A 110,078-nucleotide genomic window follows, 5' to 3' on the forward strand; every position below is an offset into this window, starting at 1 on the left:
AGCTGATAAGTGGTGGCCTTAGTGCTATTTAGCTCCTGTGGAGTAACCCCAGGAAGCAGGTCCATCAGGAAGCCCAGCAATCCTCCAAGTGAGGGTTTTAAGTTTGACCTTTGGTTATTTCCCCATCCACCCCTCTTCTCCAGGGCCGCCTCTCCTATCCTTCCTACCCCAGCTTCTGCTCAAGGTGAAGCCCAAGATTTGAAGCACTGCCCACCAAAACCTACAATGAATTTTCCATATAAGTCAAGCCCTCTTGCCCCAGACATGAACCAATCTGCTCCTGGGACTCAGCAGTACCTGGTGATGTTCTTCACGAAGTAAGGTTCTGTCTACCACTTCCTGCTTCATATAGCCACCCCTCAGTGAACCCCAGACAAAAGGCGCTTTTATAATCCTACAAATGATGACCACCCAGTCACACTTACTCCTAACAATAACTGTTCACAGCCTGCTCCTTGACCCTATTCTTATAGGTCTTGCCTCTCTCGTGGAAGCTTTCCTAGCATTCTGTCTCTCTTCAGTTACAGAGCTCCATTTCTAAAGACACAGTGGTTTCTTTTGTCTCAAATTCATTTCCAAGTGAAGCACCTGCACTTTATTTTCTTCCTTTCCCTCCTCGGCAAGGCCCCTGACATATCAGTAGCTTTGTCAATAAATTGTCAATACTAATTCACAAATAGGCACAGTGGGGTGGGCGTCTCCAGGCTAGCAGTGAAGAGAATCATAGATTAAGATCCAGGCCCCAGGAACAAATAAGGTATCAGTGGCTGAGAGAGTTCAATAGAATTGAGAGACTACTCTGGAGGTTGCTCTTACACAAACTTCAGTTAGATATTGCTATGTATCAGCACTTGCCAACCCCCCACCAAAACCATTCCAGCCAATCCTAAAGAACACCTAAGGCAATATATAAGATTCCACAAAGGTTCCATGCACTAGGGTAACTTTCCAGAAACCTACAACCTCCAGATGGGTCCTGGACCAAATAAGTCCTGAAACCTAGAGGACCCAGCCTCTCCAGAACATCAGCTAGTTCCATCTCCTACCCCAAATCATTGACAGCTCCCTCCAACTGAAAAAGGTAGAATGGGCATAGCCTAAATATCCTTAAAGATGGGGAGACAGATCAAAAGTGATGGTGGAGTTATACTGAGAAAGTAGGGTTTAACAAACAAGTATGATTACTGAATCATTAAATTGGTATCTCTTTTAGTTTCCAGTATCTTAGAGCAGCTAGTAGTGAAAATCTAAAATTGTGGAATTGTAACCCATGCCAAACTCTGAAATCTGTTCTACAACTAATTGTTGTGCTGTACTTTGAAATTCATTGCTTTTTTGTGTATATGTTATTTTTCACAAAAAAAAGGAAAAAAAAGTGATGATAAAAAAAATATTTTAAATTAAAAAGAAAAAAAAAAAAGAGCCAGGTCCTGGAATCACCAAGGTTCACATCCTGGCACTGCTGACCAGCTATGGAAGCTTGGCCCAGTTGCTTAACCTTTATTGCCTCAGTTTCCTTGTGTGTACACCAGATAACACTAACAGTAATAACCACTTTGTAGGATGGTTACAAGGATTAAATCTGTTAAATTGTTTAAATGCTTAGAAGAGGGCCTGGCACATAATAAGCACTATAAAAGTTCTGAATAAATAAATAGTGTCTTTTTTAAAATTTATTTATTAATTTACAAAATTAACAAACCAAATAAAACATCAACATATATAATCAGTAATTCACAATATCATCACTTAGTTGCACATTCATCATTTCTCAGAACATTTGCATTAATTCAGAAAAAGAAGACAATAGAAAAAGAAATAAAACAAACACAGAAAAGAAGAAAAAAGATTATACCTACCATACCCCTTACCCCTCGCTTTCATTGATCACTAGCATTTCAAACTTAATTTATTTTAGCATTTGTTCCCCCTCTTATTTATTTTTATTCCATATGTTCTACTCGTTTGCTGACAAGGTAGATAAAAGGAGCATCAGACACAAGGTTTTCACAATCACACAGTCACATTGTGAAAGCTATATCATTATTCAATCATCCTCAAGAAACATGGCTACTGGAACACAGCTCTACATTTTCAGGCAGTTCCCTCCAGCCTCTCCATTACATCTTGAATAACAAGGTGATATTTACTTAATGCATAAGAATAATCTCCAGGATAACCTCTCCACTCTGGACTCGCTCAGCCATTGACACTTTGTCTCATTTCACTCTTCCCTCTTTTGGTAGAGGTTTTCTCAATCCCTTGATGCTGAGTCTCAGCTCATTCTAGGATTTCTGTCCCACATTGCCAGGAAGGTCCACACCCCTGTGAGTCATGTCCCACGTAGACAAGAGGGAGGGTGGTGAGTTTGCTGGTTGTGTTGACTGGAGAGAGAGGCCACATCTGAGCAACAAAAGAGGTTCACTTGGGGGTGACTCTTAGGCCTAAATTTTAAGTAGACTTGACCTATTCTTTGTGGGAAACAGTGTCTTTTAAAATTCCATCCCTCTGGAGCTTTAGGAACGTCGCCGGGCATTACTGTGGAGGCCTACATGTGGCCACGCTTAGGTCTGGGTTAGCCCTTCCCTCAGCAGTGTGGCCCAGCCTGGTCGCACATCAGAATCAGTGAGGGAGTTTGTTTGGTTTTAAAGGGTTTCAACGGTCCACTCTTTCAAGAACTTTTTGAGCACCTACTCCGTGGTGTAATGATCACCAGAAATAGAATAGATAATATCAAGGAACTTATATCCTAGTGAGGGAGATAGACCAGGGATCAGCAGACTTTCCCTAAAGGGCCAGTTATCGAATATTTTAGGTCCTTGGGCCATAGAGCCTCTGTCACAGCCATTCAATTCTGCCCTTATAGCTAAAAAGCAACCACAGGCAATATGTAAATAAACGGGCAAGGCTGTGTTCCAAGAGAACTTAATAGATGGACACTGAAATTTGAATTTCACATAATCTTCATATGTCACAAAATATGGTTCTAGTTTTAATTTTTTTCAAGCAACTAAAAAAATGCTAACACCGATGTTGGCTCTTGAGTCATTCAAAAGCAGGCAGTCAGCCAGAGCAACCCCTGAGAGAAACAATAAACAAATGAACTAGAAGTTCAGAATGTCTTGTCAAATAGCGACATGGACTCTGAAGAAAATAAAACAGGGTGTATATGCTAGCACGTGGAGGTGTCTAGTAAGGTTCTCACAGAAGATTTTCTGAAATGACATTTAAGTTGAGACTTGAATAAGAGATGGGCATGCGACGACTGGAGAGGAAAGTGCTCAGGAGGTCACAGATAAAGTCAGAAAGGTAGGTGAGAACCAGTTCCTGAGGCCACTGGGAAGGAGACAAGTTGTTGTTCTAAGTGTCCCGGGTACCATAGGGAGATTTTAAGCAGGAAACAGGCACAGTGCTTCCGATGATGTGGAGTTGAGCCCAGAAAGATTCTTTTTAAAAAACTTCTGATACACAGCCAAATTAAGAATTAGACGTATAGCATTCTATTTCTCCTGAAAAGTTTGACTCTGGGACTTCTGTCTAGACTCTTCTTGAAAGAATATTTCCAAACACCTCCTTTCCCCCACCACATGGCCTGCAGTCAAGGATTGAATCTGGGCCCTGGTCTCACAGTCCCACTTCCTGTAATCTGGTAATCTGTGAAGATAAGTGTGTGGTTGGGTGTTTTAAGGGAAAAAATGCCATAGGGAATGCTGGAGAATCACTTTACTAAGAAAGGTTTCTGAAGAAAACTCGCAGAAGGGAGAAGCAGTGGATTCTCCCTTCAGGGATGGGATTCAAGATCCTGAATCACACAGAAATCAAACCAGGTAATTCTTCCAGCACAGGTGTGACAACCACCAGCCTTGTTCTGAAACTTGTGAACCTTCACAGGAATTATTCAAATGTGGAGTCCCTGGAATGTAGCAAGAATCCGTCTCACTTTTTACCACATTCATTAAACTCAGTTACTCCCTAGTATAAATTCTGCCATCTACTAAAGATGAGGTTGTAGTCAGTCAAAGACCATTCATTACATTAATAGACTAATTTTCCTTCATACGAATTATCCAAGACCTAATTATTATGAGAACTCAAGCTTCAATTACATTTTTAGACTGTTATCCAAGATAAATTCTCTAAAACTCAGTAATATCAGAATTTCATTTAAAGCTTGAACCACATTTGGCTATTGTGACATAATAGAAACAGAACCAGCACGGGAATCTGAAATCTGGGATCTGGTCCCAGTTTGACCCTGCTTGATTACAAGCAAGTCACTTAACTTTTCTTGGCCTCTTTTCCTCATTATTAATATTAAAATACTAATAGTGATTACAATTTTGTATACAATTATCAGGCATTATTTTGATTTAAAAATCTTACAAGAAAAATCTAATGAAATCAGGGGGGTGGGTTGTTCTAGTTTGCTAGCTGCTGGAATGCAATATACCAGAAACGGAATGGCTTTTAACAAGGGGAATTTAATGAGTTGCTAGTTTACAGTTCTAAAGCCGAGAAAATGTCCCAATTAAAACAAGTCTATAGAAATGTTCAATCAAAGGCATCCAGGGAAAGATACCTTGGTTCAAGAAGGCTGATGAAGTTATAGGGTTTCTCTCTCAGCTGGAAGGGCACATGGCGAACACGGTGTCATCTGCTAGCTTTCTCTCCTGGCTTCCGATTTCATGAAGCTCCCCGGGAGGCGTTTTCCTTCTTCATCTCCAAAGGTCACTGGCTCGTGGACTCTCTGCTTCGTGGTGCTGCAGCATTCTCTGCTCTCTCTGAATCCCTCTCTCCAAAATGTTTCCTCTTTTATAGGACTTCAGAAACTAATCAAGACCCACTCAAATGGGTGGAGACATGTCATCCCCTAATCCAGTTTAACAACCATTCTTAACTAAATCACATCAACCAGGGAGATATCCCATTACAGTTTCAAATATACAGTATTGAATAGGGATCATTCTACCTTTAAGAAATGAGATTTATATTAAAACATGGCTTTTCTTAGGGGGCATACTTCCTTTCAAACCAGCACATGGGTTAAATTGCTTCTCCCATACATAGATTCGCTAAGGTGCAATTAGATTTGAATACAGATTATAAGGCCTGTTTCCTCGGATCCACTGCTTCTCCCTTCTGCGAGTTTTCTTCCGAAACCTTTCTTAAGTGATTCTCCAGCATTCCCTGTGGCATTTTTTCCCCTTAAAATACCCAAACACACTTATCTTCACAGATTACCCAAAAAAAAATCCTGTTTCCTGATCATTCTGTTTTACCCACGCAACCTAACAGCGCTGACTGCAGGAGTTCAACTGTTGTTGAACAAATATTTTGGGATACATTTCCAGGAAACAGCAATGGATGCTTGGGGGTGATGAAAATATGAATGTGTTCAATCTTCGTTCTTCTCCTTTTCTGTATTCGCTACATTGCAAACAAAACAACTCCCATCCAAACCGCCTCAAATATGGGGGACATCGTTTGCCCTGAGGTTGACCTACTGACTCCCTTGCAAAGCTTCTAAGGCAGAAGCTGCTCAGTGAAGGTGCCTTCTCTTCCCTTCTTTGGAACTCAGTAGCATCCATGATCGGGAAGAAATGCTAACTCTGAAGGGAGTCAATCTGTCCCTGCAGGAAAACCAAGATGAAAGCCGGTCCTCATTCCAACCTAGGCAGAGGGAGAAGAAATCTTCTTTGTTCCCGGGTTGAAAAGCCCTGGCCGACCACGCACGTTTCGCGCGCCCCGCCCTAGCGAAGCCCTCCAGTCCCCGGGTCCCCCAGCCCCGCGCCGGCCCCCAGGCCAGACGAAAGGGGAAGCCCGCATCTCGCGCCCCTCCGCGTCAAGCCCAGTTTTCTGCTCCGGCGCGGACTCCCGCCTTACCCACGGGAGACCCGCGAACGCGCACGGCCACGGGGTCGCGCACGGCCTCCCTCTCTCAAGGCCCTAAGGATGCGCGAGCAAAAGGGGACCGGTAGCAACTTGCGCCTTTTCTTCCCCTGGCGGACTGTAGCGAAGCAACAGGATTTGTGCAAGACCTTTGGGGCTAAGGTGGGGGGCATTGCAGAGGGGTGAACTGGAGAGCGTGAACAGGACATCTTTTGGAACTTGACCTCGTTTTGCAGCACGTCCCTCCTTTCCCAAGGTTTCATTTCCAGATCGGAATGAGGAAAATGGGAAGGCACCAACCTGGAGCACCTAATATGTATTAGATACTAGTGTTATTTCACCAGATTTTCCCAACAGTTTCTCTGAGTTATTACTCTTACTTTATAGAGTTGGAAACTGACATCCAGAGAGGGTCACTTATTCAGAGTAATAAAACTAAATAGTGATAGGCTGTACCCCAGGTCTGGGTGCCCCAGAGCCTCTGACTGTGGCCCTAATCTGGGTCTCTGGACTTGGAGAAAGGAGAGCTGTCCCTCGCCTCCAGCCGAAAAGGCTCTGCAAGAACGCCCAGACAGGTTCATTTTTAAAGAAGCTTTTACAGCTCCTGGAGGAGATTCACTGTGGCTAGCAGTCAGGTTCACTCCCTAGCAGCATATTGGCTTATTAGGCAGGAGAACTTTTCAGGCCAGTCCACGTGGCTGGGTTATCAGGCAAGAACCCCGCTTTAGCCTATGAGCTCAAAGAGCTCAGAGAAAGACCTTCCCATGAATCTGAAAGCCTGTTCTTCCTTCTCCAGCAAGGAGGAGGGGAAGGAATTGAAAGAGTGGAGTTGGAAACCATCAACGATGAGTCTTTCAGAGACACTGTAGTTTAATGTCAGCTCCTAGAACTGTGGAATTATTTAGAGATGAGAGAAATAGTTTCTACTACACACATCTGGTGACCAGACCTTTAGATGACACATGCTATCCAGATGATGCCATAATCCCCTCTTGCCTTTCAAGAGAGACAGAAGCAGGTGGCAGAAGAGAGAACTCTTATGATAAGGGGAAGACTGCTGACCTTTGACCTGGAGAGAGATAAATACTAAGCCAACCTTCGCTGGCTAGTCAGAGATGCTAATGAAGCAATGTAGAGCATCAGGGATATACGGAGAGCCTGTGAGCCAAACTAGGTCATGTAGGATACTTAAACCCAGTGTGCTTTGAGTAGAGTTCCCTAAAATTCCACTGGTATAGGAAGCAGGGCCCTAGTGGTAAATAGGGTTCAAAAAACTGCATGTATGAAGGAATAAGATGACAGTTCAGCCAGAGTTGGTGATTGATCAGGAGCTGGCAGATATTTGGGGATGATAAATAGAAGCTATCCACAATATAACTGAACCAAAATGATAGCAGGTAGCCGTTAACGCTAAATCTTAAAAAGCTTAAAAATATATAAAAAAAAATTTTAAAACCAATTTCAAACTCAACCATATTTAGCTACAAATATGGAAAGGCATAAAAAGACTGTTAAAAAAAAAGTACTGGGATCCCCCAAATGCATTCAAGATACAAAAATTCTAAGTGAAAGAACAAAAAAGTCCAAATGATTGACTAGTAACAGGAAAGAGGGAGATCTTCAAAGACAGAAATTTTGAAAAATTTCTGCCTTCCTAGGGAAACAAGGGTGACATTTTAGAGATGTCCACACTGAGTGAGCTACAAAACTGGCAGGTTGTCATGGTAACTTCTGCTGTAATTTTGGAGAAGACCCATGAAATAATGGCTCTCACTTCTTCAGAGGGTAATTTGAGAGAGACCAGAGATCAGAGGCAGGCTCATGAAATACTTGAGAAGACTTAATTTGGAGGCGGGAACTGGGGGTAGGCCATATGGTTTCTAGAAGGAAAGGTGATATCTGATGTCTTAGAGGCATGAGTTGGCATCTGGACTTCAGTCGGGTTCACCAGGGTTTGAACCCTAACTTTGCCACTTAGGAACTGTCTAACCTGCAGTACACGATCCTGGACTGGACCAAGGGTGCTGGAAGAAATGTCCAAGAGAACGTTGTTGGGACAATAAAATAAATTGGAATACAGACTCTGTGCTTCAGATGAATGTTAAATTTCTTAAACTTTTTAACTGCACTTGATGTAGTTAATAGGTGAATATCCTCGTTCTAAGGAAATGTATATGTAAGTATTAAAGCATGAGGTACACCATCTACTCTCAAATGTTCAGAAAATAGCTAATAGATAGATAGAATGACGTAGGAAATGTGACAAAATATTAAAAGTTGTTAAATCTGGGTATCTGGGTAGGGGGTATCTTGGAGTTCTCTGTGTAGTTCTCTTATAATTTTTGCAACGGTCCACTAAGTTTGAAATTATTTCAAAACAAAAGGTTTTTTTTTAAAGTATGGTTTGGGCAACTCATTAATCTATTGAAACCTCAGTCTTCCCATCTGAAAAATGGAAACAAAGACCTACTTTACAGAATTACTTGAAGGACCAAATGATATGTCACCTGTATTTATGCATACAGTGTCGGTAGCACAGATATTAATAGAAACTCTGAGTGAAATTTCAACAAAATCTGTCCACATTTTAAAAATTGATCTGGAAGGCTGGAGAGCTGGGGGAAAAAAAATGGGAAATAATTCATACTTACATAAGACAGAGCCATCAGGGATAAATAATCCGTCTGCATTATTGAGCTTTCTCACTCTGACTCCCACAGATGTTTGTACCACTTAGCTTGCCCTGAACTGCAGAGAACTTTGTTTTCTCATTTTCTTGCTCTTATTTAGTCTCTCCAGCCAGATTATAAATTGGTCAAGTCAACACTATCACCAAACTATCCATTACATTCCAGATCTTGGGTCACTGTCAACAGGTCCCCAAAGACCTGGCAGTCAAAGGTGCCAAGAAAAAGGTAGCCAGCATCAGTGTGGGGAAACCAAGAATAAACCCAATCGCCCCCATGCCCAGAACTGTGGTTTGGCTGCAGTTTGGGATGATGTCTATGATTTTGGCTGCCTGCGCCTCCAGACTGACCTCAGGTAGCCGCAGACAAGTAGCTCAAATTTTCAAGTGGCACAGAATGAAAACACATAGATTCCTGAGTTTGGCAATGTGAAGGTAGAGCAAGGATAAAATCTAACTGGCAAAATTTTTATAACGTGGCATTGGTAGAGGGTTGCTCCTCCAAGTCATTAAAACAAGTAGGAAACACCCTTCTCGAAAACAGTTTTAAGACAAATACAATTCTAATTGGAACACTGACCGTGTCCCGCCGAGAGCCAGGTAACAGGCACAGGACAAACTGACCAGGCAGATGCGGTGGGTGTAACCGCCACCACCACAGCCAGCACATCCAAGACGGAAAGAAGTCAGGGAAATCGTGGCCACATGGGAGGCCTTTGAAACAGGTTAGGTGACGTGAGGAAGCAGAATCCCACCTTCCCTTCCCACCCTCAGGCCCCACATCCCTCCATGCCCTGCCAGGACAGCAGTTTGGGCATCAACAGGCTCTACCTCCCCTCTTCCGGCCCTTTCTCCTCTAACCATTACAGAGAGTGCTGTTGGGGCAGAGATGGAGACCCTGGATAAGTGAAAGTGAAAGAAGGAAGAAAGGAATGAGCTCTACACCCTGAAGAGGGGAGATGACTGAACGTTCAACAAGATAGAGAAGAGCTATACACTTAAGATTTGCACATTTTACTGTATGTAGTGTATACCTTCATTAACACCACAAACAAAAACAATGAGCCACAAGCTCCCTGTTTGCTATCCTTTATTAAAGGGTCCCACACCATCACGGGACTCCAACCAAACCAGACAGGTCCCCCAAATATAGCAGGAGGCCTGGAAGGGGAGGGGAATGACTTATGATCCACCACACCTCCCTGGAAACAGAAACCCACCACAGACAGACAGACAGACAGACAGGGGCAGGGGAGGAGAACTTGCCTCACTCTTGATTCTCTCCCCCTGGTCCCCATTTGAAAAGGAAGTCAAACACTGGCTACGCAGCACCCCAACCCCCCACCCCTTCCCATAGCAGCGTTTGTGGGACACCCCTCCCCCCTGCAAGGGGTGGCCCCGAGGCAGCTTCCTATCTCCCTTCCTTCACTTTGGTTTGCTCCTGGCAGTTCTGTGCCCTATTCCCTCCTACGGCCTCCAGCCCAGTCACCCCATGTCTTCTATCACCTACTCAGACCTTCTCTGTCATCTCCTGGGCCTCCCTGCCCCAGTTTCTGGGGAAGCAGCTTCTCAGGCGTCTTCTCACCTCCCAACAAGGGGCCCCTGCCAGACCTTCTCTGCCCAGGCAGTGGGACTCACACAGCTGCCCCACTCTCCTTGAGGTCAGGGGCTGAGCGCTGCCGTCTCATCCGTGGGGGTGTAGTGTATGGGGGATAGCGGGGCCCTGGAGGTCGTTGGGCTGGGTACGGTTGAGGCTGCTGGGGATAATAGTTGTGCTTTTTGGGCTGGAAGTGCTGGGGTTCAGGCTGTGTAGAACTCCCACCCCGAGCTCGGCCCCCTCCATCCAGGGAGTTCCTGCGGGGACGGTGGGACCTGCGGGGACTTGGGGGCCTGCGGGCAGGAGTGGCTGGAGGGGGGGTGACCTCCTCAGGGGGTTGGGGTGGAGCTGAGGCTTCCCCAGCCCCCAGCCCCGGCCAGGATTCCCGGTGCTGGGGGTTGCTCTTAAACGGGAAGCGCAGCTTACAGTCGTGAGGGGGCACAAAGCGGGCTGGGGGCCTGCGCAGCCCCCCACCCCGGCCCCCGGAGCCCTGCAGTCCCTGCAGCCGCAGCTGCTCCTGCTTGAGCCAGCGCAGGCGACCACGACGAAAGGCGGGGTCCTCCTCCATCAGCCGGGACACCCGCTCCCAGCTAGACAGGGGCGGTGATGGGGGCCGGGCCGAGGGCGTGCGTTCCCCGGGGGCTGCCTCCTCCACGGCCTCTGACCCTTCGGGGCTGGCCCAGGTGGCCTCGCCAGATTCTTCACTTTCATCCTCATGATCCTGGGAGAGAGGGGGCATGAGAGAAAAGGGGAAGTGATGTGAGGAGAGCTGAGACCTGAGGAAAGTCAGAAGGACCTGGGGGTGGGGGGCTCTGGATGTCAAAGGGTCCTGAGAAGGGCTCAGAGACATAAGATAGCAGAAAATGAGTGGTTTCGGAGCACAAGCTCAAGAGCCAGATGGTCCAGTGTTAATCCTGGTTCTGCCACTTCCTAGCTGTGGGATCTGGATGTTGGGCTTCTAGCCTCTCTGTCACACAGGTTCTTCATCTGTAGAATGATGTCAATAATGACAGTACCTACCGTATAGGGTTATGGTAAGAATTAAAAGGGTTAAACCGTAAAGTACGCAGAACAGCACCTGGCATGTAGTAGGTACTCAGGTAACTATTTGTTGAATAAATTCTGTGCTAAGCACTCTTCTAAGCAGTAAACAAAACAGAAAGAAAAAAGACCTGCCTTCATGGAGCGTACATTTTAGGGGGGTGAGACAGCTGATAAACAAATTAATACAAAAATATATAACATGGTACATATATTTCAATAAAAAGCTATGTGTGTGTATACTTATATAGTATGTCAGATGGAGAAAAAGAGAACAGGGAAGGGGGAGATAGGGAAGCTGTGGGAGGACAGCCACAATGAAAGGATGGGACGGGATTCACGGAGAACTTATCATCTCAGCAAAGACCTGAAGGAACTGAAGATGTGAATGCAGTGAACACCTAGTAGGAATGCTTTCTAGGCAGGTGCCAAGGCCTTGAGGTAGGAGCGTGCCCAGGGAGCTCTTTCATCAAGGAACCAGGAATGAAGTCAAAGGACTTCACCATGAAAGTAAAAAGACAGCCTACAGAGTGGGAGAATATATTTGAAAACCATATATCCAGTAAGGGTTTAACATCCAGAATATACAGAGAAATTCTACAACTCAACAACAAAAAATAAACAACCCAATTATAAAATGGGCAAAAGACCTGAATAGACATTTCTTTTTAAAATATATACAAATGGACCCTGGATACTGTGCCAAACATTAGGGACACCCAAATCAATAGGCCAAGCCCTTTATCTTGAAGCTTGCTCTTGTGAAGCTCCTATAGGAGAAGCTTAGCCTACCTATAGGTGTGCCTAAGTCACTTCCAGAGGGCCTCTCTTGTTGCTCAGATGTGGCCTCTCTCTCTCTCTAAGCCCAACACTGCAAGTGAAACCACTGCCCTCCCCACTATGTCAGACATGACATCCAGAGGTGAAAGTCTCCCTGGTGGTGTGGGAGATGATTCCCAGGGATGAACCTGGCCCTGGTACAAGGGGACCAACAATGCCATCCTGACCAAAAGGGGGAAAAGAAGTGTAACAAATAAAGTATCAATGGCTGAGAGAGTTCAAATAGAGTCAAGAGGCTATACTGGAGGTTACTCTTATGCAAGATTCAGTTAGATATTGCTACCTGTCATAACTTCCAAATCCCAACCAAAACCATTTCTGCCAATCCTGAATACCTAGGGGCATTATATAAGTTTCTACAAAGGTTCCATGCACTAGGGTAACTTTCCAGAAACCTACAACCTCCAGATGGGTCTCTGGACCAGATAAATCCTGAAATGCAGAGGGGCCCAGTCCTTCCAGAACACCAACTAGTTCCATTCCCCTATCCCATATTATCCACAGTCCCTTCCAACGTGAAAAAGTTAGAATGGGCAAAGCCCAAAAACTCCTAAAGAGCGAGGAAAAGATCAAAGGTAATGGTGGAGTTATACAGAGAAGGCCAAGTTTAACAAATGAGTATGAGTCCTGAATCATTATACTGATGTTTCTTTTAGCCTCCTAGAAGAGCCAGAAATAAAAACCTAGAATTGTGGCATTGCAACCCATACCAAACTCTAAAATCTGTTCTACAACTAATTGTTGTAATGTAGTGTGAAATTTATTCCTTTTATGTATATATGTCATTAAAAGGAGGAGTATAATAAAGAAAGACAGGATTTAACAAATGAGTGTGACTGCTGAATCATTAGATTGATATTTCTGTTGGTCTCCAGTGTCTTGGAACAGCTAAAAGAAAGAACAAAAAATCTTGCAACTGTAACCCACACCAAACTTTAAAATCTGCCTATAACTACTTGTTAAAGTGTACTTGGACATTTATTGCTTTTTTCTATATTTATTTCACAGGGAAAAAAAAAGTATATATATATATATATACACACACACACACACACACACACAAATGGCCAATAAGCACATGAAAAGATGCTCAATGTCATTAGCCATACAGACAATGTAAATTAAAACTACAATGAGATCCCATTTCACACCATGAGAATGGCAATTATAAAAATGAAAAATAGGTGTTGCAGAAGATGTAGATAAATAAGAACACTCATTCATTATTGATGGGAGTGTAGAATGGTGTAGCCACTGTGGAATACAGTTTAGCGGTTCCTCAGAAAATTAAGTATAGAATTAACCACATGACTTGGGAATTCCACTTCTAGATATATACTCAAAAGATCTGAGGGGGGTGCAAGGGTGATTCAGTGGTAGAATTCTCACCTTTCATGCGCGAGACCCAGGTTCGATTCCTAGACTATTCACCACCACTACCCCCCAAAAAAGAGAGAGAGAGCAGGGACTTGAACAGATATTTGCAAAATGATGTTCATAGTGGTGGTGTTCACAATTGCCAAAAAGTGGATGCAACCCAAGTGTCCATCAACCAATGAATGGATAAACGAAATGTGACACATACATACAATGGAATATTATTCAGCCATAAAAAAGAAGTGAATTTCCAGTACATGCTATACATAGATGAACCTGGAAGACATGTTGAGTGAAATAAGCCCAACATAATAGGACAAACATTACATCTTCTGGGTAACTTTTCTGTAAAGCCATAGCCGCTCTAAAAAATAATGTTTGTTTAAAAAAAAATAGAGCCGGCCTGGGTCTTTGGCATGGCAGGCAAGAGTTCTGCCACTGAGCCACCGTTGCACTTCATTATTTTTTTTTTTTTTAATTGAGGGCAGTGGAGCAGGCAGCAGGGGCTCCCTACCTGAGTCAGGGGGATGACCCTCTCCATGCGCAGCATGCGGTCCCTCAGGGCCTGCAGCTCGCGGTCCTTGCTGCTGTTCTGCAGCTTCACCTCCTGTAGAATCCCCGTCAGCTTGTCGATGTGAGCCCGGAGGTCCTCCACCTCCGCCCCGCGGGCTCCCTCCTCGCCGCCGCCACCTCCACCGCCACTGCCCTCCTCCTCGCCCACCGTGTCCCAGACATCCCGGGCCACGGCCCTCCAGGCGTCTCCAGGGCCCTCGGGCTTGCCATAAGTGCGACACAGCTCCCGCATCTTGAGGGCGGCCAGGGCCTCGATCTCAGCCCGCCCGTGGCGGAAGTCAGCCAGCGCCACCTCGTAGCAGATCTCCTTTACCGCCTGCATCTTCAGGTCGGCCATGGTGGCCCAGCGGGGGTCTTTGCCCTGTAGCCGCCGCCGCTGGGGGATCTGATAGACCCTGCGAGGTGCCCTGCGCTTGCCGCTGCTGGGCAGACCACAGCGCTTGACAATGGTCTGGACTGTGGTGGGGGGCAGCTGCTCCCGCAGGGAGGAGATCAGCCGCCAGCTCTCCTCGCAGGAGCGCTTGTCGGAGTCGTCCCCGCTGTCAGAGTCTGCATACTGGGGCCAGAGAGAGAGAGAGAGAGAGAAGAAAGGAAGGGGGAGAAGGACACCCTGGAGCCCATGAGTCCTGGCCCAGTTTGCTGGTTTCCAGAGCTGCTCAACCCCTTTCTGTGTGTCCGTGGGCAGGGGAAGGCTGCTTGACCAATGCTCAACTACAGCAGAGCAAGAACACATGAAATGTTCTAAAAAATGATCACGCTGATGATTATGCTACTATGATATTGTGAGCCATTGATTGTACACCATGTATGGAATGTTTGTATGTTAAGACTGTTCCTGTTTGTATGTTTTTTTGGTTTGATAATACAAAATAAATAAGAAAAAGAAGAATAGCATCTACGGCACACTACATTCTGGAGATGTCCATAAGCAAAGCACTTAGAACGGTGGCTGGCATGGGGGAAGTCATCAATAACACCAGCTGTGGCTATATCAAGTCTGGGATTTTGGGGTATATATTATTGCTCAAATGAGGTTAAAGATTTAAAAGTTCTTAAAAAAAATCTTAAATGCAGTACAGGTGGTGCTCAGATATGGTAAAATCATAATGGTGGCACAATCGACTGGAGTCTGGGAAAATGCAGGTGAACTAGGAGGAACTTTAGTTCCCTGCACACAATAGCTTCCTCGGTAGGCTGCATTTCTCTCAGAACTTTTTCCTCCTAGACACCAGCCCTACCCTTTGTCCCCATCCCCACTTTCCACTCTGGCTTGGCCAGAGCGAGTTGCTCCTCTGCCCCCTGACCCATCTCCAGCCTCCCACCCACACACTCCACAAACCCCACTGCTCCCCATACCGCTCCCGCCACTGCATTCCCCCGGCCAAGCCCTCACCAGTCGCTGCTGCTCCAACAGCAGATCAGCCTCCTCCTTTTCTTTTCGGTACTGATTCTCCAGATCCTGCAGCCTGGGGTTGGGCAGGGAGGGAGGAAGAGCTGCTTGGGGTTTAGAAGCCACCTCAGTGGGGTGACTGACACCAGGGGCAAACTGGGGGCTAGGAGGGGCAGCCCTAGAGGCCACGGAACCTGAGTGCCCTTTCCTCACACCTCTTCTCCATCTCCAGCTTGATGTCAATGCCTTGCTGCTCCAGCAGTTCCTTCTGGGCAAAGTTCCAGTCAACGGGTTCAGAGGGGGGTCCTGGAGGTGGAGGGACCCCTCGTTCCCGTTCCAGCCGTGCCTGCTCCGGGTGATTGAAGCGGAAAACATGGTTCTTGCCCATCACAATCCTATTTCCTGGAGATGGAAGGAGGGAAATTTAGACTGGCTGCCTCACAGCAGCACCCCCACCCCTACACCCAAACATATAGAACCTCAGCCGTAGGTCCGAGAGGCCCTGATACCTTCTCTCCCATCACCCCAACTCTGAAGGCACTCAGAGCTGAAGGCTCCCTGGTTGACCCCAGGAGCCACCCCTATCCCTGGGAGCCAGAGGGGATTGGGAGAACTTGATATTCTTTTCCTGTATCCCAGGGGCAGCCAGAAGACTCAAGACCTGGTGCCTTTTTCTTTACTTTCCAGTTTATTCTTCATACCCATGCCATTTCCTATTTATTTCAGGGTCTTGCCCTAGGATTCACCCAGAAATTTCTGCCTCAGGTTTCCTATATAGAACCATGTCCCATACTCTTTGCAGAACTTCTACCTGATTTCAACACCAATGGCTCCATCACAAGTTTCCCATTGACATATGTCTCGGCTCCTTCGCAAGGCTCTAGTGTGACCACCACTGAACAGAGAGAGGGAAGAAAGGGAAAGATTAGACGCTAGGGGAAAGTAAGTCACAGTCACACTTGCCCACCTTGCATCAATCCCCCCAAAAATATACATGCACCAGCAGGTCCAACCCTCAGTACCTGTCGGGGTGCCAAGGCCCCTCTGGTGGCAGGCAGCACAGAAAAGGAAGAGCAGAAGGAGGGTTAGAGCCCCAACAAGAACTCCCAGAAGCCTTTGCAGTGGCTCCCTACTCACCCTCCACCCCCTCCTTGGCTGCACCTTCAAAAACCAGAAATTCTCAGAAGGCTTCATTCCTCATGTCCAGTTGGTCAACAGACCCTGTCATTTCTGTCTTCTACATGTCCCTTCCTTTCTAACTAACATACCCCTGGCCAAGTCTGGATTCCTTCAGCAGGCTCCAAACCCATTTCTCTGCGTTGCTACATCTAGTAAACTGCCTTCTTACTAATCTTCTCAAACATCACTGTTTCACAAGACAAGATAGAGTCAACCCAACCCACACAGATATGGAGGTGCTCCTCTGTAAACCAGTGAACCTGCCACTTGATGGGGGTCTGAAATGCTCCTTGCTCGCAAGGCGTGATGCCCTGTATCACAGAGGAAACCCTGAGTTCCAAAGATCCAGACTCTGCAACTCCTAGGTTGAAGGACCCTGAGCAAGTCACCTACCTTCTGTGAGCTTCTCTAAAATGGGACAATGCAACTTTTCTTTACAGTTATTGAAAGGCTCAAATAAGTAAACCATAAAATGATATTCAAAAGTAAGTTCTTATTCTTGTTCATAATAAAAGTAATAGAGAACAAGAAGTAGAATTAACTGTTACACAAGGCAGAATATGGAATATCTGAACCACAGGTACCAATGATGTGATGGGAGAATAAAGAAAGTGAAGCACTCAGTTTAGAGGCAGAGGACTGGAAATGAACAGGTGAAAGTGGTAACTTTTCAGTCGACCCTTGAAGGGAGACATGGATTTCAAAGGGCAGAATTGACAGAAGAGAGGAAGAGGGTGAGGTTGGGCAGAGAGAGAACAAGGCATCACTGTGCAGCTGGGGCGTTTTGGGAACAGCAAGGGAACAAGGTGGTAGAAGGATAGGGTGGGGGTCAGGCTAGCCCCACCCTTACTTTCTTATGCCCCCAAATTCATTCATTCATTCCCAAATATATTGAGTACCTACAAGAGTGCCAGGGACTCTTTAAAGGTCCTGAAAATACAGTTGAGATAAAAAACAAAAATCCCTGCTCTCATAAAGCTTACATCTGGCTGGTTAGACAGATAATAAACAGATAAAGAAGCAGATAAACTCCAGAGGGAAAATGATGCCAGTGGCTCTGTTCCAACATGGTGAGGACAGCCTTCTTCATGGCTATGAACCCACAACAATGTGGACTGAGCAGCCTGGGCAGAGCTCAGGGTACAACCCCTGGAGCCTGGCATCCAATGCTCAAACCCAATTCTGCCATTTCTAGCTGTGGAGTCTCATGCATATCACCCAACTTCTCATTTCCCTCTGTGAGCTTGTGGGGAAAAATGAACAAAGGCACAAAGTCAACCTCTATCCACGCCCCCTCCTCTCTGCCTGTCTTTGGTCTTAAATCTGCCCTAAAGAACAGAGGCCCCAAACTGACGGACCTTAGAATCCCACCCTTTGAGACACAAAATCAGTGGCTGCTTTGGCTGTGATTTAACCATCGAGTGCCTGTCTCATAGCCCCAAACGTGTCGTGAGTGCCTTGAGAGTGGGCTCACTCCATGGGCCTTGCATGGCTCCAGTTACCTCCCCAAGCAGGCCACTTGGGGTAGCTGCATTACGGGAATAACTCTCTGGGCTGAAATGATTCAACAGCGTTTAGCCCTCAGTGCCCAAAGCATCTGCTGCCACTGGGGACTTGAACCACACCAGTATGAGGGCCTTAATGGGTTGGCCCTGAGCCAGAATGAAACCCCACAGGCTTTGAGCCCGAGCTGTAAGCCACAAGAGTGTTTACTCTTCTTTTTAAAACTGTGCTGACCACACACCGCCCTGTTTCCCTGGCCCCTTGAAGGTGTTAGACTAGGCACTCCTTCCAGATTTCTGAGGCACACAGTGTCTATGCTGATGGAGAGCTCGATACGCAATGTGTCCTCTCTGCCCTCCCTCTGCAACTTGTATTCATAAAGCGTGATGATTTCACTTGGGGCTAATTGGATCCAAGTTATTCAGTTTTTTAAAGTAAATGAACCAGAACAAAATAATGACCTCAAAATATGCCTTGCACCACATAAGTACTGTTTTGTTGATGTGTCCAACAGGCTACTACCTTCACCTGAAGGCCAGTGATTCCTAAAAGCTTTTGCAGCTACAGCCATATAAATGCTCAAGGTCTCAGAAAGATGGAAACAGATGGATACATAGACTGTTTAACTCCCAGAAACCTTTGCAATCACAACTGGATAGATGCAGGTTTCCCACAGAGACAAATTCAGATATCCCACTGAAACAAATATAGGTTTTCATAAAACAACAACCAAAAAAAAAAAAACGGCCATTTTAGGCAAAAGAAATCAAGGGGGAGGGCAGGCTCTCCTCTGCACCAAACTCTCACTGTATGTGTGCCACAGTGTCTTGCTTCTGCCTTGGGGACCCTCCCCACTCTCTGGTCATTGCAGCTGTCACCTCTTTATCTGGCAGTATCCCGAATGCCCAACTGGGCCTCTGTAATCAGTGCTGTGGGGTGGAACATGGGACCTGACTCTCTCCGTGTCTGGCAACTCTACTCACCCCTTCTGCCATTACCTTCTCCATCTGGCTGTGGGATGCTCCGGAACAGGCAGTGTTGCTCCCGGATGAACTGCCCGGTCAGCTTGATGTCTACATCTACCTGGCCGACCCTAAGGAAGCAATGGCCAACATTTTCTCAACATGTGCCTAGGCACTTGCCAAGCCCCAAATAGACCCAATGAGCCAAAAGCAATCATTCTTATTTCACAGATGAGGAAACTGAGGCTCAAAGACCTGAAGTAACTTGCCCAAGGTCACACAGCTGGGCAGTAGTGAAGTAGTAAACTCAGGTCTGCCTGATTCTAAAGCCCATGTTCTTGGGCCCCCATGTTAAAGAGCAAAGGGCAAATGTTCAAAGACTCCAGGTGACTGACTGTTTGTCACCTGGGGTAGGATGGGCCTTCCATCCACCCTGAGGGCTCACTCTCCACCACCCAGTGATCTCCAAGGACAGCGACAAATGCCTTGGTGGGAAGGGAAAGGGCACTCTCATACTTTTAACTACAGGAGGTGACCTTAGAGGCACTGAATCCCACAGCTTATCAGAATCAGCCAGTGAAGCCCCCTGCCCTCAGCTGCTAAGCCCACCATGTGGGCACAGCCCTCAATAACATGAAGCTTGGGGCCACGTTCCCCTTCTCCTCCGCACCCCACCCCACCCCAGAAATTCCCACCATGAATGCCCAAAGCAAGGGCTAGCAATGACGTGGTCTAAATTTCCCACCAACTCCTCTGCCACAGTAAATCAGGAGCTATTCCCACAAGGGCCAGATCAGTTTGGTCCCAGGAGGCGTCTCACCCTAACCAAACTGGTGGGTGGAAGCAGGATGGCCTCTGAGCAGGCAGGCTTGACAACTTCTCAAGAAGCCCGAGGGCAGGCAGGGCTGTGGGAGCAGCTTTCCAGAGATCCATGGTGTCTCCAGGGAGGTCACCAGAAAAGGGGATCATCATTGTGGCTGTCCCTCTGCAACCACACCCCAAAAGGAGAGGCTGGCCCACGGGCCACTGAGTAAATGCTACCTGGTGATGCCATCTTTGATGTGGTAGAGCAGACATTCAGACATCAGGGGGTCCTCATTCAGGTTCACCAGGTGGGGAGTCTGTTAGGGAAAGGAGGGTGGTCAGGGGACGGAGTATGAAAGCCGGCTAGGGGTGCCACAAAGAGGAGGTAAGGGAAAGGAGCATCGAGGGGAAGGAGCATTGGGAGATGCCCCTCCAGGTTTGAGTGCAGCCTGCTGACCCCTCCCCTCACTCATGGAGAACTCTCCCACCCTCATTCCCTGCATATCCCTTCATCTAGAGGAACGTGAGGCGTGCCTTTGGTTCCTGCCTCTCAGATGCTCTTATTTCCTTTGGTAATGAATCACCCTGGCCTGACCCACCCTTTCTTCACACAAAACAGGACCAACAAAACTTGGCCCCTTCCAAGTCAGAAAACCTTCATGAGTCCCCTTTTCTGGGAGAGGCACTCTGACCCACACTCTTCCTGAATGGAAATCTTGGAATCCAGATGCCCTCTCCTCTTCTTTCCCGATACTCCGTCTGTCCCCAAGTCCCATAATTTCTTCCCTCAAAATGTATCTTGCAAAATCTGGAGCCATGAGGGTGCTGACTCAAGAGACTGGTACTTCCCATCTTTCATTACAGCTTGAATTTCTTCAACGCATATATTATTTTCATAATAATTTAAAAATTAAAAAGTATCACTTCAGTTTAAAAGAAACCAACCAACTCGTTTCCTGCATCTGACACCCTGGCTCTCCCAGGAACCTGCCCCTCCCAAGGCCTGTTTTACCTCATGTCAGGGTCACTGCAGCTGCCACCTAGTGCTGTCCCTACTCTAATCCTCCCCTCACACCTCACTGGTCACCCTGCTGCTCCGCGCTGAAAACCCAGCTTAACTGCTTCCCCCAAAGCACCTTCACCTGAGTTCTGTTTCTTTTAATGACAGCCCCACTCTCCTCTGGTAGGTAGCTCAGAATAGCCCACAAGCTTTGTCCCTGCCACACACCCCTTATGCCACCAGCTGCCAAGCCTGGTGAAGTCTCCCTCCCCACTGTCTGCTGCCTCAGCCCACAGAGGGCCACCCCCTCTGCACTACTTTAGCTAAGGCCTGCCTCTCTTCCTGCCGCCTGCATGGGTCTCCTAGATTCCGGTTCACACCACACCTAGGCCATCTCATTGCTTCTCCACTCAGACTTATCCAGCTGCCACCGCAGGTCCACTCGACTTGAATCCTGCTTTTTACCCTGGAGTCACTGGGTCTCCACATCAGGGTCAAGCCCAACTGTTCAAGCCCCATTCTCAGGCCTCTTGCTCCTCCTCTGTGCTTCCATCCAGTGGATTGCTCAGCACTCACTCCAGAAGCTTCCTGCATCCTCAACCAGTCATGTGAGCTGACGACATGTTCCCTCTGCCTGGAACAGTCTCTCTCCCAGCCCCACCTCCATTCCCACCTGTCAAAGTCGTTCACCGCCTTCGTGTTCTACTCAGTCTGTCTCAAATGCCACTGCCTCCATGAAGCTTTCCTGAGCCTTCCAACCGAACAAACGATCCCCTGCTTCTTCCTGACAAGGATCTACTGTGAGCTTTCTACATGTAAGACCCCAGGGAGATGGTAGGTGGGACCCAGAGATGAGTGAAACCCAGAAGCTGCAGTCCTGTCAGTAAGGAGATCAGTCACCTCAGGAGATAAGACTTGGTATAGAAACAATGTTACAAGTGAGAATCTGACATCTCAGAGGGTTTCTGATCTTTTCCATCCCTCACTTGGTCCATCCATCTGTTTCCAGAGAGCTGAGGGCCATCGTACCCAGGGAGGGCCTCACATGCAAAGATGATCAAAGTAGAACTATGGGAGCCCAAGGGGAATCAGAGACTTCACGGAAAAGGCAATGTTGAACTGATCTCTGAGAATAAGGAGAACATGGACAAGCAGAAGGAAGAGCAATCCAGATGAAAGGAAGAGTTTGCACAAAGGCACTGTGGCAGGAAAGCACAGGGTGTAGAGGGAATACAGCGAATAGTTGAGACACCTATTTCTTTCTTTTTTTTTTTTTTTTTTACATGGACAGGCACCGGGTATTGAACCCGGGTCCTCTGGCATGGCAGGCGAGCATTCTTGCCTGCTGAGCCACCATAGCCCACCCCCCCTATTTCTCTGGACCCCACCCTGAACAGTGAACCCAAAGCTGTTCCCATGGTGGACACAGCATGTATCAGGTGGGTGTCCCTCTACCAGGCACCCCAACCGTCACTGTTGGAACATTTCTTCTCCCAAGGAACACTCACGTCTCCTGCCCACCCTGCAGTCTCAGGCCTGCTCTGGGAACAGCAAATACTGATGGGCTCTGACAGTGGAAATGAAACTATCCCTGGGGAGAGGGGAAGTGATTTAGGGCAGTGCTCTTCAATCCATGCTCAGCCCTGGGATTCTTTGTTCAAATGAAACCTTACCTAGAAGCCGAATACCCAAGCAGATAAGCAGGAGACGCTGAGGGCAAGTCTGTGGTGGGGAAAGAAGCTCCTGAGCCAGGTTTGAAAATCACTGATTTAAGAAGCCCTTAGGTATGGCAGTGGAGTCTGACGTAGATCAGGCTTTCCCTAAGGGTCTTTGCTCTCTCTAGGACAAATCTGTAGCTTTTTTTTTTTTTTTTTTTGGTGTCATCCTCACCAGACCTGCTTCCCCTGGACATCTAACACCTTTCCCTTCTGAACAGAGACACCTCTTCAACATAGAAGGTTTATGCTCATCCTCAACACCTTGAGAAAAATGCAAAATTAACCTATCCTAAGACACCTTTTCTCACCAATCGGATGGTTAAGAGAAACAGCGCACACCGGGACACGGAGACTGATGAGTGCAGGCGGGAAGTTTACTGAGCTCTCCCAGGGAAGGGGGTCTGAAGAGTAGACATCAGCCCACCTCTGGGAGAGTACAGCATTATATACCCTGTGTTATGTGGGGCAAGGAGGGGTTCGTCTAACTGATGAGTTATTTTATGATCAGTGGGGAATTAGGGTAAAGAGAAGTGGCATTTTTGGATAGGTAGCAGCGCTCGGTACTGGCAAGAGGTTTAAGGGCCAATAAGATACTGTTAGGTTTCTTTGCTGTCCTCGGGAGGAACTGGTGGGTTGCCTTCCAGCACGTGGGCTATGGTTTGCTTAATCAGTCATGTAGGCCATGGATGGGGGTTGTTGTTACAGGGAGAGAAGTCACAGCTGGTCAGTCGTCGCCAACTTTGTGAGGGGGAATCTCTAATACGAATCAACAAAGATAAAAGACTGATAATGTAGGATGCTGATGAAGGTGAGGGAAAAAGGGCCCCCTTGTACACGGCTCTTGGAAGTATAAGTTGGTATGTTTGTAACACTGGAGGGCACTTTGGCAATGTATATCAAAATTTAAAATGGCTACTACGAGGCCCAAAATCTCCACTTCTATCAAAATTTGTTTGATAGATGATGGACCTATTTATAAGGCTATCCACTGTAGCACTGATTGTGATAGCAAAGAATTAAAAACAAGTAAACACCCATTGGTAGGAAGCTGGTTAAAAAAATTATCCTCCATTTGTAAAATGGAATATTCTGACACAAGGTAAAAAAGTTGTTCATATGCTGATAATACACTGCTCCGTAAAAAAAAGCAGAGTACAGTGTACAGTACATCACCACTGCCATCACAAAAGGAAGCTATGTGTGTGTGTAATTATATGTAACACATGCCTGCAAATGCATACACTCTCTAGAAGGCCACATCAAGAACTGACAGCAGAGGTTGCCTCTAGGAGAGGGAAGGAAGACTTACTTTCCACGGAATACACCTTTTAGTATTATCTCAATGTTCTCTGTTGTGTGTACTACCTTCGCAAAAAGAGTATCAAAAATGAAACAAAATCTCCCTCCATTTTGTCTCAGGCTTTAGCAGGTGGCATCTCCTAAGCAATGTCAAGCCCTTCTGAGAAGAGAGTCAACCATCAGTTTCCCCACCCTTTGGCCTTTCCTTCAATCCTGCAACTGTGGTGGAAGTGCCCCAGCTTCCAGGTGTCCCCAGGTGAAAGTTACATGAAGAGCCATCTGCAGCTTACCCCAACCCCACCTCAAATCTGGCTGTGTTCAAGGAAAGTTTACCTCCTTCAGGAGAACCCAAATCCCTGGATCTCGCAGCCTTGGACTGGCCCCCTCAAATCCACGTCGACCATCCATCCACAGCAAGGCAAGCAAACCCTTCTCCCTTTTTCAGATTCCTGCTCAATGATGCCTGCTTTTGCAGTCTCCCAGGCAGATGAGGCCTTACCCTATTTAGGGAAGGGCCTCCTTCCAGTAACCTGCCTCTTCCAGGTAGCCCCCAGGGACCCAGAGCAGAGTATCTGACTTGGGGCCTGATCCTATTCTGCTTTGTGCATTGGTCCAAAACAGGCTTGGCTGGTGCTCTGGTAGGAATGGAAGATCCTGCTCTTCTCAAACTGGCCCGTGTGTGGTCCCTTCATCAGCATGCACCAGGACAGCCAATATGCTTCTGACTGGTCAGTCTCTGTGCACACTGGTTGGTAAGTATTTTGAATATCATTCCTGCCTCCAGGAATCAATCCTACCCTGCTTCCTTTCTCTCAGCAGAGATTAACTGAGCACTAGGATTGTCCAGGCACCCCATGACTACTTAGTCTGATGTTCTTGCTCTTCTCTATCTCCTGAATCCCATTCATCCTTCAGGCTCCACATTCCAAACTACCTTCTTGGAAACCAATTTCCATATATCTCTGGGCCATGCTACTGCTTCCTTCCATCTTCAGATTCCTTGTTGCGTTTACAACCCCCTTCTTAAGAGTTTAGTCCTTACTCTTCCTGTATTCCCTCTACAGACTTGCTTTCCCAAGTTATCTTTCTTTAAAATGTATTTTCACCTTTTTTTTTTGAGTAGGTAATAAAAGCACAGCGTACAAAATTCAAATCACACGAAAGAGTACAGCGAATATGTCTCTTTCCCAACCACTCTCTAATCGCCCAGTTCTACTCCTTCTCCTCAGAAGTAACCATATAACCAACTTCTCATGAATCCTTTCAGAGATAAAGTCTATGCATGAAATAATATACACAAATGTGTGTTTGTTTGTAAATATATAGATTCTAAGCAGCTCTTGAAATCCCTCCAGCTGCAGGAATCCTGTCATCCTTCCTCTTCCCTAGACTCCTTGGTCACAGGCACTTGACTCTAGATATCTATCGGAAGGACAATGGAGGTCGTCGGAAGGCGACAGAGATGATGAAGGGACGATTCAGAGGTTATCACCCTACAACCACCAACGCTATTTTCTCAGCATCCAGGGCTCTATGGATCTCCTCACCGGATCCTTCACTCACCTTCTTTGGAGAGAAGACGCCCACAGTTCCCCCATCCTCCCGGACAGCCACCCCCATCTCAGCCAGCAATGCTTCTCTGTGGGCAAAAGACAGGCAAATGTTGGTTGTATCATCACAACCCATACCCTCTTCCTACCCCTGCAGGGCTTCACCTTTCTTGCTGGGGTACCAGCTGTCAGCCCCAACCCCTCACACCTCTCCATCCTTAGGGCTTCTGTCTTGCGTAGCTTCTCCTCCCAGGTCTCGTTCAACTCAGCTATAATCTTCTCAGTCTCCTAGGGGTACAAGGACAGACAGAATCAGGACTGACTAGAAAAAGCACCTACTGGAAGCCATGCTATTCCTGGAATTCCTTCTTCCTCTTAAACCCCAGCTTTGGAGAATTACACTCCCAGCAGCCCTCCAGACCTCCACCCCCTTGCCAGCTCTAGCTTCCCACCTGCAGTCTCTCCATGGCCTCCTCAGGCCCAATGTGGGGCTCTGCATTGGGGGAGAATGATGATTCCAGCTCCCCATTGTGTGTGGGGGGAGACGAGGGTGAAACTGGGGCAAGGGGAGCTGATGTAGTTGGCAAAGTACCTCCAGGACTCCCCTCTTCCACCTTCAGGCCTGGGAAGGAGAAAAAAGAAAAGAATTGATCAGAGACATACAGCCAAGAGCTTCACAGAGGATGAGTCTGAACAGAATCTCAGAAGACATCTGGTCAACCTCCCACCAGGTAGGAAGTCCTCCTCAGACAGCCTTGCCAAATGGGCATCCAGGGTCTGCTTGTATACCTCCAGAGCTGGAGAACTCGTTACTGAATGAAGCCACCAGTTCCTTTCATTTTTAGATTATTCTCAGTGTCAGAAAGTTCTTAGCTATGCTGAAGTGAAATCTTCCCCATGTCATGTGTACTCACTGTTTCTAGTTCTCCCCTCTCTGCTAAAAGAGACTACACTGCTTTTTCTCCAACATGACAATGCCTCAAATGTTGGAAGAAAGCCGTCAGGTCTACCTTATTCTTCTCTTCCCAAGAACTGACCCCCTTCTCCCCTACTGTTCCAAGCCCCTCAGTATCTGGACTGCCCTCAATGGGATGGACCCTAAGACTGAATGCAAAATCCCTATTTGACTGGGTCAACATGGATGATGTACCTTCTCATATGACAGCTGCTTTGTATTAGTGACACTGGGCATCACATTTTAGAAACCATTCCACTGTTAAGCTTATGGGCACCTAATGTTTTTATGACAATGTCTACCAACGTGGGTACCCCACCAGCTGAGTCTTTTTTTTTTAACCCTCAAAATACATGTTTACGTGACAAATGGACATTTATAATTTTGTATGTAAAGTAAACCTTTGGAAAAGTAAAGTCCTCAAAACAAGAATTAGAATTTAATACAAGATCATTGTTTAAATACATAGTTCCTCAATTAATTATACCCTAGTCTTTTTTTTGCAAATTTAAGTTCTTCTAGTAAATTAAAAAAGGAAAATAACAAAGCTTGGTTTCTTTTAGATTCTGATTGATTCCTTATTTGCCTCAAACTAGCACTCTTCCTTTATTTATTTGTAAGCCTTATGTTAACAAGGATAGGCCCATGCAAAAGATTTCTTACGCTGTTGTTAATTATGGTGCATTCAGGGTCTTGGAAATCTCAAATTAAATTAAATGAAATAAGATTTTAAAAAAGTAAAGCAACCTCTAACCTACTAGCCTATTTCTAATGATTTATTTTTTGAAGCACAAATGCAGGACTTACTTGTGTTTCCCTCCTGCATTTCATTAGTTCTGCGAACCTGTTAAGGTCCCTCTGAGGCCTAACTCTCCTCCAGAGAATCAGTCCTCCCAGGTTTGTAACATCTAGAGGCATAAGTTCCCGCTCCGTATCTATATCCATGTCACTGAATGGCTTTGTGGTGAGTAATCCCTCCCTGGCCCCAGACTGGGCAAGGCAAGTGAGGAGGGACAGGGTGAGCCAAAGGACATTCCTATTATCCCTTACCTCCTAGGGCAGAGGCCGAGAGTCCCTGAGCCATCAGAAGTTCCCGCAGTCGGGCCACCTCCTCCTGCAGCTCTCGGATCAGCCGGGCATTGGGGTCCTCGTTGATGACAGCGTTGCAGCGGATCTGCTTGGTACGGTCGGCATACCTGCGGTGAGGAGGGAGGACCAGAGCTGGTAAGGCCCAGGCACAGGGAAGTCTCGGTCTGCTGCCTGGCTCTCTCTCTCTCTCTCTCTCTCCAGGTCTCAGGACACTGTCTTGTGCCTAGGGTCCTGCTGGGCAGTCAGCCTCTGAACTCCTGGCACCTAATGTTTGCAAAACCTAATGTTTGCATGCTGCCCCGCCCTGCCAAAGCATGAAGCCCCACCTGAGGGTGCTGAGAGTCTCCTCATAATTGATGTCAGCGGGGCTCAAGGCTGCAATCATTGCTGTGCGTGAGTTCCCACCTACGAATGGAGAGGAGAGAAAAGCTTTAGCAGGGCTGGGCCCTAAGGAAAACTAGACCGGACCATGGGGTCAAGAGGGTATTAATGTATAGGCAGGGGTCGGACAGAGTCACTGTGTGAGGCAGGGTGAAGCCAAGACTTATGGAGCTAACCATGAAATGTGGTGGTCAGCATGAGGGGGGTGAGGTTCAGGAGACACCAGAGATGTGTGGTACAATCACAGGTCAAGTGGGAGGAGGATGAAGCTAGGAGTGGAAGTGGGGTCAAAGAGGGGTTATGAGTTGCCTGGTCAGTGAGGTCTTTTACTTGGCAGAGAGTGGCTTGGTCTCAACATCAGGAAGTCTTCAAAGGATAGTCCCTGGGTCAGTGGGACAGTCTATGGGACAACTGTGGGATTTGTCAGACAGCTGAAAAGGGGTTAGAAGGACAATGGCAGAGTCAGCAAAGAGGAGGAGCCCCTCACCCAGATTTTCTTTGAGCAGCCAGGTGAGCACAGAGTCCCTGTAAGGGATAAAATCCGACTTCCGCTTCTTTGATTGCTAGGGGATGGAAGGGGGAAGGGGGTCAGGATGGGCCACCCTCTTTGTCCTCTCTCCAAGAGCCCTACCCCCTCCCAACCCGCAGGCCTCACCATGTCCGCGAGAGCCGAGATCACCTTCCCTAGAGTCGTCAGGGACTTATTGATGTTGGCACCTTCCTGGAAAAGGAAAAGGAACACAAGGAATGAGACCTTCCTCTCAGTCAAAGCTACTTCCTGTTTCTTCTCTCCCCAACAAGAGGCCTAGGTTATGGTTAGACACCCCACACACAGCCTGCAGCGCTGCCCACCTGCCCCTCTGAAGCCACTTACCTTCAGGCGCATGCCTCGAGCTCCTGAGGAGTCAGCCCGCTCACTCCCAGCAAGGTCCACCAAACTGATCTTACTAACCTGGGGGTCAGAGGAAAGAGGCAGGAGGTAACTGGGCTCCATGGGGGACAGGGAAATCAGGGGAATACCTACCCAGCAGGGATCTGGGTAACTGGCAAGGAGAAAACCCAGGAGGCAGTGAAGGAAAGCAACAAGAGAACATAGAGTATATAAAGACAAGAATGAGGAGGTGATCACTTATTCATTTGTCCATTTATTCATTTACAAACATTTCCATGCCCACTATGTGCCAGGACAGAGGACACAATGGGATCAAAGCCCTGCCCTGACATGTCTAGTAAGGACAAACAAGCAAACAAGAGATAATGATACACCCATCTGATGGGGCAAGTACAGGGTATCTGGAAGCCCACAGAGAGGAGGAACTCAACCCAGAATGGACAGGGACGGGACCACGCCCTCTCCCATCACATCACTGTCCCTGTTGCTAGAGGTTTAGGGGAGGGGTCCCACCTTCTCCGAGTCTAGCCCAGTGAGCTGGTCGTGGCAGCGCTGCGTGAAGACGATGGTGAAGACAGCATGAGATCGACTGCTGGTCTCATTCATGTTGGTGGCAGCCACGGTCCTGAGGGGAAGGGAAGGGTCACTGGGGTGCTGCCTCTCCCCTTCCCAACCCTGGCTCCCTCTCCTCCATGCCATCAGCCGTCCTCACCGCGCCTTATTGCCACAGTCCATGAGGTCAGCAATATCTGCGTAGGAGGTCACAGCCAGTTTAGACAGGTCCTGCACATAGGGGCCCAGGATGGGGTGCTCCCGGACCCGTAGAGAGCCCCGACTCTTGGGGTTCAAGAGGTCTCGTACCCGTTCACAATAGATTTCCATATAGCTCACCTAAGAGAAATGGGTATAAAGTTGTAAACAAAGCTAGTGATTATACCGACAACGATACTAACTCTAAACCCCATGAGCCGTGATACAGGTAACTGAACATTTACGATGCTCCAGGCACAGGGCTAATTCTGCATAAGCTCACTCATTCGATCCCCCCAACAACTCTAGGAGGGGGCTCCAATCGTTATCTGCATTTCACAGATGAGTACACAGAGGCACTGAGAGACTAAATCATTTGTCCAAAGTCAAAACCTGGATCCCAGGCTGTCTGACTCCAGTGATTGCCTTCAGTCTTAATTACTCTGCTCTCCTGCTTCCCTGCCCAGGGATACCAGTCCCTTCCCAACCCCTCACCAAGATGTGGCCTCACCTCCACAGAATAGGATAGCTCAGCACTCTGGTTCTTACTAACGCGGGAGAAGAGGTCCTCACAGAGCTGGGAGGGAAAAGGTGCACAGAGAAGCAATCTGTAGCTCCTGTTCACTTCACAACAGACCCATGCTGGAGACCAGCCCCTACCCCCACGTGGCCCTGTTTAGCCCTCCCCATTGCCCTGAGGAAGGGGGTATAGCCATTTTACAGATAGAAAACTGATTCTCAGAGAAGTTCAAACATGCCTAGTGTCACAGGCTAGTATTCAGTGAGCCAGAATGCACATCAGCCTGTGTACAAGGCGGTCTGCTGCCCAGCCAGAAGGAGTTATGGTCAACTCCCTGTGAGCCACAACTGGCTTTTTCTCCAATCAACACTTGGACTACCTCCCATAGCCTGCAGGGGAACCATGCTCACAAATAATTATGAGGCAAAGTAAAATAGTAGTGAGTGGTATGACCCTTGGCTCTTCTCACAGAGCCTCACCATCTCTGATGGGGGGAAAAGACCCCTCCCCAAAGAGCCCTGGGTGTTCAGATGACAGCTAACACCTACCCCCATCACATCCCCTATCACTAGCAGCCTCAGAAAGCCAGGTTTCTGCTCTGTAATCCTTCGATCCCTGTCCTCGCTCCCCTGGAGGGCAGCTGAGGGCAGGTGTGTACCTGAGGCACGATGCCCTGCTGCCCAGGCTCCTGCCGCCCCATCATGGTGTAGGATTTCCCAGCCCCAGTCTGCCCGTAGGCAAAGATGCACACGTTGTAGCCTTCAAAAGCATGGAGTAACATCTCTTCTCCGATGTCCCGATACACCTGTTGTTGAGATGCAAACTGGGGGTCCTCGGCCTGGATGAAAGGGGGGGGGGGCAGAGAAAGACAGCAGGAAGCTCTGGATGACTTTGTCCTTATTCCTAGTATCCAAGAGTCCTGCCCCCACATGGATGACTACCCAAAGGTACTGGTCTCTCCTCTCCCCTCTTACGTTCCTAATCATCTCTGAGACTTTCATCCAGCCCCCTGCCAGTCCAAATTGGGTCTGTCTCTCTTTTCTGGTACCAGTCATAACCTTAGGGTCCCACCCATCTCTACCCAGGAGTCCTGATCCTCCTAATCCAGTCCCAATGCACCCCTCGAGCTCCTATTTCCCAGCAATGCCCTCTCCCCAGGATCCAACCCCCCTGACTCCCATTGCTTAGCTCTACTACTAGTTCAACAACCTCACCGAAGTGTGTGACCAGTAAGAGTAGTCGAAGGTGAAGCTTTTGGGGACATCCTTGCTCTGTTTGGGATTGATGATGGCTGAGGGGACAGAAAAGGGCAAAGATAGGAAAGCCGAGGTCAGGTTCTTCTAACATCTCCCCATCCCCACAAGTCCCTGGCATTCAGGCATGCTCCTCACCACCTCTGTCCCAGTTCATGTCTCCCCTTTAATACTCCCCACCCCCTCCAGTCACCAAAGCTAATTTTGGCCTCCTAGGACCCGCCTCCCCCACTGAGCTGCCTCCTAAGATTGGGCAATGGAGGGCTCCAGGCCAACATTCCCCCTCCCAGGGGCCAGGAGCACAAAAAGGCCACACTGTCCCAGCCCCCGCCCTTACAACTAGCACCTGCTCTGTGCCCAGTACGGCCCTCCTTTTGCGCGGCAGGCCCAGCCTTCCCTGCCTGAGCCCAGCCAGCCCCCTGGGACTCACTCACAGGTGGTGTTGCCCTGCATGCTGACCACACACTTGGCATCCCGGCTGGTCTCACGGGCGTTGAAGGGCCGAACTCTCACTGCTACTTTCACCGAGGCACCAGCCATGGCTCCAGAGACTCCCACCCTTCTCAGCTAGAGGACAGAGAAGGGATGGTGAGAGCTGCTGGGGGGACCGGGACCTCATCTCTTAGCTTCTCCCAGGAATTTCCCACCCCCCTTCCCTGGCAACCTAGCCCATCAAGAACCCAGTTCATGTTCCCCTAGTCTTCCTCCCAAATGTCATTCTCCTCAGGGACTCCCGGAAGTGTTCCTGCCTCTCTCCCCAGCCATATCCCAGCTCACAGGGACCTGGGCCTTCACCCGAGTTACCTGGCGTCCTGGCCCCAGACCAGGGGGGCGGAATCAGTTCTGGCTGCCACCGGCCCTCGTAGGGGGAGCCCCATCCTATACTTGGGGCCTGGCCACGCCAGCTGGGGCTGTAGGGGACACCCTGGTTGTGGGGGAAGAGTGGTTAGGAGGCACCTGCGGCTCAAGAGACATGTCTTGGACATGGCTGGAGGGCAAGGGGTGGGGGATGTTGGGAAAGGTAAGGATGGCTGGCCGTCTGGAATGGCTGAATGCAATGTGAATCCAAGGGCAGGGGCAGTGATATTTTTATTCCTCATCACTCAGAGTACTGAACATTTAGATAGGGATTGGACAGAGGGAAACTCAGAGAGAGGGATACAAGGGCAGAGACACTGGGGGTGGTGAGAATGGGAGAGAGGAGGGGCATAAAGTCAAGACCCCAAGAAAATGAGGGATATGAGAGAAGACAAGACTGAGGTCATGCTATGGGAAGGAAGGAAAGGCAGAGAATATCAAACATAGTGGTGTTAAGCGGGCTGGGAGGGGAACTCTGGGACAAAAGCACAAGTCAGGACCCAGGAAAGAAGTGAGAGGACAGGAAACCCCAAACACAGATCCTGACCTAAAACTCCTCACAGGTCCAGCAAGGGAGCAATAGAAATCAGCTCCCACTTAATGACCCCAAAGGACCCCAAACCACTATCATGCTAGGTCTTGCCTCATCAGCCTTCCCGGGCAGGGCATGGGAGGTGTGAGGGGTCTGCTATATCCCAGAACAGGAAGGGAGCAGCTGAGATCACACAAAAGGGAGAGATAGCAGATGGGCAAAGTCCAAGGGTAGAGGTGCAGAAGAGGACTGGGTTCCACAGGGCCTGCCTTATGGGCCCCAAACCCCTCACCCAGCCCCTAGCACTTCCTCCCCAAGATCCAGGACAATGGGCAGGGGAGGGTGGGGTCATCCTGTCTTCATCCCTACTAACTCCCAGGGCTCCTCTATGAGGGGAACCTAGAATACCTGTATCTTTATGGAGTAGGGGCCACTAGAGGCTTCCCTGAAAAGGGACAGAGGGGAAAGGAAGCAGGCCAGTCTCAACCCCTGCCTGGGGCTAGCGCTATGGCGTCCATTCAGCCCTGGGGAAGGTGCCAGGCTGGAACTCAGGAATGTGGGTGATCGGGTGCTCACACCCTGGGAGGAGAGGCAGAGAAGCCCACGCCCACGGAAAGAAGGGTGGAGGACTGGACGGAGGTATCAGGGATGCCCTCCCACCCACCCCCACTCCTGTGACCCCAAAGGACCGCAAACCACTGTTATGCTAGGTCTTGTCTCACAGCCTTCCTGGGCAGGGCATGGGAGGCATGAGGGGTCTGCTACATCCCAGAACAGGAAGGGAGCAGCTGAGATCACAGACGCTGTCTCAGGAAGTACAGCCCTGACCTCCAGCTCCTGACCAGGAGAGGGAAGGGACACTGATGGGGCAAGCAATGATGATGTCCCTTGTGGCTTATGGAGCAAGGAATGGGGTGGCAGGGCTGACGGATAATGGGGTAAAGGAATAAGGGGGAAAGGACAAGGGTCTGCTGTCGTAGTGTAAAGAGGTAGTGGGGTACGGGAAAAAGCCTGCGACTGGGTGGGGCCGCCAGACCCAAAAGGGGACTTCCGGCCACCTGTACTCTGCCCACCCGATAGTTCTCAAACAGGCCTCGCTCGGGCCTCTCTGGGTGGCCATGCGGATCCCGTCCTCCTGTCCAGCCAACCGACGGCCTTCCCGGGCCTGGCACCTCTCTCCGCCTCCGCGGGACAAATAGCACATGATCCCGGCTCTTGCGCTCTGGCCGGCCCCCGCTGGGTCTTGGAAACGGGGACCCCGGCTCCCCGCCCCCCCAACCTGGCACATTCCTGTGCGGCGCTCCCCCCACCCCCAGCTCTCACCTCGGCGCGGTGGGGCTCCCGGAGCAGTTTGGCAGAGGGCACAGGGACAAACTTCCCGGGAAGCGGGGAAAGGAGCGGGAGGAGATCCGTGGCTGGTTCGGGACTGCCCTCGCCCCTCGCTGGGTCCCCGGGCAGCGGGCGGCGGGCTCGCGTCCCGGGGGCGGCAGCAGCAGCGGCGCCAGCGGCCGGCGCCCGCCCGGGCAGCGCGAGCTGGGGCTGCAGCGAGGGGCGGGGGACCGGCGGGCGCGTGCGCGGGCGGGCGCGCGCAGTCCCGAGAAGTCGCCGGGAGGGGCAGGGAGCGAGCCGGACAGCAACCTGTTAAAGTGGCAACGCTCCCAGGACTGAGGGGCCCCACCGAGAGAGAACGGCGGAACTGAGTTGCTGACGCGAAACGGATAGCAAGACGCCGGGACCGGTGTGGGTCACCGGTGCCTGAGAAGCCGGGAAGGATGGGGGCGGACCCTGGAGGGGACCCAGGCCCCGGACCCGCGCACGTCGCCGCCGTCGGGGGCGAGTCTAGGGGGAGGAGCCTCCCGTCGCGCCCCGCCCATGAGGTGGCCCCGCCCGTTCCCCGCCCCCCGCGCGAGACGCCGGCCGGCTCCTCCCTCGGCTCCTGTCGCCGCCCACCTCCTCCTCCCCCCTGGGCCTATCGTGCTAGAATTCGTCTCAGCTGCCTCAGGTGCTGTGGCCAAGTGCGGGCGACGGCCGCGCAGTCGACGGAATCCCTGTCCCCGCCTGCCCCTCAAGTTTGGCAGCCCCGGTAGGCCCTGGCCGCCGCCTCAGGCTCAAGCAAGTCCCTCAGGCCTGGATGCCACCTCAGGCCGGGCTGGCCCCATCAGGCCCAGGCCACTCCTCCCGACCCCGCCCGGCCCACTCAGGTCCCAGGCTGCCCCCTCAGGCATGAGCCCGCCACCCTGGCCCTGACTGTCTCCTCGAGATACCAGTGTGACTCCAGCTCCCTAGTGTCCTCGGCCTCAGCTGCTCCCGAAGCCCCGGGCTAAGCCTCAGTGCACTTGCTAAGAGTCCAATGCGCTCCTTCAGGCCTGGCCTCTCCCTTCAGGGCAGCGCTACCCACCCCCCATCAGCATCGGCCCCAACTCAGGTCCATTCCAGTCCCAGCCCCAGCTCCAGCCCTCAGGTCTTCGCTATCCTCAGAGGCTCAGGTTACCTTCCAAGGCCTTGGCTACCCTCTAAATCAACTGTTGAGGACCCAATCTGGCTTCCTTAAGCCTCCTCATGCCCCTATGTTACCCACTTAGGCCCAGTTATCTGAGTGCCCCTCAAGCCCTTTAGCTCCCAGCTGATCCCTGAGTGCTGCTCACCTGCTTCTGGCCCAGAACATCCCATTTGGATTCCATCTGTCCTTTCAGACCAACTTAAACTGTCCTTATCTGCTACCTCAACTCAAAACACTTCTCTCTCCATTTTTTACCTCAACCCATCCCTAGTTGCCTTTGGATTTACTCATTCACTTCTAGCAGTTTCCAATTGATCTTTCCTTTCCTATATGTTGCCTAATTGCACTCTCCGAACTTATCTGGTATTTTTTTTTCCCAAAAAAGAAAAAGAGCTTTAATAGACCCATCAGCTCTGTTTAACCCATAAAAGGTCAGGGGGAAAATGTCATCACATAATCATTAATCAACTCTATAAACTGTGAAGTAAAATTTATATGCCCTGGCAGTGTAGCTCAAAACAGCCAGAAGAGACTTTAAATCTTAGAATTTGAATTTCATTGATGCAGACTCTAAGGAGATAAGCAATGAACTACAAAAAAGAAAAAAAACTTCTCTAGTATTTTTAACTGCCTTTTCTGCCCACCCCAACTGGCTTTCAGGTCATCCTTCAGCTGCCCGTAATTCTGGCTCCCAACAGCTGACTACTCTGGTCATCTTCTTTGCCTATTGATATCCTCAACTGCCCCCTCTGTACCCTGTTACCAAGTGACAACTCTGTCCACACTCGACTTTCACCGACCATTCATTTCTGATTGATTGACTTGCCCTCTATCCTGCAACTTCTGTAACGCCCTCCACCACCAATTCTATACCAACGCCCCCCAAATGCCTCTGTTCCATCCTGTCTCCACCTGTCATTCTTTCTTCATTTCATCATCCCATATTGCCAGTTGTCACTGCCTTTGTGAATTTCACTTACTCTGTACATTTTGCTTTAGAAAACGTGTTTTCCTCTTTCCCTTTTACCACATCCACCTTTCCTGTGCTCACCATCTTCAACCTGTGTGTTCAGCTAATATTCCCAGTCCAGCAGTAGAAATACCTTTTACCCTCTCTTTCCTTTTACAGGATCCACACATCCTCTTTCCAAAATCTAGGTCTGCTACTGGTCCCATCCCTATAGCCATTATGTGAGTGAATGATTCATTTTCCATTATCCTCCCAAGGCCAAGGACACAATCCAGCCACCCAGCTCTATCCAGCCATGCAGGTACAGGAAGATGGAGACAACTGTATCCCCTTTGCCAAGTGAGTCTTTTCCATTCAATAGGAAGAATGGGGAGAGGATTGAAGGAAGATTCCTACCCTGAGAGTGACAGGAGATAAGGAACAGGATGCTCAATGTCTGGTCTCAGGGAATTGATGATACCGTACGTAATTTGTTCAGCAATAGTTGTTGAATGCTACAGTGTTCTAGGCACTATATTAGAACTAAGGATTCAGCAATTAATAAGACAAGGGTCCTGCTCTCTTACAGCTGACATTCTTGAAGGGAGACAGAATATGTAAACAAATAATAATTTCAGCTACTGATAAGTACAGGATATCAAGCATGATTATAATATAATGGAAAATAGAGTGTCTCCAGAGACTCAAGATTAGATAGAATAATTGTGGAAGACTGTTCTGGGGAGGTGAGTTTGAATTGGGACCTGAAAAATAAGAAGACAGTCATGATAAGAACCAGGAACAAGAAGAAGGGATAGCAGGTGAAAAAGCCCTAAAAAGGAAACAAGGTTGGTATGTTCGTGGAACAGGAAGCAGCTCATGTAACTGAAACTTAGTGTTCAAGGGAAAAGTAGACAGTAAATCAAAGAAGCAAGCAGAGCCAAAATTATATAGGACCTTATGGGCCTTCAAAAAGAGCTAAGTTTTTTTTCTTTTTTTTTGAGGTTTGAACAGATTTATTGAAACATACAGGAGGTTAGCAGATAAATCCACTTAGTAGTATATCATATATTGCCACTACCTTGAATATATAACTTAAAAATTATAATTTGTATCTAAGCTTTTGGCCAAAAAAGCAAAAGAATCATTTAGCACGTTTTTTAAAGATCAAAAAGAACTAGATCTTGAACATGAAAAAAAAAATCAGGTCACTGAATTAAACAGCAGCAGTCTCTGCTAATCTAGCATCCCATTGTGTTGAAAGTAGAGGTTCTGTCTGGAGCTAGTCATTTGTTACAGCAATCAGAAGAGATGGAGGCAGGCATGCCCCTGAGAGGTGGTGGCAGAGCTAGCAGGATAGGAGAGCTCATCTGGTCAGGTGAGCATGTCGCAGAGGCAGCAACAGCAGACAGCTGTCCAGTAGGCTTGAGGTAGGTGGATGGGCCCAAGTCATCCCATCTTTGGTCTTCCATGACATACATTGTAGTTTTAGGAGGCTCCTGGTCTTCCCTGCCACCTGTACTGAGTATCCTTGGTAGGGCTACCCCTGAGGAGGTAAATAGGGTTCCCCCATAGGCCCTGGAAGGTAGGACACAGGCCCTGTTGGTGGTTGTGGGTAAGGTGGGTATGGGGCCGTCAGACCAGGGCTTGAATATGGTGTAGGGTTCCTAGGGTACATCAGGGACTGCAAACTGTATCCTACCGTGGGTGTAGGCAAGTCAGAATTCCGTAGGGTAGGCCACAAACTGAGAACTCTGATGGAGATTTTCAATGAATTCTCCAGGAGAATGGCCCTCCAACTCTGCTCCCTGCTCGTCTTGGCTTCAATAACAGGCTGGTTACTAGTCTTAGGATTTTATTCTAAGGACAGTAGAAGTCATTGGGGAAGTTTCAGGCAAGGGAGTGAAAAGATCAGAGTGTTTTTGTTTTTTTCTTTTACTTTTTTATTATGGAAATTTTCAAACAAATACAAAACTAGAGAGAATGGTATAATAAACCCAATTTACACTTTTCACTCAGCTCCAGTAATTATTATATGGTTACTCTTTTGATCTATATACCCATCCAGCCCCCTTCTATCCAGATTATTTTGAAGTGACTCAAACCTGATAACATTTCACATAATCATATTTTAAAAGATTACTCTCACTGCTCTGTGTGGAATAGATTATTGGGGGATGAGAATGGGAGGGATGAGAGGAGGAGGAGACTAATGCAATAGTCCAGGCAAGGGATGATAACCTGCAATAGGGTGATACAAAGAAGAAATGGGCCAAAATGGTCAAATTTGGGTATATTTTAGATGTAGAACTGACAGGACTTGTTGATCGATTGCATGTGGGAGATGAAGGAAAATGAAGCATACAGGTTTTGCCCCCCAACAACTGAGTGTTTGGGGTGCCTTTCATTGACATAGGGAAGGCTGAAGAGATGTCAGGTGGGCAGCTGGACTGTAAGTCTGGAGCCCAGAATAGGTGCCAGGGCTAGAGATTTAGATTTGAGAGTCATCACCACATTAGTAGTATTTAAAGTCTTAGGACTGGATGAGATCAGCTGTGGAGGAATGAAGACAGAGGAGCTAAAAAGCCCCAGGCCTAAACCCTACATCACACTTCCAAAGATCCAGAGGGCAGTCATCATTCAATCTAGGGGCTTTAGAAGAAATGAACACTGTTCTCAAGCAGCTCTGCACACCCCTTCCTACCTGCAAGGAAATTAGTTTTGAGATAGGGGAGACAAAGCAGGAGTAAACAGAAATTCTGCTTCCCTGGGTCCTTGCATTAACCAAAAGGGGCACTGTCTGTCACTACAATCCTGATTGCTAAATATGATGAGTCCTGGCCATGGAAGCTTGATATTCAGTGAGATCTGAGGTTCGAATAATTGCCAGTCTCCACCCTCACCTCACTTCCAGTCTCCTTTCATATCAGAGGCCTCAGCCAAAGTGGATAAGGGAGGCCCTGGTCTGAGGGAGCCTGGGCAGCTATATGGTCCCACGGAAACACAAGGCCACTGACTCCTTGGGGTGAGCAGATCCTGAAAAGGAAGAGCCATACCCTGCCTACCTCATCCTTACCTCAGGTGTTCCAGGGTGGTTAGCCGATCTCCACCCTCCAGCCTGCCTTCCCAGAGCTTCAGACTGGTGCCCCAGCGTTATGGAGACAGCTTCTGGGAGAGCCTTAGTCAAAAGTCCAGGTGAGTAGAGAAGGAGAAAATGGGGACTAACTGCAGTGGAGAAGTGAGGTTGTACAATTTTAAACTAACATAAAGCCTTATAGCAGCAAGCTAGCTGGGGTATTCCAGGTACAGGGAATAAGGTGAGTGATCTGCTTTGGTTAAAAATGAGGCACAAACTACCCAAGTGTCATCAACAGATGACTGGATTAGCTAAATGTGGTATATCCATACAATGGCCTATTATTCAGATACAAAAAGGAATGACTTTCTGATACATTCTACAAATGGATGAACTTGACAACATTATGCGAAATGAAAGAACCAGACACAAAAGGACAAGTATTGTTTGAGTCTACTCATATGAAATCAACAAATTCATGGAGACAGAAAGATTAGAGGTTACTAGGAACTGAGAAAAGTTGGGGATAGGATTTACTGCTTAATGGGGTACAGAGTTTCTCTTTGGGGTGATGAAAAAGTTTTAGTAATAGACGGTGGTGATCATAACACATGATTGTAAATGTAATTAATACCACTGAATTTTGCACTTAAAAATGGTTAAAATGGGAAATTATGTGTATTATATTTATGTTTAAAAAAAGAAAAGAAAGAAAAAGCTAGTCTAGGGATAACTGCCCCACTGGCTGATCAATATTGTGGCTCCTAATGCCAGACAGGTGGTTGGGAGAGGTCCTTAGAGAAGCAGCCTGGATGGGGGTGTCCTCCCTGCACTAACCCCCTTTTGTCTTCACAGCCCCATCTGGACAGAGGAACATTATATTCCACCCATGCTGGTATGATAAACAGTCTGCATTTCTCTCTGTTAAAATCACACCCACTGCCATCCTGTCTCCTGATTACCCTGTCCCTCTGGAGTCCCACAACCGAGCCCTCCTTTCTATAAATCAATCATGTTTTGCAAACAACAGCTATATTGCCATATGGTTTCAAAACCCCTAACTCCTTATTTCAAAAACCCCTGAGAGACCCAGTCCTACCCTCTCGCTCCTTTTCCCCACTCCCTGACACAGAGAGCCACTGGTTGCTCCCAGCCTGGACTGTATACCCCTGAGGGGCTTCCACCCCCTGAGAGGCTTTGCAGAAGAAAGAGAAGGAAGCCATGTTTGGCAGGAGTGCAGCAGGGACCTGGGAGCATCCCAGCCCGAGTCAGGGCTGTTGCTTATCACCTGGAGGATCTAAGGAGGCGCCAGAGAAACATCGAGTAAGGAGGGGAGATCTCTAGGCTTTGGAAGCCAAGCAGGGCTTAGGGGCAAGATGGTTTGAGCCCAGGAAGGTATATTGAGAGCTTTAAGGGAATTGGAGGTTGTTTGTGCAATCAGATAGGAGCAGAATTCCCATAATGTGGAAAGGAAGAGGGAACTGAGGGATGGAGAATGACTCATATGGGCTGGAAGGAGTAGAAACAAGAAGCACACTATAGAACTGGGAGATAGTAGGGAAACCTGGGATCAACTTTGGGTCCCTGGACTGAAAATACTCCAGTCTGAAGGAAACAAAGTTCGGAGTGGAGAGTTCAAAGACAAGTGGCAAAAACCCTCTATCCCTGAGGAAAGTATTTTAGGGCAGAATGGTAAAGAATGGAGAGGAAGGAAGCCAGGCTCCCAGGCAGGCTCTCTCCTAAGCCTAAAATCTCCACAGACTAAAGAAGGCCCAGTGGGGCAGCTCTGGGGCTGCATCTGAGCCCCTGATACTTGGTGAAGAGGGCCCTGAATTCCCCAGACCCACTGAATACCCTTATGTGGAAGAGGAGCGGGCAGCCTATCCACTGGAAAAGGCCCATTTTCTCACAACTGGCAGGGCCCAGGTATGATTGAAGAGGAACTTGGCTGGGTGGTGGTGGGAGTGATGTGGAACCCTGGTCTTGCATGGGGAGACAGGGGAAGCCAAAAGCCAGCTTTGATAGCCGGATATGAGAGGAACAAAAATAAGGCAGGTAAGAGCCAGAGACTTGGGTACCTGGGCTTGGGGAGAAGGTAATCTAGAGACCTGCTTTTCCATTTTCTCATTCTTTTTACATTTCTCTCATCTTTACAGTTGCTTTGGTCTCCCTGGAGTCCCCTAGGCCAGCATGCGCCTTGCCTTTCCAGGGAGCTGGGGTGTCAGGCCTCCTACAGCACTGTCACAGCCTGCAGGAGCGCCCTTTACAGTCCCTGGGGGATGGAGTTGGAGTCTGAGGAGTAAGGAGAAACTTTCCAGGCTCAAGATGATGGTGTTGCCTCAGGGACCCAAGACCAGTTCCCATTACTAGAATCTCCTTCATTTCTGGTGTTGAAGCATTTCCCTTTCCTCGCCTCTCCCAACTTCCTTTCCCATCTTGGAATTAGGCGTTAGCAGCCTCGGGGGCGACGTCTCAAACCCCTCCCCCTCACAGGAACTCCATGAGTCCTGTTTTCCTCTCGGGCCCCCGACTCCCCATTGTTGTGTTCTCTGTTCTGTTATTAAAATAAGCACGTTGAAACTTTTGTCTTTCTCTTTGTGAAGCAGTAATGGAGAGGCTAACAGTGAAGTCGAGTTCCTTTCACCTTCTGAGAGCCCAACTAAAATGAAGTTGGGCTGAGTCCCCCAAATTCAAGGGATTCTTGTCCAAGGACGGAAAGTCCTGCCTTCACGTTCAGCATCCTCGCCCAGCCCCTAGGGTTCCGGCACCGGACGCCCCCTTCCCACCGGCTCCATTCTCCCTGACCGGGAATCCCGTCAGAGCTTCCGCCTCCGGGGACTCAGGGATCCTGTCCTTCAGCACTGTTACCCCTTTAGGGACTTCCCGGAGTCGGTCCCTTGGCCTGGCTCGGTGTCCTGGAAGCCGAGTAGCGCCGCCCGGAGTCTCACGTGCGCTGACCCCAAGTTCACTTCCCGATCCTCAGCCCCTCAACTGGGAGGCTCCGCCCGTGCGCAGTGACGTCACACGCCGCTGTCAGCCGGCGCTGGGGGGGGCCGGTGTGGGGTAGAATGGCCGCTGCCGCCGTCACCCGCGGGACCCCAGGAGGTAAGAGCTAGGGCCTTTAGCCCGCCTCTCCGCCCCCGCGCCAGGGGGCGCAGCTCAACCTAATCCGGAGGTGGAGCGCCGCGCCGGGGACCACCGTCCCTCCTCCAGGCTTCCCCCTACCTCCCCGCTTCCGTCTTCCTCCCCCGCGCCAGGGGGCGCCTCTCTGCGCTGGGCCCCACGGCAGAGCTGCGCGTCCCGGGGACTGTCGGACCCCGCGCCTCCGCACCCGCACTGTCCCGCGCCCGCGGACCTTGCTCTGTGGCTTCACCACAGCATCTCTTTGTGGGGCGGAACCCTCCCATCTTGGAGGTTCTCTGAGGCCCACCGCCCCAACATGGGGGACCATCCGCCGTCGCCCCCGCATTGCCCGCAGCTCAGGGCCGGGCCCCGCTTCGCACACTGGCCGGCTGCCTAGCGGGGACTGCGCACCTGCGCCCTAGGGCGGAGTTCTTACCCCAACCCCAGCTTCACTACACACAGCCGAACTGGGACAGGCCTCCTCCCCATAGACACCTGGCGGAGCCGGCGCTGAGAGCCGCCTCCAGCTTCCATCTGTTCCTCCACGGAGGGTCGAGGCCTCAGGCTGGAGCCAGAGTGGTAGATGGGGTGCGGTAGGCCTGCAGGTCGGGGAGGAGGAGGAGTATGGGGAAAGGGACCTCAGTGGAGGACGGGTTGACCTGATGGTAGGAAGGTGAGCCCTGGGTTCTAGCCAGGTTCTACCAGGCCCTGACCAAGAGAGTAGATTATCAGATCCGCCTTTCTCTTGGAAAAATTAAATAGAGAAGGAACTCAGGATACGTCTTCACAGGCCTAGCTCCCCTCCTGGATTTAGGGCTCCTGCCCTCCCCCCAGCATCCAGGCTCTTTTGCCACACCATCCTCCAAGGAAGGACCAGATACCTTCAGTTTGAGCCCCCAGGACCTGACCTGACTACAAAAGGCCAAGCTGTAGAGCCTCTAAAACGCTATCCCTGTCAATCTTTTCCCCTCCCCTGCCCTACCCTGTTTCTTCCTGATCACTGTTCTGTTTTGTCTTTCCACTCTTGTCGGGTTTCTGGCACCATTGTCTGGATTCTTCCTTTCCTCCATTTTTTGATTCTGCCCTCACATCATAGACACCTTCTTCTCTTTTCCTCATCCTTCTCTGATATACTGGCCCAGTTCTGAATCCCTCCTCTACCTTACCCTGGGTTGGTATGGGGCTTCTACCATGACCTTGTTCTCTCCCTTCCCAGCACAGACTCCCCCTCCCCCCGGCCCTTCAGGCCGGGGGTGACCTTACCCTCTGGAGGCCTCACCATGAATTCCAAGGACACCACTGAGATTGCTGGTGAGTTCACAATCCAGGTTCCCAGTTTTGGCATAACCTTTTTCTTCCCTACATCATGGTGACCCTCTAATTCTTGGATCCCTTGCTCTCCCTTGTTATCATTCAGTTTCCCCCCAACCCTCTGGATTGCCTTCAGCCCCTCTTCCCTGGATTATCCCTGGGACATCGGAGCCAGCACACTAAGCCCTCCCTTCTGCTTTCCTCTAGAGAACAGCCACCACCTGAAGATCTTTCTCCCCAAGAAGCTGCTGGAGTGTCTTCCTCGCTGTCTACTGCTGCCTCCAGAGCGGCTACGGTGGAATACAAATGAGGTTTTCTAGGGAGTCTGGGAGATGAGGGCCTAGCAAGGCCTAGAGGGCTGAAAAGGGGGGAATGGCTATCTTTCTGTGTCTGAGTGCAGAGTAAGGTTCTAGGCTCTTTGGGGACTGTAGGGGACCTGTAAAGGAATAGGTCTCTTTGTAGCTCACTTTTCCTTGGCATATACATCTGAGTAAAAATAAGAGCTCCCATCTGTGATTACAGCTATAAAGTATTTTTTATATACGGAGCCTGGTGATAAGCACTCGACTGCATTATCTCCTTTAATTCTCTAATGACACTATGGATTAGTCATTATTATATCCCTGTGTTATAAATGTAGAAACCAGTTTACCTCATGTGGTTTACCTGACTCACTCCAAAATTCATGCTTGTAACAGATACTGCCTCCTTTTGGAGGGCACAGTCCTTGTATTACAGCCCCACCCCCTAGTGCCTTGGAGGTAATTAGTAGTTGATAGTTTTTGATTTGATGAAGACAATGGTAGTTAAAAGGTGTGTGTGTGTGTGTGTGTGTGTGTGTGTGTGTGACATTGAAAGTGCTGTAGAGCCTCCAGGAAGGGCTAGGGTGGTCAGCAGGGCTTCACAATGCATCTGGAAAGGGATTTGGTCTGGAGGATGTCTAAGATTGCCAGACACAGACTGTTCTGTACGTAGTAGTTCAGGCAGGTGGAAGGTGAGTGCTCGGTGCATGTTCAGGGAAGAATCGATGGCCCAGTCTGGCAGGAATGGTTGGTGCAGTATGGGTAGATAGTGGGAACAATGGTTTGCTCACTGGTGGGAAAGAACCTAGGAGTCAGCCTGAGGAATGTGGAATTATTTGCAATGTCAAATCATTGGCATTTTTTGAGGCAGGAAGTAGCACAAAAATGAGATTTGAGAAGGATAAAGTAATATGCAATATGAAGGATGGGCAGGGGAGAATTTGAGTCTGGCCCCAAGATAAAGACCCTAGTTGGGAAGGAGGGAAGGAAAGAAGGTTAGAGTTTTATCTGAGAAGGAACCTGGGATTCTCAGGAGGGTGAGCCTTGCTGGGCCCAGATAGCTCTGAGGGGATGACTCAGAGGCCAGACTGATACTATATAAAGGGGACACCCACCTGGGTACCTCCTCTCCTATAGGAGATTGCATCCTACTTGATCACCTTTGAGAAGCATGATGAGTGGCTATCCTGTGCTCCAAAGACAAGGTAAGAAAGTTAGTGAAGGTGGGGAGTGGCAGAGGTCACAAGTTCTTTTCTCAGAATTCAAGACCAAGCCTTCCCTCCCCAGGCCTCAAAATGGCTCAATCATCCTCTACAACCGCAAGAAGGTGAAATACCGAAAAGATGGCTACCTCTGGAAGAAGAGGAAGGATGGGAAGACTACCCGTGAGGACCACATGAAGCTGAAGGTCCAGGGCATGGAGGTAAGAGAGTCAGGCATCCAGTTCAACTGCCCTGGGCCTACCCTCTCCATCCTTAGCTGTATTATGGCCCTGCCAGTCCTTGGTGACATTGTACGCCTCACCACCCTCCCAGTCACCCTTCCCTTCTCACTCTGGATCATTTGATTGATTCCTCTATGAACCAACTCCCCAGGTCATAGGCTTCTCCTTCAAGGGTACCAACATCCACCCAGAAATGCAATGCACTTCTCTTGCATTTCACTCAGGCATCTAAGTAAGGAACTGCTAAGCCAGATTCCTCTTCTCCAAATCATTGTTTCTCACCCCAGATGCGTTCTTTCTCTGCTCCCTGATTTCTGGGTAGTCCCAGATTTCAACTGTAGTCCTCTTTGTGAGGTTCCAGTGCCATCATTTCCTTCTCTCTTTCCCTCATTTGGAAGGGCTGGGGACTAGGTGGGGGTAGGGAGAGGGTTGATGAGGAACTGGTGGAAAGATTGGGATTCCTGCAAAGGGACTGAAAAGAAGAAGAGTTGGGGAGCAGACTAGCCCTCCCCCCACCCCAGCCTATCTCCTGGCAGTGTCTCTATGGCTGCTACGTTCACTCTTCCATCGTCCCCACATTCCATCGGCGCTGCTACTGGCTGCTCCAGGTAAGGATGGAGAGCTCAGGGAGCCTGACTCTTCTGGCTCTTTGAGGGAAATGAGATCTGAAAGAATGAAGTGGAAGGATGTCTAGGTTCTGAATGGGAAAAGGAGAGGGGGGGCTGGGGATAGAGAGAACCAGAAATTGGGGGTGAGTTTGGGGGGTGCCCAGGAAGAAAGTGAGGATAGGACTCTGAGCCTGTGACCTCAGGACCCCATGATTCTCTGTACCTTGTGCTCTCAGAACCCTGACATCGTCCTTGTGCACTACCTGAATGTCCCAGCCCTGGAGGATTGTGGAAAGGGCTGCAGCCCCATCTTTTGTTCCATCAGCAGTGACCGTCGAGAGTGGCTGAAGTGGTCCCGGGAGGAGCTGTTGGGACAGCTGAAGCCCATGTGTAAGGCGCAGGGCCAAGGTTGAGCTGCAAGGGGAGAGTGGAAACAGGGGCCTCTACAAGGGGCCAGGGTTCTGTACCCAGAAGCCTGTGGGGTGACCATTTCCCTCCAAGCCAGATGGTGCTTTGCTGCAGGGGTGCTAGGATTCCTGTTGCATTCCAAGGTGTTGGAATATGGAGAAGGGACTAAAGGACAGCTGTGAGCTACATGTCCAAGCAGTCTTGAGGCTGGTAGCCTCTGTTCACCCAGCCAGAAGTCTTGGAACATCTCAGGTGCTTGGAGGAACCATCAAGGTACTTTGGGGGCTGTTTTTTTGGGTTCCCACAGCACTTCCCCCTGACTTTCCTCTAGTTCATGGCATCAAGTGGAGCTGTGGGAACGGGGCAGAGGAGTTCTCTGTAGAACAGCTGGTGCAACAGATCCTGGACACCCACCCGACCAAGCCTGCACCCCGAACCCATGCCTGTCTCTGCAGTGGGGGCCTTGGTTAGTGACCCCCTGACCTTGAAGCTTTCTTCCCACCTGTTTGCACTGCTATTACTCAAGCCAAGGGACATTTGTCTGGATGGGCTTTGAATGCTGATTTATAAGTATTTTGCATGTACCAGAAAGAAGGCAGATGCTTTCCCTTCCGGGTGCACACTGGTTGGTTCTAGCTCCTTTTACTCTGCGGTCCATACCCTCTTCTGCCTTCTACCCATAAGCAGATCCTGGCCAGCCTAGCACTACCAGTTACACCAGCCTTAGCTATTTACACCAGCTTAGCTAGTACCCCCTTAGTCTTTTTTGTCCTTTTTTCTCTGGCTTTCCCTAATCCTATATTAACCCTAGTCCTCTCCTACAATGCTTGTCCAGCCCTATGTTTGTTTGTTTGTTTTGAGGGGTGGGGATATCTCTACTGCCTCACAGTGGCCACATCAGCATTATACCTCTGGTCGATAACAAGTCCCAGTAAATACATAAAGGCTTCTAGTAGGGGAAGGCTGAAGAAGATAAGATGTGTCTTACCCCTTCTCTCCTCCCAACCTCTCTCTCACTCCAGGTTCTGGGAGCCTTACCCACAAATGTAGCAGCACGAAACATCGCATCATCTCCCCCAAAGTGGAGCCCCGAGCTTTAACCCTGACCTCTATCCCCCATCCCCATCCCCCTGAGCCTCCTCCACTAATAGCCCCACTTCCCCCAGAGCTCCCCAAGGCACATACCTCCCCATCTTCTTCCTCCTCCTCTTCCTCTTCCTCAGGCTTTGCTGAACCCCTAGAGATCAGACCTAGCCCTCCTACCTCTCGTGGGGGTTCATCCAGAGGGGGCACTGCCATCCTTCTCCTGACGGGAGTGGAGCAGCGTACTGGGGGCTTAACACCCACCAGGCATTTGGCTCCTCAAGCTGATCCTAGGCCTTCCATGAGCTTGGCAGTGGTGGTAGGCTCTGAGCCCTCTGCCCCACCAGCTCCTTCCAGTCCTGCCTTTGACCCCGATCGTTTTCTCAACAGCCCCCAGAGGGGCCAGACATATGGAGGGGGTCAGGGAGTAAGCCCAGACTTCCCTGAGGCAGAAGCTGCCCATACCCCCTGTCCTGCTCTAGAGCCTGCTGCTGCCCTGGAGCCCCAGGCAGCTGCTCGGGGACCCTCTCCACAGTCAGGAGTAGGTGGTAGAAGAGGAAACTGCTTCTTTATTGAAGATGATGATAGTGGGGAAGAGCTCAAGACCCAGGGGGCTGCCCCACCTGCCCCTTCACCCCCTCCTTCACCACCACACTCCCCTGCCTCCTTGGAGCCATCGGGCAGGGTAGGAAGAGGGGAAGCCTTGTTCGGAGGACCTGGTGGGGCCAGTGAACTGGAGCCCTTCAGTCTTTCATCATTCCCAGACCTCATGGGAGAACTCATCAGCGATGAAGCACCAAGCATCCCTGCCCCAAACCCCCAGCTCTCTCCTGCTCTTAGTACCATCACAGACTTCTCCCCAGAGTGGTCCTACCCAGAGGTGAGTCTTAGACTTCCCTCTTCCCTTCTCTGTGCCATTTGTTTTCTGTATTGACATTGCCCCTTGCCCCCTGTGGTCTGTGACCTAGTTCCCCTCAGTTTTTATGCCTTTTTAGCTCTCTTACCAATCTCCATTTTTTCATAGAATGTAGCTCCTTCCTGTTTCCATAGTCCCCACCAACTAACCCTTTTCTCCTCCTTCCTTCTGGTTAACTATAGTTGCATGAGTGTGCCAGGGACCTCATTCCCTTGGTGACTGTTTTTAGGGAGAGGGAGCTGGGGGCCATTAGAGAAAAGGAAGAAAAGGAAACAGATCAAGGATGTGATTGCAGATTTCCGTTAGCTCAAACACTGTCTTCAGCAATGGTGAGGAGTTCAGTTTGCTGCTGTTCCAGAAAAAGAAGAGAGGAACTTTTAGGGTGAATCAGCCTAAAAAAAAGGACTTCCTCATGATTAGAGCTATCTGCAAATGAGTTGATAGCTTTGGGGAAGGCAGTGAATTCCCACTAGTGATTAGGTAACCACTTGGCAGGGATGGACTAGCTGAGCTCACCCAACTGACCTGGAGCATCCCTGTATCACCAGACTGCACAGAGGGCCTGACATATGATAGGTACTCTATAGGTCTGAACACATGAGTAAATGAGAGTATGAAAGAACATCCACTGCCCCTTCCAGTCACATGACTCTGGCCTCTGTCTACAGGGTGGGGTCAAGGTGCTCATCACAGGTCCCTGGACTGAGACCTCCGAGCATTACTCCTGCGTCTTTGATCACATTGCAGTGCCAGCCTCACTTGTCCAGCCTGGTGTCTTACGCTGCTACTGTCCTGGTATGGCCATTGGGATGGGTAGGGAAAGGGACTAACCCATGGGCCGTTAGGACAGATCAAGACCTCTGGGCTTCCAAGAAACAGTGGGAACAAATGTGTTGGGTTGTTCCTGAGAGGACAAGGATCTCATCCAGTCCTGAGGCCGAGCCCCACATTCCCACAGCACGCAAATGAGCCTGGCCAGAGCTAAATAGCCTGGGCATGGGTATAGGGAAAGCTAGGTTCTAGGTCCAAGAAATCTACTCCTTAACTAGTGACCTTGGATAAGTCAGCTCCTTCCCTAGGTCTTTGATCTCCTTCCTGTAAGGTCAGCTGTCTGACTAAAAAATTATCTGATGTCTGTCCCACTCTCTGGCTTAGATGGAGTCTGAGTTTCTGCTTCCAGTACAGGGAGCTCTTGGGAGAATGAGAAGGGAGAGACAGTGGGCAGTAGAGGACACAGGCTTCCAGATCTGGGTTGTCCAGTATGCTAGCCACTAGCCACATGTAGCTATTTAAATTTAAAGTAATTAAAATGAAGTAAAATTAAAAATTCAGTTCCTCAGTTGCACTCATCACATTGAATGTTTAGCCACATCCTGTTGAATGATGTAGATCGTTCCCAGCATTGCAGAAAATTCTGCAATTTTTGGTCCAAATTTTAGTTGGACAGTGCTGGTCTGGACTCCATTGCCAAGATTCCTCTCTGCCCTCTTGCTACCTTGTCCCTTATCTTGTACTCAATATCCAGCCTTTCTGTGGGGCCCCGAGAACTAGTTGATAGCTTTGCTGTCTATGAGTGTGTTCTCCTCCAGTCTTAACAGCCCTGCTCAACCATGCATGGAAGGAAGAGGATAAGACCATAGGAGCTGGGGATTGGGAGGAAGAGTCTTAGCTACTGGTTTTGAGTCCAGGGCCTGGTGATTACATTCTCAAGGCCATGGACATTGAGTCTTTGGGACACAGGTCTTACTGGACACTGTTCTTGAATAGCTAACCTCCCTTCCCCCCATCTTAATAGCAGGGTCATAACCTCTGGACTCTGATCTTGGGTGACCAAGGGTTTATTCCTTATCAGATTGTTTCTAAGATATAGGTATCTCTTAACCCTCAGCTTCTAGGCCTTGTTGCCAAATAACAAACATTTTCAACCACAGGGTCTAGAATCCAAAGGGTCTCTGGTATATAGTAGGTACTAAGCTCTCAGAGGAATCAAATCCCTTCCCAGATAAGACCACTTAAGTTAAGGTCCTCTAGGATGACAGAAGGGGAGTGGGGGACTTGATATAGAATGATCATCTGTAGCTCTGATCCAGGTGGCCAGTGAAGGCACCACGGAAAGAGAGCCCTTCTCACTGATATTGCCCTCCCCAGCCCATGAGGTAGGGCTGGTGTCTTTGCAGGTGGCAGGGCGGGAGGGGCCCCTTTCTGCTTCTGTGCTCTTTGAGTATCGAGCCCGCCGTTTCCTGTCTCTGCCTAGTACTCAGCTTGACTGGTTGTCCCTGGATGGTGAGTACCTAGCCCTCTGACCCCAAGTGTCCAGCCCCACCACCACAGAGTCTCATTACACGCTCACGCACCCCTTCAGGACCCAGGCGCCTATTGCCTAGTTTGCACTTTACCACTCTTCTTTCAACTCTGGTTCATTGGTCATTTCTGAATGTGGTGGCAAATTTTCCTTACCTTCTCTTCCCCATAAATCTTGGACTCATCTTCATCCCAGTTCTTGCCTTGTCCTTTCCATCCCATAGGCAAGCAAGGCCAAGAGGCTGGGACAGAACAGGGCCAGGAGCAACAGATCTGTGATATGCATGCGTGTATACATACTACACATGTGTTAAAATTTCTTAGTTTTTTCCCTCTTATTATAAAGATATGTACTCATGATAGGAAATTTGGAAATTACATAAAAACATGAAGTAGAAAATGAAAATCGCCTAAAACATTACTGCTCATTGATATCCACTACTGCTAGGATTGTGGTGTATTTATTATACATACACATGCACGCGCGCACATACATGTACGTACATGTATGTGTGCATGCCTGCATATTCCTTTTACTGATTATCCCTCTCTGTGGCTTTGAGAACTGTTTCTGTCTGCACCTGCTTCTGTCTTGAGGTTTATTTTTCTTAGCCTTTTCCTCTTGGTGTCCCTGTTGTTGCCTCTTAGTTTCTCTCAGTTCTGCTGTTGCCCTTCGTTGGGTTTGTCTGTCTCCCTTCTTATCCACTTCTCTGGCAGGGGTTTGTTTCTGGTTTGGCCTCCCTCGTGGAGGCTGCCCATCTCTCTGTGTGTGCTGGGTTGCCTGTCTCTCAGACTTGAGTCTGTCTACCTTGGGCTCTTGCCAGGTCTCTTGGTCCTGCTGTGTCTTTGTTCTGCTCTGTGACTGTTCATACCTTGTTTTTCTGTTCTTGTCTCATCTGTTTCACCACCTCGCCTATGGGTCCCCTCTTTCCATTTCCATTTCTTTTCAGCCCAGTGTCTCAACTTGCCTCTCTTCTTACCTTCTTAACCTTTCTTAATTGCTTGTTCAGCACACCCCCTTCCCCAGCTCCCTCTTGTTCTTTCTCCTCTACCCTTTGCCTTATTTCTCTCTGCTGTAACTGGTTATCTGTCTGTCAGGCTCTATCCCATTCCCCCACCGTACCTCTCCAGCTTCATCCCCTTCTAACACGTCTCTGTCTCCTCCTGTCCTGGCATCTGAGAACATCCCCAGTCTCCACCCAGTTTCTCTGTGCCTGTTTTCCCATGGCTCTGGTCCCCTCCTTGTCCTTGTGTGATCTCAGAAGGGGACAGATATAGCTTGGAGTGTGTGTGTGTGAGTGCGTGCGTGTGTGTATTTGTGTATGGGGGCTGGGGGGAGGAGGAGGAATGTACATGGCTATCCATCTCTGTCACCTCCCCTCTCCCGCCATCCTCTTTGTGGACAGCTGCGGGGGGCCGGCTGGAAGGGGCGGTGCTTTCAAATCACAGTCCCTGAGCTCTTTTGGCCAGTGATTAACAGAGAGGAGGACCCTGGAGTCCTTCAGTCCCAGCATGGGGGACAAAGGTAGTGTCTGGGGCAAGGTGAACCAAGGAAACATTTCATCTAGGAAAAGGCTGGTGGAGTGCATGTATATGTGTGATTTGGAGCACCTGGGGGCTGGGGGCTGTTTTGGAATTCCTACCATCTCTATGTCTTGATGGAAAAAGTCTTAGTTCTGGTTTCTTGTTCTAGTATATGTATGTTATTAAGAGCCCTCTTTTGATGACTGAGTCTTGGTGGGCTTTATTTAGAAGGTGTGTAGGTAAAGGAGCTGTTATTTGGAGAAAGAGTTAAGAATATGACTTTGTATCTTCATCTCCAGTTTTTGTGTTCAGTGTATCACCAAGAACCTGCCCACTTAGCCTCCCATACCCATTCCCCCTCAGACAACCAGTTCCGGATGTCCATCCTGGAGCGACTGGAGCAGATGGAGAAGCGGATGGCTGAGATTGCAGCAGCTGGGCAGGCACCTTGCCAAGGTCCTGCTGTTCCCCCAATTCAGGTACTTCCTTGAGGGCAGTCTGCAGTGGGGGCAGGAGAAGGTCTTCCTAAGGAAAATGGCTCTGGTATATGACCCTCCTCGCTTTCCTGTCCCCAGCCTCCTCAGGCAGTCCTCCTCCCTTCTCCATGACGTCACCTTGCTCCCACCCCCGCCCTGTGCAAGAGTGGTTATTCTGAGCACCCTCTTGGCACAGCAGGCTTCAGACTATTTCTGGTCTGAAGAAGGGTGGAGGGGAAGGAGATGGGGGGAGGGGATCAGGAGAGTTGGGGCTGAAGGCTCTGTGGGTCCCAAGGCTCTCAAGGAGGCCTGGGGAGAGGCTCAGAGACGACTCTAGGTTCTGAGGAAAGAAGCTGGATGTGGGTGCAGTGCTCCTCTGAGCTGCCGTAAAGGCACAACATGGGCAAGGTGTGTTCAGCCTGGCTGCAGAGGAGGAAGGTGGTGGCTAGAGTGGGGGTACACTGAGGCCACATGGGGACTTGAGAATGGATGGGCTGTCAGGTCTCAGTGGTGGGAACCTGGAGCAGGCAGTGTGGGGTGCTGGGAGGACAGATGTCAGATGACTGAGGCCATGGCAAACCAGGGGACTGGACTCCCAAGTCCCTACCCAAAGTTTTGTGTACTGCAGGATGAAGGCCAGGGGCCCGGGTTCGAGGCTCGGGTGGTTGTCTTAGTAGAGAGCATGATCCCACGTTCCACCTGGAGGGGTCCTGAACGTCTGGCCCATGGAAGCCCCTTCCGGGGCATGAGTCTTCTCCACCTAGCCGCTGCCCAGGGCTACGCCCGCCTCATCGAGACCCTGAGCCAGTGGCGGTGAGCGGGGACAGCTGGGAGGGGGCCGGGCAGCTACTGGGACTGAAGTGCAAGAGGACTGCAGAGGAACTGGAAGACAGGGAGACTTGCTAAGAGAGAGGTGGAGTCACTGTGGGAAGGAAGAGGGGCTGGAAGAGGACTTGCATTTGGGGGGGTTTTAATAGCCCTCGACTTATGACACTTTGACATTTTAGTCTCCTTAACTTTACTGATCTCTTTTGACTGCCTTGCCCCACTGACCTTAGTACTTCTAGACAGCTGCTTCCCAGTCCCTCTACTTCTGGATGTCCCTACATTGCCAACTTTTGTCTTGACTGGGTGCTGTGTTTCCTCTCCCAAACCCTCCAGGAGTGTGGAGACTGGAAGCTTGGACTTAGAACAAGAGGTTGACCCGCTCAACGTGGATCATTTCTCTTGCACCCCACTGGTGAGGATACAGGATTCCTGAATCCACTTGGGGCAAAGGTGGACAGGATGAACCTTTGAAGGACTCATGAAAGAGTGGGAGGGCAAGAGACAGAAGACCTGGCCACCTTAAAGAAGAGCCTCCAGGCCTTGCTTCCATCCCACCCCCATTCGGTCCTCTCCCCACCCCTTTCCTCAGATGTGGGCTTGTGCCCTGGGACATCTGGAAGCAGCTGTGCTCCTTTTCCGCTGGAACCGGCAGGCCCTGAGCATTCCTGACTCTCTGGGCCGTCTGCCCCTCTCCGTGGCTCATTCTCGGGGTCATGTGCGCCTTGCCCGCTGCCTTGAAGAACTGCAGAGACAGGAAGCTTCCGTTGAGCCCCCCGTGGCCCTGTCGCCACCTTCCTCCAGCCCGGACACAGGTGAGGGCTGCCCCTAATCTTTTCTTTTTCAACATTTTAATTTTGAAATACTTTCTTTCAGGGTAGTTATAAAATAGAATAGCCCCTAATCTTCTTGAGGGAGGGATATGGGTGGGAAGGTAAGTGAGGGCAAAGTTAAAGGTTGGGAGACAGAGTACAAGGAAGAGGAGTGGAGAGGAGATAATAGTAACAAGAACCAACAGGGAGATTGAGAAGGATGGGGCTGGTAGGAGAGCTGGATGGCAGACGGCTCCTACTGTCCTCACTCTCTTCCCTCACTCTCACAGGTCTGAGCAGTGTCTCTTCGCCCTCGGAGCTGTCGGATGGCACATTCTCTGTCACCTCAGCCTATTCTAGTGCCCCAGATGGCAGCCCTCCCCCTGCTCCTCTTCCAGCCTCTGAGATTACTATGGAAGAGATGGTCCCAGGCTGGCTCTCCTCCAGTGCCCCGGAGGCCCCCCTCCTCCTCATGGACTATAAGGCCACCAATCTCAAAAGGCCCCCACCCTTGTCTCCTACTCTCCCACCAGCCTCAGATGGTGGGGCCACAGCAGATGAAGCTGACAGCCCACCCGCTGTGGATGTGATCCCGGTACTGCTTATGTTGATAGAATTATGAGAGCTAGAAATGGAGTGAGGTATAGAAGTGGGCTGAGGCAAATTAGCCCGTGAAGCAGAATCAGAGTCTGGCTTCAGTTTGGGAAGAAGGGGCTATTCACTTTCATTTGGAGACAGGCATGGCAGCACTTTACTTAGCTCTTTTCAGTCCTTGTGACTCAGAAGTCATAGACATCAGAGGTTAATTCTGGGGAGTACTTCAGCTAGAGCTCTAGTGGTAGGGGGATTTCTAATCAGTTATCTGATGACCCATCTTGGGATACTAGGGTGATGGCGGGCAAATATAAGGTTTGTGGAGGGGAGAGATTGGCAAGGTGGAAGTATGTGGCTGTGATCTGGGGTGGGGAGGAGGCTTGTACAGGGCAAAAGCTAAGAAAGTATTATGGAATGAATGAATGAATGATTAGGTAAAAAGAGTAACTCCTCAAGTGTATTGGCCTACTTATGTGCTAGAACCTGGGAACATACCTGCTTTAGCAAGGCTGACAGATTAAAAAAGGAGAATGTCTCAGGGTAGGATATGTTGAGTGTAGCTGGCAGGAAGTGCTGTGGAGTTCAAGGCTGGAGGAAAAGCAAGGTTGGAGCCATTCAACAGCGCCTCATGTAGTCAGCAAGGCTTGGATTGGTTCTTAGGGAGCTGGGGGTGGGTAGGGAGTAAATGGCCAAGCCGGTGGAAAGACTGTGCTGTAGTGAAGGTCTGTGCGGGTTGGCTGGTATGGAACAGGCCTGGGTGGGGACAGTGGGTGGTCAGCAAGGATGGGTAGTGAAATCCCTCATTTGCTTAGCCCCTGAATCTCCACTTGGCAGTGTTCTTTCTATCCTATGTCCTCTCCACAACGTCGCAACATAAAGGGCTGTACTCCCAAGTAGGAACCCAGTAAATACAAGTGAATAAGTCTGAAAATTGGAAGGAGAGCAGTCTCTGAAGCCTCAGCATCAGGTAGTGAGAAAAGGAACAAGACAGGGAGTGGATTCAGGTCACAGCTTTGGCAAGGCAGGAGTATCTGGCAGTTGGGGCCTCTTGAGGCTTATCCAGCTTCTCCTTCATCCAGGTGGACATGATCTCTCTGGCCAAGCAAATCATCGAAGCCACACCAGAGCGGATTAAACGAGAGGACTTTGTGGGGCTGCCTGAGGCTGGAGCCCCGCTGCGGGAGCGGACAGGGGCCGTGGGGCTCAGTGAGACCATGTCCTGGCTGGCCAGTTACCTGGAGAATGTGGACCATTTCCCCAGCTCAGCCCCTCCCAGGTGGCCAACTCAGGACAAAACCGCAGGATTCTTCCTTAATGAAGAATAGGAGGGAGGGAGGAAGGAGGCTTCCCCACAGCCAAAGCTCCTTTTTGGCTAAGGCCTCAGGGCCTTTGAGAAGGGAATTGGAATTTGCTGGTGAACTCTGAAGTCAGTTACTCCGGACTCTGGCTGGAGAGCTCCCCTCAGAGCAACCCTAAGCAGAAGAGGGACTTCAGATGCCCTATGACATCCCTTCTCCCCTTCCCCACAGTGAACTGCCCTTCGAGCGGGGTCGCCTGGCTATCCCTCCAGCACCTTCCTGGGCAGAGTTCCTTTCTGCATCTGCCAGTGGCAAAATGGAGAGTGATTTTGCCCTGCTAACGCTGTCAGATCATGAGCAGCGGGAACTGTATGAGGCAGCCCGAGTCATCCAGACAGCTTTCCGAAAGTATAAGGTCAGGAGGCTGGGGTTCTCAGGACAACAGACATAATCTTGGATCAGGGGAGACTGTGGGTTCCCTGGGCTTTTAGAGTTATCCGGACAGGTCTCAGATGGGGCAAAGGGACAGGACAGATTCCTGGGAGAGGGAGAGGTGGAACATCAGATGATGAGACCCCCACTTCTCTTTCCCCTAGGGCCGGCGGCTGAAGGAGCAGCAGGAGGTAGCAGCAGCTGTGATCCAGCGCTGTTACCGGAAGTATAAGCAGGTGAGACCCTTCTCTTTGGAAGACTTGACCCTCCTGTCCACTCACCCAGCTATCCACCCCCACACATACCCATTCTAACCCAGAGCATAGAGAATGCTGCTGGAGCTTTAATTCCCCTTCTCTTTCCACAAGCTGACCTGGATTGCACTTAAGGTATTAGGCATGAGATCTGGGCGTGAGGTTGTCTGGGATGATTCAGCCTTTCCAAGAGCGTGTGGGAAACAGACATGTGTTAACTGAACCTGGGGGTAACCCCCAGGGGTTGGGCTCTCAATCCTTCCACTGTAGTCCCTGTCCCTCTTCCCCACGCCTGCAGTTTGCACTCTATAAGAAGATGACCCAGGCGGCCATCCTGATCCAGAGCAAGTTCCGAAGCTACTATGAACAGAAGCGATTTCAGCAGAGCCGCCGAGCAGCCGTGCTCATCCAGCAGCACTACCGCTCCTACCGCCGCCGGCCTACCCGCAACAAGTACAACCCAGCCCCCCAGCCCAAGGGCTCCGTGCCTACCCACTTTGGCTATGCCCACTGCCCCCAGGCCCCCAGTATCGTTACTGTTCTTCCCTGCTAGCATTCCTAAGAGTTAAAGTGCATAGGATGCCTGGGTGTTGTGCAAGGTCTCCTCAGCTTTTCTTTCCTCCACCAGAGGCTCCTTTCTCACCAAGAAGCAGGACCAGGCAGCCAGGAAGATCATGAGATTCCTGCGGCGCTGCCGACACAGGTACTCTTCCCTTCTCTTTGCTGAATTTCTGCCCTGGTACCCGTACCATCTAACCTCCCAATATAGTGGTCTCCTCTGACACTTCCTTGTCTCTCTGCAGGATGAGGGAACTGAAGCAGAATCAGGAGCTGGAAGGACTTCCCCAACCTGGACTGGCCACCTGACCTCTCCACTGCCTTTCTCACCACTCTGAGGGGCTTCTTGCAGTCTTAACCGGGAGAGGCTTTCTGGGGGAGGGGGAGCCCCCAGTTGGCAGCTTTCCCCTTCACCCCCTCCCCTCTCTGAAGTGCTGAACTCCCTCTCCCAAATCCCTGCTCCTCACACCTCTCTCCTCTTCCCTCTTGGTCGTGTCCCCTCTTTTTTGGTCCGTGGCTCCAGAAGACCCACGCTCTACATACCTGCATCTTCAGCTGTGATCTACGGAGCCCTCCTTGCCTGCACCGGACTCGGCCCCTTCCTGACTTGCCTTATTTATTTGTTCGACGCGTCTCTGAATGTAGCCGCCTCGGTCTCACCTCTGCCTTCGCTGCGCACTCGCGTCGTGTTTCAGGGCTGACCGTGCCCCTATCCCGACTCCGCATGTTTGCGTCTGTTCCCCTCCCTCTCTGCCCCTGTCTTCATCATCCCAACTCAGGCCACCAACCTCGCGGCCAAAGGGGAGGGGGTGTATGGGAGTCCCGCCCCTGTCCCCCAAGGGGAGGGGGCTTGTACATAATGTAACATACAGAGTATAGTGAAGAATCTATTTAAGGCGCCGCGGGGAGGGCTGCACGGCTGGGCTTGTGGTTCCCTGTCGCGGGGTGGGTCTCCTGCCGGCTCCATGAGCACTTTCTCCGTGTGCATGGGCTTGGTTTATACGAATTGCCATTAAACGTCGCTGCACCAGCCTGCCTCCGGCCTCTGTCTACGGGGGGGGGCGGGGGGGCGGGGGGGGCGGGTCCTCGCATCAGCGCCGGGGCGGGGCCGTCGCGTGGTTTATCGCCTCCGAAGAGTTTCCGGCCTTTAAAGGCACTTTGCCTTTCCCTTTAAGATGCACCGCCCCTTCTCAGTTTCTCCCAAGATGGCGGACCTACTGGGCTCCATCCTGAGCTCCATGGAGAAGCCGCCCAGCCTCGGTGACCAGGAGACTCGGCGCAAGGCCCGAGGTGAGGATCCCAAATTCACAACCGCCTTTCTTCGCTTGGTTCTTGGGACCGCACTTTTCCTTCTGGAAGATGCCGCCTCCACAACCTTGAAAGACCCCTCACAGGCCCTTTCGGAGCCCCCCAAAGTCCTTAAAAGGGCTGCAGGCCCGCCCCCTGCCCTTAACGGACGATAATTGGCTACCTGAGGCCTAGCTCCACCCCCTCCTGTTCCCGACCCTGGTTTCCGCAGTCCTTGTTTTCGACTAGCCGACGGACCCGTCGGTCCACTGTGGTGTGCTCTGATTGGCAGGATGCCTCCAATTCCACCCATCCCCGTCGTGTCCTCGCATTAAAACAGGGCGTATACGACTGCATCTCGGCTCCTCCCCGCTCCCCGCCAGCGTTTATGCGTCTGTATTCCGATTGGACTCAGGACACCCTTATCTACAATCTGTTCACCTCTATTGGCTATCTCAATTTAAGCCTCTACCTATTAAGTTTTGTTCGACCTTCTGACCCGCCCCACTCTCAGCACCGCCTATTGGTTGCTGGGTCCTGGTGGTCCTTTCGGTGCCTTTCTACCCCTCCTACTTGATTTAACCCCGCCCCTCCTGTCTCCCACTAATAACATTTCTCCCATCTGTAGTCTTAAATTCTCGAGCTGTCTTGGCGGATCGTGATGCTGATTGGAGGGATGAAAATATCCCGGCCCCGTCCGATTGGTCATAGTCTCCCGCCTGTGTCCTCCGAGTACCTTCCTTGCTGGCGGGCTCTGGAGTTCTTCGGCCAGTCTAGGGTGCTGCCCAACAGGCGGTGGAGGCCTCCCGGGGATTGCTCGCTACGGCAAGTGCATGAAGCCGGCGAAAATGACTGCCCTGGGGAGGACCGCAGCTCACAATCCTGCGGGTTTTGACCCTGGACGAGCCCATCCCGGGCTTAGTATCTAAATATTAATCATTGCTTAATATCAAGATATCATCCATTATTCACTAAACACCTGCTGTGTGCCAGGGGCCTGGATACCTTCAAGGAGCCCATAGCGCGGGCTGATCGCACATTGATGAAATGATCACACTGGCGTTTAATAACCACCTTGATAAGTGCTCTGAAAGAGAAATGATTGCTGTGTGAGTGTGTACCAAGGGTATTGACCTACTCTTCAGTGATCCAAATGAGCCGAGAACAGATAATTTGAGTTAGAGGGGACTGTAGAAAGGAGGGAGCATAACGGGAATGGAAAATTGGAATTATTGAATGCTCACCACGACTGTCTAGGTGGGGGATTACTAGCCTCACTTGACAGACTGGGAAGCTGAAGTTCAGAGTCAAGTTACTTGCCTGAGGTTACGCGGTTAGTAAGTGGCAGAGTTTCAAATCTAGGTGTGACTTTTAAGCCTATGTTCTTAACCATTCTCCTGCCATGTCCCTAGATGGAGAGAGAGGACTCAAACTAGCTAGAGAACCAGGTGGTGGCCCAAGGTATGCAGTGAGGGTCAGGCAGATGAGCGCTCATTCTGCTGACTGTTGAAGAACTCCTAGGCTGTCTGGATGAGAAACAAACATAAAAAAAAGTTGCATTATATTGGTTTTCAGCACAGGCTATAACTGGTGTCATGGAACCCAGAGGGAGAAGTAATTCTAACTCATGGTAAATCTCAAAACTTTCCTAGATAAGGGAAAGTGTTCCAGGCAGAAGGAACACCCTGTGCAAAGACATGGAGTGATTAGGACATAGGAAGAGATTCAGTGCAGCTGGGGGGATTCAGAGCCGGTGGAAGTGGATCTTAAAGCTTTAAAGGACTAGAAATGGCAGAAGACAAAGGTGGAGGTTATTCCAGGCTGAGGAGCAGGAGTAGTAAGGGTACATGCTTCAATGTACTGTCACATCCTGAGGGAAGATAGGCAGGAGTGGAGGGCCCAGGTAGAAATTACACCATGCTCCAAGAGGCATCATATGGTGGGTGTGAAGGCAGGATTGAAGGAAGGGGAGGAGGGTTAAGTAAGACCCCGGGGTGGGGAGTTCCTTTGCCACTAACCTCACGCACCTGCATTCCCAAAGAACTATGTCCAACTAACCATTCAGCCCCATTCATCTGGTAGAAGTGGTAAGTGGAAAATATAAGTTAAATAACCTCCTCCTTGTTATGTAGACAATGAGATGGTACCTGTTGGAGGCCAAGGGCTTAGTTATTCTCCTCACCTCTCCAGATGCCTTCTAATTCTTTGTGTGTGGTGGGTGTTAAATAAGTATTTAATTGGTTTCTCTAGTAGGGTTAAAAAATGGGGTCAAGCATGATTCTACTCGTCATAACCATTGTATCTTTTTTTTTAACTTTTTTTATTGTATAATATAACATATATACAAAGCAAAGAAAGAAAAAAGCAATAATTTACAAAGCCCACGTCAACAAGTAGTTACAGAACAGATCCCAGAATTTGTTATGTGCTACTATTCCATCATCTCAGATTTTTTCCTTCTAGCTGCTCCAAAACACTGGAGGCTAGAAGGAATGTTACTATAGTAATTCAGCAGCCATAGTCATTTGTTAAATCCCATTTTCTCTGTTATAATTCCTCCTTCTCCTTTAATCCTTCTTCCAATCTATAGCAATCTTTAGGCAATGCCTGTTACAACTTTTTAACATTGAGAAGGGGTGTCCACACTCAAGGATGGGGGATGTGATTAACTGATAATCCTGAGAGCCTGGCCCCTCTGAGTTTTAGGATTTGTCTGACCTAAAAACCCTTCAGGAATTATAGGTTCCAGAAAGGCAAACCTAGTACATGAAACTTTTACAGAGTCTTAGTTGGAGCCCTAGATGTTCTTAAAAGTCAGCAGGAGTGATATTGATTTGGGGGTTTAGCAATCCATGGCAATTAGCACTAATTAACTGCAGCTGGCAGAATAGCCCCTTGACTCCATTTGATGACTCTTGGCCACTGATTCCTTATTTTACTACATTCTTTTCCCCCTTTTGGTCAGGAAGATGTCAGTTCCAAGATGTCAGGGCCATACTCATCCCGGAAGTCACACCCCATATTGTCATGGAGACTTTCACCCCTGAATGGCATGTACCACATAGGGAGGAGGAGCAGAGGGGAATGATCTTACTTGCACATTTGGGCTTAGAGAGAGGCCACATCTGATCAAAAAAGAGACTTCCTGGAAACAACTCTTAGGTCTTGTTATGGGTAGTCTTAGCTTCTCCCCTACAGAAAAAAAGTTTCATAAGGGTAAGTCTCAAAATCCAGAGCTTGGCCTCTACTCTTGGGACTCCCCAATGATTGAGAGAGTACCTAGGGTTTCCCAGATGGAAGTTAATAGTTTCATATATATATATATGCGCACACATATATTTTCCCCTTCAGATCTTGAAGGGACTCTACTAATACTTTTTAATTATCAGTCCACCATAGTCTGAGATATATCCTGTAATTATATTAAGCTATAGAGAATTATAAGGCTTTGTTCCCATTCTGGATTCCAGGAGTTGGACCACCATTGTATCTTAATTACCTTTGCATACCAGGGCCTATCATTAGGTCAGGTAGGTAGTACACATTAATAGATGCTTGATGAATAAAGAGTATTCCAGCTTGATACCTTCCAATGGACATGGAACCTTTGAAACTTTACAAATGCTTCCCATCCACGCTTCCAGCCCTGGCCTCATACAGCTATTTCTCATCCCCAGAGCAGGCTGCCCGCCTGAAGAAACTACAGGAACAAGAGAAACAGCAGAAGGTGGAGTTTCGTAAAAGGGTGAGAACAACTGGAGACATCAAAGCAGCCCTGAGGAAGGACTTCCTAAAAGTTAGAATTGGAAGGTTGTGAACTCAAGCGTCTTGAAAATGTCTCCAGAGATGTGAAGCCAGAAAGCGAGTGGCATGGAGAACAGGGAAGGAGTGGGGAAGTCTAGATGGCATGTTGGCACAATTGGGGGGAGAGGGGTGTTTGGTGGGTCCATTATCTCATATCTTCTTCCTTTTTCCTTCTCCCAAGATGGAGAAAGAGGTGTCAGATTTCATTCAAGACAGTGGGCAGATCAAGAAAAAGTTTCAGCCGATGAGCAAAATAGAGAGGAGCATACTGTGAGTGTCTCTGGGCTGGGGAAGGCAGGTTGCTAGGGTGGTATGAAAGAGCCAGCTGGGGAATCCTTAGAAAAGGCCATTAGATCTCCTTCTGGTTGAATGGACTCTTTCCCATCTGCCTTCCCTTCCCAGACATGATGTGGTGGAAGTGGCTGGCCTGACATCTTTCTCCTTCGGGGAGGACGATGAATGTCGCTATGTCATGATCTTCAAAAAGGTGAAAGACTTGAGTTCTCACTCTCCCTTCTCCCCTTTTCAGCCTGAACCCCTTTGATGGAGAGGAATGAGATGAAACATTTATATGGGTCCCTGACCCTATCTTTCCCTCATCCCCAGGAGTTTGCACCATCAGATGAAGAGCTGGACTCCTACCGTCGTGGAGAGGAATGGGACCCCCAGAAGGCTGAGGAAAAACGGAAGCTAAGGGTGAGCTATGCCCTGCAGTCCCTGAGCCATGCAGCCCACCATTTGCAATGTTGGTCCAGGCCACTGAGCACCAAAACGCCACCTCTGCTCCCTAGGAGCTGGCCCAGCAGCAGGAGGAGGAGGAAGCCCAGCAGGGACCCGTGGTGGTGAGCCCTGCCAGCGACTACAAGGATAAGTACAGCCACCTCATCGGCAAGGGGGCAGCCAAGGATGCAGCCCACATGCTACAGGCCAACAAGACCTATGGCTGTGGTAAGGCCACAGTGGGAGCTGGAGGAGGGCTGGGAGCAGGAACATAGGATATAGTGGGGAGGGAAGGAGAGGCCCAGGCCTCCTAGGTCCTCTCAAGCCTCCCATTTGTCCCCAGTGCCCGTGGCCAACAAGAGGGACACACGCTCCATTGAAGAGGCCATGAACGAGATCCGGGCCAAGAAGCGTCTGCGGCAGAGCGGGGAAGAGATGCCACCTACCTCCTAGGCACCCAAGCTCCCTCTGGCCCCTGGGGCAGGGCAGGAAGCAGGGAGGGACAAGGCTGCTGCTATTAGAACCCATCCTGAAGCCCACTTCTGAACCATCTCCCACTAGCTGTCACTCATGCTGGGGGAAGCAGGTTCTTGATTTGTCACTGTTGGAGCTTGGATATGTATGTGATGTGTATGTGCATGTATGAAAGAGAGTGTGAATGTACAAGCGGGTATTTAATCTGTATTCTTCCCTATTCTTCTTGGCATTTTCTTCCCCATAGGCCTGGGGTTACTTCACATTCAATAAACACTGTTTGACCCGATGCATTGATTGGTTTGTGCAGAGAAAGTTGGGTCCTATAAGCACTGGCAGAGAGGAAGGGGAATCATTTTAGGTCAAACAATATGAAATTGCTGTGTAGGTACAGATGACCAAATATTGGCACTGCAAAGGGAAGTATAAGATAAAAAATTTTAAGAGCACAAATACTGGAGCCCAGAGGCCTGGTTTTGAATCCTGGCTTGACCACTTACTATTTCTTTTACCCCAGGGGAGGTGAATTATTTAACCCTTTTGTGTCTCGGCTTCTTCACCCTTAAATGGGGATAATAAAAGTGGATAATAAAAGCGCCTATATGATAGATCTGCTTAAAGATTACACTGTTTACATGGGCCATAAACATCAAGCAGATAGAACAGTTCCATGTCCTCCTAGGCTCCGCCACAAAAGGTGGTGGTTGTTCTCATTAGTCCTTTCCTCCTCATACAGCTCACTCAAGCTGTGATCTTTACTCCTCTACCCTGCATTCAATGGACATTTACTTCAACTGATAGGAAGACCTGATCTAGACTTGCCTACCTCCTGAGGGGGTCCTCATCTCTGCTCTGCCTCTCCTGGAGCTGGCTTCTTGTTCTGTCAGTACCTCTTCAGCTTCATTACACATATGGCACCTGCTTCTGCCGACCTCTCGTTATGTGAACCTCTCTGTTCTAGATCAAGCACAGCTTCCTCTCTGAGTCCCTCACTTCCTCCTTGTTCTAGTAGGTTACATGTCTGTTCTCTACCTGCCCTTCCTGCCCCCACCTCTCTACCTCCTGTCTTATCCAGCCTATAGACCAGAATCTCTTCCTCCCACAGAGGAGGACACCACTGTCTTGATTGGCACAAGTGTTTATTTCAGGGGGAAGAGCTTGAAGGCCCGGGTCTGTCCAGTGGGGGTCTGGGACCTCCGGCTTCTTATTTGGCCTTTGGGTTACGGAACTTGCGTCCAGCAAAGACAGCTTTGTCCCCGAGAGCCTCTTCAATCCTAGAAGGCAAATTCAGGGCTGCTGGCTCCTAACCCAACAGCCTCAGCTCCCCAGTTCCCAGGCCCACCGCACCCACAGTACCTCATGAGCTGGTTGTATTTGGCCAGACGTTCTGAGCGGCAGGGGGCACCAGTCTTAATCTGAGGAGTAGAGAGGAATTCAGAGGATTGGGTGAAGTTGGAGAGGGTTGGGCTGGGCCCAAGGGAGCAGCCTGTAGTGACATTTAACTCAGAGGTGGGAGGCCAGGGTCCCCAGAAAACCTGGTCAGACATTCAGCAGAGGAGAGCTATAAGTACCTGCCCTGTGCAGAGCCCCACCACGAGATCAGCGATGAATGTGTCCTCAGTCTCCCCAGAGCGGTGGCTCACCATCACCCCCCAGCCATTAGACTGAGCCAGTTTGCAGCTGGAGAGAAAGGGAACTTGATAAGCCTGATGGGACTTCCTCTGTGGGAAGCCAGAGGCTGGGGGCCCCCTTTCCCTTCTAATCTCTTCTGGGTACTGCTGCCCCACAGGGAAGTGGTCACTTTGCAGGGAGGGCAGTGACTATAGTTCTTTGGGAAGTAGGAGGGAAGGGGGAAATTCCTGTCTTGAATCTGAGCTCCTGAGATTCTGGTGGTAAGAATGGCAGAATCTGAGAGGAATGGCACTGAGGATGGGGAAGGGGAACATGGCAGGGTCACAATGGCAAAGTTCCCAGGTCAGACAAAGGGTGTAGTCAAAACCCTGTGGTCTGGAGGGTATGGATAGTCAGGTCGTGGAGGAAAGGTAGGAACAGAGAGAGGCTTTGATGGGCCCCGGGCCAGGAGGGACTCACGCCTGGATGGATTCAGTCACTGAGCCAATCTGGTTGACCTTCAACAACAGACAGTTGCAGGCCTTTTTCTCAACGGCCTGGGCAATTCTCTTGGGGTTGGTGACTGTGAGGTCATCCCCCACGATCTGAATGCCAACCCCCGCAAGGAATGAGGTCCAGGTAGCCCAGTCATCCTGGTCAAAGGGGTCTTCAATGGAGACCACTGTGGGAGTTGAATGCAGAGTCAGGGGTTAGAGGTCAGAAGGGGCCTCGTGGAGGAGTGATGGGGCAGAGTTTGGACATGCACTGTGATGGGGCTAAGGGTTGCAAGGAACTGAGTAGGTGGTAATGGAGACCACTGAAATCACTGTGTTAGTTGCCAGAGACTCTAGAAGGTACAGTGGAATGCATGGGAGTCTCACCAGGATAGTTCTTGATGAAACTCTTGTACAGCTCCCCCAGCTTATCTCCAGTGATGTGGCGTGCGGGGTCATCAGGAGATTTGAAGTCAAGATCATACTTCCCGTTGCGATAGAACTCAGAAGCTGCTACATCCATACCAATCACCACCTTGTCAGGGTAACCAGCTGCCTGGATGGCCGTCTTCAGCAGCTCTAGGGCTGGGGGAGGAAAAAGACAGGCCTCAGGCTCTAACCCTTCTCTGTGGGGGACCTATAGGTTCTGCCCCACAGAGTGTTCAGCACTGACCCTCATTGTTCTCCAGGATGTTGGGTGCAAAGCCGCCCTCATCGCCCACATTGGTGGCATCCTTCCCATATTTGGCCTTGATGACTCCTTTGAGGTGATGGTAGACCTCCGCACCAATGCGCATGGCTTCCTTGAAGGAGCTGGCGCCCACAGGCAGAATCATGAACTCCTGCATGGCCAGCTTGTTTCCAGCATGGGAGCCCCCATTGATCACATTGAAAGCCTAGGAAGGGGAGAGGGGGCTCAGACTTGGGCTGGAGGACCCCAGATGAGAGGGATCAAGAAGGAATGGGGTCTAGGTGGAATCCTGGCTTCTTTACTTACTAGGAGTCATTTTACTCATCAGAGGGTATGTCTCCATTTCTCTAAAATGGGGATAATACCTACTTCCCACAGGGACTTTTGCTGAAAATTAAGAAAAATTGGCCATAAAGCACTTTGCAGGTGCTTGGTATATGATAATAATGAAGACAACAGTAATAGCCAGCACTTACATGCCATGGCTATGTGCAGGTACTTTACATATGTTGTATTAGCTCACTTCACTCTCAAAACCCTGTTAACTAGGTACTATCATTCCCCAGTTTACAGATAAGGAAACTGAAGCATGGAAACGTTAAATAACTTGCCCAGGATAACAGAGCTAGTAAACAGACAGAGCCAGGATATGAACCTAGCAGTTAGTCTCCAGAATGGGTGGCTTTATACAACTGTTACTGCCTAACAAGTAACAATAAATGGTAACATTATTAAGATTAAATTCAAAAGGCTTCTATAAAGAGATGGAATTTGGTTTATTAGGGACCTAAGATATAAAGAAAGGCCAAGATCCTTGCCATGAAGCAGCTCTCAGTCTGATGTGGGGGGTGAGGCGCAGGGCTGGAGGTTGGAGCTCTTGAGCCTAGGGTTGGAATGTGAAGGAACTGGGTTAAGTTGCAAGGGAAGGAAGCATAGGGAGTCTTAAGGGTAGGTTTGGGCGGGGGAGGGGGAGCTGGACCACAGTATAAGAGGTTCGATTTCAGGAAACAGCTTCTCTGGAGCTGGGTCTGGAGGGCGGATTTTCCAGGGGCTGGCCCTGTGGGATCTGGCAGAGGTACAGCTGCACTTACTGGCACTGGGAGTACCAGGTCTGGGTTTCCGGCAAGATCTGCAATGTGTCGGTAGAGTGGGACCCCCTTCTCCGCTGCTCCTGCTTTACACACAGCCAAGGACACACCCAGGATGGCATTGGCTCCGAACTTGGCTGGAAAGGGCAAGAGGAGGTATGAGAGCTTCTCCCTCGGAGTTTGGGGTCATTTCTTAAACACCCTTTTTGGTGACTCTAGAATAATCCTGGCCCCAAATCACCGGCATTAAGTGCCTGTTAACAGATCTCTCCCATCGGCCTGAGGAGCTCTGGGAGACCCCACCCAGGGGAATGTAATATGCGGGCTTCAGGTCTGTGTCCACAGCCTGGGCCAGGCCTGGCAGAAGGCAGGCATCAGGAAATGCCTGTGGAGTGAATACAATAAATCCATCCAGCTATGGTGTGCCCCAAAATATGGGACACAAAACTAACCCTTACCAGGCCTCTGCCCCTGTGCTTTCTCTCCCATCCCTTCCCCCATCCCTAGCCCTTCACTCACACTTATTCTCGGTCCCATCCAGCTCAATCATAAATTTGTCAACTTTTTCTTGATCTACAACGCTTAGTTTCTGGAAGGGCAGATGTGAGGAGGAGAGAGTAGAAGTCAGATTTCTCTGGAGACAAAGCATGGAGGAGTGAAGAGTATTTGGGGGAGAGGGGGTAACTGGCACCTCTCAAGAACGGGCTGCCTTGGGTGAGCACAGCAGGAGTGTGGGGAGGAGGGTAGGGTGAGCAGGCTTCTGCACTTGCCTTTTCCAGCAGAGCAGGGCCTAGAGTCTTGTTGATATGTTCCACAGCCTTCAGGACCCCTGGAGAGGCCGGGAGAGGGGGTTCGTTCAGAATGGTTCTGCTCTCCCCAACAGTCTCAACGAGTAGGCCCCAGCTCAAGACCTTCAGGTTCCAGTCTTCTAACCCCTCTGTGCCCACCTGAAACCACCCACATGGGCTCCTCCTGCCCTGGCCTTTCCTTACCTTTCCCCAAGTAACGTGATTTGTCTCCATCTCTTAGTTCCAGGGCTTCATAGATACCTGTAGAAGCTCCGCTGGGCACAGCTGCTCGGAATCGGCCTGGGGTGCAAGGAATTGGAAAGTCACAGAGAGTCCCATCCAGGCACAAAGGACTGAGGTATTCCTCCTAAGCCCAGGGATAAGAGGATAGTGCAGAGAGAGACTTCTGCTTCTCCCAACTCAGGAGCCAGGTTGGAAGAGGAGTCAGAGAAAGGTCTGGGGAAGAGGACCCCAGAGGAAAGAAGGGATGTGGCACAGACCTAGGGGACAAAGGACAAATGGGTTTGGGGTCTTCTGAGGCAAACCAGTTAAACGGGCCTACATTACCCTTGGCCGTGTGCAGGTCCACCTCCACCGTGGGGTTGCCCCTGGAGTCCAGGATTTCCCGGGCAAAGATTTTCTGCATGGCCATGGCTGCAGAATAAGAGCTGAGTGTGGACAGCTGATCCCTTAAGGAACCAGAAATCCCTTGCCCTTTAAGAGTCTTCCCCACCCCAAGGAGGCAGGTGATGTAGCTAAAAATACCCCACAAAAGGTCACAGACCAAAGAGGCAGGCACAGCACCCCCTCCCCTCCACTCAGACTCTCTCCTATTCCAACCCTTCCATCCCAAGAATCCAGGGGCCTCTCCTTTATAACTCCTCATACTCCCATCCCCGAACTCCCATTTTCCCCAAACTGCCCGTATGCTTTCTCCTTCTAACTTCTGGTCAAACAATCTCCATGGCCTCTCCTTGCCCTCAAATCCTCTCTGGCTATTCTGGTTCTCATTTTTCTGCTCCCCAGTCGTCTCCAAATCCTCGGGGGAACCTTGATTCCTCATTTGACTTTAATTCTAACCACACTTCTGGATCCATCCCTGCCTGCCTCTCCTCACAGCCTCCCTTTCCCTGTATCCTTGGGTGCTCTCATTGTTTGCCCCATCCAATTTCTCCGGTCTGTATCAAGCAACCCCAGACCCAGGAGGAAAAAAAAGCTGAAATTCTGTCCATTTTCTCCAACTCAGCACCACCTTTACCCTTTACCATTTCCACCCCCTGGGGCTCACAGCTTCACCAGACCTGGGATGTCTTTGCTGGGGGTCACGGATGAGTTCCGAGTCTAGGTGGCAGCTGGGACAGTGTCAGCTCACCCCCTCTCAGGCTGGGCATTTATCCCCGAGCTGGTCGTCGGGCCAGCTCCGCCTCTCTCCATCCTCCCCCCTCCACACCTGGCTGGCAGCCAAGGACCCACTGCAGTCTGAAGCATGAAGTCTTTGGCCCTGGCCCCATCTCCCCCACCTTCCCACTTTCTCTCAGTTCTGAATAAAAAATCTCTCCTTTTAATTCTACTTCTTGGGAAGTTTAGGAGAGGGGCTTAAGGTCAGGGGTCTCTCTCTTTCCCAGGATTATATTCCCTTTTGCAAAGGTTAAAGAGGAACTAGTGCCCTTTAGGAAAGGCCAGGGGTAACCTGAGCCCTGCAGGGCTGGGGAGGGGGCCTGGAAGAGGGGCTGCAGGATTGACACCCACACATGCTCAGCTCACTTGGCAGGCGCCAGGCTGCCTCTGCCTTCAGTCGGGGGAGGGACAGTGGTTCTGGGCAAGCTCTGAGGTCTAACAGTGACTCCTCCCCCCACCTAGAAGGCGACCGGGTCTTACCCCTCAGGGTCTTCATACCGGTTACTCTCGGTTCTACCCTATCCTACCGTATCCCAGCGGCCAGGCGGGGGTGGGGGTGGGGTGCGGGTGGGGTCAGGGAAGAAAGCGGGGAGACGAATTTAGACGGGCTCTCAGAGCTGGCGCCACGCCCTGCGATAGAGCTGGCTCAGAACTTCTCTCTCTGCTTGGAGCCTGTCGGTCTGAAACCCCTTTCCTAACCGACTGCTTCGGGACGCGCGGCCCCAGTCCATCAATTGGATAGTTCTGAATCAAAAGTAAAACAAAACACAACAAACTGAATGAACCAGAGGAGGGGGGTGGCCCTTTGTGAGCGTCTGAACGCCGAAGGCCAGGCGGGTGGTCAGCCTGTAACTTTACTGAAAAGTGGGTGTCGGCACTTGGGAACTCTTCGCCTTGGAGGGTCTGGGGAGTGTGGGGTCTATGCCGAGTTCCGTCCGCAGCCCGGCCGGGAGAGGGAGGGCCGGCGGCGGTCACCGAGCACCTCGACTCCTCTTCCCGGGTTCGGAGGTTCTCCCGGCCGGAGGCGGGGCGGCCAGCGCCGGGTGACTCACTCCGGCAGCCCTCTCCCTAGCTTCTTCCCAAGCCCCCCACTCCCACCGCCCCATCAATGATCCTTCCCCCGCCCCTCCCCCTCATCTCCCGCAGCTCCCAAAGGGGAATTTTTCCACCCTGGAGCCGGGTGTGGGCAGGTCAGAGGTCAGGAGATGGCTGGCGGGCAGCGCCGCCACGTGCCCGCGTGCAGCCCCGCCCGAGCCGGCCGGTGACTCAGCCACCGCGGCTGTCGAGGAATACAGGCTCGGGGGCGATGGGGGTCTTTGGGGTTTGGGGTGGGACTCAGAAGAAGCTGCGTCCAACTCCGGAGAACGAGATGGAAACAGAGCCCCTTCCCGCCCAGGAGGCGCAGCAGGAGCCGGGCGTCCCTCCCCGGAGGGACCGGAAGCGGCCAAGCCCCATCGGCGGCGAGGTGGGTCGAATGGGGCCAGCTCGCCAAAACGGGCAACCAGGACCAGGCCCCCCGCCCGCTCTCCAGTTGGCGACGGGCCAAGTAATCGCGGACGAGTTCTTAGCATAAGTTTTATTGAAGAAATAAAAATAGAAGAAAAAGCCCAAACGGGCCTTAAGTAGAAGAAACAATCTCCTTCTTGAAAAAGTTGCTAATCTCCGGCATCTTTGTATTCTTCCGCCTTGAAAAGTAGTCCCGCCTATTTCGCCCTGCACTTAATGACCTCTAGCCGCGACGGGCCAAGGAGCATGACCGGTCACCCAAACTGTTGGCCGGGGAAGAGGGAGGACTGGGAAATGGGGTGAGGTGCTTGACTGGAGCTGATCCAGCGAAGAGATAATGCCCTGAAGGGGGCGGGTTCCAGGGAGCAGAACCTGTGCCACACGGGCAGATGCAGGAAACAGAAGTGGCCCCACTGGGTGACTTCAGCCCTGAGAGCGGCGGGAGCATTTTGTCTAACTCCCCTTCGCTCCCTTATTTCTTGAATAAATAAAATCAAGGGTGTCAAGGCGGCAACGCGCGCGCCCGCGCCCTCGCTCCCGCCCCCTCCACCAGGCGGACTCTAGTTTCCAGCCCGCCTTCCTTCGCCAGAAAGTCCCTAATGTGTCCGGCCAGCGCGTCCCAGCGCGCGCCCGCCAATCCTGCCGCCGGTCCCAACTGCTCCACGCGCCTTCCCTCCCCGCCCCGGCGCAGGCGCGAGCGCACGCGCCGCCGTTCGCCGTCTCTTCCCTCGGGCGGAGGTGGGGGAAGGGGTAGACTTTCCATTTAACCCAGGTTTCCCCAACCCTCTTTAGTTTGCAGCCTGCTCTTTCTTCCGCCTTTCTCTTCCTTACTTTCATCACTCCCTTGCCCCTATACCGAAGTCTGGTTTATATTCAATGCGAAGTGGAGTCCAAACCCTAACCTCTGCCCCGCCCCCGACTCCCAATCCTTTTACAGTGCTTTCTATCGAACTCTGCAAATTTTGCAATAGGGGGAGGGATTTTTTAAATTGCATTTGCAAAGTTCGGTCTCTGGACAGAGGGGGGAGGGAGGGGATGGGGAGCAGGCCCCGCCCCTGCCGCCCTTTGCAAATAAAAATCTAGGGGTGGGGGGAGGAGCAGGAAGTGGCGGTACGAGGGCTGCTGCACAGCCAGAAGAGCCGCGGTCCGGACGGCAGCGCGTGCCCCAAGCTCTCCGCCTTCCCTCGCCCGCCAGCCCGAGTCCAGTCCGCGGTTTCAGCAGCAGCACCGAGCGCAACCCCAACAGCAGCACCATGGCCGGGTGGAACGCCTACATCGACAACCTCATGGCGGACGGGACCTGTCAGGACGCTGCCATCGTGGGCTATAAGGACTCGCCCTCCGTTTGGGCCGCCGTCCCCGGGAAAACCTTCGTCAACATCACGGTACTGCGAGGCCTGCGCGGTGTGGGGAACTGACCGGGCTTGGACTCTGAGGGAGGGACTTGGAGGAGGCAGGCGCGGTCTGGGGAGGGCAGCTAAAGGCGGTGACCGGGTCTTTGCCCTGAAAGCCATGCGAGTGGTGACTGCATGTGAGCGGATCCCTCCGTCCGGCCTAAGTCCTATGCCCCAGGCGACGGCACCTAGCCCGCCCGCCCGGCTCTCGGCGACGGGGCGTTACATCCGGGGCACTGGGCGGGGAGGGGCGCGCCGCCCGGTGCGGCGGCCCACTTCCGCCTCTAGGGCGGGGCGGGTACGCGCTGCACTTTAACCAAGGATTCTGATTGAGAAGGGTCTTCAGGGCCCGTGCTCCACTTGCCGCTGCTAGCACGAGCCCCACTCCACCATTGTTCCCCCTGTGCAGGAATGAGCTCCAGGCGCATGGCCTGGGTCCCATACTCGCCCTCCTAGGAGCCCTGCCCCTCCCTACTCCGTTAACGAGGGCGAGGCTGCCTCACGCCCCCCTAATTCGGCACGTTGGTGCCGACATTTCCCGTGAGGCCAATCCCGGAAGACCTCTCGCCCTCCCCACCACCCTCGGGGTCTTGGAACGGGGGAACTTGGTGAGAAAGTTCTGCGATAGTGTAACTGAAGGAGTACGAGTTGGCTACTACTGTCCCCATCACCTCCCCTGTCCTCAGTGCCCGGAAGTGGGGAGGGGGAGCGGAAGTTCGAAAGGGGGGGAAGGGGATTTCCGGGCGGGAGGGAACCGGATGTAGGGGTTTGGGGTGTAAGGGGGAGGGGAGAGAGGTTCCCTGGGGTATCTAGAAGCAAGAACTGGCTTGTTGGGTTTAGCTCCGGGCGCTCTTCAAAAGTTTCCTAACTTTGCCAGGGAGCCCCCAGGGGTCTGCTTCCTCATCTCGGGGCATAGATGCCTAGGCCTAAACTCTAGATTACTTGGAGACCCAGGCGTCCGGGCCCCTAATAACTCCTGTAGAACCTTTGACCAAATAAGGGCAAAGTTACTTCTCCTGTCTTGCCCGCCCCCTCCCTTCCCCTCTCCGCTTCTGCTTTTCCTGAGGGAGATTTCTGTGCATCCAAAGGGTCCCCACTCCATTCCACTTCATTCTTGTCACTGACTTTTGGCCCCTTTTGCTTTCTGGGTTTGCTTTCTCTATTAAACGTCAAATTCTAAGTCTTCAGAGAAATATATCACTCCTTTCTCCATTCTCGAGTTTGGGGGATAGTAATCTTTTGTGCACTAACTTCCCGCAGTCCTAAGAGTTTCTCATATTTTATGGATGTGTACAAGGCACATTTATCCCTGGGGCGTTTAGCTCCCTGAGAAGTAGAAGGCGGATGGGTCCTTGAAGAGCAGGGTGGGGACCTTGGTACACTGCCTCCCTTAAATGAGTCCTCGATTCCGCTTCCAGCCAGCTGAGGTTGGTGTCCTGGTTGGCAAAGACCGGTCAAGTTTTTTCGTGAATGGGCTGACACTTGGGGGCCAGAAGTGTTCCGTGATCCGGGACTCACTGCTGCAGGACGGAGAATTCACCATGGATCTTCGTACCAAGAGCACGGGTGGAGCTCCTACCTTCAACCTCACTGTCACCATGACCGCCAAGAGTAAGTTTTCTTATCCCTCCTATCTGCAAGATCCCTAATGTACCTCCTCCCATTACTTTCTCTTTTGAGTTCTTTTTTGTGTGTGGTTTGTCACTGCAAAAGTAGTCAGACCATGTTCAACTCCCATTTCTGCTCCCATAGGCTGGGACATTGGATAGTCCCTCCAGTTTTGTCTCAGTTCCTCATCTTGTAATACAAAGAACTTGAAGTGCATTAATTTTTAAGTTCCTTTCTGCCTCGAACCTTTTCTAATTAGAAACTCAGATTTCTTGGGGTAGATTGCTGGGGTCGTAAAGCAGTGTTTAGCTCTCAAATTCTGAGCCCTAATGCTAAAACTTGGAGGTATCAAGCTCCTCATCCATAGCCATTTTCAGTCTGAATATGAGTTAACGGCCCAGGGGCCTTTGACCTGTAAATTTTAGTCTGCTTTTCTCCAGCCTCTAAGCTTTGATTTTCCCCTTTTGAAAAGCCCTATTGTTTCAGGGTGACTGACAGCCTGCCTGCGCCTCTGTGTCTGTGTTGGGGGGAGGTTGGGAGGGATGAGGTTGGGTTACAGCCCCCAGGGCTGGACAGCTGCTGAACAGCTGGCGGGGGGGTAGAATTGACACCTGGGGTCCTAGCCTCCTTTCTTTTTCCTCCAGCGCTAGTCCTGCTGATGGGCAAAGAAGGTGTCCACGGTGGTATGATCAACAAGAAATGTTATGAAATGGCCTCCCACCTGCGGCGTTCCCAGTACTGACCTCGTCCATCCCTTCCCCCCACCTTTCCCCACTGCTTTTGCACCCCTCTCCTTCCCATGCACACACACGTACATCATTTTTATTTTGGGGGTCAATACCCCATATCCCTTATTGCTGCCAAAACCACATGGGGCGGGGGCGGGGGCTGGATGTACAGATACCTCCTCCTACCCATACCCCTCCTGTGTGTGGTTGGAAAAGTTTTGTTTTTTGGGTTTTTTGTTTTGATTTTTTTTTTTTTCTGAATAAAAAAAGATTCTAACAAGGTGCTGTGTGGTTTGAGCCTGGGTGTCAGGTGGGGCACTGTGACTTGCTACCTTTATAGCCTTCTTTGGTGACTGGGAGGAATGAGGATGGGGACATCAAAGTCCAGAAGCTGCTTGCTTCCAGACTAGGCTTTCCTGGCCAGGGAGCTGGCCCCTCCAGAATTGCAGTTCCAGCCCTAAGTTCTAGGAGTGTTGAACTGATGTGGTAATGGAATAGAATCATCCTGACCAGAGAAAATGGGTCCAGGCCTGAGGGTAAGGCAGGGCCAACTGAGTCATCTCCATGTGTGGGTGGGGTAGGGCACCCCCCCACCTCTGACTCACAGTAACATTAGCCTGCTGGGACTGTCCCCATGACTACAAGTTAGTCTCCCAGCACCCCTCTGCCAATTATTAAAAATAAATTACTTATGGCAAAGAAAAAAGGGTAATTTCCCTCAAAAGAAGTTTACTTGTGTGAGACTATCTTGCCTTAATTCAGAAAAAAAATTTATTAACCCAAGAAGTGAAGACCCAGGCCCTTTACCTCCTCCAACCCCCTCAGTGATGAGGTTGGGGGAGAAAATGAGCTGGAATATCCCCTACTCCCAACACAGAACACTGGAGGGAAAAGTGAGGGGCTGTGCAAATAGGTCAGCAGAGGTCAGGGAAAGGGAGGTACTAAACCAAGATGGCAGCTGAGGGGGAAGGGGAGGGTGGGGGGTCTGTTGAGGGCCCAGGAAAAACAAGGGGAGCCGGAGCTAGGGAACCAAAGGAGGAGGGAACAGTCGGGCTGGAGCCCAGGAGTGGGGTCCTTTCTGAGGCAGGGTGGTCCCTTGGCTCCTCATCACCCTCTGGCCCCTGAGCTGCTTCCTCCTGTTCTTCATCCCCAGGCCCCCGATGAACAGGCTGCTTGCAGATGGGGCAGGTCTTCCGCGTCTGAGTAAGCCAGGGGTCCACACAGCGGCTGTGGTAGGCTACGGAGAGAATGAGGTGAAGCACCAGCTTGCTGCTGGTGGACACACTGGCACAGGTGGTGAGGGCCTCACCGTGAGCACAGGGAAGTACCCTCAGCTTGTCCCCATCCTCATACTCATCCAGCAGATGCACAGACATCATACTGGTCTCCTGAGGAGAAGAGAGGGTCATGCCCTTCATTGAGCCATCCTGAACCAGGAACCACAAGAACTCTGGGACGCCTGTAATGGAGCTAAGCCCTGCAAAAATGATTTTCCCTTGTTCCACAGAGCCTGTGGAAAAGATGGGGCAGTGTAACACCAGGGCAGAACAAAACATGGGGAAGAATGGGGTTAGAGGCTACAAGCAAAAAGCAGCAGAGGTAAAGGAAGTGGCTTTTTTGGGGGGGGGGGGTGGAAGAGGGTGGAGAGATAGGGAGTAGGAGAGCAGAAAGAGGGCAGGCTTCTGCTATAACCTTGTATGGGCACTGGAGGCTCCAAAGCCTGAAGACCCAGCCCCCTCCTTACCTGTTTCTTCCTTTTCTGACTGAATCCTCCCCATTTCTTCCCCCTACTCTTCACCTCCCTCATAAGCAAGGTCTGCCTCTCCATCTTATCCCCTAACTATTTCACGTCGTCATCTTTGCTTTCCATCTACTGTTCAGCTCTGCTCTCTATCTCCTCCCTCATTCTCATTGTGTCTGTGGGTAAAAAGAGAAGAAAAGATGGCATCTTGGGACTCACTGGCAGTCAGTCTCTACCATCTTTCTTTACCCTTATGTCCTAAACTCAGACTCCCTCAGAACCAAGTAAACTGTGGGAAACGTTCTCTTACCCCCTTCCCCACCTCACCCTTCTGATAGTCATGTGTAGGGATCTGTTTCAGCTGCTCTTTTGTCAGTCGATTCCGCTGGAGCCGTTTCCGGTGCTGGATACAACGAACTATCTGGAGGAAGGATGGATCAGGCTTAAGATATGAAACCAGACAACCTTGTACAAACCATCCCCACCTTCCAATGCCTGCTGGGGCTGTTCCCATGATTACAGGGCCAGATCCAGTCTGGCCTTAGAGACCCCAGCACTTCCCCTCAGACTCCCTGAACTACTCACCATTACTGCTCCCATGGCCAAAACCAGCAATCCCACAATCCCTGTGAAAGGGATCAGGTAATAGCCCAAGGGGAAGCCATTGTCTGGGACCAGCAGCACATGAGCCCTGAGGAAAAGAAGACTAGTATTTGGAGGAACAGGAAAGCCACAGAGGGATAAGGAAGAGGGATAAAGTGAATTGGTCCAGGACAAGGCCCAGGGATAGGGAAGGGGTGAGAAGAAAGTCAAGAAGCAGGGTAGGGAAATCCTGAGGCTGAATGGTTGGGGCAGCAAGATATGGGCTCAAAGTGGGTATGGAAGTTCTAAAGGATGTACACATCCTACCCCTTCTCGTAGATGAAGAGGGCACGCAAATACTCAGAGCTCCTCTCCCCAATAAACACAGACGGGATCCAGATCTGCTGCTGGATTTCCTCTGCAGGGATCAGGACGTTATGCTGGAGACTCAACCTTCCACTTCTCAAAGCCCTTAGGAACCCTGGTATTTGGCCTTTTTGCCCCATCCACCCTAAGGATCAGCTTCTCTCCCCTAGGCCTTCAGTTTCCACCCCTCAGCCTGAGCTGTACAGAAAATTCAGACCTCCCAGCCTTACCACTATTCCACACCATGTTCAGAAGTTCATTAGAATTCACATTGTGTACCACAGCTGCAGCATACCCAGCCTTCTGAGCATTTAGGACCTAAGGAGACAAGGGGATGAAGAGCCATCATGAGCCTGGTCTCCCATCATTCCTGTCGTCTTTTTAACTCTCAGCTTCCCAGGTCCCACCCCCCACAGGTTCCACCCCCCCACTCCAGCAACCTTGAGGTCAAAATTGCAGTCGAATCTTCGAAGCAGTGCAATAAAAACTGACCCGTTGACCGGTGCTGGGGGTGGTGGGGCAATGGGACTGCAGGCATTGGCTGGATGAGCCTCCACAAGGAACCCCTGGGGAGAGAAGTAAATAGCAGTTGGATTTTCTTCTTCCTGGGTTCTGCTCTCCAGGACACATTGGTCCCCACACGCTACACATCCTCTATCTCACTTTCTTTGTCATTCCTAGGTTCTGGGCATCCTACCTGAGTTAGAGATCTACATCTTCTCTTATCCTCCTGAGGATGCAATTATATCAAACAACATCTCTTTTACCAGACCCTCCCATCGTCCCTCTTGCCATCCTAGATGAAGTAATCTGTACACCATATTCCAGGCTAATTCGATCGACTGCCCATTTCCCAGTAATTGTAATTCAATTCTCTACCATCCATGTCACTTTCTCTCAAGTTCTGTTTCACATTCCCTTCTCTCATACACACACCTACAGAACACACTCCCTTGCACCCTTCAATCTCACCACCAATGCATTTCACAAACAACTATCACTAATATCGATGGCCCAACTGAGTTTTTGCTATGGGCACTCTTTGCGAAGTACTAAAAATTGCCTATCTAATTTAATCCTCACAACAACGCAGACATAGCTTCTATTATTAAGCCATTTTACAATAAAACAAAGGCTCAGAGAGGTAATTAACTTGTTCAAGGTCAAACAACCAATAACATGGCTCCAGAGACTCTACTGATAAACATCGCATGCCCCTGCCTTTTATCTTAGTCCCCTTTCAGTCTTCTTCACAAGGCTGGACGTTCTAAGGGAGGTACTCTGTAATCCAGTACACTAGGTACACTAGCTGTGTTCCTGTATTTCATTCCTGACGACTCTTTTCCTACCTCCAGCTTCATCCAGAGTAAAGGTCCTCAACCCCTGCCTAGGATCACGGATTTAGGAAAATAAGAAAAAGGGAAGAAAATCACCTGCAGTCCCTCCTGGCTAAGGGTAGCTCCAAAGAGAGCGGGGAGGTCTGCAAAATCCATGCTGGCATTGTGGTCCGAGGTCTGGGGAAAAAAAGAGTACATTTCCCCTTTCAGCCTGCAATCCTCCCTTCAGCGTCTTTCCCCCTTCGTCCCCTGAGACTCACCGCTCGAATGAGCCCCCGGATGGGGGCCGCTCCCCACAGCACAGCAGCCACAACCACAGGAAGCGGGAAGGCCGCAGGGTGCATGGCAGCGGGAGGGAAGAGGCCGAGAAGGCCGCGTCCTGATAGCTGGAGCAGAAGCGGAGTTCTGCGCCCTACCCGCCCCTCGCTCAAATCCCAGGGGTCCCACCACCCCCAGGTCCCATTTTCCAGCTACATGGGGGCGCACAAGAAGGAACCTGACTCGGGGAGTGAGATATCTAACCCGTTTTTTGGAGCTGGGAGGAAGACACTAAAATATCTTTTTCTGGTTTGAGGATAAAACGGGGAGAAGGGAAGGAGGCAAGCGCAGGTGACAGAAAAACTTCTGGAAGGGTGGGGAGCTCAAGAAGGTGGGACTTCCGGCCAGGTGGGCCGTCTTCCTATCCCTCGGAAAAAGGTTTCCGGTAAAGAAAGTCAGGCAGCTTCCAGCATTGGGCGCTCAAGATGAAGGACTTCCGGTCCTAAAAGGCCGGTTAAGAGAAAGGTTAGAGGTGAAGGGAGTGTCTGTGGAGATGAAGGGAGCTTCGATGCCCCAGAAGACGCCCTGATAATTTTTCCCTTGGCCCCCGGGATCCCGAGCTGTCCTGTTTACCAACCTTTCCTCCTCCCTCTGGCTGCAGCCACCACTGCCGCCAGCTTGGTACCGTCAGATCTCGCGAGAGTACTCTCTACATTACCCTCTTCCCCAGCCGCCCGCGGATGGCTTGTTCTATCTATCGCGAGAGTCTTCTTAACTTTAGCTGGCCTAGCTCAGTTGATCTCGCGAGATCTTCAACCAAACTCGTCTCTGTTTTCCCGCGGTTCCAATTTGGTAAAATCTGCACCTACGCTCTTGGTTTTCTAATCTGCTACACCCCTTTCCACCCCCATCATTCAGGCTCCTCCTTCGGCACCGCTTTACTCCCGGCCGCCTTTGCGAATTTCCAGCTGGTGCTAGACCTGAGGGCCTGAGAGCCGTGCGCGCGCGCCCTTGCCTCTGTTGCGCGCGCGGTGTCACCTTGGGCGCGAGCGGGCCCGTGCGGGCGCGGGACCAGTAGCCGAGGGGCATTGAGTGGCGATGGCGGTGGCGACGAATTCCGGGGCCGGCGGTGTGGACGGCAAGCCCCGTACCTCCCCTAAGTCCGTCAAGTTCCTGTTTGGGGGCCTGGCCGGGTAAGCTCAGGCCCCAGGGATGGGATATGAAGAGCAAGGGATGGGCGCGAGGAACCGGGCCCGGTTCATGTTTGCGTCTGTTTACTGTGAATCGAGCTGGCACGAGTCAGTGCGGTCCCTAGTGTATTGTGAGGTCCTTGATGGGCTGCCAGGACCTTTTCGCCCATACAGAACCCTTTCTTGGCTTGCATACAGTGTGATTGCGCCCCCACCCCCGGGCCACCAGAACTTCCCAACCCATTGCTTGACTCTGCTGCTGGGCTGTATGGGGTTCCGGGTCATTGCCTGGTTTCTACTGTAGTATGTGGAGTCCCAAGAAATACATGCCCTTCGTCCCCTCCCTCTGTCAGATTGCATATGATCCCAAGTCACTGCTTTGACCTCCACGGAGCTACATGGAGCCTTTCATTGCATGGCCCCTACTGGACCACTGAATTTTTCAGACCCATTGCATTTACGCAGTGCCTGCTAACCCTGAGCCCTTGGTCAGTCATATGTCAGGCTCTGTCCTTTTGACCTCTTTGCTGCCATGCTCCAGTGGGACTCCTGGCCTTTGACTCCATTCCATCTTCCCCCAGGATGGGAGCTACAGTTTTTGTGCAGCCCCTGGACCTGGTGAAGAACCGGATGCAGCTGAGCGGGGAAGGTGCCAAGACGCGGGAGTACAAAACCAGTTTCCATGCCCTCACCAGCATCCTGAAGGCAGAAGGGCTGAGGGGCATTTACACTGGGTACTGGGACTGCAGGATGGGGGTGGGGTACAGGTTGGCAGCTCCATTCCTTGGCCTGATGCACTGACCCCTTCACTCCCCAGGCTGTCAGCTGGTCTGCTGCGCCAGGCTACCTATACCACCACACGCCTTGGCATCTACACTGTGCTGTTTGAGCACCTGACAGGGGCAGATGGTACACCCCCTGGCTTTCTGCTGAAGGCAGTGATTGGCATGACTGCAGGTGCAACTGGTGCCTTCGTGGGAACACCAGCCGAGGTGGCTCTCATCCGTATGACTGCTGATGGCCGGTGAGTTTCTGAGCCTGTCTTTAGCCCCATTCCCTGGAATCTAGAATGGAAGGACTTACTTTTTCTTCCCAGATTTAAAGCAGAGTATTCACCCATCCTGGCCTCCTTTTCTTTGCTCCTGTGGGACAGGATGGGCCATCCTCAGCTTACACTCTCCCTGCTTTTCCACCAGGCTTCCAGCTGATCAGCGCCGTGGCTATAAAAATGTGTTTGACGCCCTGATACGCATCGTCCGGGAGGAGAGGATCCCCACACTGTGGCGGGTGAGCAGAGGGACTGGAGAATGGGGGTTGCGGGATCAGGTCTCGGGCATTCCTGACTCTTCCTCCATCTCCCCACTTCCAGGGTTGCATCCCTACTATGGCCCGGGCTGTTGTCGTTAATGCTGCTCAGCTCGCCTCTTACTCCCAATCCAAGCAGTTCTTGCTGGACTCAGGTAAGGCACAGAGCTGGGTCCTCAGCTCCTAGCCTGGCCTGGGCCAGCTCCGAGCTGACTGGCTGTCACCCCTGTTCCATCCTCCCAGGGTACTTCTCTGACAACATCCTGTGCCACTTCTGTGCCAGCATGATCAGCGGCCTTGTCACCACCGCTGCCTCCATGCCTGTCGACATTGTAAAGACCCGGTGAGTGTGCAGGACTGGGCCTAGAGAGGGGTAGCGGGGGTGGGGGTGGGGTTCCCTTTCCGTCTCTCATACCTCTACCTTTCCTCCCCCAGGATCCAGAACATGCGGACAATTGACGGGAAACCGGAATACAAGAACGGACTGGTGAGAAGCTGGGCTGGGGGCCAGGGTTATGGGGTTAGAGGCCCCAGGGAGGGCTGCCGAGGGAGCTGGGGGAGAGGGAGAGGGCCCTAGAGGCCAGGTCCCGGCCCCAGCGCCTTGCCTCACTGCCTGTCTAGGATGTGCTGGTAAAGGTCGTCCGCTACGAGGGCTTCTTCAGCCTGTGGAAGGGCTTCACACCATACTATGCTCGCCTGGGCCCCCACACCGTCCTCACCTTCATCTTCTTGGAGCAGATGAACAAGGCGTACAAGCGTTTCTTCCTCAGTGACTGACGTGGATGTGGGACATGGAGCCAGTGTGCCAGAGCTCCCACTTACCCCATGCTCCTAGAGTCACTGTGCCCTGGAGGACCTGGACTCTGCCGCCCTGGGCCTCTCTATTTATTTCCTCTCCACAGTGTGTGGTCTCTCTTTGCCATAAAGGACTTTGGTCTGTTCTAGCCCCTGCTCCAGATTGTCTGCCCTTGACTGTTCCTTGGGGAAGCTGGAAAACGCCCTGAGATCTCCCTGATGATTTCCAGCCTTCTCTTGAGTATTAGTTTCAGGGCACACAGGACAGCAGATGATCCTCCTCCTTAGTGGGATCTAAGGCAGGGCGCGGGACAGGAAAGAGCAATAGCTCCTTGAAATGGTCAAGGGTCTGCTGTGGGGGGGGCCATGCCCTTTCTTTACTTCATTGAGGACTTAATAAATTGGATTGATGACACCACCCCCCAATCTGGAGAGTTGTGGGCCTCATTAGGAGAAGGAGATTGAAGAAGCTGGTACCTCTAGAGAACAGGAACAGGAGTTTTTAAGAAAAATTATTAACGAAAAATCACCCTCTGGTTTTAAGCAAATGTTCCATTCATCGGTCATTTTGCAGCAGCTGATGAGGTGAGGAACTCAAAAGGATAGATGTTTCCTAGCTACTTGTCTAAGAATGATAGACCCATACAAGTAATTTCACATAATCCCCAGGAGATGTCTCTTAGGTCTGGTGATTGTACCTTCAACCTTAAGGGGGAGGGAGTAAAGGAAGCCAGACTTTTGTAGGGACCAGTAGGGAGTAGAGAGGCAGGGCTTGAGGGGAGCATGAGAGCCAGCCCCCCTCACCAAAGACTGAGGCTTGAGGAAAAGGAGGGTGTTAGCAGAGATGTGATCTGGGCCCCAGGTTGGAGAGAATTACTGCTTATCCAAGATGTGTGATTCCCAGTCCTGTCTTGGAGGAACCTAAAAACCTCTTGAGTCATTAAAGCATAGGAAGGTCAAACTGGACAGAGCAGGATAGCATGAGACCTGAGGGCTTCATGTCAGCCAGGGACAGGCAGGCAGCAGGTGGAGCTGTCTCTTTGGCAGAGCCTTGTAGACAAGGAGGTGGAGCTCAGGAACCTGGCACCCAAACTGGCCCTCCCACCCTTTTCACCCTGGCTAGACCATATTAGCCACTTGGAGACACATGAAGCCTAGACTTTGTCCTTAAGGAGTTCTAAGACCAGAAGGGAAGATGATACAGAAGCAATTGGGAAACTGGAAGTGGAGCAATAGCCAGGTAAGGTGACTTGAGCACCTAGCCCAGCCCTGGGAAGGTGAGACCTGCACCCAGTACAATTAGACTGGTTGGGGAGAGGGAGGGACAGGGACAGCACTCCTGGCTGGAATGAGGGCAAAGGCTTAGAGAGAAACATTAGCAGTTAAAGAAGTTTTTAATAGCTGGAACATAGACAAGTGTCTCCTGAAAGCTGAACTGCAAGATGAGTCCGTGCATGGAAGTCATTGACTGCTAAGCTGAAGAGGTTGGCCTCTGTTAGGTAGAGTTCAAAGCAGGAGGGAGATTTGGCCAAATTTTCAAGTTAGTGAGACCCGCACCATCTGGAGGAGGGATCACCACAAAGCTAGAAAGTCTCAGCCTTCATTCCCCTATTCTCTAGGTCCCAAGGCACTTGAATTGGTCAGGTGAGGCACCAGTGGGTAAGAGATGAATGGGGCAGTGGATAAGAAAGCCTGTGGTGCAGTAAGGGAATGGCAGGATCTGTAGACCAGGGGAGCAATCAGGTTCCATTTACTGGGTTCTAGCTTGAGAGCAGGAAACCTGAGACTATTCAATAAAGTCCACCAAAGTGAAACACGCTGGAGGCTCACACCCTATCCCCATCTGCTGACCTGGCCAAGACAGGAGAGCTGCATTTCTGAGACAACAGGTGTGATAGCATTAATCTTCGCCTCTACTGCCACAGGCTGTGGCAGGTAGGACTCACCAGGACCACTAAACTCTAGGGAGACTTGGACAGTTTTTGAGCCAGACTGAGCTGGGGGTGGCTTGGTGGGTGGCTACCCATGGAGAAGAAGATGACACCCAATAAGATGAGCATGCTAAGACTAGAGGCTTATCGGGTGAGCTGTGTGACCAGGCTTAGGTAGTTAGGGCCTGGGGAATTCTGATGACAGGTGCCCCTGTCACTCTTTCCCTCTTCGAAATAAACTAAACATCCTTATTTATTTTTTTATATACACAAATAATGTACAATGACAGTGGAAAAGAAGAACAGGTAAGCAAAGAAAAAGATAAAAACCACCCACCCTCGCACTACTCAGAGACTATATCGCAGATACACGCTCTATTCTGTTTATTATTTGCTTTGTCATAACTCTTCCTTGAAGTGATAGCTACATGTCTGGGCATCCCCCCAGCCTCCCCCACCCGCATCCCATGCAGCATACAGAGTCTTGTTCTATGACCCACCCAAATCTGCCTCCTTCACCACCCTCCTGGCTTGTTGATCTGAGGTTGTGTCCTGTGTGTGAAGAGGAGGCTTCTGAAAAGAAAAAGTCATGAACCTACCCTTACCCTTCTCTTACCCACCCACCCACAGCTAGCTCCCAGTAAGAAAGCCTGACAGAGCCTCCAGTCCTTCAACCACCCACTCTCAGAGACTGTGGCCAGAGTATCTAACACCCACTGTGCCTAGCAGGTCCTGACCACGACCCTGACTCAGGCTGAGGGCCGCCGTCTTGCCACCAAGCCCCCACGCCATTAGGCCGTACCCATAGGAAGAGACTGGATCGAAAAGGGGGATAACCCTCGAAGAAAAAGCAGCCAACCCGGGCACAGTCACTTGCCTTCCTCTAGCTCCAGGTGTGTGTATGCATGCTGTGGCCAACTGCTGACTGGCCAAAGTCCAGGGCCTGTGTTTCACATGCCAGACCCACTTCAAAGCAGATAAGGATCACAGAGGCCAACAGAGCCAGAAAAGACCCAGATATAGAAACCCAGGGGAGGAGCAAAAAGTCAGGTTGATAAAAGTCATTTCTGAGCTATCCAAATTCCCCTGAGCCACCCTACTGACTTTTGGGAGGGGAATTTCAGGGATGATTGTTGTAGATTCCATGGCAGTAGAGTGAGATGATTTTGTGATTAATGAGAAGTTGGTATTTGGTGCTTGGGATTGTGGTGGGTTCTGGGGTGGTTGGGTGTGGTGGTTCTGGTGCTCGGTTGTGGTGGTTCTGGTGTTGTGGTGTGGGTTCGGTGGCGGTGTGGGGTTCTTGTGGTTGTGGTTTGGGTGGTGCTTTGGGGTTCTGTGGTGGGTTCTGGGATGTCGGGGTTGTGGGGTTCTGGGGTCTTGGGTTTTGGTGGTTCTGGTGGTGGTTGTGGTGTTCTGGTGCTGGGTTGGTGGTTTCTGGGTGCTGGGTTGAGGGGTTGGGTTTGTGTTTCCTGTGCTTAGGGATGTATGGGTTTGAGTTTGGTGAGTGGTGAATTTTGATGTCTTTGGTTAGAAGGTGGTTTCTTTCTTACTGTTCTTGAGTTGGAGGCAAAGAAGGCATTTGGCTGTCAAGAGAACAGTAGATCCTGGGTAGAAAGGGCTCCAGTGGGTTATATGGCTTTGGTTTGGTAAAAACTTTACCACAGCCCTCGTGGGTTGCACCTTATTACTCTGTCCTCTTCGTCATAGTCATCATAGATACCTGGTTCGTCCCCATTACCGAGGGTGGGACAATCCTTCCCTTGGAAGTGTAAACGGGTTCTTTGGGAAAGTAGCACATTGTACACTGGTCACATTGGGGTCATGGATTTCTTATCCACACCCTCCTTCCAGACATAGACGTTGTACATATTGCCCTGAAGCCAGCGACTGAAATAGAGAATCTCACAGTCACAGTGCCAGGATTGCCATGGAAGAAAGCGAAAGGCAGGATTCGGTTCCCAAAGATCCTTTGGTATCCTGTGCAGCCAGTTATTTTGGAGATAGAGGTCGAGTTCTTCTAACCCATCCAGGAGCCCAGGGGGAAGCTCTCTCAACCCGTTTCAGCCAGATCGAGCTTCTTCAGCTGGGGTGGGCCCCAGAACCCTGGGGGCAGAGCCTTCAGCATATTGCTGCGCAAGTTGAGCTCTTGGAGTTGGCTCAGGCCATCCAGAGCGCCAGGAGACAGCGAGGCCAACAAGTTGAAGGAGACGTCCAAGATAGAGAGGACTGGCAAGGCTCGCCCTAGCGGGGGCAGTCTTTTCAACTGATTGTGGGATATATCCAGCAACTCCAGCAGGCAGCGTCTCATAGATCTTCAGCTCAGCCAACTCGCTGTGATCAAGGTGCAGCTGAGTGAGGCGAGTCAGAGATACTAGGGATGCCATGGAGAAGGTGGCCAGAGGGTTATGACCCAGGTGTAGGATGGTGGTGTCTGCTGGAAGGTCTACAGGCAATGCCTTCAGCTTTAGATTCTCACAGTTCACTTCTACCTGGCTGGCCACTTTGGTGATCTCACAGGTGGGTTGGGGGTGTGAGGGGCTTGGCAGCAGGAGCAGCAAGAGGAGTAGAGGCATGAGGACCTGTGGGCCAGGGAGGCTTGAGTGAACGCCCCACCAGCCACCAACATTATTCCCCCAAGTCCCAGGCCCCACCACAGCTTCCAATGTCCCTTCAAAAACTCAGCTTCCATGTCTCCTAGCATCCTCACTCTCCTCTCCCACCCTGTCCAAAAGGCCTAAAACACTAACTCCTAGGTCCTTGGCTCTTATCCCTCCCTTAGATCTCCTCCTTCCCCTTCCCCAACCCCAGCTTACCAGCAGGCAGAAAGACCTCCAAAGGCACAGAGTTTCTTCTAGGGTGTGAGTCGGTCTTTCTCTTCCAACTTCAGGGAGTGCCTTGCTGAAAAGGCAAGGCAGGAAAGGGGGTGGTGATTGGGGAGGAAATGCCAGCTTGATAGGGACCCTGGTGACCCAGGCAACAGAGTCTCCCTCCCGGACACAGACCCTTATCACCTCCCTCCAGAATTTTCCCCTAGGTCCTCTTTTTGGCTCTGCTCCCTCTCTATCCTTCTACACTGAGGAAATTGGGGGTGGGCTCCTTCAGCCACCCCCCTCATCCATCTTTTAAAAACCTCTCCAATGGTGTAATCTAGGAATGCCTAGAGTCACTATAATGATAGTGACTAAATGTGCAAATTTAAAAATGTTTCTCCATGAGGAAGAACAAAGGAATGTCAGTAATGCAGGCTGTTGAAAACAGATGGTAATTAATACTTTAAAACTAATGTATGTGTGAGACAAGCAAAAAATGTTTATTTGGTACAAATTTATATTTTGACTAATGCATTTCCTAATATAACTTATGTGGACAGCTTAATCAAGCACCATAGTACTTGGAACCTTGCACAGGGCATGAGATTTTGTAGGTTTGTCTAGAGTGATGCCCCGATAAATCCCAGAGCAATTTGAACAGCGAATAGGGAAGTATTTGCAGAGTCCCCTAGAGGGAATGGTGAGAAAGGGGGAAAATTCAACTTCCCCAAGTGGAGAATTCCTGATATTCTCACAGGCAGTGGGGACAGCCAAAGCAAAAGGCCGAGCCTACAATCTTGGGGTTTGTTCATATGAAACTTAATCCTGAAAAGGGTAGGCTAAGCCTACCTAAAATTAGGCTTAAGAGTCACTTCCAAGAGAACCTCTTTTGTTGTTCAGATGTGGCCTCTCTCTCTCAGTCGACACAGCAAGCAAATTCACTGCCCTCCCTCTCTCTGCATGGGACATGATTCCCAGGGGTGTGGATCTTCCTGGCAACGTGGGACAGAAATTCTAGAATGAGCTGGGACTCAGCATCAAGGGATTGAGAAAATCTTCTTGACCAAAAGGGGAAGAGTGAAATGAGACAAAATAAAGTGTCAGTGGCTGAGAGATTCCAAACAGAGTCGAGAGGTTTTCCTGGAGGTTATTCTTACGCATTAAATAGATATCACCTGTTTAGTTAAGGTGTAATGGAGAGGCTGGAGGGAAGTACCTGAAAATGTAGAGCTGTGCTCTGGTGGCCATGTTTCTTGATGATGATTGTATGATGATATGGCTGTCGCAGTGTGACTGTGTGGTTTTGAGAGCCTTATGTCTGATGCTCCTTTTGTTTACCTTATCGATGGACAAGTAAAACATATGGAATTAAAAATAAATAAGTAATAGGGGGAACAAATGTTAAAATAAATTTAGTAGATTGAAATACTGATGATCAGTGAAGGGGAGGGGTAAGGGGTATGGTATGTATGAATTTTTTTCTGTTTTCTTTTTATTGCTTTTTCTGAATTGGTGCAAAAGGTTTTTAAAAAGAAATGATCATGATGATGAATATACAACTATGTGATGATACTGTGAGTTATTGATTATATAACAAGGATGGAATGATCATATAAGAAGTTTGTGTTTGTATGTGGCTATGTATCGTAAATAAAAAATAAATTAAATAAATAAAATACAAGTAAAAAAAAATACCTCTCCAGCTGCCACCCTTTCTCTCCTCCCCTCCACAGCTACATTCTTAGAGTTGCCTAATGTTCTCCCTCTCCCAGCCTTGCCTTCTTCTGCTTCCTTCAACCCCCTATGGGCCGGTTTCTTCACTCCTCCATTGGTGCAGTTCTTGCCAAGGTCGCCGGTGCCTTCCATTCCATTCCATCCAAAGGATACTTCTCCATTATAATCCGACTAGATTTCTGCAGCCTGCATGCCCACAGCCACTTCCTCCTTGGGACTCTGCCTTTGACCTCTGTGACACTGTGATTTTCCTGGTTTTCCTCTTACCTCTGTGGTCGGTCCTTCTTAGTCTCCTCTGTGGACTCTTCTTTCTCTTCCCTTCCTAAGTAAGTCACCGGCTCCCAGAGTTTCGTTTTAGTATTTCTTCTTTTCTTATGCTACACAAGTACCCGAGCTTATTCTCATCCATTCCCCAGCCTTCAACCATCACCTATACCCCCATGACTCTCAGATCTTTATCTCTAGACCAAACACCTATGTGCAACTCTTTCTTGGACTTCTCCATTTGAATGTCCCTCAGGCACTATCACAATATGTTTGGAATATCACAAATCACCTCTCTCCAAATAGCTGTGCTCTCCAGCCAAGTGAACGGTGCCATCATCCACTCATTTATGGAGCCAATCCATCAAAACAAACAAACATCCTGATAGTTACCCCTAACCCCTCCCCTCCTTCATCCTCACATCCAACCTAGCACCGAGTCCTGATGATTTCACCTTCTAATCTCTTTTAAACCCACTTCTATCTATCCCCACTGCCACCACTCTGAGTCCAGGGCACCATCTTCTCTCTACTGCTTCGCTGCAGTAGCCTCCCATCTGGCCTCCTAGCTTTCCGACTTCCCTTTCCTCCTCATCCCTCACCAGAGTGGTCTTTCAGAACTGTAGATTTTGCTCATATCCTTACACTGCTTAAAACTCCCTGGTGGCCCCTTAGAGCTCTCAGGAGGAAGTCTAAAATTCCTAGCATGGCTTACAGGGTCCTGCATGATCTGCCCCTGGCCTCCCTGCCCAGCCCCATCTCTTATCCCCCAACCGTTCATTCTGGATCATCCTCTTTCCTATACCTGGAGTGTCTCCTCACCCCTTACATCCTTCTGCCTCTTAGTCTTTCAGCAGGTTATAGCTCAGAATTTCTTCCTCTGGGAAGCATTTTCTGACTTCCCAAGACTAGGTTAGATGCCTGGTACAGGAAGTTGGCCACCTTTTCTCTCTCTCATAATGAAGATGCCCCACCTACTGTCCCCAAGCAGGGGCGCACATGCAACTACATGAACCTGCCCCTATCTGCTCACCCCTCGTGACTGGACCAGGGGTGGATACCTGACCGGATGCAGTTACTCTGTAGACCTTTTGTTTATATAATTTGTCAGCTGAAAACACATATGAAGAAATGTGGAGAAGATGGGGCAGTTAGGAACAGGAAGTAAAGTGGGCATGTTGCATGGAGAGAAGCCATGATGTGGAGTGAGAGCCCTGAGGACGTTGATTTTTATCTATTGCTCTGTTAGGGGTTTTCACTGTAAGCCACAGAAAATTCTGGCTAATTTAGGCTGAAAAGGAATGTGTTAAAAATACATTGGCTGCTTCATGGACTTCTCAGTGATGGCTGGAGAACCAGGCCTCGAGCTATGCAAGCAGGAGCATTGCCCAGAATCAGGCTGCAGAACCAGTCTGGTGAGCAAAGCTCTGCTCCTGCTGCAAGACCAGGTCACTGAAGCTTGCACTGCTACAACTGGGAGTGTCACAGCTTCCACTGCTGTCGAGAGAGGATCATGCGCATCAGTCTCTGTGATACCAGCTCTTGATCCAGACTCTGAGTGTGTGTTTTTGGTCATGTGCCTGTGACCCAGCTGCATGGGGGTCTGGGTAAGCAAGAATCTGACATTTGCAGATCAGGTAAAGGGAGGTAACTCCAAAGATTTCAAAGTTGAAGGCTTTTCCAAATATAGAAGAGAGTCACACGCTGTGGAATCTACTGAGATGATGCTGTGTTTTGCATTCTTCAAATGTCAGTGTCCTGAATTAAGTTAATGCATTTTAAAATTTTGCATCTTTGAATGCTTGTTATTAACCTTACCTGGTCATTATAAAAGATTACTTGTAATTTAATTCTGGGTTTAAATATTCACGTTTATTTTTATCTAATTCTGGGTTGATTTGTTCACATCTAAGTTTAAAAACAGTCATGGCCCATAGATTTCTTTTGGAGGGATTTATCTATCTTTGTTTTATTTTATTATAAGGGTTATATGCTAGCCTTATAAAATGTGTTGGAAAACTTTATATTCTCTGGAGTAATTTATATGTTATAGGACTTTTCTTTCCTATAAGTTTGGTGGAATTCACCTATAAAACCATTTGGATCTGATGCCGTTTGAGGGATAGCTATTTAAATACATTTTTAATTCCTAATATAATAATTAGTTTGTTCAGGGTTCTACTTCTTGAATCAATTTTGGTAATTTACATTTTCTTTAAAAATCACTTATTTCATGTTGATGTTCAAATTTATTATAAAGTTGTAGCTTATACTTTATCACTTGTTAAAATCTCAAGTCTGAGGCAGTGCAATGGTGGCTCAGTGGCAGAATTCTTTTTTTTTTAATTTTTTTAAATTTTTAAATTAAAAAAATGTGACGAGAAAGAGACACAAACATTCTTAACATATGATAATTCTGTTCTACTAATATAATCGGTAATTCACAATCTCATCACATAGTTGTATATTCATCATCATGATCATTTCTTAGAACATTTGCATCAATTCAGAAAAAGAAATAAAAAGACAACAGAAAAAAAATTCATACCTACCATACCCCTTACCCCTCCCTTTCATTGATCTCTAGCATTTCAATCTAAGTTTATTTTAACATTTGTTCCCCCATTATTTATTTTTATTCCATATGTTTTACTCGTCTGTCGATAAGGTAGATAAAAGGAGCATTAGACACAAGGTTTTCACGATCACACAGTCACATTGCAAAAGCTTTATCATTATACAATCATCTTCAAGAAACATGGCTACTGGAACACAGCTCTACATTTTCAGGCAGTTCCCTCCAGCCTCTCCATTACGGCTTGAATAACAAGGTGATATCTACTTAATGCGTAAGAATAACCTCCAGACTAAGAATAACCTCTCGACTCTGTTTGGAATCTCTCAGCCATTGACACTTTATTTTGTCTCATTTCACTCTTCCCCCTTTTGGTCGAGAAGATTTTCTCAATCCCTTGATGCTGAGACTCAGCTCATTCCAGGATTTCTGTCTCACGTTGCCAGGAAGATCCACACCCCTGGGAGTTATGTCCCACATAGACAAGAGGGAGGGCAGTGAGTTTGTTTGTTGTATTGGCTGGAAAGAGAGGCCACATCTGAGCAATATAAGAAGTTCTCCTGGGACTCTTAGACTTAATTTTAAGTAGGCCTGACCTATCCTTTGTGGGGTTGAGCTTCATATGAACAAACCCTAAGATTGGGGGCTCAGCCTATAGCTTTGGTTGTCCCCACTGCTTGTGAGAACATCAAGAATTCACCTTGGGGAAGTTGAATTTTCCCCCTTTCTCACCAATCCCTGAAGGGGACTTTGCAAATACTCTGGAATTTATCGGGGCATCACTCTGGACAAGCCAACAAAATCTCATGCCCTACTCAAGTTTCCATGTACTTATGGTGTTCAATTAAGCTGTCTACATAAGTTATATTAGGAAATGCACTAGGCAAAACAAAAATTTTGTACCAAATAAACATTTTTTGCTTTAGTCTCACACATAAGTTAAAAGTTTAAAATATTAATTACTATGAATTTTCAACACCCGCAGTAATGACATTCCTATGTTCTTCCTCATGCAAAAACAATTTTTTAAATTTGCACATTTAGTCAGTGACAGAATTCTTGCCTGCCACACCAGAGACCTGGGTTCGATTTCCAGAGCCTACCCATGGGGAAAAAAAAAAGTCTTACGTCTGTAGTTATGACCCCTGATGTTGTTTATTTTTTTCCTTCCTCTCTCTCTTTCCTCTCTCCCTTCCTTCCTTCAGCTTGCCAGATTGGTCTATTCCATAGGATTATTCAGAGAACAAGTTTCTGGTTTTATTAGCCAATTGCTGTTAGTTTCCTTATTTTTTTATTTTCTATTTGATAAATGTCTATTTTTATCTTGAATAATTCCTTCTACTTTGAGTTTATTTTAATGTTTTCCTTCTACCTTCTTGAGTTGAAATCTTACTTCACTTATTGTCAATCTTCCTTGCTTTTTAAGTAAATGCATTGAAGCTATTCATTTGAATACTGCTTAGAGTACTGTTTTATCATGTAGTACTTCATGAATATTTGTCTTTTTTTTTTTTCATCTAGCATCCATACCTCTTTGATCAGAGAACGCTAATTTCCTTTTGGGAGATGACATCTCCCCAAATGAGTAAAAACTTGACGGGACTACAAAAGCAAGTGTCCTGCCTCTCTCTGTGGAAGTTAAAGACATCTTTGGAAGTTCTTTCCGCTGGATCCTTCCTGTCAGCCCAGGGGTGTAACCCAAGTATAGGCAGCTGGACTCCTTCTCCTAGGATTTTAAATGGTGTGTGAAGTGACAGAGGAAGGAAAATAGAATTGGATTTATTTGACTTCCGCAAAGTGCTCAGAAAAAGCTTTAGAGCAGTTCCTGCTACTAAGCTCCTTGGAGCTACCTGATACCTGAGCAGTCCGGATTGTCAGTGTTCTCTTGCATCCAGTGAACTCCTTCATACCTTTCCAAGAATTTGTTTGGGATTAAGTTAGCTAGGAATTGATTTTTGTTACATGAATCCAAAGAAGTCCAACCTAGTACTCTAATAGTGGGCCAGTTCTAAAAAGTTTGTGTAAAAGACATTGGTTTGAGGTCTACCTTTTTTATTTTTTCTCCTTTCTTCCTTTTGGGAAACTACTCCTACCCCAACCCCTTGTGGGGCTGACCCAGCTGCATGGAGAGAAAAAGCCAGTCCCTAAACTTTCTTTCCCTTGACAACAGTTTAGATCCCAAACTACCCTCACTGCAGCTGGTCAGGTTAGTCCCATGGCCACAGGGATTGGTCTAGGGATAGAAACAGCAAGTAAGTGGCTCCTTTAATAATGAAGTCCAAGACTTAAATTGGATAATTGAGGTGAAATACTCATTCTGCATGTGGGCAAGGAACTGTCTAGCCCTAGATGAGCTATTGGTATCCATCTTGTGATCACAAGGCACTCTGGCCGTAGGATGAAGCTGATGTCACAGAAGTTATAGTGGAAGCAGATTTTCAGTGGCATCATTGAGCTCCTGTATCAAACTAATTCTGAAGTCCGGTAAATCAAAATTTCTGTAATTTTTAAAGTCGATCGATCCTGGAATTGTTACTTCCAACATAGAAAGTAAAACGACCTTTGCATTTTTAATTTTTTTTAATTAAGTTATTTATAAGAATGTTTTTTTAAAATTTCAGGTGGATTTTTTTTCAAATTAAAAATTTAACTTTAAGATAATTATAAATTCACATGCAGTTGTAAGAAATAATCCAAAGAGACCTCATGTTCCCCTTATTTAGTTTTCCCCAGTGGTAACTTCTTGAAGAATTTTAGTAGAATACCACAACCAGGATAATCACATTACTCTGTCAAGAGTCAGAATATTTCCATCACCACAAGCATCTCTCACAGTTGCCTTTTTTTTATGGCCACTCCCACTTTCTCCCCTCCTTAACTCCTGGCACCCACTAATCTATTCTTCATTTCTATAATTTTGTCACTTCAAGAATGTAATATAAATGGAATCATATGGAATGTAACTTATTGGAATTGGCTTTTTTTCACTCAGATAATCTCTGGAGATTCATACAGGTTGTTGCACATATCAATTGTTCACTCTTTTTTTTTTTTCTGCTGAGTAGATTTCTGTTGCAGGGATGTACCAAGTTTGTTTAACCATTCACCAGTTGAAGGGCATCTCAGCTGATTCTAGTTCCTGGCTACTACAAATAAAGCTGTTACAAACATTTGTACACAGGTTCCTGTGTGAATCTAATTGTCCATTTCTCTGGGACAAGTGTCCAGGAGTGTATTTTCTGGGTCATATGGTACTTGCATGCTTATTTTTTAAAAGAAATTGACAAACCGTTTTCCAGAATGGGCTAACCATTTTATATTTACACTAACAAGTATGAGTGACCTAGTTTCTCTGTATCCTCGTCAGCATTTGGTATTGTCAGAATTTTTTATTTTAGCCATTCTGACAGGTGTGTAGTGAGACCGCATGATGGTTTTAATTTGCATTACCTTAATGGCTAATGATGTTGAACATCTTTTCATGTGCTTATTTGCTTCTGTATATCCTCGGCTTCTGTGAAATATCTCTTCATGTCTTTTCCCCATGTTCTAATGGGAACGTTTGCTTTTTCGCTGTTGCATTCAGAGAGTTCTTTATCCATTCTAAATACTAGTTCTTGTTCAGATACATGGTTTGCAAATAAATTCTCCAGTCTACCACTTGTCTTTTCATTTAGGAGATGTGTTTTGCAGAACAAAAGTTTTCAATTTTGATGAAAACCTGTTCTGTGCCACTTCCAGCTCCTGGTGGCTGGCTGGTATTCCTTGACTTTCCTTGGCTTGCAGCTGCATCACCCCGTCTCTGGCTCCATCTTCATGGGGGCTTCTCCTCTGGGTCTGGGTCTTTGCCCCTTCTTTCTAAGGACGCTTGATCATCCAGGATGATTTCCCCATCTCAAGATCCTTGATTTGATAACACCTGCAAGGACCTTTTTTCCCAAATAAGGTCACATTCACAGGTTCTGCGGGTTAGAAGGTGAACAAACCTTTTTTGGTATGTGGGCTACCATTTAGCCCCACTACACAATATAGTTTTTCAGTAGATTGTGCTTTTCAGCAATATGAATTATCCCTTTTTGTCCCTTTTAATGTTGTCTGTGCTGAGTCCAATTTTGTTTAGCGTTCACATTGCTATATTTGCTTTCTTTGTGTTAGCATTTTTATAGCATAGCTTTTCCATGCTTTTGTTTTCCATCTTCTTACATTTGTTTTTGATATCCCTCTTGCAGACAGAATGTAGCTGGGTTATTTTGAAATCCAACTCTGAGCATATATTTTTTTAACAGTTGAATTCAACTCACTACATTATTTTCTCTCTGAGGTTTTGTCCCTGCCATTTTATTCATTTTTCTGTTTTTCCTTTTTGGGGGCTGATCAAATTTTCTTTGTTTCTTCTAATGGTTTGGAAGGTTATGTTTGATTTATAGTGTTCTAATAGTGACTCAAAATTTTAACATATTTTAAATGACAGTATAATATACATACAGAAAAGTACAATCACAAACTGAACACAACCATGCAACAAGCACCCAGATCAAGTAAGAGAACATTAGCTACACCCAAAAGCTCCCCCTTTGTACCCAACCAGCCATCAACCCCCAAGGGATTCTTAACATAGTATTTTTCTATTTATTCATTCATTATTTTCTTTTTAATTAAAGCAATTGAAGGTTTAGAGCAAAATCATGCACAATGTCCAGAGTTCCCAAATACCCTCCTCCCGTACATAGTTGTCCCTATTATTGACATTTTGCATTATCTTGGTACCGTTGTTACAATTGATAAAACAATGTTATTACAATTATGCTGTTAACTTTAGCCCACTGTTTACATTAGTGTTCATCCTTTGCTCTGTACAGTTTTACAGTTTTGGTTGTTGTTGGTGGTGCTTTTTGGTACTTATATATAACCTAAATTTCCTTTATCCCTTTTCAAATACACAATTTAGTGGTTTAATTATCTTCAGAGAGTTGTGCCTCCATCACCATCATCTATTACCAAAACTTTCCATCACCCCAGAAAGAAACTTGGTACCAATTAAACATTGACTCCTGTTCTAGTTTGCTAGCTGCTGGAATGCAATATACCAGAAACGGAATGGCTTTTAAAAAGGGGAATTTAATGAGTTGCTAGTTTACAGTTCTAAGGCCGAGAAAATGTCCAATTAAAACAAGTCTAAAGAAATGTCCAATCAAAGGCATCTAGGGAAAGATACCTTGGTTCAAGAAGGCCGATGAAGTTCAGCGTTTCTCTCTCAGCTGGAAGGGCACATGGCGAACACAGCGTCATCTGCTAGCTTTCTCTCCTGGCTTCCTGTTTCATGAAGCTCCCCGGGAGGCGTCTTCCTTCTTCATCTCCAAAGGTCGCTGGCTGGTGGACTCTCTGCTTTGTAGTGTTGCTCTCTCTGAATCTCTCTGAATCTCTCATTCTCCAAAATGTTTCCTCTTTTATAGGACTTCAGAAACTAATCAAGACACACTCAAATGGGTGGAGACATGTCATCCCCTAATCCAGTTTAACAACCATTCTTAACTAAATCACATCAGCCAGGGAGATGATCTCATTACGGTTTCAAATATACAGTATTGAATAGGGATTATTCTACCTTTAAGAAATGAGATTTATATTAAAACATGGCTTTTCTTAGGGGGCATACTTCCTTTCAAACCAGCACAACTCCCAATACCTCTACCCAGTCCTTGGTTAACTATATTCTAGTTTTTGATATTATTAATTTGCATATTCTGCTTACTTCATATCAGCAAGGTCATATGCTATTTGTCCCTTTGTGTCTGACTTATTACACTCAGTTTGATGTCTTCAAGGTTCATCCATGCTGTAGCATGTATCGGAACTTCAGTCCTTTTTATGGGCAAATCATATTCCATTGTCTGCATATACCATTTTGTTTATCCAGTCATCTGTTGACAGACACCATTAATTTATTTCCCCCTATTATTTATTTATTTTTAATCCATATGTTTTACTCATCTGTCCATACCATAGAGAGAAGGAGCATCAGACACAAAGTTTTCACAATCACACAGTCACATTGTGAAAGCTATATCACTATATAGTCATCTTCAAGAAACTTGGCTGGAACACGGATCTACACTTTCAGGCACTTCCCTCTAGCCTAATACACCTTAATCTAAAAAGGGGATACTTTATAATGTGTAAGAATAACCTCCAGGATAACCTCTCAACTCTGTTTGGAATCTCTCAGTCACTGACACTTTATTTTGTCTCATTTCTCTCTTCCTCTTTCAGTTGAGAAGCCTTTCTCAATTCCTTGATGCTGAGTCTCAGCTCATCCTAGGATTTCTGTCCCACGTTGCCAAGAAGGTCCACACCCCTGGGAGTCATGTCCCACGTAGAGATGGGGAGGGCAGTGAGATTGCTTGCTGGGTTGGCTGAGAGAGGGAGGCCACATCTGAGCAACAAAAGAGGTTCTCCGGGGGGGGGGTGTGTGACTCTTAGGCCTAATCAATTTATTTTTAAGTTGATATTTAAACACAATTTTCTGTCACTATCTAGAGTTAGTCATTACTGATTGTCCCCCAAACAGGATGAGATTCTTAGATTCCTATTTCCCCTTCATCATCCTTGAGATGTCACCTGTATTTATTCTAAATTATTACTTCTGCTTACAAAGACCTATTAAAACTTATTGAGACCCACCAATAAGGTAACTTATTTCTTTGCTCACCATTACTTCATGAATTTTGTCTTCTTGGACTCTGGGGTGATATCATTCACTCTTTTCCGCCTCCTGATATATGGACTCCTTATATTTCAGAAACCCTCTCATCATAAGCAAGTTCCCACCTCTAACTAGAAGAGGAGAAAGCACCGGATGCTTGCTTGCCTAGGTCCCCTCGAAGCCAAAGTCCTTGTGTTCCACCTGCGCTTCCCCAGTCAGCTCCGCCTGCCCCACGGACCAGAAGGTCTTTTCTGGCGATGGGTGTGGCAGCCCCATTTGCTTTCCACCTCCAGCTAAGGGCATGTTTCTGAAGGCACAGCCACTCAACCTTAGGTTTTTGAGAGACGTATCCATATTGGTTTGCCCAGAGTTATAATTCATTCACTCTTACAACTGCATAGTATTCCATTATATGACTTTTTTTCTTTTATACTATTTATGAACATTCGTGTTATTTCCACTTTTTTTGCCATACAAATAATGGTGTTATGAAAAGTCTTGTACACATTTCCTAGGGCACATGTACAAGAATTTCTCTAGGGTGGTGGATGCCTCAATTTTCCTCTCTCCCCACCACAAACAAAGAGTTAAATCAGAAATTTGGGAGGTGAAGCTCAGATATTAGCACTTTTAAGTTTTTATTTTTATGTAACTTAAAACTTATAGAAAAATTGCCATAGTACCAAGAACTCTCACATGTCTTTTACCCAGATTCACCATTTGTTATTATTTTGTCTCATGTGCTTTATCATTCTCTCTTATTCTCTCCCAAATGTTTTTTACCCCTGCACCACTGGAGAATAAGTTGGAGACAGTGTGTACTTCCTAAGAACAAAGACATTCTCTTACATAACTGCAGTAAGATTAATAGTATAGGGAAAGTTAATATGAATATAATACTATATCACAGTTCATATTCCCATTTTGCTAATTTTACCACAATAATGTCCTTTATGGCTATTTTTCCACCTGTTCTAACCCAGGACCACATCCCTTCAGTTTCCTTTAGTTCCTTAACCTGTCTTTATTTTTCACAACTTTGAGATTTTTTAAACCAGTTATTCCATATGATGTCCCTCATTTATATTTGTCTGTCTGATATTTCTTCAGGATTGGATTCACCTTATGCTTTTTTTTAGCAAGAATATTATATAAGTGATATTGTATCTTTCTCAGGGCATCATATGAGGAAACGCATTATATGAATTTGATCCCTTTCTGGTGATGTTAAGCTCACTTGGTTAAGGCGCAATACACCATAGTTTTCCATTCCCAAGATATTATTTTTCTTTCTACTAAGAAGCACCTTTGTGAAGGGATACTTTGAGACTATGCAATTAACCCGTTTCTCATCACACTTTGGCCCACAAGTTTCAGCATCCATTGATGATTCTTGCCTAAATCAATTCTTGCCATAATGGTTGAAATACTCCTCTTTCTCGCTCTTTTTTTTTTTTTTTCATCTTAAGGTGATCTGAGCTGATTCTCTTTTTCTCGTAACCAAAAACCCAACTAAAACAAAAACTTAGAGTTTCATGGGACCAATCCTGCGCCAGAATGAGGAGCCTCGGAGGTGGAATGTAATGTTTCTGTCTAGCGTTTGAATGCCGAAGCAACGAATTCAGCTGTCACTTGGGGTCTCCTGAGCTTTAAGTATGTGCTCTTGGTCCCTGGATTTGGTAGCACTAGTTCTGGATCAATTCTTGGAGAGAAATTTTTCTTTGAGCTCTCTAGACTGGGTTAGTTACTGTATTATAAATCCTGACAGCGCCCTGCCAAAACAATTATGATCCTTTGTTTAAATGTGTGTCTACCTCTCTAGATCGCAAGCTTTGTGACAACAGAGACTTAGAATCACAGTCCCTGTACTAAAGGGTCAAGGCGGCGCCATTGGTTGAAGGATTGAACAAATTTTTTTAAAGGAGCTACTGGACTTCTCTCTGGGTACCTCTTGTCTCCCTATTATATTATTTCCCCTAATATCTTTCTTTCCCCTCTAGTGTCTTTTGTGCGTGTATAAAAGCCAACATTTCCCACTGTTTATCTATTATCCTGTTGGTAGATATTTGGGATAACTAATAGTTTGGGGCTATTATAAATAAAGCTGCTATGAACATTTATGCACAGATCGTTTGTAGACATGCTTTCCTTTCTCCTGGATAAATACTTAGAAATGGAACTCCTGGGTCATGGGGGAGTTGAACGTCTAACTATAAGAGACTGCCAAACAATTTTCCAAAGTGGCTGTCCATTTTACATCCCTCCTTTTAAAAGCTTTTTATTTTGAAACAACTTCAAACTTACAGGACAGATGCAAAAATAGTATGAAAACAGTACAGAGAATTTGAATATACCCTTTAACCAGATACCCATATTTACCAACTTTTAACATTTTGGCACATTTGTTTTATTTCTTTCCTTCTCTCGTTACTTCCTCCCTCCCTCCCTATCTTCTATTTTCTAAACATTTGAGAGTAGTTTGCATTTATCTTGCTCCTTTAACACTTACAGCTTCCATGTACATTTCCTGAGAACAAAGATAATCTCTATGTAACCACATTAAATACAATGATCCAGTTTAAGAAATTTAACATTTTTCAATGTTAAATTCACTCTCAATGAATACAGAGTGTATGGAATATATAGCATGCACTCTATATTCCAATTTTTCAATAGTTCTGATAATGTCCCTTTGGCCATTTCCCCTCCATTATTAGATTCAGTCTGGTATCATATACTTCACCTAACTGCCATTGTCTCTCTCTTTTTTTTTAATTGTAAAATATTACATATGCAAGGGGAGGCTGCGGTGGCTTTGAAGGCAGAGTTCTCACCTGCCATGCCAGAGAACCAGGTTCAATTCCCAGTGTCTGCCCATGCAAAAAAAAAAAAAATTATATATATATATACATATATAACATACGCAAAGCAATAATTTTCAAAGTGCACTTCCCCTGCCCTTGATAAACTGTCATCTACTCTGTCTCTATGAATTTGTGTCTTCTAGTTATTTCATATAAGTGGAATCATACAATATCTGTTCTTTTACGTCTGACTTATTTCACACAACATAATTTTTTCAAGGTTCATCCATGTGGAAGCACATATGAGAACTTCATTCTTTTTTATTTTTGTTATTTTTCTATTTTTAAATTTTTTGTTAATAAAAAAATTACAAGAAACAAACGTAAACATTCTTAACATTTGCTCATTCCACTCTACATATATAATCAGTAATTCACAATATCATCACATAGTTGCATATTCATCATCATGATCATTTCTTGGAACATTTGCATCAATTCAGAAAATGAAATAAAAAGACAACAGAAAAACAAAACGAAAACAGAAAAAAATTATACATACCATACCCCTTAACCCTCCCTTTCATTGATCACTGGCATTTCAAACTAAATTTATTTTAACATTTGTTCCCCTTATTATTTATTTTTATTCCATATGTTCTGCTCGTCTGTTGACAAGGTAGATAAAAGGAGCATCAGACACAAAGTTTTCACAATCACACAGTCACATTGTGAAAGCTATATCATTATACAGTCATCAAGAAACATGGCTAATGGAACACAGCTCTACATTTTCAGAGAGTTCCTTCCAGCCTCTCCATTACATTTTGGATAATAAGGTGATATCTACTTAATGCATAAGAATAACCTCCAGGATAACCTCTCGACTCTGTTTGGAATCTCTCAGCCATTGACATTTTGTCTCATTTCACTCTTCCCCATTTTGGTCGAGAAGGTTTTCTCAATCCCTTGATGCTAAGTCTCAGCTCATTCTAGAGTTTTTCCCAATCCCTTCATGCCAAGTCTCAGCTCATTCTAGGATTTCTGTCCCACGTTGTCAGGAAGGTCCACACCCCTGGGAGTCATGTCCCAAGTAGACAGGGGGAGGGTGGTGAGTTTGCTTGTTGTGTTGACTGGAGAGAGAGGCCACATCTGAGCAACAAAAGAGGTTCTCTTGGGGGTGACTCTTAGGCCTAATTTTAAGTAGGCTTGACCTATCCAAGACTTGGGGCTCAACCTATAGCTTTGGTTGTCCACACTGATTGTGAAAATATCAAGAATTCAACTTGGGGAGGTTGAGTTTTCCCCTGTTCTCACCATTCCCTGTAGGGGACTTTGCAAATACTTTTCCACTCACTGATCAAATCACTCTGGGATTCATCGGGGCATCACTCTGGACAAACCAACAAAATCTCATGTCCTACTCAAGGTTCTATGTACTTATGGTGTTCAACCAAGCTATCTACATAAGTTATATTAGGAAATGCACTAGTCAAAATATAAATTTTGTACCAAATAAACATTTTTTGCTTTTGTCTCACACATAAGTTGAAATTTTAAAATATTGATTACCATCTATTTTCAGCATCCTGCAGTAATGACATTTCTTTGTTCTTCCTCGTGCAAAAACATTTTTAAAATTTGTACATTTAGTCACTATCATTATACACTCTAGGCATTCCTAGATTACACATCTCAATCTTTATCGTCTATCTTTCTTTGTGATTTCATTTATGCCCCAGCCCTCCTCCCTCTATCATTCTCATATGCAGCTTCATTCAGTGTTTTAACATAATTGTATTACAGTTAGGTAGTATTGTGCTGTCCATTTCTGAGTTTTCATATTCAGTCCTGTTGCACAATCCGTATCCCTTCAGCTCCAATTACCCACTATCTTACCCTATTTCTATCTCCTGATGGTCTCTGTTATCAATAAAATATTCCAAGTTTATTCACTAATGTCAGTTCATATCAGTAAGACCATACAGTATTTGTCCTTTTGTTTCTGGCTAATCTCACTCAGCATAATGTCCTTAAGGTCTATCCATGTTGTTACACACTTCATAACTTTATTCTGTCTTACAGCTGCATAATATTCCATTGTATGTATATGCCACAGTTTGCTTAGCTACCTGTCTGTTGATGGACATTTTGGCTGTTTCCATCTCTTGGTAATTGTAAATGATGCTGCTATAAACATTGTGTTAGGTCGGGGGAATAAGGGAGGGCTCTATGGCTGGAATCATGAAGTCACTCCAGGATGAGAGGTGAACCATTACAATCAAGGTCCTTGCGCAGCAAACATCTATTCATGGACATCTAACCACCTGCTGCTCAACCCGCTAACATAATAATCCTTTGTTTAATGTACCGCCCCTTTCATGTCATCACCTGACCCCTGCCCTTAAAAACTGCACTCGCCAAAGCCCATGCGCGAACTCACCTCATTCTCTTTTGGGTTCGGTGAGCTCTGCCTGGGAGCGCAGCCAATAAAGCACTCTCATTCGCAATCCTTTCGTCTCTTTCCTTTCTCTCAAATACCTCATATCTTAAAACCTTTCACATTGGTGTGCAAATGTCCGTTTGTGTCCTTGCCCTCATGTCCTTTGAGTAGAGACAGCATATAGATTTGTCCTGTTTTTTTAATCCATTCTGCCAGTCTATGTCTTTTGATTGGGGAGTTTAATCCATTAACATTTAATGTTCTTACTGCATGGGAAGTACTTTCTTCTGCTATTTTGCCTTCTGGATTTTATATGTCATATCTAATTTTCCTTCTTTTTATCTTTACTGATAGTCTTTTTTTTACGCTCTTCTCCACACCTCTCTCTTCTGTCTTCTCATGTCTGTCTCTAGTGCTGCCTGTAGTATTTCTTGCAGAGCTGGTCTCGTGGTAACAAATTCTCTCTGATTTTTTTTGTCTGAAAATATTTTAATTTCTCCCTCATTTTTGAAGGACAATTTTGCTGGATATAGAATTCTTGGTTGGCAGTTTTTCTCTTTTAATAATTTAAATATATCATCCCACTGTCTTCTCGCCTCCACGGTTTTTGCTGAGAAATCTATGCATAGTCTTATTGGGCTTCCCTTGTATGTGATGGATTGCTTTTCTCTTGCTGCTTTCAAGATTCTCTCTTTCTCTTTGATCTCTGACATTCTGGTTAGTAAATGTCTTGGAGTATGTCTATTTGGATCTATTCTCTTTGGGGTATGCCGCACTTCTTGGATCTGTAATTTTAATTCTTTGATAAGAGTTGGGAAATTTTCAGTGATAATTTCCTCCATTAGTTTTTCTCCTCCTTTTCCCTTCTCTTCTCCTTCTGGGACACCCACAACACGTATATTCATGCACTTCATATTGTCATTCAATTCCCTGAGTCCCTGCTCATATTTTTCCATTTTTTCCCTATAATTTCTTTTTCTTGTCAGATTTCAGATGTTCCATCCTCCAGTTCACTAACGCTATGTTCTGCCTCTCAAAATCTACCATTGTAGGTTTCTATTGTTTTTTTCATCTCTTCTACCGTGCCTTTCATTCCCATAAATTCTGTGATTTGTTTTTTCAGAGTTTCAATTTCTTCTTTTTGTTCATTCCTTGCCTTCTTTGTATCTTCCCTCAGTTCATTGATTTGGTTTTTGATGAGGTTTTCCACGACTGTTCGTATATTCTGAATTAATTGTTTCAGCTCCTGTATCTCATTTAAATTATTGGTTTGTTCCTTTGACTAGGCCATATCTTCAATTTTCCTAGTGTGATCTGTTATTATTATTTTTTTTTGGCGTCTAGGCATTTAATTACTTTAATTAGTTTATTCTGGAGGTTGCTTTCACTTCTTTTACCTAGGGTTTTCTTGCTGGATGAATTTGTTGTCTCTCTGTTCTTTGATATGCAGTTCAGCTTTTTCTGGCCCTCTAGCTTAGGTTTTGTTCAACAGAGGAGAATTTTTCAGTTCTTGTTTTCTTGTTTCTTGCCCTGCTTGTATGGTGCCTTTTTCCCCCCACCCTTAGGAGGGTCTACTTAGGTATTATAGACCCCAGCCGGATTTTCCCAGACCAAACTGGCCTTTTATCAGGAGGAAAGAGTCACCTGCGTTGGTTTTCCCTGAGGGTGAGACCCAGCAGGTTGAAAAACTTTCCTGTGAAGTCTCTGGACTCTGTTTTTCTTATCCTGCCCAATATGTGGCATTTGTCTGCCTGCAGGTCCCACCAGCGTTAGATGATGCTGTACTTTTAACTTTGGGAGACTCTTCCTGCTGGGGACGTGATGGAGACAGAGGAGAGGTTGTAGGCTGGTTTTAATGGCTTCAAATTACCAAGCCCTGGTGTCTGAATTCCTTGAGGGAGGGATTCCACCCGAGTTGGGCTTCACCCCTCCCCTGGGGAAGGCACAGGCTTCAGACAAGCCCTCAAACGAGCTTGTTTCTGCCTATGCCTGGGGCAGTTGCAGCCTGAGAAGCCCTGCCACTGTATCCAAAGGCAGTCAAGCCTTTGCAGAAACACAGCTACAAAAACCTCTGTTTCTCTTCTTTGTTTTTTTTTCCTTTTTCCGTCAGTGCTGCCCCCTTGGCGCCAGGGCAAAAATCAGCGTCCTCCGCTTTGACCAGGTTCACCTGAGCTGGGGGCCTATTTTTAGTTGTCAGAATTTGTTAATTAATTCCATAATTGGCGTTTGGTTGGGCTCAGCCCCTGCTGCTGGTAAAGTCTCTTTCCTTTCCCCTCTGGGAAGCAGCCTGTGGGGGAGGGGCGCCGGCCACTGCGGCTTGGGTAACTCACTGTTCTGGGGAGACTCACAGCCGGTCCAGCTGGTCCAGACTGGGGTATGCTGTGTGTCCAGTCACTGATGTGGCCCAGAGCTGTTCTGTACTGTTTCTGGTTATTTAGTAGTTGTTCTGGAGGACGAACTAAAACACGCACATTGCTAAACCGCCATCTTGATTCCTCACCCAACTTCATTCCTTTTAATATTGAATAATATTCCGTCATGTACATATACCATATTTTATTTATTCATTCATCTGTTGATGGACACTTGGATTGCTTCCACCTTTTGGCTATTATGAACAATGCTGCTATGAACATCAGTGTATAAATATCTGTTCATGTTCCTGCTTTCCATTCTTTGGGGTATGTACCTAGAAGTGGGAACACCAGGTTATATGGTAATTCTATGTTTAACTTTTTGAAGAACTGCCAATCTGTTTTCCACAGTAGCTGAACCATTTTACATCCCCACTAGAAACACATGAAGGCTCCAATTTCCTCACATCCTTGTCAATGCTAGTAATTAATGATGCTAAACATTCTTTCATATGTTTATTGGCCATTTATATATCTTCTGTGAAGAAATGTCTATTCACGTCCTTTACCCTCTTAAAAATTGGATTGTATGTCTTTTAGTTGTTGAATTGTGGAAGTTCGTTTTATTTGTTGGACATTAAAACCTTGTCAGAGTTATGATTTGCAACTATTTTCTCCCATTTTGTAGGATATCTTTTCATTTTCTTGATAATGCCCTTTCATGCACAAAAGTTTTTAATTTTGTTGAAGTCTAATTTATTTTTTTACTCATGCTTTTGGTGTAAGAATACATTGCTAAAGACAAGGTCTAGGAGATTTACCTTTTTTTTTTTTTTACAAATTTTGTGGGTTTAGCTTATATTTAGTTGCTTATCCATTTAGAGTTAATTTTTTCATAGGTGAAAGGTAGAAGTCTTACTTTTTCTTTTGTATGTGGATTTCCAGTTGTCCAGCACCTATTTGTTGGAGACTCTTCTTTCTCCATTGAACGGACTTGACATCCTTGTCAAAGATCAATTGGCCATAGATGTGTCATTATATTTCTGGGCTCTCAATTCTATTCCATTGGTCTACATGTTAATCTTTATGCAAGTACCACACTCTTTTGTTTGTTTGTTTTTTGCATGGGCAGGCACCGGGAATCGAACCCGGGTCTCCGGCATGGCAAGCGTGAACTCTGCCTGCTGAGCTACCATGGCCTGCCCCACACTCTTTTGATTACTGTAGCTTTATAGTAAGTTTTTAAATTAGGAGGTGTAAATTCCTCCAACTTTGTTCTTTTTCAAAATACTTTGGCTATTTTGGGTCCCTTTAGGTTCTATCTGAATTTGCAGATTGCCTTTTTTTCCATTTCTGCAAAAGTGATTGCTGGAATTTTGATAGGGATTGCATTGGATCTGTAGATTGCTGAGGGTAGTATTGACATATCTTAACAATATTAAGTCTTCCGATCCATGAACATGGGGTATCTTGCTATATATTTAGGTCTTCTTTTATTTTTCATCAGTGTCTTGTGGTTCAGTACAAACCACAAGTCTTCGGCCTCCTTGGTTAAATTTACTCCAAAATAAATGTTATTGGAAATAGAATAGTTTTCTCTATTTCCATGTCAGTTTATTTATTGCTGGTGGGTAGAAACAACTAACTTTTCGTGTTAATCTTGAATCCCATAGCTTTGATAAATTTGTTTATTAGCTCTAATAGTTTTCCTGTGGATTCTTTGGCAGTTTTTGTATATAAGATCATGCATTTGTAAATAGAGATAGTTCTACTTCTTCCTTTCCAACTTGGATACTTTTTTTCTTTACCTTGCCTAATTATTCTGGCTAGAACTTTCAGTACAAGGTTGAATAGCAGTAGTGACAGTGGACACCCGTAGGGGAAATCTTTCAGTCTTTCACCACTGAGTCTGATGATAATTAGTGTTTCTGTTTGCTAGAGCTCCTGGAATACAAGATACCAGAGATGGGTTGACTTTTACAATGGAGATTTATTAAAGTACAATTTACAGTTCTTAAGCTGTGAAAATGTCGAACTCAAGGTATCAACAACATGATACCTGGACTCTGAAGACAGGCTGCCAGCCTCTGGGGCTCCTCTGTCACCTGGCAAGTCACAGGGTGACCTCTGTTGGTCAGTCTCTCCCAGGTTTCATTGCTTCCAGCTTCTGGCTTCAGGGTCTTCCTCTCTCAGCTTGTGTGGGTATGTTCTTCACTCTCAGCTTCTCTGAATTTTATCTCTTAGCTTCTGTATGGGTTTTTCCTCTTATAAAGGACTCCATTAAACAGATTAAGACCCACCTTGGATGAGGTGGCCCATCTCAATTGAAATAACCTAATCAAAAGGCCCCACCTACAATAGTCTGCACCCTCAGGGATGGTTTAAAAGAACATGGTCCTTCCTTGGGTACAAAATCACTTCACACTCCCACAACTAGGGATTTTTCAGAAATATCCCTTATCATATTGAGGAAGTTTCTTTATATTGTTTTATTTTAGCACATCCTAATATATACATACATACACATATATTTAGTCCATTAGGCATTGGGTTAATGAATTTATTTATTTTTTTAACAAAAAAATCTGGGAGAAAAAGATAAAATGTTAATTGAGTTATACTGACAAACATACAGCAGAATACATCAATACATTATCACAGTTCCAATCTTATGTCACTGCTAGTCTTAACTCCAACATAACTGGTGCTTATTTGAATCACAGGTATAACCAATTGTGCTTTAAATAATTCATAACAACAAAGTACCTTTTTGTTGTTTTTTTTTTATATATTTTTAAATCAAGAAAAGGGTTATTTATTACAAAGATGCTGAGGTATCACAAGAAGTGTTGGGGAACTGGCCTGAAGGAGACAGTGAGGCTGGGCCTCAGAAATTTCTGAGAATTCTGAGGCTGGAATGGTGAAGGCCCTTTCTCGACTCTACTTGTCTTTGTGTCTCAGTTGCATTCTCTCTTACTCCACCTCAGGGACAAGAAATGGACATAGCTACTCATGCTTCTCAAGTTCATATCTTGTGGCTCCTACAGCAGAGACTGATTTCTTGAGTTCCTATTTGACAAAATTTGTTTGCTTTGGCTTCGGTCAGGTGTCCTCCCGGGAGCCAATCAACCTCGGCAGACAGTGGGGTCTCTAAGTACCTGACAGTTCCCATGTGGTCACATGGTTGAAAAAGAAGAAAACCCATTTTCAGTTGATGGGAGGGTGCTGGGAAGATACAGCATTCACTCCGTAATTTATTCATTTACTCATTTGTTAAGTAAATATATATTGAGCACCTATCATGTGCCAGGCTCTCTGCTGTGCAGTGTGAACACAGAAAACCAGCAGGGTCTCAGCAATCAGGGAATTCAGTTTCTAGTGAGGGAGAATGTCCACAAGTACCTTCCTGTCCTGGCTTCGCCAAACCCACTTCCCCTGTCGACAAAAGAAACAGGAGATGCTCTTTTGGTTGCACCTGCAGGGTGGGGTGGGGGCACCACAGGCCAGTTTGGGGCTCTTTTTGCTGTGAGGGTACTGAGGGCTGAGAAACAAGAGGCCCCACGGGCACAGCCACCGGAGCCGCTGCAGCTGTTCTGAGCTGTCAGCCAAGAGCCACTAGGTGAGGGGAGTGGCTTCCTGTTGAGCCGAGATCTTTGGGTCTAGCTTGTAAGTTGAGGAGGCCCCAGAAACAGAAATTGTCAGGCAGCCCACTAAAGTCCTGTGGAATGTGAATTATAAAAAATGCAAATCCCAGCCTGGACCAACAGGCCTGTGCCTGATTCCACCAAGTCAGCAGGAAATTGCAGCCCCTCCAGCCATCTTCACTCTGCGAAGAAGACAGGTGGCTCCCTCTGCGCCCAGCA

The 110,078-nt window shown here is 48.3% G+C and overlaps 8 protein-coding genes and 2 pseudogenes across 16 annotated transcripts; 5 read left to right on the forward strand and 5 right to left on the reverse strand.

The window, feature by feature from the left end:
* Nucleotides 1-9,648: 9,648 nt before the first annotated feature.
* Nucleotides 9,649-34,142, reverse strand: KIF1C (kinesin family member 1C). 4 transcript variants are annotated; one of them, XM_077165646.1, is made up of 24 exons: nucleotides 33,962-34,142; nucleotides 32,053-32,173; nucleotides 31,683-31,815; nucleotides 31,210-31,286; nucleotides 30,654-30,833; nucleotides 29,987-30,052; nucleotides 29,438-29,616; nucleotides 29,239-29,350; nucleotides 28,708-28,785; nucleotides 28,489-28,554; nucleotides 28,321-28,396; nucleotides 27,779-27,857; nucleotides 27,414-27,559; nucleotides 25,861-26,030; nucleotides 25,617-25,696; nucleotides 25,422-25,497; nucleotides 20,079-20,158; nucleotides 19,059-19,168; nucleotides 16,205-16,288; nucleotides 15,609-15,795; nucleotides 15,397-15,469; nucleotides 14,152-14,559; nucleotides 13,945-14,037; nucleotides 9,649-10,893 (listed from the first exon to the last, which is right to left on the reverse strand). In XM_077165646.1, the coding sequence occupies exons 3-24, from the start codon at nucleotides 31,786-31,788 to the stop codon at nucleotides 10,210-10,212; spliced, it is 3,210 nt and encodes a 1,069-aa protein (XP_077021761.1). In that variant the 5' UTR covers nucleotides 31,789-31,815; nucleotides 32,053-32,173; nucleotides 33,962-34,142; the 3' UTR covers nucleotides 9,649-10,209. The 4 variants fall into 4 exon arrangements, with proteins under 4 accessions (XP_077021761.1, XP_077021758.1, XP_077021760.1 ...); XM_077165643.1 differs by having other exon boundaries at nucleotides 13,945-14,559; XM_077165645.1 differs by having other exon boundaries at nucleotides 13,945-14,559; nucleotides 19,074-19,168; nucleotides 33,962-34,141.
* A 2,223-nt stretch (nucleotides 34,143-36,365) lies between these two features.
* On the forward strand, nucleotides 36,366-41,747 carry INCA1 (inhibitor of CDK, cyclin A1 interacting protein 1). The gene is made up of 6 exons (XM_077165647.1): nucleotides 36,366-36,447; nucleotides 39,169-39,282; nucleotides 40,019-40,058; nucleotides 40,296-40,486; nucleotides 40,924-41,089; nucleotides 41,320-41,747. The coding sequence occupies exons 1-6, from the start codon at nucleotides 36,404-36,406 to the stop codon at nucleotides 41,464-41,466; spliced, it is 702 nt and encodes a 233-aa protein (XP_077021762.1). The 5' UTR covers nucleotides 36,366-36,403; the 3' UTR covers nucleotides 41,467-41,747.
* Nucleotides 41,748-42,177: 430 nt separating this feature from the next.
* Nucleotides 42,178-58,462, forward strand: CAMTA2 (calmodulin binding transcription activator 2). Of its 5 annotated transcripts, none has more exons than XM_077165651.1 (22): nucleotides 42,178-42,268; nucleotides 43,503-43,597; nucleotides 43,805-43,908; nucleotides 45,037-45,104; nucleotides 45,187-45,322; nucleotides 45,865-45,951; nucleotides 46,188-46,341; nucleotides 46,691-46,825; nucleotides 47,382-48,322; nucleotides 49,027-49,153; nucleotides 50,507-50,641; nucleotides 52,547-52,662; nucleotides 53,288-53,472; nucleotides 53,821-53,899; nucleotides 54,077-54,299; nucleotides 54,587-54,891; nucleotides 55,970-56,166; nucleotides 56,420-56,603; nucleotides 56,785-56,856; nucleotides 57,173-57,327; nucleotides 57,503-57,577; nucleotides 57,678-58,462. In XM_077165651.1, the coding sequence occupies exons 2-22, from the start codon at nucleotides 43,567-43,569 to the stop codon at nucleotides 57,739-57,741; spliced, it is 3,573 nt and encodes a 1,190-aa protein (XP_077021766.1). In that variant the 5' UTR covers nucleotides 42,178-42,268; nucleotides 43,503-43,566; the 3' UTR covers nucleotides 57,742-58,462. The 5 variants fall into 5 exon arrangements, with proteins under 5 accessions (XP_077021766.1, XP_077021763.1, XP_077021764.1 ...); XM_077165648.1 differs by having other exon boundaries at nucleotides 42,205-42,268; nucleotides 43,508-43,597; XM_077165649.1 differs by having other exon boundaries at nucleotides 42,205-42,268; nucleotides 43,508-43,597; nucleotides 45,880-45,951.
* A 69-nt stretch (nucleotides 58,463-58,531) lies between these two features.
* On the forward strand, nucleotides 58,532-64,006 carry SPAG7 (sperm associated antigen 7). Its single transcript, XM_077165654.1, has 7 exons — nucleotides 58,532-58,722; nucleotides 62,397-62,464; nucleotides 62,705-62,793; nucleotides 62,926-63,010; nucleotides 63,130-63,219; nucleotides 63,315-63,471; nucleotides 63,587-64,006. Exons 1-7 carry the CDS (start codon nucleotides 58,608-58,610, stop codon nucleotides 63,694-63,696), a joined length of 714 nt encoding a protein of 237 aa, XP_077021769.1. The 5' UTR covers nucleotides 58,532-58,607; the 3' UTR covers nucleotides 63,697-64,006.
* An 833-nt stretch (nucleotides 64,007-64,839) lies between these two features.
* ENO3 (enolase 3) lies at nucleotides 64,840-69,821 on the reverse strand. Its single transcript, XM_077165653.1, has 12 exons — nucleotides 69,691-69,821; nucleotides 68,957-69,043; nucleotides 68,594-68,689; nucleotides 68,372-68,430; nucleotides 68,121-68,190; nucleotides 67,605-67,738; nucleotides 66,496-66,718; nucleotides 66,210-66,407; nucleotides 65,809-66,010; nucleotides 65,289-65,397; nucleotides 65,074-65,132; nucleotides 64,840-64,991 (listed from the first exon to the last, which is right to left on the reverse strand). Exons 2-12 carry the CDS (start codon nucleotides 69,039-69,041, stop codon nucleotides 64,922-64,924), a joined length of 1,305 nt encoding a protein of 434 aa, XP_077021768.1. The 5' UTR covers nucleotides 69,042-69,043; nucleotides 69,691-69,821; the 3' UTR covers nucleotides 64,840-64,921.
* Nucleotides 69,822-72,375: 2,554 nt separating this feature from the next.
* On the forward strand, nucleotides 72,376-75,303 carry PFN1 (profilin 1). Its single transcript, XM_077165657.1, has 3 exons — nucleotides 72,376-72,678; nucleotides 74,106-74,298; nucleotides 74,940-75,303. The coding sequence occupies exons 1-3, from the start codon at nucleotides 72,547-72,549 to the stop codon at nucleotides 75,035-75,037; spliced, it is 423 nt and encodes a 140-aa protein (XP_077021772.1). The 5' UTR covers nucleotides 72,376-72,546; the 3' UTR covers nucleotides 75,038-75,303.
* Nucleotides 75,304-75,771: 468 nt separating this feature from the next.
* Nucleotides 75,772-80,273, reverse strand: RNF167 (ring finger protein 167). The gene is given in 11 exon segments (XM_077165655.1): nucleotides 75,772-76,260; nucleotides 76,333-76,388; nucleotides 76,390-76,411; nucleotides 77,092-77,185; nucleotides 77,350-77,455; nucleotides 77,674-77,764; nucleotides 77,943-78,030; nucleotides 78,153-78,278; nucleotides 79,146-79,226; nucleotides 79,310-79,435; nucleotides 79,945-80,273. Coding segments are annotated over 10 exon segments (1,044 nt in total). The 5' UTR covers nucleotides 79,394-79,435; nucleotides 79,945-80,273; the 3' UTR covers nucleotides 75,772-75,964.
* Nucleotides 79,746-83,015, forward strand: SLC25A11 (solute carrier family 25 member 11). The gene is made up of 9 exons (XM_077165656.1): nucleotides 79,746-79,832; nucleotides 80,226-80,500; nucleotides 81,079-81,231; nucleotides 81,315-81,521; nucleotides 81,694-81,784; nucleotides 81,867-81,957; nucleotides 82,046-82,145; nucleotides 82,238-82,289; nucleotides 82,424-83,015. Exons 2-9 carry the CDS (start codon nucleotides 80,406-80,408, stop codon nucleotides 82,577-82,579), a joined length of 945 nt encoding a protein of 314 aa, XP_077021771.1. The 5' UTR covers nucleotides 79,746-79,832; nucleotides 80,226-80,405; the 3' UTR covers nucleotides 82,580-83,015.
* A 2,167-nt stretch (nucleotides 83,016-85,182) lies between these two features.
* Nucleotides 85,183-85,674, reverse strand: LOC143686684 (platelet glycoprotein Ib alpha chain-like; annotated as a pseudogene).
* A 509-nt stretch (nucleotides 85,675-86,183) lies between these two features.
* LOC143686074 (platelet glycoprotein Ib alpha chain-like) lies at nucleotides 86,184-87,433 on the reverse strand (annotated as a pseudogene). The gene is made up of 2 exons (XR_013176876.1): nucleotides 87,342-87,433; nucleotides 86,184-87,107 (listed from the first exon to the last, which is right to left on the reverse strand). The product of XR_013176876.1 is annotated as a platelet glycoprotein Ib alpha chain-like (transcript).
* Nucleotides 87,434-110,078: the final 22,645 nt, after the last annotated feature.

Source organism: Tamandua tetradactyla, chromosome 6 (genome assembly GCF_023851605.1).
Source record: "Tamandua tetradactyla isolate mTamTet1 chromosome 6, mTamTet1.pri, whole genome shotgun sequence".
Classification (NCBI taxonomy): Eukaryota; Metazoa; Chordata; class Mammalia; order Pilosa; family Myrmecophagidae; genus Tamandua; species Tamandua tetradactyla.

Coding starts and splice junctions, on each gene's coding strand:
- SLC25A11 (XM_077165656.1), top strand. CDS start 80,406: ATGGCGGTGGCGACGAATTCCGGGGCCGGCGGTGTGGACGGCAAGCCC. Junction 81,785..81,866: donor GGATCCCCACACTGTGGCGG/GTGAGCAGAGGG, acceptor CCCCACTTCCAG/GGTTGCATCCCTACTATGGC. Junction 82,290..82,423: donor CGGAATACAAGAACGGACTG/GTGAGAAGCTGG, acceptor CTGCCTGTCTAG/GATGTGCTGGTAAAGGTCGT.
- INCA1 (XM_077165647.1), top strand. CDS start 36,404: ATGCAGGTACAGGAAGATGGAGACAACTGTATCCCCTTTGCCAA. Junction 36,448..39,168: donor AACTGTATCCCCTTTGCCAA/GTGAGTCTTTTC, acceptor TCCTTACCTCAG/GTGTTCCAGGGTGGTTAGCC. Junction 41,090..41,319: donor TCACAACTGGCAGGGCCCAG/GTATGATTGAAG, acceptor TCATCTTTACAG/TTGCTTTGGTCTCCCTGGAG.
- CAMTA2 (XM_077165648.1), top strand. CDS start 42,232: ATGGCCGCTGCCGCCGTCACCCGCGGGACCCCAGGAG. Junction 45,105..45,186: donor TCCTGTGCTCCAAAGACAAG/GTAAGAAAGTTA, acceptor TTCCCTCCCCAG/GCCTCAAAATGGCTCAATCA. Junction 52,663..53,287: donor CTGCTGTTCCCCCAATTCAG/GTACTTCCTTGA, acceptor TGTGTACTGCAG/GATGAAGGCCAGGGGCCCGG.
- KIF1C (XM_077165644.1), bottom strand. CDS start 31,788: ATGGCTGGTGCCTCGGTGAAAGTAGCAGTGAGAGTTCGGCCCTTCAAC. Junction 20,159..25,421: donor GCGTCTTCTCTCCAAAGAAG/GTGAGTGAAGGA, acceptor TTTCCCTAACAG/ACTCCCCACCTGGTGAACCT. Junction 19,169..20,078: donor ATCAAAGATGGCATCACCAG/GTAGCATTTACT, acceptor TTGCTTCCTTAG/GGTCGGCCAGGTAGATGTAG.
- SPAG7 (XM_077165654.1), top strand. CDS start 58,608: ATGCACCGCCCCTTCTCAGTTTCTCCCAAGATGGCGGACCTACTGGGC. Junction 58,723..62,396: donor GACTCGGCGCAAGGCCCGAG/GTGAGGATCCCA, acceptor TCTCATCCCCAG/AGCAGGCTGCCCGCCTGAAG. Junction 62,794..62,925: donor AAAATAGAGAGGAGCATACT/GTGAGTGTCTCT, acceptor TTCCCTTCCCAG/ACATGATGTGGTGGAAGTGG.
- ENO3 (XM_077165653.1), bottom strand. CDS start 69,041: ATGGCCATGCAGAAAATCTTTGCCCGGGAAATCCTGGACTCCAGGGGC. Junction 68,191..68,371: donor GCCCTGCTCTGCTGGAAAAG/GCAAGTGCAGAA, acceptor CTGCCCTTCCAG/AAACTAAGCGTTGTAGATCA. Junction 65,398..65,808: donor GTGACTGAATCCATCCAGGC/GTGAGTCCCTCC, acceptor CTTTCTCTCCAG/CTGCAAACTGGCTCAGTCTA.
- PFN1 (XM_077165657.1), top strand. CDS start 72,547: ATGGCCGGGTGGAACGCCTACATCGACAACCTCATGGCGGACGGGACC. Junction 72,679..74,105: donor AAACCTTCGTCAACATCACG/GTACTGCGAGGC, acceptor TTCCGCTTCCAG/CCAGCTGAGGTTGGTGTCCT. Junction 74,299..74,939: donor TGTCACCATGACCGCCAAGA/GTAAGTTTTCTT, acceptor TTTTTCCTCCAG/CGCTAGTCCTGCTGATGGGC.